The following is a 109,974-nucleotide window of genomic DNA, read 5'->3' as shown; positions in this document are numbered from 1 at the left end:
CTCCATAAAAAAATAAATCTGCATCAGTAGTGAAGTAAAGAAGAACAAAGAAACCCATGTAAAACTTTTTTTTTTTTTGAAGATATGAAGTATAAGCACGACATGCCCGTTACTAAATGACTGAAGTTAAAACTAGAAGTTACAATGACATGAAATTAATATTTTCTTGGTTCTCATTTAAACATTTACAATCCTGAACAGATTTCGACATTTAAGTTCTCAAGACACTTGATTATGTAGTCGTGGAGTCTGATAGCGACCATCATCTGAATTCTTATTGTGCAGATCAATTACTTTAAAATGATCTCCTCTGTTTTTGGTGTCGAGAGGGAGAGAAAGAAACGGACACATCCTAATCCTTTGTTTATCAAACACCAGTTCCGATCTTTTGAAATCGCTTCACTTCCTATGATTTCTTTATATTTTCCATTTTTCCTTGAATGTGTACCTCGGCAGTCCCAGAGAGGGCCTCAGACCACAGTTTAGGAACCACTGTTCTCAATCCTCCATGCATTTACTCTTTGGTACAGACCGGAGGAAGCGGTGTTGTTATTCCTGTGTTTCCTCTGAGGGTTTCTTTATGAACTTATAGCTATGAGACAGAAGTTGGTTTGTTTGAGTGACTTGGCTGAAAACCAAATTCTAAAACCTTTGAAAATACTTTTTTTTTTTTTTGTTTACTTTGGATAATTTGTTTCTTACAGACTTTATAAAGTGGTTCAATCCTAAAATAAACTCTATAGAGAACACCGTCGGCTACACGCGTGTATCCATTCTGCATTTATGTTTTGTTGTTGTGAATTTGTATTTGATATTGCTTTTTCATGGACAATCATTCTGCCTGTAGCATAGACACATTCTGTAAATAACACACACAAGGGTTTTGTTGTGCTTTTTTTTTTCTATGGTGGGTATAATGGCTCTGCGTCTTCCTTTGGAATCGATGTCTTTTTTATTATTATTATTATTATTATTATTATTATTATTATTATTTGATGCCAGTTGTGTGTTGTATTTGTTAAAGTAAATGTTACAATATATGTTTGAATAAAAACATGTCCTTAATTCTTGCCTCTCTGTATTTAATACAAAAAAACAAGAAGTTTTTGAGTCATCGCTGTTTTTCACATTCTTATTACGGTCAAAATCGGAAGAAAAACAGCGATTATGGCAAAACTGTAGTTGAACTTTTCAGTGTATTACACCATATCACCACTAGAGAGCGCTGTACGACTGAAATAGCTTCTGATCATTTTCTGTACCAAAGTAAAAGTGAGTCAGCAGCTCAGAAAACAGCTTCTAGGAAACTGAGCATGATTCATTACAGCAATTAAACAACAAAAAAATCCAGTAAGTCATACAGTTTGTAAAAATCTATAATTGTCACTATGGTGACAAGTTTAAACAATTTGTATTCAGTAACAAAACTGCCATTAAAGATGAATTCTTAACTCCATGATGTATAATCACTAAACTGCAGGACAATTACAGAATTGTTTTTCTTCAGCTGTATTTGGACAAAGAGTCCAGGAGAAAACACAACATGTGTTTCTCATTACTGAGATCAGCAACATCACCATCAAGTAAGTAAAGTCCAACCAGACTTCACGAGATAAAACCTAAATGTTTTGCAAAATACCTGCTATCTGTAGAAAAAGGGGAGACACAATTGTCTTAAAAAAAAAAAAAAAAAGTTCAGCTGATCATTTGCTCAGGGGTTATGTAGATTGGGGTGACGACAATGCCGCTGATGTATAAAGTAAATAGACTCAAGAAGATGGATGTACAATGACCTGGATGTTATTACAGTTATTTGTTTCTGCTGCATAAACCCATCAGCTGTGACTGTAAAGGACCAGAGTTTCACTGTGCAGCCTGGCAAGAAAAAAAAAAAAATCTTATTGCATGAAAGAAAATTGCTTTGCATGATTTGTTTTCCCAAAATCAACAGTGAGCCATTTGGAAAATTATTGCTTAAAATCTTAATTTTCTTTTTCATTTTCATATATGGACAATCTGCATGTCTTTTTTTCGTCCACTTCATTAACATGAGCTTATTAGCAACAATTAATCATTGTCAATATGACACTGAGGTGGAACTGTATTACTGATCAATAGAACAGTTCTCCTCCCTCTTTAAACTGAAAAAGTCATATAGAATTGTGTGTGTGTAACAACAATCGTGGAGTGAACTGACGAAACAAGTCATAACTGTTGTGGCACAGTGTTATTCTGCAGGGGTTTTTTTATTAACAACAATAATGGTTATTATTATGTGTATTTTGATTGTTGTGATTATTGTGGGCACTTGAATAAACCTTTAAAAAGTCTTCTGAATATAACTGTTTTAAATTGGCCAATATAAAGAAAACATTTTTAAAAGTCAAATTGCTTATTTAGATGAAGATTTACAGCTTTATATAATCATTGTATATTTCAAGGCGTTCCTTTGCAAACATCCTGTTTTCTGAAGTGAAGCATAATGTAAAAACCGTGCAAGTCTCTGATGGTCCCTGATTGAACAGTTCAATTTGTCACTGTCCAATCAGATAGAGGTGTAAAGACAAACACAAATTTGAGACCAACATGCAGTTTTTATGATTTGCATCTTGGAACAAGATGTTTGCAGCAAAGGATGACATATATTTTTTACAAATGCAAACCTTTTTTGCAAATGTGCAAATTGCAATTCAAAATGTGCTTCCCTGGATCACTGCTCTGTAAAAATGTGTATGCTATGAGCTGCAGTTAGCTCACTGGATCAGCCTTCGTCTCCTTCTTAGGAGATCCTGGTTCAAGACCCAACCATGAAGAAACATTTTTAGAGCAACACAGCTTGAGTAGGTACGGTCCATTTTCTTGTAATTATCTAGTGTGGTGTCTCTCGTGCTGTTCGTCAAGTAGTGTTGGACCTCAAGTTATTTCTTCATGGAGGAAGACATTTTCACCACAGTTGTTAGTGGGACCTTGTAGATTTTGTGCGGTCACGTTGCCTGAGGGGGAAGTCCACATTGCAGATGCTACAGTTTGAGCTTCCCAGACAGTGGGATTTTTTTTCTTTTCAAACTTTATTTTAATGGAACAGAATTGCATAAGACAAGGTGAAAAGACGCATGGAAAACAAGCAGGTGTACTCTTGAACCTACATCCATTTTGAACAATGTGGCCTGACAGAAACGTGCAAAAGAGAGAAAGTGGCAGCCGCTGCGTGAAAAGAGACGCCATCCTTCTGTTGATCAGTGTTTCTCTCAGCAGTTTATTACCATCTCAGTGATGATGGACACAAAAGTGTTTGTGGCGAATGCAGGGTTCAGCATGAGCTGCGACATCATGTCTCTGCCCTTCTCTCTGGTGCTCACGGAGCACATGGCACGGTGCCATAAATTCACCAGCGTCCCACCTGGGAGATAATACGATTGACAATTAATGATCACATTCTGGAGAATGGTATTGTACGAAGATTAATGTGAGTGTGTGTGACTTACCAAGTGCATTGTTGATGCTATTGATCCAGGAGAAGGTAGTTAGTGTGTGGTTCTCCTCTGTAGTAAGATCAGCAATATCAGGTGGATTATCGCCCTCCTAACATGAACAAAGAAGACCATGATGAGAGGAATTCCAAAATTAGGTAGGCTGTAGAAATGCGACTCACAATATAGAAACATGTATTTGTCTATTTTTTTTTTACCTTTAAAAGTCGAGTTGGCATGGGAGCAGCAAACATGACGGCATTATCCAGGTTGAAATGGAAACGCGCTCCGGCTACATACTCAGCTGAAACCATCCAGTTGTTGGCGAAAGAAGTCTCCACAGGGGAGTACGAGCTCTGCCTGAAGGAAGGAGAAAAGACTACAGATTAAACAGACAGTTCAGCATGAAAGGAATCATCGATGTATATATTTTCAGTTACTGCAAAGAAATCTTCTGAAATCCAACACACTGATCCTTTTAGCCAAGAAGTCAACTCCTTACTTGGCTTTGCACACTGCAGCAGTACGCATTGAGGTCATTTGGCCGTCCCAGAAGAGACCAAGGAGTGCGTCTTTCTTCTCGTTGTCAGGAAGGGTCGAGTCAACCGAAGCCTTGAGACCCTTCAAACACAGTGTTCAATGACAGCTTTAGGGGTTTTATCGTCATTTTAGAGTCATAGTTTCACAAAGATATGAAGGATTAGGAGGAGACTGACTGAGGTAGAGGCTGAAATATCCTTACTCACATCTAACTAGGTTTCAAACCCTCATAGTAAGTCAAACAACGATAAAAGTAATTTAATATAATGCATTTTTAAAGCATTAAACAATACGTATCAAGTCTCTGGAAGTCTTCAGAGTGATCTGATCTGGATTACAGTTTCACATACTGGCTTCAATTCATGAAGTGAGCACACAGAAAAGTTTGAAATTGCACTAAATACGGCAAAAACTACCAACGACAGACAGAAAACATTTGATATTTTGATGTGTTTTCAAGCATGGTAAAAAAGTCTAATGATTTTTTTGGGATCATTTTCTGAAAAGATCTAATGAAATGTACATGATGTACATGGAAAAATGCCGGGAAAATCAGTGCCATGGAAAACAATCATCTGACCCTGAATAATCAATTAAATTCTCTTTGTAAAACTGTGTTTGTTTGGTTTTCAAATACCTGATAGAAGGCATCCCACTTAGCTACAACCTCAGGGTACTTAGCTGAGCAGTCAGCATAGGTAGTACAGTACTCCTCAAAACCATCGGGATTCTCCATCTGAACCTGGAAGATTCAACATTGAAGACGCCATCATCGTCAGTAAAAAATATTAATTCCCATATTACTTTTTCTTAAAAAAGTCTCACATTTAATGCAGCTGACCACATACCATCACTCCTGCTCCCAGCATGCCCTGCTCTGCGGCACACAGAAATGGAATTGCAGAGACAAAGTAGTTCTGGCCTGGAGATGAGAGAAATATGTTAATTTATTTTTTTTATTTATTTGATTTTTTGTTTATGGGTGTTGTAGCTATGTGCATGTATATATTTATGTTGATTCGTCATACTTACAGGCCCACCAGCTGTTAGGAGAAATGCACATGCGGTCCTCTGTTTCTACCCCACAAGTGGTTTGACCAGTTGGATCAGCCAGACGTCCTACAGAAACATATTGTCAGCTGATGCCGAGATCCTTTGCTTACAATATTTTTTACCCTCCACATTTACAGATGATTTTTATTCATTAAGGGAGAAAAGAAATATTTAAAAAAAGAAGAAAGAATCCTACCTGAATTCAGTAGCCATGAAAGCTGCATTGGCAATCCCCACATGCAACCGTCGGATGGATTTGGTCCCATGCTTCCCATGAAGGGAGCTGTAGAGGCTATCATCAGACGGTTCATGCTCATGCGGTGAAGGTAATGCCACGGGTTCACAACCACCGTTTCACCCTGCTTTGGAAATTCATTCAAATCGCCGGCTGTTTGTGCGAAAAGGAGTGAGACGGTTTGCTCTGGGACCACAGCAGAGCTGCAGAGGGTGGCTGCACATGCCAGGAGAAGGCCGAGGACTGCCGGTCGCAGCATGGCTGAGGCAATGGATCTGCAGAGAGCAACTGAGCCAAGTCAGCACTGGACCGATGGAGTGTGTTGGACTGGTTATATACATCCTGCTCACACCCACCCACCCACACACACACACACACACACACACACACACACACACACACACACACATGCGCACACACTAGTAAATGTGACCTTCGATTTATTGAACCGTCTTTGACCGGTTGACAGGGGTTCACTAGGTTTTATGTTCAGGGGGTGCTTAGCCCCCAGGAGATGCACAGGACGAGCGTGAAACTCCACAAACAAAGACTGAGAAATTATTCATTATAATTTCAGTTTTTTTTTTTTTTTCGATACAGCACAACTACAAATAAAGGTTTGGAGAGTAACAGTGTGTTTACAGCTGCAGTTCTACTTCGTGTGGTGCTTAGCCCACCTACGGGCTTCGCTATTGGTACCCTCCTTTGGCGCCAGCCAGACACTGAGACAGATCAAAAAAGTTGCCACACCAATCATGCCCGTGCGCTGGCACACGCCCCGCCCCGCTCCCAAGCGGATATAATCCAGGAGGCCCGAAGCGCTCCCTTCTTCTTTCTCAGCCTGAGATAGTTCATTGCTTTTCAAGACAAAGACAAAGACAAAGAGAAGATTAAGAAGATGGACAAGCCGGCCTGATCTGAGTCGCCTTCCGGCATCGGGCCCTTCTACTGCTGCAGATGCGACACACCGCTGCTGGAACAAGACCGGCGTGGCCGCTGCTTCTGAGGTAAGCCTCTAGCTCAGCGTGCTTCCTGGTCAACCTGCCTTCTTCTTCCCGCTGGAAGAAGTGGAGCGCCAAGCTGCCTTCATGGAAGCGGCATGGCTGTTCAGACTGAAGTCGCATGGCAAAAGATCAGATACGTATCGGATTTAGGACCACATATCCAAGTGGCCTGAGTCGCATTTGAAAAAATCGGATCTGTGTCATTCAGACTGTCATGAAAAGATCCGATACAGGTCGCATAGGGGCAAAAAAATCGGATTTGGGTCACTTCAGCCTGCAGTGTGAACATAGCGTTGGAGTCAGTTGTCAGTTGTTCCTGCTGTTGGTTAGATAGTGGGGCACTCGTTTCTGTTTGTGGCTCTCAGTTCTGTGTTTTGGTTTTAGGAATCCTTTGTTGTATTATCTCTATTTTTAATTACCTTTTGGCTTTGTGTTTTTGGTTTCATAACTCTAGAGTCTCTTTTTGTTCTCGTTTATTCTTACTTTTTGTCAATAAACAACTTGAATTTCCACGTTACCATCTGTGGTCTTTATGTTACTGCCTTTCCCCATCTCCTTAACGAGCTGGTCGTAACATAAGTGGGGGCTCATCCGGGAAATGAACCCGGGACCTCTCACACCCGAAGTGAGAATCATACTCCTAGACCAGGGATGGGCAACTGGCGGCCCACATACGGCCCGCACCCTCCCTCCGTATGGCCCCCTCAATTAATTTTTTGAAAAGAAAAAGATGTGTTTTGCTGCACACATTCAGTAGCAGTGACATACTTTGGCCAACAGATGGCACGCCCTCCGTGTCTCGCTGGACTTTGCATCAAAGCAGTCACAGGTCTAGGAGGTCTTCCTTCCATATGCTGCAAAGGCTGTTTTTCAGAATTGTCTCACGGAGGTGGTCCCATTTCTCAGAGGCGGATTAATGCGATTGTTCTGCAGAGGCATTCTCCAGAGATTTTGGCAAATTCTTCAATTTTTTCTGGGCACTGCATCTTGGTTGTGGCTTCTCCTTCTGCTTGATGTGGTGGAGTTTCCGGGGTTGAAGCCTCAGGTTGCAGCACACTAGCGAGTGGTCAGTGTCGCAGTCCACACTGTGATATGTGCGAGTGATGAGCAAGAACGTGAGACTTGCACATCTGACAATGGCCATATCCAGCTGGTGCCAGTTCTTCGAGCAAGGGGGTCTCCATGATACTCTGTGTTGTGGCTTTGTCTGGAAATAGGTGATGGCCACGCAGAGGCCATGATGCGAACAAAGCTCCAGCAGGCGTTGCCCATTTTCGTTCATCTGTCCAACTCCAAACTGTCCAAGGCAGGAAGGCCAGGAGCCACGGTCAGCACCAACTTGGGAGTTAAAGCTCGTGTCCGGAGTTTCTGTTTGTTTCCAATGTATGTATCTTTTTTTAACAGAGCTTAAATGTGTTAGTCTGGTTTGATACTATAATACAATATTAGCATAAAGTAGGGCTGTCAAATGATTAAAATGTTTAATCAGATTAATCACAGCTTGCAAATTAATTAATCATGATTAATCACAAATAATCGCAATTTCCAACTATGTCTGAAATATACCCTTTTTTTCCTGTATTGCATTAACAAAAAACACAACAGGATATGATTATATATATTTAACACGTGATGTGTTTTTTATTTAAGGCTCCAAATAAAATAAATATTCAAAAAAACTAAAACATGCACACCAAAACATAATGTCTTTGTGTGTGCAGTGCTCCCTTTGCAGTCCCTCTAAAGTTGCATTTTCAGGTCTGTAACAAATGTAGCACCACAAGAAAAGTTCAACTAAGAAATACCACACTCACGCCGCACCGCTCCGCGCTCTGCACGCCGCTCAACACCCCCCCACCCCCAGGCAAAGCTGTCAGCTGGCCGGCTTGTCATGTTGCGCATGCGTTAAACTGCATTAAAAATTTTAATGAGATTGATTACATAAATTCATTAACGCCATTAACGCGTTATTTTTGACAGCCCTAGCATAAAGCAATATAAAAATGTATTTATGAGCTCCGACTTCTTCTCATAGACCCCCATGTTATCCGAAAAAGCACCGGTCAGCTTCAGCCAATAGATTTTGAGCTTCCGCCTTGTCGTGCTGTCAATCAACGTGTGCATGCAGCCAGAGAGCACACGCACTCGCCCAGGCAGAGGTGAGTTAGCTACACAGCAGCCGCCCCGCTTACCTCGAATATATCCATGGTCTGCTGAACATCCACCGTAAACAGCTAAACATGGAAGATGCTGCGGACCCGGAGGCTCTCATTTTCACCCGACGGATAATGCGTGTGCGCAATTAAAGCAGCGTGGCTTGGTCGCTCCCGAAAGCAGAGGGAGGGCAGAACCTCGAGACGTTGGATTACAAAAAAACTCATTCTTTCAAAACTCCGGACACGAGCTTTAAGGTCACCAAGCAGGACAAGATTTCTCTAGTGAGGACATTCTGAATGATGTCGTTCAGGTTGGCATAGAACTCATCCTTTGTCTCTGACCTCGATGTCAGGGCAGAAGTGCAGGCACTGACGAGGGTGACTGGACCGTCAGAGGTATGGAGTCGGGCAGTCAGCAGACGTTCAGATCCCACATCTCCTGGTTCAACCATTCTCAGCAGGGAGTTCCTCACTGCAAATCCTACTCCACGCTCTTTGTGTTCCTCGGCACTCTTTCCTTGCCAGAAGAAAGTGTAGTCTTTTTCTCGGAGTGTGCCTGCAAGGCGCGTTTCTGTCAGAGTCACAATGTCTACCTGTAATCGCAGCAGGTCATCGTTAATCACGGCCGTCTTCCTTGCATCGCTAATCAATAGAAGATCAGACAATAGTGTAAAGACTAACAAGCAGACTTCTCCAAGATTCTGTCTGCAGTGGGGAACCAGACAGGGTTACAAGACACAATAAAGGCATCAGAGGGATACTGGCCAACAACAACATAGAACACAAAATAAATCTTTATGTGGATGATGTATTACTTTTCCTGCAGAATTCTCAAACCTCTATCTCCCAGACAATCACACTTATTGGCAAATTCTCACTAATATCTGATAATTCTATCAACTGGTCTAAGACTACAGCGATGCCTATAAACTGTGACTTACAAAGCATACCCAATGCCACAATACAGTCTGGAAACATAAGATATTTAGGTATAAATATTTTTCCCAGGATATCAGAATTTTTAAAATTAAATTATGTTCCATTACTGAAATCAATAGAAGATGACCTCTTACAGTGGAGACGCTTACCTGTATCTCTTATTTGGAGGGTTGCCACCATTAAAATTATGATTTTACCTAAAATTAACTATCTATTCCTAATGATACCAACCAAACCATCTTCCGGTTGGTTCATAGAATACAGGACAAAGCATGTTCAAGATGGGTCTTTTACAATCTGATATCTGCTCATATTCCAACGATAACATGACTGACAGCTGCCTCCATGCCTTGTGGTCCTGCACACCAGTGCAGAGATTCTGGCTTCAGGTGTGTGAAGACGTGTCAACATGCTTTTCATGCAGTATTCCTGCAACTCCCACACTGTGCCTAATAGGTGCTCTTGGTGAAATTAAAGCGACACTAAGGAACTTTCAGTTTTTGTTGATTTTGACGGCGCCAGTGGACAAAAGCAGTAGTGTTTTGCCTGAACGAATACCACAGTTCCCATGAGGACTAGCGCGTGGTGTCGTAAAAGGCTGCTCCCGGTCGCATGCCGTTGGACTGAACTCGCCTACATCCAGTGGCTGTGTGAAGGATGGATAGCGACGAGGTAATGAATCTAATGGTGGCTAAACAATGTTATATCATGATGATGAAAATAAACGTTTAACTTTGGTAAACGTGACTTTTTTTTTTTGTACCGCTTTTCCCCCCTCGGAGACCGTGCCGTAAAGCAGTTGGCACATTTGGAGTTTTTTAGTGTGCAGGGTTCCTACCACCCTCCTCACAGTTGCTTAGTCCAAGTAAAAGCAATACTGACGTCCTCAGGCCGTGACAGAGGGGTCATTCAACTAGTTGTAAGTCGATGTATCATCACAAAAGATATTAAAATGTTTTTTTAAGGTTGAAAAGTTATCAAGTTTCGCTTTAACATGTCAATAAACTCTGTCTACATGGTTCTCACTATCTTGTGCATTGCGAAGAAAACTGGAAATCCAGAAAAAAATCTGAGCAATAGGCAGTTTAAGAATCTTTTATTAGATTACATTAGCTTGGAAACAATGTCTGTCTGTTCAAAGGATCAATCAGCCGAATCTGGTTCCCTCTGGTGCCCTGTGATCAGCCCCATCACTTAATGTAAGGGGAAGATGAGGGCCTCTCCACTTTGGAGGTCGGTTGTAGGAGTAGGGGGAGCCTGATGGCTGCGGGCGGTGGGTGCCGTCTTGGGGTCGGGGTTTCGGCTGATTCACTGGGGGGGTGTCTTTGGTCATCGTGTTTGGTTTGGATGGGGGTGGGGGGGCCGCCGCTTGTTGAGGCTGCCTGGCAGCGGCGGGGCGGGGACTCCACTCGTATCTGGATGGCCGGGGGGTTCTGGGGGTTCTGGGGTGGGTGTGGCTGGGGGTCCTGGTGCCTGGCCCCTTCAATGAGGGTGGGGGGGCCGGCCTGGCATAGGGGGCCAGTTGGCTCGGGAGTGCGGGTTAATGGGTGGATGGGTGGTGGGGGGCGGGGGGGGGTGGTAAGGGGTGGTGGGGTGGGCACAGGGGGGCTGTGGGGGTTAGAGGCTGGGGGTTGTGGGCGGTATGACTGAGGTGTGTGTGCATGTGTGTGTGTGTGTGTGTGTATATGTGTGTGAGTGTGCGTGTGTGTCTGTGTTTATGTGTGTGGGTGTGTATGTGTGAGAATGTGTGTGGGTGTGTATGTGTGAGTATGTGTGTACGTGTGTGTGTGTGTGTGTGTGTGTGTGTGTGTGTGTGTGTGTGTGTGTGTGTGTGTGTGTGTGTGTGTGTGTGTGTGAGTCGGGAGATGGAGTGGTGTATCTCTCGGAGTCCCAGATCGCGATCAGCGGAGCTGCTCCCTGGAAGGAGCAACGGGAAGAGAGAGAGATGGAGTGAGAGAGAAAGAAATCCAGACACTCTGAGCACCCAGGGGGACAAACACCTGCCAGGAGGCAGACACATCCTTTCCCCAACATGGCCCCCCAGACACAACTACGACAGAACAACCAACAGACATGGATTACTACTCCTGCAGGTCTGTCGCTCGCTGGGCCTCTACATAGCCAATGGTCGAGTAAGAGGGGACTCCTATGGTAGGTATATGTACAGCTCGTCTCTGAGTGACAGTACAGTAGATTATTTCATCACTGACCTCAGCCTAACGTCCATCAGAGCGTTTACAGTAAGCAGACTAACCCCCCTTTCAGACCACAGCAAAACTGCACTATACCTTAAAAGACCAAAATTCAACCTAGGCACCACAGCAATCCAAACTACACCCAATAAAAACCTGCTATAAATGGCGGGAGAACAGTGCAGAAACATACCAAAACGCCATTAGTCAACAACCCGTACAGACTCTCCTAGACCAGTATCTCAGTGCATCATTTCAACCTAGCCATGAAGGTGTAAATGAGGCAGTAGAAACCTGAATAATATTTTTGACCTTTCAGCTTACCTTATCAAACCTCAAGCCCTCAAACAGAAAACCTACAAACAATAAAAAACATAACAAATGGTTTGATAATCAATGCAAAAATCTGAGAAAACAATTAAGGAACCTGTCAAGCCAAAAACACAGAGAACCAGCCAACCCAAACACATGCCGGCAATATAATAAAACATTAAAACGGTATAAAAATACAGTAGGAAAAAAGAGAGACCAACATGTTAAAAACCAGCTCCATGCCATCGAGATGTCCATAAATACAAATAAATTCTGGGATAATTGGAACACACTAAATAAACAGAAACATGATGATCTACCCATTCAAAACGGCGACGTGTGGGTAAATCATTTCACAAATCTATTTGGACCAATAGAAACAAACGAAGACCAAAAACACATTATCAATAAACTGCACAGTTTAGAATTGGCTATAAAGGATTACCAAACCCCTTTAGACTCCCCCATCACACTAAGACCAGATAAATTCCCTAGAAACCAAGAAGGCATGTGGCACTGATGGCATCCTAAACGAAATGATTAAATTCACAGACCACAAATTCCAACTAGCCATTCTGAAACTTTTCAACACTGTCCTCCATGCCGGGAACTTCCTGGATGTTTGGAACCAAGGACTAATAACACCAATTCACAAGAGTGGAGACAAACTGGACCCCAACAACTACCGTGGAATCTGTGTCAACAGCAACCTCGGTAGAATCCTCTGCATGATTATAAACCACCGGCTCCTTCACCTCCTCACACAAAATAATGTCCTAAGCAAATCCCAATTTGGCTTTTTACCAAATTACCGCACAACGGATCACATATTTACCCTCAGCACATATTTACCCAGCACCCTGATAGAAAAACAAACAAGTAAAAGAAAGGCAAACTATTCTCCTGCTTCGTGGACTTCAAAAAAAGCATTCGATTCAATTTGGCACCAGGGTCTGCTGTACAAATTACTACAAAGTGGAATAGGAGGGAAAACTTATGACATTATAAAGTCCATGTACACACACAACAAGTGTGCCGATCGGCAACACACACACAGACTTCTTCCCTCAGAGAAGGGGGGTCCGACAGGGATGCAGTCTGAGCCCAACCCTCTTCAACATCTATCAATGAACTGGCAGAAGCTCTGGAACAGTCTGCAGCACCGGGCGTCGCCCTGCCAGACACAGAGGTCAAATGCCTGCTGTTCCCAACCAGGTTGGTTTGTTCACCAACCAGAGAAGGGTTACAACAACACCTTGATCTTCTGCACAAGTTCTCCCAGACATGGGCCCTGACAGTAAAACAGTCCAAAACAAAAATAATGATATTTCAAAAAGGACCCAGCCCACTACATTACAATCACACATTTCTCCTAGAGAAAAGGGTCTTAGAACACACTAAAAACTACACATATCTCGGTCTAAACATCAGTTACACTGAAAATTTAAACAAAGCTGTGAATGATCTGAGGGACAAGGCGAGAAGAGCTTTCTATGACATCAAAAAGAACATCCAATTAGACATCCCAATTCCAATGGCTCAAAATTCTGAATTCAGTTATAGAACCAATTTCTCTTTATGGTCCTCCACCTCCATCACCGTGTGGAACGCACGCTCGAGTCACCGAAAAGGACAGAGGCAGATTACAGCGCATCGTGCAACACGGCTGAGAAGGTGATCAGCTGCACGCTTCCACCTCTAAAGGACCTGGATGTTACCAGGACTCGCAGACATGCTGGTCGGATCACAGCCGATCCCTCTCATCCTGGACACAGCCTGTTTGTCCCTCTCCCCTCTGGCAGGAGGCTACGGTCCATCCGGACTAGAACCTCCCGATTTCACAACAACTTCTTCCCCTCTGCTGTCAGACTGATGAATACAAAATAACTACAATGACAAAACACACCAACAGCCCTGTATCGACCTCATGAGTGTAATCTCGTGCACTATCACGTGGCACTATGTGGGTTACTCCTCTCCTGCTGTTGCTGTGATCCTCCACTTGAGCTGCTATGTTTTTGCTCTACCGTGTGTATTAGTCTACTTAATACTTACTGCATGCCTTTATGGCATTTTTATGTTTATTTATTATCTTATTCTTTTATTCTTTTATTTACCCCCCGCCCGCATCGAGCGGGCGGGGGGTGAGCGACACTGCGCGTGCGTGCTTCCGTCTGGAGGTCTATGCGCTGCGTTTTAAATTTACTAAGCTCGGGTTAGTAAGAGAGGAGAGGAAGAGATGAGCTTACTTTCTCACACACATGAACACAGCGGCTCGGCCGGATGTTTTGCGGGTCTGAGGTGAGAAGGGAAGCTCGTGCTCGCGGCCGTGTGCACGTGTGTGCATGAGAGGAGGAGAAGAGAGAGATGAAGAAAGAATACAGTCACACAATGTAATGATCACACTTCAGTCCGTTCATTTATAAAAGCAGCACAAGCTAATCACTATCAATCCCACACCTGCCCAGGTAGCAACCTCTGAGTGATGAGGGATTTTAACGGGCGGCTCTCGGCCGCTCTGTGTGTCCTGTTCGGCTGATGAGGTGATTTCGGTGGGGAGATCAGAGCCGTCGCTCTGATCGTCGAATTCTACCGCGTCCAGTAGAATTCTGGCTCTTTGGAGGATTCACGTGAATGAATAGAGTCGTCCAGTCCCGTTCTGGACGTCCTTTTCTGGTTCGGCTGCAGAAGGAGGAGAAGACGAGGGGCTGCTGCAGCGTGGCGGTCCATGCGCTCTGCTGCTGTGTGCTCGCAGGAGTTCGGTCCGCACGAGGGCAGCTTCTGTCAACTCCGCTGGAGAAGGGGAATCACCAGTAAAAAAAGAGGAGGATGGTCCCAAAAAGTCCCGGCCAGCGGGGTCAGTTCGGTACCAGCCCTGGTTATTCCGTTAAGCAGACGGTGTGGGAAAAAATCAGGAAGACTGCTGGCCTCAGCAGAGTCTCACTCTTTTGAGTGATGGCCTCTCAGCCAATCAGACAGCGGGATCACCAGATCCCGTCCATCTTTGAACTCGGTCTCACGAGCACCCTTGTGAGATGGGCGGTGGTATTGCACCCTTATCTGGTTTCCCTCCCGCTGTGAGAGCAAAAAAACGGCCATTTTGAGTTGGTTCGGACTGCCAAATGACCGCTACCCGATGGGGGAGGGAATGGGCTTCCTTTGTTCACCAGGCCTGTTGCCACATGGCCACAGTGACGGGGTCCCTTTGTTGTCCTGTCTGAGAAGTACAGTACTCACAGAAACCATGACTCCTTGTCCTCTTGGATTTAATATTCCTTGGTGGAATATTTCCACTGGTCAATCCCCAACAACAGACACACTGGTGATTTGCTTATTTTTTTTATTTCATTTTAATGGAACAGAATTGCATAAGACAGGGTGAAAAGACACATGGAAAACAAGCAGGTGTACTCATGAACCTACATCCATTTTGAATGATGTGGCTTGACAGAAACACGCAAAGGGAGAAAGTGGCAGCTGCTGCGTGAAAAGAGACAGCATCCTGCTTTTGATCAGTGTTTGTCTCAGCAGTTTATTATCATCTCAGTGATGATGGACACAAAATTATCTGTGGCGTATGCAGGGTTCAGCATGAGCTGCACCATCATGTCTCTGCCCTTCTCTCTGGTGCTCACGGAGCACATGGCACGGTGCCACAAATCCACCAGCTTCCCAACTGGGAGAAGACATGATTGGCAATTAGTGATCACATTCTGGAGAATGGTATTGTACGAAAATTAATGTGTGTGTGTGTGTGAGACTTACGAAGTGCTTTGTCGATGCGATTGATCCAGGAGAAGGTAGTTAGTGTGTGGTTCTCCTCTGGAGTAAGATCAGCAATATCAGGTGGATTATCGCCCTCCTAACATGAACAAAGAAGACCACGATGAGAGGAATTCCAAATTTAGACAGGTTGTAGAAATGCGACTCATAATATAGAAATGTGTATTTATTTATTTTTTTAACCTTTAGCAGTCGAGTTGGCATGGGAGCAGCAAACATGACGGCATTTTCCAGGTTGAAATGGAAACGCGCTCCGGCTACATACTCAGCTGAAATCATCCAGTTGTTGGCGAAAGAAGTCTCCACAGGGTAGTACGAGCTCTGCCTGAAGGAAGGAGAAAAGACGACAGATTAAACAGACAGTTCAGCACGACAGGAATCATCTATGTATATATTTTCAGTTACTGCAAAGAAATCTTCTGAAATCCAACACACTGATCCTTTAAGTCAAGAAGTCAACTCTTTACTTGTCTTTGCACACTGCAGCAGTACGCATTGAGGTCATTTGGCCGTCCCAGAAGAGACCAAGGAGTGCGTCTTTCTTCTCGTTGTCAGGAAGGGTAGAGTCAACCGAAGCCTTGAGACCCTTCAAACACAGCAATGACAGCTTTAGGGGTTTTATCGTCATTTTAGAGTCATAGTTTCACAAAGATGTGAAGGATTAGGAGGAGACTGACTGAGGTTGAGGCTAAAATATCCTTAGATCTAACTAGGTTTCAAACCCTCATAATAAGTCAAACAATGATAAAAGTGACTTAAAATAATGCATTTGTAAAGCATTAAACAACTCAAATCAAGTCTCTGGAAGTCTTCAGAGTGATCTGATCTGGATTACAGTTTCACATACTGGCTTCAATTCATGAAGTGAGCACACAGGAAAAGTTTGAAATTGCACTAAATACGGCAAAAACTACCAACACCAGACAGAAAACATAGGATATTTTGATGTGTTTTGAAGCATGGTGGAAAATTCTCATGATTTTTTTGGGAGGATTTTCTGAAAAGATCTAATGAAAGGTACAAGATGTACATAGAAAAATGCTGGGAAAATCAGTGCCATGGAAAACAATCATCTGACCCTGAATAATCAATTAAATTCTCTTTGTAAAAGTGTGTTTATTCGATTTTCAAATACCTGATAGAAGGCATCCCACTTAGCTACAACCTCAGGGTACTTAGCTGAGCAGTCAGCATAGGTACTACAGTAGTCCCCAAAACCATCGGGATTCTCCATCTGAATCTGGAAGATTCATCATTACAGAAGTCATTGTCATCAGTGAATATGTTCATTCCCATATTACTTCTTCTCAAAAAAGTCAAATTTAATGCAGCTGACCACATACCGTCACTCCTGCTCCCAGCATGCCCTGCTCTGCGGCACACAGAAATGGAATTACAGAGACAAAGTAGTTCTGGCCTGGAGACAAGAGAAATATGTTAATTTATTTTTTTTATTTATGTGATTCTTAGTTTATGGGTGTTGTAGCTATGTGCATGTATATGTTTATGTTGATTCGTCATACTTACAGGCCCACCAGCTGTTAGGAGAAATGCACATGCGGTTCTCTGTTTCTACCCCACAAGTGGTTTGACCAGTTGGATCAGCCAGACGTCCTACACAAACATATTGTCAGGCGATCCAGAGATCCCTTACTTACAATATTTTTTACCCTCCACATTTACAGATGATTTTTATTCATTAGGGAGAAAAGAAATATTTAAAAAAAGAAGAAAGAATCCTACCTGAATTCAGTAGCCATGAAAGCTGCATTGGCAATCCCCACATGCAACCGTCGGATGGATTTGGTCCCATGCTTCCCATGAAGGGAGCTGTAGAGGCTATCATCAGACGGTTCATGCTCATGCGGTGAAGATAATGCCACGGGTTCACAACCACCGTTTCACCCTGCTTTGGAAATTCATTCAAATCGCCAGCTGTTTGTGCGAAAAGGAGTGAGACGGTTTGCTCTGGGACCACAGCAGAGCTGCAGAGGGTGGCTGCACATGTCAGGAGAAGGCCGAGGACTGCCGGTCGCAGCATGGCTGAGGCAATGGATCTGCAGAGAGCAACTGAACTGATCACTGGACTGATGGAGTGCGTTGGACTGATTATATACTGTACATCTGCTCTCAAACAAACACCCACCTACCCACAGACAGACACACACACACGCAATAGTAAATGTGACCTTCAATTCATTTGACCGTCTGTGCCAGGTTGATAAGAGAACGTCTGGGCATACAAACCAATATTGTCTGTTCTGTCAAAACACATCAAGTCGGGCACCAAGCCATTTTTGGTTTTCAGGGCATAAAAGAACCACAGAAATTTGTTTATTGCTTTAAGGCTATTTTTAATGACATTTCAGTAGCCCCTATTTCAAATAAATTGAAAGAAAAAAATAATAAATTCAATAAATTCTAAATTGCTCTGATTAAAATAGATGACGTGGAAGATTTGGACGTCTAAATTAGGACCCAATATTGACGTGTACATGCGGTTGAACATTTGAAAGTCGGGGAAACTTTATGTTCCTTGATAAAAAATGTTTACCATGAGGAATGACGTATTATGTATGAATTGTGTTTTGATGTATTTTATTTTTGTTTTATTTTGAAGGGCGACAGACAAGAAGTTCTGTGTCTGTGTTCACTTATCGGCTGCCATAGTGTATATTAACTTGACTGAGTGAACCCGGAAGTGGAGGTGTGTCAGATGCGTACACTTTACTGCGAAAGCCACGGAGCTGGAGCCGCTGCTGTCGGGCTAATTAAAGGTGGAATACAACATTTTCTCGAAAAGATGAAGCCCCACGTCTGTTACTCACTTTTTGAACAACGCGCATGCGCCAGACCATCCGCCCGGCTCTCCTGCTTCTCCCAGAAAACGCGGAAGTGTACAAGCGCGATCTCCTCTTCTCCAGCGTGCACGGCTCTGTACAGTTTCTGCGATCCGCCTCGCTCATAAATAAAGCTTTTTTTTTCCGAAACAGCTACAGTTTCATTATGTCAGACTCGCCATCGGTAAGTACGAGCTCAGAAGCTCACCGGCTACATAAACACTCTGAATGCGCATGCGCAAAAGGGAGAAGTTGATTGGGCGCAAGCACGGAGAACCGCCTTACGAAAGCAGCTCGTCAGAATGATTGACAAACAGACCCACCAATTATTTAGGTGATCCACCCGGAAATCAAAATGTTGTATTACACCTTTAAGTGTTTTTCCCTTGATCGCAGCGGTTGTCGGGGAACCCTGATTCCTGTTTTGTGGACTGACGGTAGTCTGGAGCCACCTTGGACCGGCCGGTCACAGTCCCTTTTGAGGGCCATCAACACCATAGCATGCTGGCACAGCGGATGCGGAGGAAGAGTTAGCTGCAGATTCATCACTGGTCCGGTATTTTGAGTACTGTGAAGTTTTTGCAATAAAATCTGTTTAAAAAGAATTGGATTGTGATCGTAGTTTCCTGTACCTGTGAATGTTGGCTTGTCAGCAGGGTGGATGCCTTCTTTATGCATTTCGAGTTAGCATCTGCTGGTGATTGATTCAAATAAAGAAATATTTTTTAAACCCCCACTTTGATTCGTGTGTATTCCACTGTATTTCAGGATAAATAATTTTCTGCAAACTAGTGGTCAGCCCCCCGTTTACAAATTGTTCATTCAATAAAGCAAGAGCTGAACAGGTAAAGGCCTCAGTATACTCCCCCGTCGCCGCTACGTCGTTCCTACGACGTAGACGTCGTAGCCCTACGACGGGCTACGTCGGGGCTTGACGTGCGCCTCCCGAAAATTGTGACTTCGCGTCGTTTCGACGCGTGATGACGTGAACGTCGAGGGCTGTGATTGGTCCGCTTTCGCGTTGTTTATAGAATAAAGTAGAACTCACCGGGAATGCTTTTCTGATCCGAACAGTGCTTCAGGAGAAATTGAGATCCAAAATTAAGCGGCGCACATCCCTATACTGTTAGCAGTGTTAGCACTGTTAGCAGACGGGGCTATGTGTATAGCCGCTCCTCAAACGGCTTTAATCGTCCAAAAGCTCATTAGTTTCACCAATATTTCATCACGGTCCGCTCAGCCTCTCCTCCACCACAGCCCGGTGTCGCCAGATATGTCATATATGCAGATATATGTTCGGTAAATGCACGCGTGTCTAGATACGTACGTCTATAAATCTATGTCTATAAATCTATGTCTAGGTAAAGCCGGAGCTACGGAAGCCGCATTGTTGTTGTGACTGCGAGCGGCTTGGCAGAGGAGGGTGTTCCCTTGACGCAGGAGCAAGACATGTTCAGTAGCAGCGTAGGGTTGCCGGCGTAGGAACGCCGTGGCGACGACGGGGGAGTATACTGAGGGTCACGGAACACTAAGTCGTGAGTTCGAATCTCGCGTGTCACTCGTCTGAAATGAAATACTGACATGACTGAGACATTAAGCCGTGAGCACGGACTGCAAACGTGGCGGTTACATTTTGGTCAACTTAATTTATATTTTCCCCACTTTTTTTGGCCCTTGTATGAAGGTCCTGGTGACGTCGAGACCCGACGTCGAAACTACGTAAAAAAAAAAGACGTCATCTGGCGTAACGTTCTGTACCTTGTGGGTACCTTGCTGGGACGTCCAACAATGACCTTAAATAGACGTTGTCTTTTTGCGCAGTGGGTGCAGCCTGGGTCAAACAGCTGTAGAGCTCACCAATCTCTGTCCTCAACACCAGCAACACAGTGGACATCTGGCTCAGCTCCCACCACAGCCAGCCCTGCTGCAGCATCAACCAGGACAGCCACAGCCATAAGAGGTGCCAGATCTGTCTAAGCAGAAAGGGCAGGAAGTTGTGCTTTAAGTGCCAGAAATACATATTTAAAGAATACACTCAAAGTGTCACTTTTTACCACACATGCATCTCATCACACAATCTTACTCAGAGAGACTGATTACATTTGTCTGTTTTGTTGTTGCATTTGACCTTGCAAATCTATATTTTGTATTCTTGCTTGTTCTACACTCTACACTCTCCATCGGGTGCCCGAGGGTTCATGAGAGTTTGCCCAAGCAGTCCACATGGATTTGGAGAAGGCGTTCGACCGTGTCCCTGATGGTATCTTGTAGGGGCTGCTTTGGGAGTACGGTGTCCGGGGGCCTTTTCTAAGTGCTGTCTGGTCTCTGTATGACCAGAGTAGGAGTCTGGGACCTGTTCCACTTGCCAGTGCATGATGAACTCCGGCAGGGCTACCCTGTGTCTCCAGTTGTAGTCGTAGCTTTTATGGACAGAATTTTTAGGTGCAGCCAGGGGCCGGAGGGGATCCAGTTCGGGGACCACAGGATTTCATCTCTGCTTTTTGCAGATGACTTGTCCTGTTGGCTTCATCACGCCTGGACCTACAGCACGGACTGGGGCACTTTACAGTTGAGTGCAAAGAGACGGGAATGAGGATCAGCACCTCTAAATCTGAGGTTATGGTGGACGGAATAAGGTGGACTGCCCTCTCCAGGTCGGTGGAGAGACCCCAGCTCAAATGGAAGAGCTCAGAATCTTGGGGTCTTGTTCATTAGTGGGGGAAGGCTTGAGCGTGAGATTGAAAGGCGGATCAGTGCAGCGTCTACAGTGATGCGGTCATTTTATCGGTCTGTCATGGTGAGGAGGGAGCTAAGCTGAAAGGCGAAGCTCTCGATTCATGGGTCAGTCTACCTTCCTACCCTGACCTATGGTCACGAACTTTGGGTCATGACCAAAAGGACAAGATCCCAGATACAAGTAGCTGAAATGAGCTTCCTCCGTAGGGTGGCTGGGTGCTCCCGTAGAGGTAGGGTGAGGAGCTCAGTCACCAGGGAGGAGCTCGCCGTCGAGCTGCTACTCGTCCACATCCGGAGGAGCCAGCTGAGGTGGCTTAGGCATCTGTTTAGGATGCCTCCTGGATGACTCCCTGGGGAGGTGTTCCGGACATGTTCCGCTGGGAGGAGGCCTCGGGGAAGACCTAGGACACGCTGGAGAATCATAAGGCACGTTTACATGGACCATGTATAAGCGGATTGTACGTGGAGTGGATTGTAAAATGTGTCATGTAAACGACCGAGTGGATCCGCTTCACTCGGAGCGGATTGTAATTTGGAGCCGATTGTATGAGGTGGTCTACGCCGATCGACAATCCGCTCCGTGTCCCTTATAAACGAGCCTGACAGCGGAGCGGATTGTACTGGGGGGAGTGTTTGTTCTGCGCATGCGTGTGACGTGCCAGTAAACGGGAAGCAGCACAGTCAAAAAACCAGCAGAGAACGCCACGGTGGTTGAAAAACACTTTTTTAGTAAAAAACCCCGACAGAAAAAACATTGGAGAGGCGAGATTGAACCAAATCGCGCAATAGCGAGTTGTATAAAGAGCTGTATAGCAGAATACAAGCGATCGCCGGTTGGTGTTATGGATTAACTGGTTCCCGTGTTAACGAATGACGGCGGAGGTCTGTGTAAACACAGGCTGATTACAGCAGTTGTTAAAGTAAGACTAACAAATTACTTTAAACGTATACACTCACTGTAACTGTCGATAACCGACGTTCGCCAGAACGACTACATTTTTCAATCATGTATTGGTCACAAGTTAACACGGGCACCAGTTAATTCGAAACATCGACACGCAGAGCAGAGGCAGAGCTCACAACGAGACGTGCCGCCCGGCGCAGCGGTGCTGCAGCCAGGGGAGCAGCCGCTCCTTCAGCAGCGTATCATGGACTTTTAGGGACATTATTTGAGCAGATATCAGCAGATAAAAACCCTCTGCTCAGCGCTGAGGACTGCTGCTGCGGAGCTAAAGACCTGCAAGTTCCTCGTGAGACTTTGTGCGCATGTCACAGGACGCTGTATAATCCGCTTCACCCAGGGTCCTTGTAAACGAGGATTCATCGTGGATCACTTCATGAATACACTCTGTTTAATACGATTGTTTACAATCGGATTGAAATAAACACCCATGTAAACTGGGCCTATGTCTCTCAGCAGACTTGAAACAACTGGGGATCCTCCTGGAAGAGCTGAAGGAAGTGTCTGGAGTTAGGGAAGTCTTGGCACCATGAATGCAGTCATGGGATTTGTAAAACAGTGTGTAAGTGTAAGTAGTTACACAAAAACCATCAAAACTGGAAGATGATGAGGGATCGAACAACAATATAGGTACCCATCATTTACTGTTTGTTTAAGCCAGAGAAACAGTAGCCTTGCAAGCCAGCCCCACTGAGCAGGATTACTATTGCAACAACACATCATCAGTAGGGTAAAACTAACCTGTCTCACAACGGTGTACATCCTAGCTCCACAATCCAAATGTGGATGTGGAGTGAGTGGGGCTGGTTTATGAGGCTAGAGAAACAGGACCCTGTTCCAGCCAGAGGTCTCTGCTGTCCGACCTGTGCACTCCGGTGCTGCTGCACCAGGTGAGAAGCTGGAGCGATTTCATCCCACCATTGCTTAGCTCAGATGCGTCGAGCCACCCCGGATATGACAGAACCTCTGAAAGAGACAGAGTATATGCAATGTGATGACATAAAAATAAAGATGTCATTTGGACTTTTCAATCGACTTTGGAATGAGTTATCATGACTACTTCTGGTACTATTAATAATATAACTAACTACCACAAATATTATCTAAAATACTGAAATTTAAAATGATAATCTCCTTAACACCTTAAAACGTCATTAGGCAAGACATTATCAGTCCCCCAATGGTTAACGTGGCGCATGTTTACCTTTTCTGTTTGTGCCAGCCTGCTTATAGCTGAATGAGCAGTTATGTAGGGAACTGTGTTGTGAACCTGGATCCCTCTAATGTAACAGAAATGCTAATCATTGAAGATGGGCTATTAATTTAATTGTTAAATTCTTATTACGTTTCCTGGGTTTGTTGTGTGCGCTAAATGGATGTTCAGCCGTGGATATGAAATTTCATCTTGGCATTTAATACTCCTTTGAGCGCTGCTGACAACAGGACAGAACAGAAATGCACTTCAATTACTGAAGTTAATTTTAATCACTGACAAGTACTGCTTGTAGAACTCTTCGCATATCCTGACCCGACTGTTAAAATAACTCAAATGAACCAATTTAAAGCACAAAAAAACTTGTGTTGTCTCGTCACAGCTCTTAACATCTCACCTTCATCTTGATTCCACTGCAGGGCCACCCAGACTCTTAGGTACTTGTATTTTATTTCTCGCTGTTTGTAATATTTCATGACTCTCTTCTTGCCACCTTTTCACAGCAAAAAAAAAAAAAAAAAAAAAAAAAAAAAAAAAAAAAAAATATATATATATATATATATATATACATATATATATATACATATACATATATATATATATATATATATATATATATATATATATATATATATATATATATATATATATATACATATATGTACATATACGTGTGTGTGTGTGTGTGTGTGTGTGTGTGTGTGTGTGTGTGTGTGTGTTGAAACTGGCCTATAGCCATAGTTGCTGCTATGATATTAAAAGGGGAAAATAAAAAAATCTAAACGAATTTAATTAAGAGATGTGTTCTATTACCCCTTAGTAATAGTCAGGTAAGTTTTTTTTATTCTTCTTGAAATCGAGGGCACTAACAAAGAATGGCCTAGAGGCCCAAAAACATTAAAACCACTATTTTCATGGAAAATACAGAACTAGGTGACCAAGAGATGAGAAACAAATTGGATGTTGTTAGTGTAATTCACCGTCATTTAGGACACGGGTCAGGAGCCGTCCAGCTAATAAAACATTGTGTTGCGACAGCCAACACAGCAGCGCGGTTAAAATGCTTCAGCATAAGCATGAACGAGCTACATTATTGATTGAAAGCTAAAGCATTCGTTGGAAACTAGTACTATCAGAAAGATACAAAAAGTCAACACAGATACAACATGTACCATCGTAGATAAGCAATGCCCTGTGACGTCGGGTTGACGAGACACATGAAGCCTGCTTTGCTGATGCAGCAGTAATTCCTTCATTAGCAAGAACACGAATAAGAACACTAAGAAAAAGAACCAAAAGCCAGATATTCATTGTGAATGATGATAAAATCTGATGACTATTCACTCATTTTTTTACCTGAATGTGCTGTCCAAGATCAGACAACAAGGTCCAGGGTTTTGGGCAACGACCCCAAATGCATTGAGATGCACAAAAATGTCAGTAAAGAATGTTTAGCACAGTCCCTGACTCTGAATTAATTTTAACCAAATCTCTGTACAGAGAATTTATCTGTGCGTCCTCTTTTCATGGTCCCTCTCTCTTTTTTCTTTGTTTAGTCCTTTTGAGATTACTTTGTGTGTCTTTGTTTACTTTGCACATATTTCTTTCTGTTTTGGCTCCCCTTTGGAAGTTTTTTTTGCATTTAACTGAGTCATTTTTCATCATGGATTAAAGTGACATTTCTTCTTGTCTCTTATGCAAATTCTTGTTATCTTGTAGCTGTCTGCACATATTTCTTAATAGCTTGCATCTTAGGGGATATCATTTTGTGTTCTGCATCTGTTTTCCTTTAATCAGGAGATTTTTTTTTTTTTGTATAGGCAGATGCATGTCCTTCACTCTGACTATTAGTTCTTCAAACTGCATAGAGGATTCAGACCCCTTCCTGCAGGCTGAATCTCATGAGGAATTAATTTTGTCTACCTCAGTCAGAATCCATTTTTACAGTTTGTATCAACACATTTCATGCAGTCTCCAGCATGTGGCCCATTTCTCTCCATTTCTGATTTTATTCATTTGCTCGACGGCCCTCAGTTTGTGGCACAGTGGTTTCTATTTGCCCTTCACAGTGGGAAAACAGTATTGAGTGTTCAAGTAAATGTTTGGCGCCTTTCTGTTTGGAGTTTGCATCGTCTCCCTCTGCTTGTTTTTGACTTTACTTATACATTCCAGTTTCCTCCCACATTTTAAAACACATGCTTGAAGTGAAGTATTGTAAACGTGTGCTGTAGATGTGAGTGCATGTGACTGTCTGTCTCTCCGTTTTAGTCTGACTGGCAACTTGTCCAAGGTGCATCATGCCTTTGGCCATCGTCAGCTGGAATCAGCTTCTGCAGTCTGCAACAACCCAAACTGTAGCATTGTCAAACATAGAGGAATGGATTCAGGCCAAGGCAAATATGTCATATGCCGTTATATTGATGGATTTTTCTAGCAATTTCAACACTCTGTATTTGTTTTGTATTATTTGTTTGCATTTAATTGTTTGGATTTCAGTGTAGGATTGGAATGGGGCTGATGAGCTGATGCCAAAGACTTTTTATCAGTGTGTAAAGTGATTATAGTATCTACTGTACCGACCTACATCCAGTATTTTTTTCTAAGAGAAGATGAATGGATAAACAGCACCAAAAGAATGAAACCTACCAGTAAACGCATCATATAATCACCACCCACCCCTTATTCATGGCCTGTATTGAATCTTATCACAAATAAAATTACAGATTATCATTTACATGATATTACAATATATTATTATATCAATTAGGTTTTGTTTTTGTGTACTTGTACTCTTATGGATATTTTACTGATACTTAAGTGCAATTTCATGCATTGTTTACCACTTGGAAAAGTTGGCAAAAAAAAATCAATCATTGATATTCAAACCTTTTCATCCGTACTTTTGTTGCCTTAAAGATTACTTTTTGTTGTTGGTTTTTTTTTTTTTTTTTTCAAACGGAAATAGAATATTTGGTTTATATCTGTAATAGAAACTTCCACAGCATTTGGAACATTGATTTTCTTTCACTGTAAAATGACTTAAATGTCCTATTATTAACAGTGACATTGGATAGTTTAAAGGTCACAAAACACTCTAGGAACTTTCTTGGGGAAACTGTTTTGGACTTGATTGGGTATACAGTTGAGTTGACAACAATTTACTGGATTAAATAGAAATAGTAATTGAACAGTACTGTCTCCACATCTGCATAATAGATAATCTATTTTTTTAAATGAAACATTCATTTTAACAATTATTCATCACAAATAGTCATACTTCGGTATATTTTATAGACCCTCCAGAAAAACACGATTATGCGATCGCATGAATTCACGCATAAATCACCCTTTTGCCACTGATTATGCGGAGGCCACATATTTTCCAAAAGGGTGCATAATCCCCGCAATAATCTCACATTTACCGCAAAAAAAGAGAAATGGTCTCGCTTGAAGCGCTGTGACATTCAATGGACGAGTCGTTCCTTTTGAAGGGCTATTTTAAGTGAATGATGAGAGCCGCTTCACAGCTGTCTGAGAACCATTCCTTTGTGCAATTGTCCACGCTTCCTTCACGTGTCTCCTGAGTCCAGCTGTCTCCGCTGCCTTCATGTGAATGACGGAGTCTCAGTTTTCCGTAGCACGCTCCAGTCACCTGAACGCAGCAGCTAACTGGAGAAGAAGTGTTCAGAAACCGGAGAGTAGCCGGTGTTTTGGAAGAACTGGTTTCCTTATTAACTGGCGACTGGTTTTCGTTCACGTCCCTTGTTGCTGATAGATGTTAAAAACCAGACAAAAAGCCGTGTCCGACCTTTAATGAGTCTGATTTCAACATTTCAACAGCAGGAAGTGTTAAAGAACGTTGGTCACTAGTTAGCAAGGAAACCAGTTCATTTGAAACACCGTGTTGACCGTTTTATCACAGGTTTTAGCAATGGAACATACACACACACTGTGTGTGTGTGTGTGTTCCATTTGTGAGTATTGGTGAGCATTGTTGAGTAACAATTAAAGATAAATAACAAACTAATATAAAAATGAATGTGACGGAGGTGTGTGTGTGTGTGTGTGTGCGTGCGTGCGTGTGCGTGCGTGCATGCGTGTGCGTGAGAGAGAGAGAGAGAGAGAGAAAGAGAGAGAGAGAGAGAGAGAGAGAGAGAGAGAGAGAGAGAGAGAGAGAGAGAGAGAGTTTGTGTGTGGATGGGTAACCTACATATCTGGCATCTTTTTGCATATTTCACAGCATACTTCACAACTGTTCGCAATTTTGCCACATAAAATAGCATAAAACCCTGCATATTTATTTGCATAATCAAGCGTTTTAGCTCGCAGAATCTGGGATTTAAGTACGCATAATCATGAATTTTTGCTCGCGTTTTTCTGGAGGGTCTAATTTTAGGTTGCACATAAAAAGAAGTTCGTCCAGATTTTGTGTTTGTCCCTCATTATTTCAGCTCATATGTCGAGAAAATCGTTAAAAATAGGATCTAAAATCACATTTCTGTCACATTTTCAACCATTTTTTGAACCGTCAACCTTCACAGTTAGTGTGAATTGCGTGTATTAAATGTGCTTAGATTAATTAGAATTGATTTATTACGAACATATTTTGTACTTTTTTTACTTCTTTTTTTTTGTAATGGAGTCCAGTCAGAGTAGTGACAGCGGTTGTACTTTTGTTTTCAGTACTATTTCCACTTCTGCAAACGAGTTATTCTGAAGCGCTGGATTGTTTTCAGTTCCTCGCGCGCGCTGATCCGCGCGAGCTGAACTCTGTGCAGCGTCATGTGACACGGGAGGAGTGGCTCCATATCAGGAAACAGCAGCGGCTGCAAAATAGCTCAAGAAAGGTAATGTCCAAACTTTCAAACACAGCTGACACGAACATTTATCCGCCATCCAAACGACTCGCACGTGAACACGGTCAGCTCTTCCTCACCTTTCCGGTGGGATTGTGGGAGAGTTTCAGCTCTGGTTGTAATTGTTCACTTTAAAAGATCGTTACATGTCTGGTGGGAAGGTCGCGTGAAAAAAAAAATGGTTAAACTTGGTTGAAAAAGAGAAGGAAAGGAGAAAATACGTATGTCATTAGTGAATTTTGGTCATTTGTTGCGATTACTTTCTTGTCATTCAGTAACTTCTGTGATTTCCGCATTTGGCCAGCTGGCAGAGATAAGCACGAGAGGCGTTCAGGTCTGCAACAAGTCTGATTAAAAAGGTGATCAGGCGCGATCCACTGTCATTAGGGAAAACATACAATAATTAAATAACGACCCCTGTTAGATGGATGAGCTTCGTGGCAGGTGATGTTTTGCATAATGCGAAATTGCCTCCGTTCCTCTGTGAGTTTACAGGAAGCCTGCATGACTGGTTCTGACCCAACCCTGCTGGAAATGAACAGGAAACGTCCCATTTGTCTAATGTTATATAAAAAAAAACTGAAGATATATACTGAATCTGTTATAGTGTAGAGATGATTGTGGCAGCTTCCATGCCATATTTTGTTGTGTCTGCCATCTGTATGTCCTGTGAGAAGATGTTGATCTGTATTGTTTCTTAAACTGTCAACAAAACCACACACATCCATGCCATTAATTTCCTGTAGGGCTGCATTCTCTCTCTCATGTATGATTTGACATTAAATATTACCAGGGTGTGGAGAAAATTAAGAAATTATCTGTATTACAATAGTTTTCTCTGACATGTTTAAATCTAAGATCTAAATTTGAACCTTGATTCCACTAACAAGGTGCCCTGGACCCCAAGCTGGGAGCTGCATCTTGAGGAATAAAACTCTAGTTGCAAACATCTTCAGTGAATGTGGGGCCTTTGCACACAATGCATAGATTATCGACCCTTAAGAGGCAAGCAGCTTAGTAAAAACGATAAGTCATCATCACTGATGACTGGGAAGAAGAATGAACTGATTAAAAAGTACTAAAAAGAGTAAAACAATCAACGTTTCCATTGGTTGAACTTCTTTTGGAGAAAGTAACTTAAACCAAACTTTCACATTAGCTGCAGGTCAGATTATTCTGCACATTGTGCAGCAGAGTTGGGACAGTTTGTTCTAACATAGCTGTGTCACAGCGAAATCAGCCCCTTCGAGGACAGCTGAGTAACTATAGAGTGGAGGATAAACAAACTCATATATTAGACTGTAAATAAGGAATTCTGAATTAATTTTACATCTGTGGACTCAATGTTGTCTTCCTACGACACACTGTGGTCACCAGTGAGTTCAAGTCAATGGAATCTCGGTCACTTCCAAAGGTCATCCGTCCAGACTGAACCCTCTGACTCAACTGTTCTGGCCCCCAGGTCATATGTTTGTCTGATCCAGGGGTCAATGCTGGAGAAAAGAGAAAAGAAAAGGAAAAAAAAACCTAAAAACTACGTATCTAAACCAGTGATGTTTTCCTGGATGCCCAGAAGCATTTTCACATGCCAGTCATGAGACCAGTCAGCTACTGGCAGTAACTATAGTAATTAGATTTGAGTTTGAGTCATGAATGGCTGCATGAAGTGACAGAGTGTGTGACTGTGTGTGTGTGTGTCCTCACAGCTCCCATCATGGCCTACCAAGCTGGGAGTCCAGATGAGCCCAGTGTGTTGGTCAACAACATCAGCGCGAACATCCAGAGACTCACTCTACTGAGTAATGCACTCAATACACCCCTCGCCTCATCCACTCCAGTGTTTAAAAAAAACAACATGTCTTGAGATGCTACAGGCCAGGAGATGAGGGTTTTTCTCTGCTTTCACTCCCAGCGTCCGAGCTTCAGAGGGCAGTGTCTCTGCTGGGAACCGAGCAGGACAGCAGCCAGCTGCTACACACACTGTGAGTGAGCGAGGCTCACAAACCCTCTCAGTAATGGTGATTATCTGCCGTAAAAGCAAGTAAAACCGCATAACCGTGTGTTTTGGCTCCAGTCAGCAGAAGCAGCAGCAAGGCAACCAGCTGGCTAAAGACACTGACCGACTGATCAAAGCGTTCAGTGGACTTCCTGTCGGCCCCGACCAGGTACTGCCCCCCCCGTTTCTGTCATCTCTGTCAATCAAACCCTCTGTTTCCCAGACATGTACCGCAACAGATTTATCAAATGACCACAGCTTCATCATGCACTGATGTGGGGTTGTCAACCTATTTGCTTCCTTTTTTTAGCGGCAGAGAAAGCTGCAGAAAGACCGTCTGCTGAATGACTTCTCGGCCGCTCTGAACAGCTTCCAGACAACGCAGCGACAAGCAGCCAATAAGGAGCGGGACTTCGTGGCCCGAGTCAGAGCCAGCTCCAGGGTGTCGGTGAGTGTCATTCTGGAACATCAATGATGGGTAGTCAGCCATGATGGAAGACTGAATGAGACACGGCATTGGTAGAGGAAGGTGGAATGTTTAATTTTAAAAAAAAAAAAAAAAGGGAAATACTTCAGGTGACATAACAATAAACAAGTTTCACAGCTTCACCCAAATAAAAAGGGGGGTGGGAAGCATTGTAATTTTGTTAGACCACCAATAAGTTACACAATATCCAAACTGAACTAATCATACGTTCCTTCTCCCCTTGTGGAAATCTGATTTGGGGGGGGGGGGTGTCAAAGGTCCAGGGACCCTCAGTGGTGACACGTCAGCAGTGGGTTTGCTGTTCTAACCTGTCGGCCACCACCCTCCTTTATCAGCTGCCGTTGCTGCTCCAGTCCAGTCCTCAGCAGAGGACTTTACATGTTTTGTGTAATTATTTGGATTCACAAAAAAGCGAAGCTGCATCCACAAAGCCTGAAGAACAATCTTCAAAATAAAAGCATGGCAAATTTATAAAACTACAACTACTAAATGCAGCATGTACTTTCATTTACATTGAGTTGTGTCATATATTAACCCCTCACAGGCAGTCAGAGGTCATCATGTGGCCAAACAAAGTCGAGATTAGAGGATTGCAAAGGAAAACAAAGAGCAGCAAAGAAAAAAAAAAGAAGTGAGATAACAAAAAATGGAGTTTACTTAAGGGACCAGCAGTACATGTTTAAAAATATGTTACCAAACGTTTCCCACAAATGATCACTGCATTTTTTTTTTTACCCGTTGCTCATCAGATGTCTGCTGATTTCAGTTCAGTATGAATTTCTATTCATGTTAGATACCGCAGTACAATCAGCTCTTTGTCTACTGCCTCAGACGTGAATTCAAAAGATTGTTTCTGTTATTGTGAAACTGCTCATCGCCGTGTTTGCAATGCAGTCGTCGTCCTTCATTTCAATTAGCAACATCATCAGATGCTAGTATTTAACAACAAAGTATTCACATGACTGCAGAACTTTTAACTGTGACTGTTTTTGACTGAGAATGATTGCTGGGCTGCTCTGCTCCTTCACCACTTTATCTCGGAAACCTCTCTGCATGTGAGGAACAGTGACTTTCACCTGGAAATAGTTGGATGGGAACATATCTTGGCTGTCAAAAGAAAAAAATAAACTAGCTGCATGTTTTGTTTGATTATCGTCAAGCATTTGTTTTGACAGTTTTTAGCATCCGCTGAATAAAATCTTATTTAATGAGGTGCACAGATGGTGTAACACTCGACACCAATCGTTGTTGGTCTGCTTGTAAAAAGAAAAAGAAAAAAAGACTGTGCTCTGCTTTACATTAGATGTAATTATCATTAACAGGCAGGTCAAAGTGAAGACAGCTTTGAGCATCATGTCCCTCCTTTTTCAAGGTGAGCCCACAGTTTGTGATCATTAATATCTTTACTAGTCGATATATATCTACACACACACACACCCTTCATTGTTGTTGTGTCCTCCTGCAGTGACTCTCAAGTGCAGGCCCAGGCTGAGGCCATCACTGAAGAGGACCTGATGCTGATCCAGGAGCGAGAGTCCGCCATCAGACAGTTGGAGGTATATGAACATGAATATGAATTGGATCAGAAGGCCAAAGGTGCCACTGCAAGGCTGTGTGTCACTGTAAAGTCGGAAAGTACGACCGGTTTTATATGAACTGTCACTCTGTTCTTTGATTTAGTCCGATATCACAGACATCAATGACATCTTCAAGGATCTGGGGATGATGGTCCACGAGCAGGGAGACATGATAGGTGAGCTTTTATCGCTGATTCCATTCATCCCTTCCTGTCTGAAGTGTATCTGTGCACGTGAAACATGACTCTACATGCTTCGTTCTCAACTTACTCAATCAAAACTGAAGAGAACATTTGCAAATTGCTTTTATTTCATCATGATACAGTCTCATGCTTCAATAATAAACCTCAGAAATCCGCATTTTTGAACCAGATTGCTTTAAAACCAATGCAATTTTAAATAGTTCATTATTGTTTTAATAAAAAGAAATTGAGAAGTTGTGCACGTCCTTCCAGGTGTTATTGCTTTAAGTCTGATGGAACAGGAGTATGCAGAGTAGTAAAATATGAGCTCCACTGACTGCTGTTTTGTACATTATTTTCTGTGCAGACAGTATAGAAGCTAATGTGGAGAACGCAGATGTGAACGTCCAGAACGCCACGCAGCAGCTCGCACGAGCCGCAGACTACCAGGTGAAGCACAATACGAAGTGAAGAGTGTATCTGTTTGTGTGCTTGGGCGTGTGTGTGTGTGTGTGTGTGTGTTGTGCGTGGTTCATTCATCCATTGAAACTGACTTTGAGTCATTTTTGACCAGCTGTTGATAATAATCTGAATACATGTGTTTAATTTATTGAAATTTAAGTTGTGAAAAGATTTTGAAAACAAATGTACAGGTTACAGGGTGATGTGATTTGAACTGGGAGTGAGTTTCTCATTGCAAACATCCAACAGAATCTGCATGAAGTATTTTATTCAGTTCATTTATTCCAGCTTTGTGGTTGTTTCCCCTTCAGCGGCGCTCCCGGAAGAAGATGTGCATCCTCATGATCGTGCTGGCTGTAGCTTGTGTTGTAATAGGACTTATCATCTGGGGAGCCACCAAATCATGAGGGGCTTCCTCCAACCGCTGCGTCTCCTGTTTGGTCACCAACTTGCACAAATGATGAATCACCTCTTTTTTTTTTCCAAATCCCACATCATGAGAGACCAAGGAGACAGTTTGTCTGTTTATAATCTGTTGTCAATATTACTGGACGCACTGGACATCCTCCACTGCTGAGTGAAAGCAGCGTGGGTGGAGATTTTGTAGTCGTCGGCTTTAACGTGGTCTGTCAGAAGGAGGCGCTGGTTGTTAGACAGGGTTAACAGGAGCTTCAGTCGCCGCAGCCGTAACAATGTTGAGTCACTCCTTTTTTTAAACTGAGCTTTAATAATGAACACACAGCACAGACGGAGCTCCCGGGAGCAGTGAGGCCGCTTGTGTTCCAGCTGAATGTGAAAGTCGCTCCTTCTTCTCCTTCGTTGTGTTTCAGCTGATTTTTTTCTTCCATGATGTCAAATCTGACAAGTCCTCCGGACTGCAAAGAAACAACATGCTGCCTTGATCCATTGTAAGATACTTTTGTTTTTAAGAGAAAATCTGTCAAGTTTTTAATTAGTAGCATTTAATAAAAAATCATGAGCTGGTTTCTTTTATTGTTTGTAATCTAATGATCGATCAAAGAGTGACGTGTCTCAGTCTTAAAACGTGCTTTCAAGAAATTAGACTACACTCCAAAAATTCAGATATCTGGATTATAAGTTGATGAATTGATGCAAGAAAGAGCTTTTTGTTGTTTTCAATCAATCATGACATGAATAATCTAATAGAGGAGATGGTGAAGGAGTTTAGTGTTTCTTTTATGCTACTGAGGCGTTTTCATTGAAAAGATCAGACCGCTGAGATGGCTGTATGTTTTCTTTCCGGTTAGACTTTGTCAGAGATTGATTGTTTGGCAGAGTCCATTGGTCCAATGAGACCCATCGATTTGAAAGCTGTGTGTCAATCACTTGTGTAACAGGACATAGATCTTTGTGTGATAAAGGCGCTCCTTGTGATATTATTATACCTGCACGATCACAACTATGAAGAATCCAGAAGAGAAACCAAAACTTACTAACATGAAGCACAGTGAGGTGGATGAGTATTGCTCATTGAAGCAAACACTAATGCTGCTTTTGCCATAATGACGCTTCGACGCAGATGTAAAATGATCACGTGTATGTTTTTGATACTGAGATTTAATTGTTTGTTATCCGCTGAATAAATTACTGAAACAAGAAAAGCTTTGGTTTGAGTTGGGCGAGCATGTGAATTGCACAGAAAGGTCTCCACCTTTGCCTTCGTGGGGTTTTGTCTGCATATTCTGTACTTTAGGAAACGTTTTAATTTTAAACTTCACCTGGAAATTGCTGAAAATCCACAGCATGCAGTGAGTCATCTCTGTTTATTGTAGAGGCTGGATGAGAGGCACACAGGAGCCGGCTCTCCCATGTCACGGCTCGCGGCGATGTGGAAGTCGCAGGCTGCTGTGACGCAGAAGGCCGCTCTCCCTGGCAGAGGGAGCGAGACGTGGGGGGAACTCGGACACGGACGTGCGAGGAACGGGTTGAAGCGAGCGTCAGTGGGACAGTGGGGTATTTCGGGCTGGTTACACACTGAAAGTGACAGGCTGCTGCAAAGAGCCGAGCAGGATTTTCCTTCCTGGCAGAAATGTCACGGTGGTGTAGGCTGGGGAAAGTTTGACCAGGTGAAAAATTGGTGCAGGAGAAAGAGGCGGGGGGAGTATTTTCCAGTGGGCGGACATAGAAAATTAAGGATGCTTTTCAGATCATTATATTATAGTGTCTGAAAGCACACGAGTAGAGGCTGAACTCTGCCTCACTTCTCAAGGTGTCCTCATTTTAATAGCTCAAAATGCCCGAGGCACAGGGAAGGGTTCTGCAGTGGCAGCCCCAAAAATAACTGAAATTTGCCCAGCCAGGTGTTTACATGGATTTTTTTTTCTTCTTCGCCGTCACACAGTCAATAAAAGTCTGCTGTGATGGGAATTACTCAGAAAAAAAGTCCTCTGCGCAAACGATGAGCACACCGAGCTCAGGTGCGTCACTGGAATATGAATCAGAGGGAAAAAACACAAGCTGCTTTTGCCTTCTATTAGTCAGCTGCAGGTACTAATAAAAGCTGACACTTAAAGTGCTGCAATGTTTTTCCCCCTCTCAGAGAAAAGGAAAACAAGAACATAATTGCAGCATCTTAAAATAACTCGTTTCAGTTTGCCTAAAACTCATGATGATTCCAAATGAAATAATTAAAGGAACACGCCAACAGTTTAATGTTGGTCCTCCTTTAAATAGAGTGGTTTGGAAAGGATAGATTCAACAACAACAACAACAACAACAACAAAAGATTAAGTCAAGTGATGCAGTGAATTATTATAGTAGTTCATTCTTGTCTTTAAATTAAACATACAACCCTTGAGCAACATCTGGCCCACAATCGAGTATTACACAGTTTTGTTATACTAAAGCAGGTTTTTTTTTAATGACAGTAAAGATAGTCCAGATTTGAATCATAGAATCAATTTGACATTTTTTTTCAAGATTGTTCAGGCAGAATTTGCAGTACTATGGATTGATTGTAGTAGCCCCTGCTGCCATGAGAGGGCAGTGTTGAATTGCAGGTCTTCACCTATCGTCTGTTTGTTGTGACAGCGCACATATAAAAATGCGCATGACAGCATGTTTTTATAACCTGCTCAGAATGGAAATCTAGACATGCACTTTCTTTGTCACTGTTCACTGCAGGGATTCATTTCCTGAAACACTGAGGCAGAATAACAACAAGTTCTTCTAGAATACACCTGTTATGCCAAACAGGATTCTTTAAATGTTATTATAAATCAACTACCTCCTATCAAAGTCCGGAGTTTCCGTCAAAGTGGCTGCTCAGTTTCAAGTCCTTCGGGGGGGTCAGGCTGAACTTGGACGTGTCCTTGACTGAGACAATGCGTCCCTGTTTTCTCCAGGGTCAAACTCTGAAAGGAGTTTTATCTGATGGAGGGCCGATCTCGTGTGTGGCTGCACAGCATCACTGTTTCCAGGCCTGTACCAACAGCATAGCCCGCTGGTTAAACTGTGCACTTAATGCACGGTGAAGTGAATTCAACATGCAGTCTGAAGGGTCACATCCAGACATTGTTTTACTGGACCCACTTCACTTAGTTTGATTGTATCTTTAAACAATACATTTATGAAGACATCAATCAGTCTCTCCACATTCAGACACTCAGAACCCAAGCTGTTTCTATTTTCTGCATGAATGAAACTCAAAGAAGGCAAAATAATTATTAAAGCACAAGTCAAACAAGCCCTGAGGGCTTGTATGAGGCCAAAGTTGTCAGGAACTCAAAGGATCACCACATATAATAATGAAGAGTGCAGACAATATTGTCATTACTCCTGTTATTTTCTCATTTTATTTGGATTCCTGCTGGTCTTAGTGTATAGTTAGTCGAACACTTTGTCTCTCAACTTTATCTTTAAAAGTAAAAATATTGTAACGTGTAATATTTATAGCTGCAGCAACAAAACTGCAATGGTCCATTTACGAGCATGAAACCTGAGTACATGGTGTGCATTCATCCCTTGCTTTCAATCCAACCATCTGTCCCGGGCTAGCACGTGCATTTATTTATTTTTTTGTCCCGTTGAGTTTTCCAAGAATTGGTCCGAATCTGCCCCAGATTTTTTTCCGCACATTTTCCCCCCTTTTCTGTACTTGTAGTTCAAGGGGGACGTGCAGAACGTGCTCAGACCATTTAAAAAAAAAAAAAAAAAAAAAACCTTTTCCACATTCTGAGACTAAAAACTGCACAGTAGTACTCTGCCACATCTGGCCGATGGATGCATGCTTCAATGTTCTCCTCTGAACATCTGGGGAAACCAAGTGTGTGCCGCTGCCATCTTGAAAACTCGCCCCGCTACTGATCTTCCTTCGCTGCATCGCCCCGCAGTCCTCATGGGGGTCCAGAGCCCCAGAGGGCAGCATTCCTCCCAGCAGTCCAGGAATGTAAACTTTGCTTTCGGCGGCAGGAATGCAAATGTTTGCTATTAAAATGTCCTCTCTGTGGTGTAGGAATATTAAAAGGAAAAAAAAAAAGTCATAAATAAAGATGAGGTGCAGCTGGCACTGATGGGATGACAACTGGTACGAGAACAGAAAACATGCCAGTGGGCTGGAGGTTTGTCAGATTTAGAGGCTTCTGTGCATTTTGGTAAATATTGATGTTTTTCTGAGGAGGAAGCGGCTCTCAGGTATGAGACAGGATGTTCCACACTGAGAGGAAACCCACTTCTCTCACCTGCTTCTTTCAAAGCGGGAGGCTCTGAGCTCGCTCACAGCAGAAACCTCGAGTGCACCTGTGCGCAAAACCGTTTCCACCATCACGCACTGGAAAACAGGCGGATATCCGACATCAGGTCAATGCAGATTCTGTGTTTTTGAACTCCGACAGCTTCTCAGATTTAAAGACATGAGTGGAAATCCCAATTAAACTGGTTCTGGGGTAGCTTTAAAGTTAAATACATCACACATCAAGGTGTTTTTGGATCAAAGCACTCAAATAATTCATCCAAAAAAAGAAAAAAGTCCGAACATTTGTCACTTCCAGCAACTGTAATGGTACATTAAAGAGGAAAATGTCTTGTCCTTCTGCTTATAGAAATCAGGGAGTGAAGAACTGAAACTTTTCATTCCACAAAAAGAACTCCTGAACAATGTCAAGAACTACTGAACATTAAATCACATGATACACGATATGGCCAGTCGCTCCTGTTTGCCTCCGTTACTATGGCACCGTGTGGTTTGAGTGGATGAATGTTTGATGGTTGCGTCTCTCTGGTCCCATTAACTTTTGTTTTCGGCGAAAGAGCTCTGCTAAACTCATCTCACCCTCACACGGCACAGAAAGTACAGATAGACTCAGGTAGTCAAGGAAGCTGCTGAACATCGTGTTACATAGCAAGAAAAAAGAGACACGCTTTCCTGTCTTAGCAGTGGAGTCTCTCTCCTTGTGTAGATTTTATTCTCTTGATAAATAAATCACATGCCAGTGCTTACTTCTTGATGATTTCATATCATCAAGGTATTAGAAGGACGACGCTAACCTTGATTCTGGTTCTCCTAGAATTTGTTTCCAGTGCCTCCCTGTAACTTGATCCTTCTGGTCAGGCTGGTGGTTTTAGTGGCTGCCGTAAATCTGTTTGTCCCTTTATTAGCATGAGCCGGGTTTGGCCGGTGATTCATGACGGCCGCTCTTCCCTCATCAGGTGGGGCTAAGTGGGCAGTATGTTGATTTATTCATCTGCAACAAAGAGAAAGTAAAAGACGGAGGTGGGGGGGTTTCCTAAACATCCCCATTAATGGTTTTTACATCTTGTGCGAACAAGTTAAATGCCATCCTGGTTTGCTCAGCTCAAATAATATTTCGGAGCCTGTGTGTACAGAGGAATGTAACCCTGTGAAAACACGCTGAAGGCAAACCGTCGTAAATTTGCGCGACACAACAGACGTCACGACCACGACCAACCTCCAGCCGGCCTGGTAGTAGAAGGAAGGATGGAGGAAGTCAGGGAGGTAACTGCGGAATGGATGTGTGTCTCCTAGGTGGCCATGTTGTTGCTCTGGAAGGATGTGGGCACTGGTCAGACCACACACACACACACACACACACACACATACACACAAGCACGCATAAGTGTGGACGCGCTGGAAGAAAAGGCCTCGCCAAACTCCGTGCTCTTGTTTTTATGCAGTGGGGAGCTTCAACTCCACCGTGGACCGTAGGAATGAGGAGTCTGGATCAGTGCGTTGGTAGGTATTTGATTCCCGGGTTGCTATAACGGCTGGTAATAAATTATGGCTGGACGCCGTGGAGGGAGTAGAAGAATTTGGCTCCGGGTTAAAAGTTCCTGTTGAACCACGAGAACACTTATTGAATCTGGACGGCGCAGGAAAAACATACCGGCAGAGAAGGCCAGAGAGGCTTCCTCGCAAACTGCATAATTAGATGAAATATGCAATTATGACGGGCTTAAGAAGAACTGCATCCTTGTAGAAGATCATAATTGATGCAGAGGAGAAACTCCCACTGTGGTGTGCCTCTCTTTACATATTTTACAAACTGCTGGTGAGGTTTCAGACTGAAATATACCGCCGTATCAGATATATTCATTTGCATCATTTGGTTGCTGAGAGGCGAGAAACTATGCTGAAGGGAGTTTGTTGACGTCAGCGGCGAGCAAAGCTAACAGAGCGACAGCGGTGCACGGCCTGTTCTCGACGGGGCTTGAGTGTGCAGGTGGGGCTCTGGAGGTCAAAGGTTAAGAGGAGTTGAGGGCCGGGGCACTGGCGCTGGTCGGGTGAAAGGTGACCGGCAAACACAGCTTGCTGCCACAAACGCACCACATATGTGAAGAGCCACAATTCCACGAGCGTGACGGACCGAGAGAGGAAGGCAGGGGAAGGCGGACGGGGATGCAGGGAAGGAGGGACGACCTCGGGTAACTCGCAGTGTTGTGATATGTTCGTCATGTTTCCATACCGGGTGGGGGTTCTCAGGCTGTTTGTTTCCACTTCACTCAGTTCAGTTCACGGTGGGGAGAAGACGAAAACAAATCTGTATGATAGGAAATGATAGTACTGATAATCCCTGTGAAGATTTGGTGATTACATGACAGTGTGCGATTGTAGTTTTTGATAATTATTTCATTTTTATTGAAATTTGTTCTAAAAATGCTCCACTGTACGTTCACCCAGGAGTGGGATGAGCTTTTCAACAGTCAGGCAAAACCCTGCATCACAAAGCCTCCTCAGATACACAGATTAAAGAATGAGTGATAACAACAGCTGAATAAACCAGCATGGAGACGGCAGCAGGAAGGTTTAGCGAGGGCCGGAAATACATCACAGCTACTGTGGAGGCATGTTCATTTTCATATGCTGGTTATATCACAGAGAGACAGGCGGTGGGTTCAGGATTCAGATGCTGAGAGAGACAGCAGCTGTTTCCATGTACAACAAAAGTAATGAACTTGCATGAATTTCAGTAATTTTAACTATAGTTAATCATTTATGAATGTCATTATTTCAAACACAGATAACAGTAAATTACAATACATCTTGTTGTACATCATCATGCAATATTGGGTGATTAATAAAAAGAAAACCATGATACAATTTGATATGACGCAGCATTATGATGCATGGCGTTCCACTTAACTATGACAAATTATAACGGAAGGGAGTGGGAGTTATTACTGCATCCAAATCGCCGACTTTAATGTCAGAAAGCGCTGCACTATGTCAGAGACTGTTTTTGTTTGAACAGGCCTGCATTTTTGTGAGACGTAATCAAACCAGATAAACTTTAGTCAAAAGCTTTATTCGCTAAGTCCCACCACTGTCTAATCAATATTATATAAATTTTCTCATATCAAATACATTTTGTCTGTGGATATGGAGGGGGAGACTGAAAATCATAAGACTGAAAGACGACCAACAGAAAACTGTCCATGTCTTCTAGCATCATAAATTAATCTGCTTGGTGATGCCTCTTATTTATTTATACAAAAATGTTCTCAGTGGCTTTTAATTCAGCCAAAGACACAAAACAAGCTAAACAGGATCAAGTAGGACTGGAACTAAATCCATCCCCGTGTTTCTGTTCAGACTGGTTCAATCCGACCCTCAAAGGGACCGGTCCGTCCCCACATCAAGCGTTTTCTCTTCAGATCTCAGTATAGACTTTTGCCTTTGGCCCTAATTTACCCTGGGAATATTTGCCAGCAACACATGCGCTCTTTCATCAACGCGCTGCTTCACACATACAGAGTCACACACATCCATATCTGGCAGCGGCCCCGCGTGACCACAGTCTTCTACTGTTGGTCCAGTGGGCAGCTCCACCAGAGCAATTTAGGCTTCAAGAAAATGGCTCAAGGGCATTTCCATGATACTCGCTGTAGGAGAGGAACGCCTGTTATACGTTTGTTTCCATGAGCTACAGTTTTCTTGGCCGATCCGTGATCACTCTCCTTCTTCCTGAACTGATTGTGTAAAATGTATGACCTCCTGTGTAATGTAACTCCAGTCAAGTCTCTGGTTTTCTGCTCAGCCAAGTTTTGGTCATCTGCTTATTTTAAGTAAAATAGTCAGTTGTATTGCATTGCACTGACAAGCACACTTTTTGAAGACATGATGCTGGTTTTTATTCAGCCAGAAAGTGTTACATTCATTGTGCACTTTCTTAAAATCTGTTCAGTACCGATGAAGATGTGACTCATGGATACATAGTCCAAAATGATAAGAAATACCCCTTTGTACATTTTGTTCTCAGTGAAGTTTATGAACAAAATTTTATGCTCAAAATAGTCGTTCAAAGAAGGATAAACTCAGTCTTCACAATCCCTCATTTTTTGCCGTTGAGCTGGAGCTAAATGAGAATATTGACGTTCCTATTCCAGGAGTTTTGCTGCTGCTGTGGTGAAAAGAGTTGACCCACATCTCAGCTAGTTAACCTTGAGTCTGGGCAGCCATCGAAAATGGCACTGTTTTTTTTTTTTTTTTCCCCCCTCCAGTGGGGAACACACGTTATATAATTTCAAAATCAAGCAACAGCGAGGATGGTCACCCTCAGCGGTCCGGCTGTGGCTCAATATTCCGGGCAAACAAGTCCGCGCTCACCTTCTCCGAGGTGCGCTGCTTTTCATGCGGCTTCAGCGTGCTGCCCTGCTCGGACCAGTCTGAACTGCCCCTCGCTGGGACGACGACTCGCTTCTGCATCAAACGATATTTTTAATCAAGTGGTCAAAAGCGATTGCACAAACATTCTAAAGTAGCTTAGGTCAACAGCGTCCCAGAGCCTGTTCTGTTAGCTGGAATGCTCCTGCACGCTGCGAACAGGCCCCTCTTTGTGTTTCAGTCCAGCAGCCTCACGCCACACCGCACCGCTCAGGAATCCTGTTTGTTTTCTTTCAAATTTCTCAAACTAGCTCTCCGCCATGTGGAAGCGCACTGTGCTGTGCGTTTGTGTGTGAGTGTGTGTGTGTGTGTGCGCTTACTGTGTTTCCATGCGTGCGCGACGTGTGCATCTGTGTTTGCAACAGTATGGCTCATTGAGCATGTGCTCATTTTAAGCTGGTGCCAAAGTTCACATGCTTTAAAGTGGAGAGTGAAAATATTATAAAGTTGGAGCCTGTGTACGGCCAGCCAGCTCCTGCGTGGGTTGTTAATGTGTGGACCAACAGATAAATGCCTATTGGACTAAACTCGACTGTCGATGGCCAGCAGGCCTGCTTTTCAATCCATCTCAGTGACTGAAGTACTTTCCCCCCCCCAACAAGAATTCACTTTGGCAATTTTATATGTCTGATGGTAATTCCAGTGTTTCTGAGGACTCGATGGGGTTCACGGTGAAGACAGCAGCAGATGGCGAGACGCAACTTCAAAAGAAAAAGCTAAACGCTCCGGACTTTACTTCGTTGTTTTGCATGTCTGTACTCACAAACGTTCATTTCTGGTCAATCCACTTATCTAACCAATAATCTGCAATTATCCACAATACAGAGGGGCTTGTTAACGCCCTCCATGCTGACTGGACAAACACGCTTCCCCTCTCCTTCGTTAAGTCCTCCTCCCCTTTTATCCTCATTTATACCGTTGGCTGACCAAACCGGAGGAATTCATTATCCCAGAAACTTTGCAGAGGAGCGTGAGCCAAACAGGGCAAGTCTATTCTTCTTTCCGGTCCTTTCTAACAATGCAGCCGAGGCGAACAGTCAGCCTGTCATTACCTCTGCTGACGGCCACTGTTTTCGTGCCATATGAACTGTAACCCCGGCTGTCAGGAAGCCCTCTTATTATCTCACTAAACCTGGATCTGCTTTGAAACAAGGTGTTCTGATCATTCAAACTTTTACTGTAAGAAAGGTGAGAGAAATATCCACACGTGGAGCATAACTAGTATCTGTGCATTGCTTAAACGGTCTAACAGTCAAGATGGTCAAATAATGATTAAATGCATTAACTTCCTGTTGTCTGAAATAAAATGCATAGGCTCTTGACTAAGGTAGTGCTTAAGGCACGCTAGATTGATCGCCACGAAGAGAACAAATAAAAAAGGGGTCATGAGGACAAAATTTGAGAGTCTGCCACTGAAACGAAACATATGAGGAAAGTCTGCAAAATAAAAGTTGTGGGGAGCCAGTAGAGGAAATTCCTCTCATCACAATAGCAGAAGCAGAGCCAGTTTGTGCCACCTTTTCATACGCAGGTGAATTAGATGCAATGGTCAATAATGCAAACACATTCAGTGGTATAACTCACTCAGCACATTGTATATATTATTATTTCATTGGTTTGCTAATGACACAGCTGATGCTACATATTCATGAAGGAAACGGTGCTGAATGGATAGTGTGTGCCGTTTTAATTCTAATCCTCTGTCTGTCTGATGTGAACCTCTGCATCTCATTAGTAGGTCAGTTCACGTTTGCACCTGCTTTAGGCCCGTAGTGTTTCATTAAAACATGATTTGCACCAGGATCACGTCTTTCATGGTCACTCATCCTTTTAAGGGGAACAGAAACTGATCCCGCCTTGTGCAGAGTTTAAACGGGAGGTTGGTTTACTTACGTTGCAATATACCTAACCTGACATCGTAGTGCGACATACTAATAGTTGAATGACTGAATATTGTGTGTGTGTGGCTTTTCTCTCCATGATGTTTCCTCCTCAAATCTCATGTGTTTGAGGCGATTTCACGAGTGTAAAGTCCTGTCCAGTTTGGTCCAACAACCAGCTGGACAAAGCAGCATCGAAGACGGACGGACTGATGAATCACAGCATGACGGATGACGAAATTACACACTCTGCACTGTTATTGTTATTGATGATGGTGCTCTTTTCCTGCTTTGTACTTTAAGGAGTCCACCTTTCTCCTGTCATTAAAGCATTTCTCACTCTGATGTGTTTGACTTCATTTCAAAGCCTTTACTGCTCCGTTTCCAGTAACCCGAGGAAATGCCTTCCCTGGGCTGTCCCAGTAAATGCCACATATAGGCGGCCCCTGTTAATACTGCAGGGTAAGCTGCTCTGAAAAGCACCTCCAAAATACTCTTCAGGGCGGTTTGTCCCGAACGTCCCGCACCTGCATAAACACAGCGAGCCAGGAGAGCGGCCCGCCGCCCTGCCAGGCACGCAAAACCACATGTCCACGAGGCGGGAGAATAACATACCTGGGAACAGTTACCGTGAGAAGCAAAGGTAACACATACTACAGTAAACCACAAAGGGTCGCACTCAAGAGATGGGCTAGGCGAGGTACAACCTTCAGTTTAGACGTTCCTAACGAAAGCCAGGAGGCAAAGTAAGTTTCAAGCAAGGACACGAGGATAAGAGAAAACAGAGCAGGTTGATACAAAACAAGGAGCCGCTAAAAGATCTTTTGGCTATCAGTCCCACAGAAACCAGATGGGTGGAGCGGACAAACGAAAGGGAGAAAAACGCTAAAAGTCAAGCCAAATTGGGTGAGATTAACAACTTGGAAACTTCTGGGGTGATTATGTAAAGTGAGCACATAAAAGGGTGAAGGGGGGAAAAATGTGTGAGGGTAAGAAACAGGCCCCCCGAGACAGGCGGGGTATTGACCCGCTGAGACAGAACACCGGCCCGTCAGACACCGTGCCCCCGTTACAAGGCTTCACATTCACACTCCATCACACGACACTCGGCGGTTACGCAACCGTCCCACCCTTCAATCATGAGTGAGACCCGGTCAGACGTCCTGCGCAGCCTTACGGCGTTTCATCTTGAGATTTCACACAAGTTTTGAGATATCAACACGTCTGTTTACCTCCGTCTGAGCGTCCAAAATAACTGAGCTCAAAAGATTACAGGGAACCCAGGAAGAATTAACAGAGGTCGAAAACAGCAATTTAATGCAGCCAGTCCATCTACAAAAGTCCCTCAAATGCCGTGCTATAAAACACAAAATGTACAAGATGCATTACATCAGCTGTTAAAAATCCCCGTCTGCTGCCACTGATTTGACAAACACCAGGGTGATGGCTCCTCCCGGCGTCATCTCCTCCGTCAGCTCCACCGCTGATGGATTTAAATATTATCCATGGCTGACAGCAGCTGGAGAGGAAGCGCTGAGCTCATACCTGATGAAGCAGAACAACACACTTGGGGGAGGTCATGCTGATGTCTTTTAAGTGGATTAAGATTTATAAAAGTGACAAAGGCATAATCTGCAAGGCAGACATTACAGAATGATGTTGTCATGCGGCCTTTCGCGTTTGTTTGGGATCGCTGTCACAAGAGAAAAATTGAAGAGCGATATTTGGCCTTGAAGAGCCTGGATGTCTGCTTGAGTGAAATGATGTCTCATCTGCACACACTGATCTTCCCATGAGACACTCTGCTCACCGTGAGCACATTTTAATTAATGAGGGGGATGCGCGTAACAACCAAAAATGTAATAACGAACAATAAATTATTGATTAAGCAGTATTCTGACTACCATATTTACTTGACCATCCCATCCATGATGCCTGTTTTTGATAGGAAAACAATGCAAATCCTGCAAGAAAAGCTTTTATTTTCAAGAAATGCAGCCCTGTGTATGTATTAACTGCACTTATTATATTTTTTAAAGCTACTTCAATCAGTCATTGCACTATTGGTCAGTTGGCCATTACTGTAACATTGTCTGTTAAGAACGTACAAACTGCTTATAAAATGATGATTTGATTAACAGGAAATCACACTGCTAAGTATGTAGTAAGCTAAGTGAGCTGACTTGTATAACACTGTGACAATATATTGTTGTGTATATTGCTAGAAATCACAGTGGTTTTGTAGCTTATAGCATGCCAATGATTACCACCAAATAAACACAATTGTCTTCAAAGTACTTACTTGAACCCAGTGTGCTGAGGATCCAGTAAAACTCAGTTCGCATTATGTACATTTTAGTTATTACTTTGTTATTACACTTCATATTTACTTACTCCACCATGAACTATTGCTTCACAGGTCAAGGTTTACTGTCATTCATTGGTCAGTGTGGTTCTCGAGTAAGTTTCTGTCTCGAAAAACACACATTTGTTGATTCTTGCGTATTTGATTTTTTATGTGTGACCTTTGATATTCTGATCGCTTCATCATAGAAAACCAATGCAGTCACAGGAAGAACATGGAAACTGCACGGAAAATTTCCCTGCCCAGAGGTGAACTCCGACACTTCCGCTGTGAATTGAATGAGCTAATCAACTTCCTGTTAACACAAATCTTGGGTTCCTGTTTTAAGAGTTAAAAATTCTCAGTAAGGAACCTAAATGTAGCTCAGTTTTAACTTTTATAGAAAAAAAAAAGAAAAATAAGTGCTTAGTCCACACTGATGAGAAAAGGAATATCATTAGTTACTTTATTATGTCATGTTCTTTCGAACAGAAGATGAATACACCAATTAATTAATTAATTCATTCATTCATTCATTCATTTAACCAGCCCAGTTGTAGTTTGAGCCACACTGATAAGTAAATCAGTTATTAATCATAATATTCTTTTCTTTTGGAAGCTGTTAATATAACCTTGTCTTCCTGCAGCTTTATATCAAGAACGTCAACATAAACAGCATTCATCAAATGTTTTCCACTTTATCCTGAAGGTAGAGTCAAACAAAAAAAAGAAAAGATGTCTTGATTCCAAGTGAAAACATACAAACGTAAATAAAAAAAAAGGGGCAAAAAGTTCCTTTGTGTCCGTCATTCGACAAACAGTCCTCACGTTTTACATCGCAGTCCGACATGGCAGCTCTGTGTTAAGCCTTTTGGTGTGATTCACTCCTGCTCTCGCTGGAAAACAATGTTTGTCGCTGTCTGTGCTGAGGTAGGAGAAAGGTGTGAAAGCAGGGTCGTCTGCTGCCGGAGTGACAGCTCGCTGAGCGATGGCTCCTTCCTGCGTCATCACTTCCTCCTCACCTCGCTGAGGAATCCGCCTTTTCCACTGTTCCAGCTGGGGAATGGTACATGTTGTTGTGAGGAGGGTGATAATATTTTCCACTGGCAGTTGGCAGACATGCTACGAGATAAAAATTAAAAAAAAAATAACAACTTTGTTAGTTTTTTAATGCTGGACAAAACTACAGAAGTAGACCTGAAAAATCTAGTGGAGTGCAGTCACGATGTGCTTTGTTATTTCCCATCTGTGGTAACATGAGACCGAGCGTGACCTTCCAGTAATAGCAGCCCAATCAATGAGGGTCCGATTGCCACGAGACAGACAGGCAGACCCGGAGCAGGGTGGAGGCTGATGTCTGACCTTGCCGCTCGCAGACAGATGAGGAGAGGCCTTTTTGTTCCAGACGCACACACAGACAGGGAGGGGTCCCGCTAGCCACTGTGCAGAAACTGCGTATCTGGAAACAATTAGTCCAGATGGGAATCATGGCCGCCGGGACGTTTTCTATACAGCGCAGCACAAAATCTGTCCAGACGTTTGTTGGGAACACTTTGTTGTTCCCGAAGTCACACGAGTGTGTCGACATCCGGCGAGGCTTTTCTCAAAGTCAGCCGAGTTGTTTTCTAATCTCTCCTTTCATCAGGAACGCGTTGGTGTTTGCACTAGCAGCTTAGCAGAAGGGGAAACCCTCGCGGAGCAATATTTTCACAGCCGTTCGTGAATCAGAAGTCCTTCTTGAACTAATCCTTCACCTTCTGTCCCGTCATGTCCGTCTGAGTCGCCCTCTGCAGCGATCAGCAGTAACGGCCCCGCCAAAGAGCAGGTCTATTGTTGACTTTGACTGTTCTTTCGCTCCGGACGCCGCACAGAGGCCGTTTTATTCCTGTTGATGCTGAAGGGTCCGGAGCCAGGGTTCACTGCTGAGGCCAAAAATGCAGCAGTGATGAGATGCAATCATCCTTCACTTCCCTAAAAAGAGCCTTTGTGGTCTGAACATTGTTCTTTCAGACCGGAGCTTTTGTTTTGTTTGTTCTTTTTCTTTTTGCCGGGTTGCCGGGATCTGAAGTGATATTAATAGGAGAAACCACAAGTTTCATTAGACGTTAGGTATGCAGCTACGAGAATCATACAGAGCTTTATTACACGAAGTCTGCAGACGGTATGTGCAGAAAAGCAGCCTGAATGTTGTCCATTAAAATACTCATTACTCAGTGTAGTTACGCTCTTGTTTACAGCGTCTTTAGGGACTCTTTAGGGAGTTCTTCAAGTTTCGGGGAGTAATCTTGCATCAGGCATCAGGTTTTGGGTTTGGAGCAGAACTGGCAGAAGTTCTCACATTCTTCAATGAAGTAGAACTGCAGATACTGGAAAAAGGCAGAATTCAGCTTATTTACCGTTCACATTTAGTCTTCCATTTTGTATTCCATGAATAGTTACTTATATTTACTTTTTTCTCATAACCTGACTGAACTCAACATAACATCATTTAAACTTTACTTTTGGAAGGAAACGTGTTTAAATGTAAACTCTTGGTCTTGAATCAACCTAATCACTCTTTAAATTCATCAGCCTCTGTCCTCTTAATAGAAAGTGCAGAATAGCAGCAGTCGGGACTCAGGTCACTGTGGTAACTCGACTCATGAGCTGCCTTCATTTTCCGTACTGATTCCATGAGAGGCTGAAGGAGTGAAGAGAACACAGAAGGACAGAGTGAGAGGGAGCCTTTCCAACCTTTATTCTGCAGGAATGCGGCTGTTTTATAATACAGAACAACTTAAGAATTTGCTGTTATGAAACTGTCTGCAATTCAAAAAAAAAAAAAAAAAAATGAAGACAAGAGAATTCTCTATAATCTACAATATGTAACAACAGATCTTTGTAATAAATGATTATACAGCAACATATTGATGATTGATTAATCGCTTCAGTTTATGCATCTTTGAAAATATTTCCATTTTGGGTTTGGAAAGAGTGAAACAACCAGCACACAACACTGAAATGTGCCGAGTCTACATTAGTTCATCCGTTCATCGGTCTGTAACTCCAATTTTGTTTAAAGCACTGTGGAAATATTTAACACATTCTCTAAGATCAAAGTCAGGGTGATCTGACATTGTTCCATCCATCCATCCATCCATTCCCAGTGCACAGGGAGAACATGCAAATGTTTCTGAAGCAATGGTTAGTTGAGCCTTGTCATGGGATTACATCCCTATTTTTACTTTGTTGTCATATGATGGTCACAATTTCATTTTTCAGATGTTCTTTTTTTGCTAAAGAAACAATTTTCAAAAGATCAATCATGTAAGATTTGAAGAGTCAACTCTGATTGCATGCTTGACTGAAGCACAATAAACAGAAATGTGTGTCACAGGCTCACATCGGCTAAATGGTCAGAAATCAGTCAACATACTCAGCGGCAGGAGCTCCTGTCCTCACAGTAAACAAACTGTAAAAGCATCTACTGAACCAGTTCGCTCGCTGACAGCTGGTAAATAACAATCCAGCAAAACCGACACTGAACAAACACTCTCCAAACTAGCCCGACATCTGAAGCGGCCTCAGCGTGAGAGCAGAAAATTCACATGAATTTAAATGAAAGCCTTTAAAACGCTTAATGGTAGAAAAACACTCTGGCTGCACTTGATGTTGAGGGATGTGACGGTAACATCTCGACCCGGATCGGCGTGCATCACGGAGCGAAACACCTGTCTGGGAAGCAGAAGCCCACAAAGCAAAATGTGTTTTTGTTTTTTTCTTTTTCTCTCCGCTCTGAGCAACATTTACCTTGGCAGCCAATGAGACAGAGCAGCAGCGTGTGATTAAAGCCAATGTTTTTATTCGAGGCTTTTACAGGAAGCTAATTAGCCGAGGTATGCAGTCGTGTGCCAAGCTGAAAGGGGGGAAACGGCCGTTCCTGCGGGGAGGCGGGAGGCTCAGACAGCTACAGAATATGTATTTACATTCACAGCCTCCTGTGTGTGTGTGCGTGTGTGTGTGAGCCACATTCACTTCAGACTTGTCAATGCATGGACGTCTCCTCTGAACTGTTGAAAAGTTCGGATGTGGTCAAACTCTCTGCACCGCAGGATGAGTGAGTCTGAGAACAGCAAACATGGCGCCTTTGTAGTGGGGCGAATATATAACTTTCACTGTAACACGAATAAGTGTGCGCACACAAAATGTGGCAATTCATTTCATTTTATTTCCTGTAATGTGCACTGCAGACTTCGTCAAAGCTTCCTTTCATTTATAACCCAACAGCATGGATGGAGGAGGATGTGCACTCGGTATATTAACATGGCACGATTTGTAAATGATCGGGCTTCACAGATCTTGCTCAATACAATTTCCAGTTAGCGAAAGGCCTCCTAATCTAAAGCTTCTTACTCTGAGCGGGAAGTTAATGAGTGAATGTGCCAAAACAATGTTCCAGTGAATAACGACGAAGCCCTTCATCGTAGACACGCCTGAAAGAGGCGTAGAGAAACTCTTCTGTTGTCGTGGTAACGCTGTGTGTGGCCGAACCGACGCCGAATTTAGAAACCGCCGTCTGTAGAGAATAAACCATCCCCGTAGGGTCGCCGACACTTCATGACCCCATTTATGCACATCTTATATTAAAAAGGTCATTTTGATCGGAGTTGAGAAGAATTCACCAAAACTCTATGATTCAAAGGAGTGTGAAACTCAGAGCCGGTGCCTGAGATTAGAAGGCCACTCGACCTCCAGCTGACAGGTCAGAGAAACTGAACAGGGGCCGTTCTGGACACACATGCAGTTGTGTTTAGGTAAAGAGACCACCTGACTTCCACATCCATGTGTGTGGCAGTAAATCCACAGCTGAGATGAGTTTCTGTTGTTTGTTGAAAGAGTTACAACCTGAAATTCTCATCAGTGTCTCTAGTCTAAACACTTTCCAGGACGCGGGATTTAAATAGGCAGTTTCCACTCTCCCTCCGACTCCGGCAGTCGAGCCAGGCATCAGTTCCCCTTGTTATATCTGCATGAACGTTCCCAGGCGCTGGGTCGATTGCGAGTTTCCACCTGCAAGCTTCTTTTATGGACAGTCAAAAATGCTTTGTTCAGAGGAGATGAAAGAAATGTATTTTTCCTCTCTCTGCAATCTCACCAAATGATTTATGAGAAATTTTGCCAAAAAAATGTAATCCACCTCTCAACTATGTCCCTCTGGCATCAAACAGTCAATATATTATATCTCGGCCCATTACAGGCAGTAATCCTAAACCCAAGTATTTCGTGCGGGCCGTGCCTGAAAAAGATTCAGTCTCATGCATGTTTCCAGCTTAAACATTTTCCACCACTCCGGGCTTTAAATAGACTCGGTTTCCATCTTGACAGTTCATCTGCCCACCAACCCCATTGTTAAATCGCAACAAATCATCCCCGGCTCCAGATCCGTTATTAGTTTCCACTGCTCGTCTCTTCAAAAAGTTTCCATCGCTTTCCAAACTCTTTCATGTGTCAGTAATTTAGCCGTTCCTTCCCCATTGTTAAATGTCAACAGATCATCGTCCAGTGCGTTTAAAACTGTTCCCTGTGAGCGTTTTCGCAGACAAGCACGCGGCGTTTTCGCTTTCCCACCACGACATTATTTCTGTTTGCTTTGTTGATGAAGCACATTCATTGCAGACGACAATGGGAATGTTATGTATTTATTCTTCTGTCTTGGTGGGTTTGTTCTCTTGTTCTGCAATTATGCCATTAGTGGCTGTGTGCAGCGGTAATTTAATAAGTATGTGCGGCATGCTTTTTGGAAAGACTTTTGAAATTAATAGCAAAATAACACTATTGTCTGTCGTGTTAGCAACCGTGTTGTTGCTGTTTTTTTTTTTTAACCTCTTCACTCAGCAGTGTGCAGCCAAGCAGTTCAAAGAAGGCAGGCAGGAAAAATCATTTTGAGATCTGGGTTTCTTGTTCAGTCGACACTGTGGTGTATGGATGGTTTGTTTGAAGGTTAAAGCCATGGAACATTCCTCAAATAGTCTGCCAGCTACCGCTAATGGAATTCAGTTTAATGGACGGCAGAGAGCAGGTAGCACACCCCAAGCTTCAAATGTGGGCCCAGTTTTGGAAAAACACACCAATTTAAACACACACACACACACATACACACACGTGTCTGGCACGCACGCACACGCAGTGCAGATATGAAGACACAGGCACACTGTACATAACCGTGAAGCTCATACACACACTGCACACATAAATACACATTTGCATGCACGGGCTTCACATACCGATACACAAACTGTGCACATGCATGCAGACACACGCAATGCAAAGACACATTGTACATAAAACACACACACACACACACACACATACACACTGTACATACTGTACATATGCTGTAAATGCTTATCATGCATGTGAACATAATTTACATCTAAACTGCATGTAGACATACTTTACATTCACAAACTGTATTCATACACATACATACGCACACACACACACACACACACACACATACACATACACACATATACAAAAACAGACATTCAATTACATCATTTAGATCTCAAGGATTTATTGCAAAACTGCCGTATTTGACGTTAGTTTTGAGAAGCTGTACCGACCACAATGGCAACAGGGGGCACAAATAAACCCCACTAAGCACTTCTGCATGGTCTGGATAAATCCATCCACTAAACCTCCCTCACTTTTTTCAAACGACCATGAAATGGAAAGAACACGAAAGCAAATTAATGACAGATGTTTTTAGAAGCTGCGTGTACTATAAATGATCACTCTGAAATGAAAGTTTTCATCTGACCCAGTGTGGAACAAAAAACGTACCTCGGAGCGGCGTGCTCGCTGCGACTTTTAATTTCGGTGTTTGTGCTCTCATTTGGTTTTGAAAGTGCTGGGAAGGGATGACTGCACGGCGCTGCTGAATACAGGCAGTGTGTGGGAACCACGGCGGACACACAGGGCCGCAGTGTGACGCCGCCGTCGGGCGTGACGCAATCCACCGCGACGTGATGGAAAGCAAACACCGAGCGTGTGTCAGAGGACTCGCATGTCGTATAATTTCCACTTTCTGTGCCTGAAAGGAGAGAGTAAAAGAGGAAAGTTCTTGTCACCAGAACCTGATGTGGCGATTTAAAAAAGCGGCCTGGTCGGACGCGCAGACTGTCACCCCTGCGGCTCCTAAAGTTGGAAACGTCCCAGCCGACATGTTCCCCTCTGATGTCACGCTGTAACATGAAGGACGTAACAAGGCTATAACTGGAGCGGGACGCATCCTGAGATGAAGGGGAGGTCACGACCTGGAATTACTCCGGATGGTTCCCAATCCGAGACGTCTGTGTGACCTTAGAGCTAAATCAGGAAGACCAGTGTATGGATCATCCAGCAGTGTAACAGGACACACACTCACTGCTGTCTGTGTGTTCACACATTAGAGATTTACCTGGGATCAGGTGAAGGATGTTGTCTTCGCCTACACTTAAGACTTCACTTTTAAGTCACTTTTTATGGCTAATTTATGCAAAGTACTATAATCCATTAAAGGTTAGGAACATTTTTCTTCCAGAATCACAGTAGTATTTATTTGTCTTATTTATTCAGTTGTTTCAGTGCATTTTATTGAATTTGAAGCTCACTTTCTGTGCTGCAGTTGGAGGAATTAGGGATGATTTCTTACAGATCAAGAGAGAATGTAAAGATTTAGTTGCACATGGAACTTATTTTCTGCCCAGGGAAATAAATCCATCTTTGAAAACCGACTTCATCCAACTCTATAGGTTGCTGCATGATGGAGATTATCCCAGATTGGGTGAAAAGCCAGGTACACTTATTGCTATCTATCACAGGAGACAAACAGACTGACAATCACTTTCACAAACCTGGGAGGGAAACTGCTGCACTCTCACTCTCATACATGATAATATCCAATAAGGTGATAAATCTAATTTAATACCTCTGTTACAGTACAAAGAGTGCACAGACGTAGCATGCTGAGCAGCAGAGTGCTTTTTCCAGCGTGTGAAAGTGTACAGGATTTGAGGTCAGACAGAGACATGTTGTATAACACTCGTGCCAAAGAGCACAAAGCCGAACAGACCCTCCTGACATTGTATCACCGCCGCCGTTCCATCACTGATTTCAACCCGCAGCGACTCTCCTAGACAAATATCTCAGCCGCTATACTTAGCCTTGACATATCTGAGACCACCACACACAGAACCGTGTGTTTCCTTTGGCCGCCGCAGCCGTCCCGTCCACACATCCAGATCTGCAAAACAGCGAGTACGCTGGGCCTGTAGCGAAAACCCAGAGACCTTACAGGCAGAAGTCACGACAACGCAACAGAAAATACCCACAAAAACAAGCTTCCATTTGATTCAGTTTCTCGTCAACATCTAAATCATGAAACCACACAGATATCCAGTGATGAGAAACACACTAACCTAATAAACAACTTCAGAAGCTAATTTGAGTTGCGCGTATGGTTGCGGTGTCAGAGAGTTGTTTCTGCAGAGTGGCAGGAGTGTGTTGCTCAGTCAATCTGCTTCCTTTAGATATCCTGAGTTTTGGCCTTCAGGATGTAATGACCGACGCTAGCGCGCATGCACACGTGCAGACACACACGCGCTCGCACATTTCCTGTGGTTTGGACCGAGAGACAGTATTCCTCACACTTTCGCTCGCAGACGCTTTCGGAGGAGTTCCTACTGTACCGAGTACAGAGAGAGAACATATCCATATTAGGGAAAGAGCGGCCGTCCTTATATGGGGATGCTTCCTCCGTAGTAGTCTGCTGGCTTCTCGCTCACATTCCTGCAGCTCCAGGTTTCTCTGGGAGTTTTTTCATTTCCGATTCACTGGCTGAGGAGAGAGCAGGGGCCGCCTTTCATAAGAGTCTCGCCTGGTGTGTGATCCTCCGCTCCAGGGAGGAAAAAAAAATACACAAACCTCCGTCTAGCCTCTTTCCTGCAATCCTCCACTTTTAGGCTTGATGTAACAGAATAAGCCCGAGCGGGGACGGGACGGGGCACACCTGGACTTTCATGTCCATCATAGACTAAATCTCGTTAGGAAGGTGAGAAATCTGAGAGCACGGAGTGTTTCTTCGTCTCAGCCGATCTGTCCTGCATGTCTTCACGGACCAGACTGTACTTTTAATACAGCTGAGTTAGGTTTTTTTTTTTTTTTTTTTAAATCATCATTTATGCTGACCAAAGCACAATATTTAACCAAATTTCACAAGGTGTCAAGAGTGAAGCAACAATTCTGAAAAATGCTGCCTCTTTAAGACAAGGGGAAAACAGGATTATGCTCAGATTGACTAATCCTCACTTTCAGGAAGGCTAAGAGCAGTCTCTGTTCCTGTACTACCTGTCCTGCTGTCTGTCCAGCTCAGGTTACTCAGAAGCACATTAAGAATTAACAATTTTCCAATAAAAAATGTTGTGGAGAATTGGGTAATGAATTACTTTGGCTGCACACAGTGGTGTAGTGGTTGACTCTCATCTCTTGTGACTGCTAAAAGATCAACATGACAAGAAGATAATGCAATAAAATTGTGATAAAGTTTAACTTCAGTTAATACATTTGTACATAAGATGTGCTGTGTAGTGGCGAGCACTCTCGCCTCACAGGGAGACTATCCCTGGTTCGAGTCCTGGTTTAGAGGCCTTTCAGTGCAGAGTTTGCATGTTCTTCCTCTCTGTTTTGCAGCCTCCTCCCTCAGTCCCAAAACATGTGTTTGACTTGCATTGGTGTCTATAAATTGCCACTTGTGTGTGTGTGTGTGTGTGTGTGTGTGTGTGTGTGTGTGTGTGTGTGTGTGTGAGACTGTTTGTCTCTCTTGCTGACCTGTACATCATGTACCCTTCCTTTACAAACGCTCAACTCGGATCAGCTCTTCTTCTTCTTTTTTTTTTTTTTTTTTTTGCTAATATTACCTTCCTTCAAATCCAACCTCCACTCCTCTCAAACGAGACTCAGTCTGCAGAACAAATTCAACGTCCCCGGAGAATAAGATCAGGACAAATAATCGCTATATCACGTGCACCGAGAGACTAAATGGGTCATCCATGTTAAAGTGATCATAATGTGTTGAAAAGATTAATATTTCATCTTTAAGCACAGCCCCTGATGCCAGAACACAAAATTTCCCCCTCGGTGCCCCAGATGTACCCACAAGGCAGAGTTACAGTAGCGAGTCCCCCCAAGCCTCCGTGCTGGAATGAGCAGCTCAAACGGATCAAGGTAATAACACAAATGTATTTCCTCTTTCTAATGACTCGCTGCTCCTTCACTAAAGCACAGGCTGTTTGTTCGCCTTTGAAGGCGAAGCCGAGGAATGTGTTGCGGGCTTAAAGTCTTAAGCACTCTCACACATCAATCGCTTGGTTTTAATCACTGTATGTTTGTTCCTTTTTATGAGTTCCTACCTGTTGTTTTTCAAACTGTTCTTCTTTCATGGAAAGTTATTTGTGGCTTCACCTTTTTTTTTTCTAACCAACCTGCTCTTTCCTCTTTTTTTACCTCTCTATTTCTTTCTTTTTTTCTTTTTTTTTTTTTTTTTTAATGAAATTAATATTTATAGGTACCGGCTGTCTGTTTGTGAAGTCAGTGTTCAGGAATTCCCAGTGTGGGGTCCCAAGCCTCTAACCAGACTTAACCTTCCATTCCAGATGAAAGCCGCTCTGAGAGAGAGAGAGAGAGAGAGAGAGAGAGAGAGAGAGAGAGAGAGAGAGAGAGAGAGAGAGAGAGACGGTGTTGTTTGGCCGAGCAGCAGAGCCTTGCCTTCAGACAGCAGGAATGTGGGATGTCTGGAGTGGGGGTCAGGAAGCGAGGAAAGAATGCCAAGTATGTCCATGTTTGTCCAGGGCCGGCGCTCCATTCAGCCCCCGGTGACGTGCTGCGAGGGCCAGCGAGTATAAAGGGAGCGCCGGTCCGCAGTCAGAACTCAGATCAGCTCCTCTACTGAAGCTAAACTCTAGCTTTCACCAAGAAAGAAACGAGAAACCAGCGTGACCGGAGCAGCAGTTTTGAAACTCCACGAGAAGAATAAGACAAGACAAGAGATCAACTTGATCAGAGGAAGTTTCTCAAGCTCAAACTCTGAGACGACAGGGAGATTTTTATTTTGCCACAAAGACTTTGGAAGAATCTAATTTTCTACTCAAAGGAAGAGAAGATGTATGCTGGACTGAAGAAAATGCTGTTGCTGCCTGTGCTGTGCATCATGCTGTCACACATGGTGAGTCAAAGAGTTGATTTTCTAGAGTCAAGCTTCCAGTTGATGCACTTTGTTTTGAGCAAAACATTGAAAGACGTTGTGTTCTGGCCATGCCGTGTCCGCCGGTGGCACTCACCTGTGTGTTTCTGTCCTCAGGCTGCGGGTCAGGAGTGCAGCGGCCAGTGCTCGTGCCCCTCCAGCCCTCCCCAGTGCGCTCCGGGAGTGAGCCTGGTGCTGGACGGCTGCGGCTGCTGCAGGGTCTGCGCCAAGCAGATGGGCGAACTGTGCACCGAGAAAGACGTCTGCGACCCGCACAAAGGCCTCTACTGCGACTTCGGCGCCCCCATCAACAGACGCATTGGCGTGTGCACAGGTAAGCCTCCGATCAGCCGCGTGCCACTCAACAAAGTGAATATCTCTCCCTGTGAACCACATTGTGACCTTTTTCTTTCTCGTTTTTGTTCTCTCAGCTCGAGACGGAGCCACCTGCGTGTTCGGCGGCATGGTTTACAAGAGCGGCGAGACTTTCCAGAGCAGCTGCAAGTACCAGTGTACCTGCCTGGACGGAGCGGTGGGCTGCGTTCCTCTCTGCTCCATGGACATCCGGCTTCCCAGTCCCGACTGCCCAATGCCGAGACGCGTCAAGGTGCCAGGAAAGTGCTGCGAGGAGTGGGAGTGCGATTCCCCCAACAGACACAGCTTCATGGGCTCTGCTTTGGCCGGTGAGTGACTCCCATCTGAAGCAGATTACAGTTCCTTTCTTGATTCTTATCATAGAACATGCCTTTAACTGTGGTGTTTTGTGTTGACAGCTTACAGAGAAGAGGAGACCTACGGCCCAGACCCCTCTATGATGAGGGAGAACTGCCTGGTTCAGACTACTGAATGGAGCGCCTGCTCTAAGACCTGTGGCCTCGGGATTTCCACCAGGGTCACCAACGACAACCGCGACTGCCGCCTGGAGAAGCAGACCCGGCTGTGCATGGTGCGGCCGTGCGAGTCACAGCTGGAGCAAAGCATCAGGGTGAGTAGTCGCAAGAAAGCACTGCTCTCATAAACACTTCAGATACAATAAATCCACACTTAACTTCTACAAAGGATGCCCACTAAAGTGCCTTTTTCTTCAACATTTTCTTGTGCAGAAAGGAAAAAAGTGCATCCGCACGCCCAGACTCTCCAAACCCATGAAGTTTGAGATCTCCGGCTGCACCACCACCAAGTCCTACAGGCCCAAGTTCTGCGGCGTCTGCCTGGACGGGCGGTGCTGCACCCCCCACAGGACCACCACCCTGCCCATGGAGTTCAAATGCCCCGACGGACAAGTCATGAAGAAGCACATGATGTTCATCAAGTCCTGTGCCTGCCACCACAACTGTCCCGGGGAGAACGACATCTTTGAGTCCATGTACTACAAGAAGATGATGGGAGACATGGCGTGAGCCACCGGCGGACGACTAGAGCGAACGACTTGAAAAAACAAAACAGAACTCCATCTCATTTTGCAGCTCAGTATATGTACTTGTAACGTTTTATTCGTCATCTTCTCATTGTAAAAGTAGCGCGGACACGTGTAGTGTCTGTGTGTGTGTGTGTTTTGTACGGCTGGTGCACGTCAGCCTCATAGACTCAGACAGAGGGTTGCCTTGCAGCTCGAAGAGATTCCTGCACTATAACTTCTTTTTTTTTTTTTGATAAATCTACTGTCAGGTTTCCACCCGTTCCCCTTTTGACAAACCCCGTCCATTTTTCTGTTTGTATTTTTTTTTTTATACCTGATCTAAACCTTGACCTCCTCTGTAAATGAGGTGTCTAATGAGTCCCTCCACCCTCTGGAGTCCAAGACCAGACCTGCCAACTCTGAGCAGCTGTACAGGGAGCAGAGCAGACCACAGCGGGTCAGTGTTCCCCTGCACAAACAGGTCTGAATGTGTCCTTGTGTGCGCGAGTGTAACGCGTGCGTGTTGTCTGTTTAAGCACGGGTCTGAATGTCCTGCCTTGTGCGTGTTGCGCACGCTGCTCGGCCCCGCTCGCACACTGGAGGAAAGGTCAGAGTTTCCGCCAGGCATGTGGACGAGAAAGCAAAGCGGCCTGCTGAGTTTAGGGTTAGATACGGAGCACAGTGGGCTTTGCCACGGCACTGAGAAAAGAAAAAAAAAATAAGAACTATGTGTTGACTATTGCTGATTCAGGTCAGACAGCAGAAACCAAGCATCTAGAGGAACAAAATGACTGGAAGAATTGTAATTTCATTCCTTTTTTTTTTTTTTTTTTATTGTTGATGTGTAAATAATGTACATATTTGTACAGTTTAAGTTAATTTAAAAAGCTAAATTTGTTCTGTGCTTCAAAAATGTATCAATAGTGTATTTTTTGTCAACAGTATTTTTTACTATTTTATTGAGAAATGTGACAAAAATGTTACATGTTTCACTTTGTAGCTGGAAATAAAATGTTATATTTTTTATACAAACACAAGATCTCTGGCTGTTTGATGTTCATCTGACTCAGCTTCAGCAAACCATCACCTGCTGAATGTTGAGGACACGGATGGCGCTCCCATGCATGATTTATCCAACCTGTCAGTGACTGTAAGTCATTTCTAATTATGGATACAAAATCCTCTCAGTGAAATGAACACAATTTGGTTCCCATTATCGAAGTGTAACCTTCTTCAACTGAAACCAGAACTATGATTTCCACTATTAAAGTACAACAAACACATCTATTCATGTGCGATTACCCTCCAGAATGCATGTTTTTAAACTGGAGGACCTGGGGAAAACCAACATATAGAGGAAACATGCAAACTCTGCACACAAGGCCCCCAAGGCCACATACAAAGCAGGGTTATACTCTCTGTGAGGTGAGAGTGGGATCTGCCATGCGATGCACTGAAACTCCTCCTTTATGATGATGATCATTTGTTGGTAGATTTTTATTCTACCATGATTTTGTGCAGTGCACAGCTGCAACCTGTCAACCTAACTGAAGAAATCACGATGACTTATCACCTAAACAACAAAACTAATGTACAAAAACTGGATGGTGTTGACTATGTAACTCCAATCAAAGAGCAATATTGTAAATGGGCTTTTAAAGATGTTATTTTATACATGGTGGCTGAAAGAAAGAAAAAGTAATCTTTGTACCAAAGAACAAAAAGCAGCAGTGATATGACTTTATGAAACCTTTCAGTTATGTTACCACATCCATCTTCTGATGTCTTGTCAGGGTCTCCGGATGCTGGAGTCCATCCTGGCAGGGTCACGGTCCGTCACAGGGAGCTCAAAAACCCAACCTACGGCCAGGACAGAATTGGATTGACTACAGATTAGATTGGCTTCAGTCATGTTTCTGAACTGTGGACGGAAGCTTTAGTATCCTGAAACAACTCACGGGGAGATCATGCAAACTCCACACAGAAAGGCTTCCTGCGATCAGCTCCCTGCTGTGATGTTTAGTCTCTGGATGGGGAAAAAAAAAAAAAAAAAAAAAGATTCCAAGACAGTCTAGTGTCGCCATCTGGTGCTCTTTTCATTCCATTACAATCAGTTCCTCCTGTTTTATGTTAAAGTTATGACTGTATTTATAGTTCCTGAAGAGGAAGCTGCAGTGATCCATGCCTGTAACCTCTCTTTTTGTTTTATCGTATCGTTCTGTCGTGGTTGTTTTTGTGAGGAACCTGGTGATAAATTTGACGACATTCAATCAATCCTTGTGCATCATTTTTGAAGGTTTAACTTTTATGCATAAAAACTTAAATCCAAGCAGCCGTGACATTTTATTTGGATCTGGTGTGTCTCACAGTTTGACTTCTTTCAGTAGTTTGCTGTTCATAGTATTTGCATGCGTTGCAACCTAATTTATCCAGCCTTTTAATTTTTAACCAGTTTTGCATTTACTGCTCCGTCCACAATTGCTACATTTGCATGAGCTGCCGAAAGGAAGCAGTACTTTTGGATTTCAGTTCCTCCTCTGCCCACACTCTCTCCTTTTCTTCGATGCATGCTCTCGCCCAGCAGCGCTCAGCAGGCCAAATATAGCAAAAAGAGAAAAAGAAGAAGCCTTAACACCACGCTGCATTTTTCAGATCCACACCGATCTTCCTCCTTGATAGTAACAACTTGGGAATATGAATATTAATGCAAAAACCACACATTAGAGAGTGTGTTGGAGTCGACTACACTGTGTCAGCGGCCTGTGTGTCACACCGATGATTCATGTTCGATTCACCGCCCACAAACAAGAGCAATCTGCACCTACAGAGAGGATCGCTGCAGTGAGATAGGAGTTTGGCATTTAGGTAAATATATACAGAAATTAATAAACTGGATAATGCTTCATTCTTGTCATTCACTTATCTGTTTTGTAATGTAAATAATGCAAAAATACTTAGCTGTAAAACACATAGATGTGCAAGCGTGCATTTCAGTTTAGAGGCAATGAAATGACCCATTTCCACTTAAATTATCCACTTTATTCATTTTCTTACATAAATTTGGTACAATTCTAAATCAAAACCCAGCCATAAATCTGCTAAAACTGCTCACTTATTGCCTTGGCTTGTTAGTGTAACCTTTGTCTATAACAAAATGTTGGCATCTAAGTAATTTGTCGCCTCTGTAATTAAATGGACATCCCGGAAAGAACTCTGTACATGTATACATGCCGTCACTGTACAACCTCACCCTGTCGGCGTGTGGATTCACTCCGACCTGTTGCATGAATGTAGTTTTTAAGAAAGCAGGCAAAATACAGCTGCAGAAACAGAGCCATGTTTGTTTGGAAGGAATGAAGGGATTCCTTGAATTGACAGATCGGTCTGTGTCTTCTCTGTGTTGGATGCGTGTGTGGATGTTCAGCAGATGTGCACCGGTACGTTGTTAGTTCATACATCTAGCCGCAACGTGGATCTGCCGGATGCTATTCGATGCAATGGACCCGTCGTGACGGGGGAGGCTGCGGCGGTGAGGCAACCTCCAGAAAAAGAGGGAAGGAGAAGATCTATCCGTGGAAACCAGGTGGCCGGTGAAGCAGAAGAGGATGAGGAGGCTGCAGTGCGGTGTCAGAAAGCTCTCTCTCTCTCTCTCTCTCTCTCTCTCTCTCTCTCTCTCTCTCTCTCTCTCTCTCTCTCTCTCTCTCTCTCTCTCTCTCTCTCTCTCTCTCTCTCTCTCTCTCTCTCCCTCTCTCTGTCTCTCTGTCTCTCTATCAGCCTCGCCGCAGGTCATGGAGTTTCTGGGCAACATTTTCCAGCTCCGACTCGATGGCTGCCAGGCTCTCGATCTCAGGCTCCTGCAGATATAATGAGAAGCATAATGTAAACATTTATCTGTGCAGCCTCGACAATCCCGGCTCTCGGCGAGGACACACCACATCCAGAACAGCCTCTTCTAAGCTCACGTTTACAACAGATATGTTACAGCTTGTAGGCATCAAGGTTAGAACCATGTAAAAAAAAAAAAAAAAACTTCCTTTGACCAAGTGGAACAGCTGCACCATTCTGAGTGTTTACAGGAGGGAAGCCAAAGGAAGCTTGTTTTGTTTTTTTTGGGGTTTTTTTTTCGTTTGTACGGTAAAAGAAACCTGACTCAGATTTTAGGCAAGCAAACAAAAGAATGGATCAAAGACATTACCCAGAAGATTTCTTTCCTGGAGAACAGTTTATCTTGGCTGAACTGAGCTGATCAGAATTTATGTTTTTCTCTATTATCTTTGCTTTGTTGAGTGTTGTTTCTCTTGGCTATAAAAAGCCTCTTTTGGTCGTAGATATCAATAGAAATGTTTACTTCAGACCAACACTACATTTTCATTATAAATACAGCTGCATGTTGTCATGTTGAATTTTCTCTTACTAACGTAACTCTCAGACCCCTTAGATGTATATTCCTTTGGGAAGAAGAATTCAGATTATGTAGCCTTTCTGAAAACACGACAATCACAGCAGAAATAATAAAGAGATTTTGTGAAGAGGATCTGAAGCACACCTCCGACTTCCTGCTGGCGCTCCCCTCTTCCTCCAGCACCCTCCTCTCCTCTGGTGTCCGTCGAGCAATCATCTGAAGCTCCTTCTCCTCCGGACTCCTCTGAATGTCTCTTTTTTCCTCCCCCTCTTCCTCCTCCATGATTTCTTTGGAATGGTGAGGCACCTCCTGCTGCGCCTCCTTCCCCGCTGCTTTCCTCTTCAGGGACAAAGACTTGGCTCTCTTGGTCCAGTGCTTCAGGCTCTCCCTGCTCCCTCTCTTCGCCTCCTGCTCTCCCTGCTCTCTGTTCTCGTGCTTGTGCGAGAGAAGTGCAGATTTTATGTCTTCCTCGTCGTCGCCCTCTCCGCCGGACTTCTTCGCTTTCTTATTCTGGTGTGCATCTCTCTTCTCCTCAGATTCACCACCTGGGAACAGCAGAAACACAGAATGAGGTCTGGTTTTATTATTGTCTCAGTGAGACACCCCCAACATCGAAACACTTTCCACCATCAGCAAGATTCCTTTTAGTGTAATGAAACGCCTTGTGCCAGCTGGCAGCTCCGGCCCATCCAGTGCTAGTGAAGCTTTAAAAGAATTAACAGCATGGCTGGAGTGATTAGATGACTTGGCGAAAGTGCAGGTATTTCTTTGTGCATATATATATATATATATATATATATATATATATATATATATATATATATATATATATATATATATATATATATATATATATATATATATATAAACAGGGGCACAGGTTCCACATTTTGATTGGCAGTTCAGATCTAGGAGGGATTTCTAGAGATTTGGAGGGATGAGTTCACCTGTAACAGCAGCTCATTTGAATCTGATTGGGGAACACGGAGACACTTAATCATCTGTTTTGTGTGCTGTCGGTATAGCAGCCGGAGCCGGCGTGATTCCCCCGTGAGGGGCAGGACTGGGTTTCATCATGCAGATGGAAGCACTTCCATCAATCAGCCGGCGCTGTGGTGACAGGCGCTTTCATTTACGAGGCGGTTTCTTTTCTTCGTCTTTTTCTCACTCGTCTTATCTTTGCATTCAGTTGGTCGACCTTGTATCTTTTGTTTTTTGCAAAGGCGGCCCTTGTTTCTTAGTGAATAGAAGCACATTCTACACAGTGACGGGATTTAAATTGTTCCTTTCTTCTTTTAGACAGTAAAATTTTCACAAATTTTAACATATTATATATGTTTGCCTTGCTCACCTTTCATGAATCGTCCCTCCTCCGACTCCTCTGAATTTGCTCGCTTCTCCTCCGACGCACCTTCTCCCTCTTCTTCCTCTCTCTGTTCAGCCTTGGCCTTGTTCCAGTTTTCTCCAGACTCGGAAGCGTGACTTCCTGGGCTCTGGCCATTTCCTCTGTTCGCTTCTCCAGCCTCATTGTCGAGACCTTCAGTGCTATCGCTGCCTTCCTCTTTCCCGTCTCCATTCCCCGTCCTCTTCTCCTGGGACAGGATGGATCTCTCACCGGGGCCTCCCAAAGCCTCCAGCATGGATCGATCTAAAAACAAGGACGGGTAGGAATTTAATTTACTGGCGGGAATTGATTTTCCAGCGACATTAAAGGCAGAAGCTTACAGAAAAGCACTACAGTTTATTACAGGGGTCTTTCTGTATTGCTGCTGTGCCACATTCTGGTGCTTTTGATTGATGGAGTGACCTGTCGGTTCTGCCATGATCCATATATTTCTGCTTTTTTCACAATGAGTTTGAAATCACTGTTCTGGTTGTTGCCTTGCTGTGTGAGTTACAGGGAGTCTGGCGCTGAATCAAAGACAGCCAGGTGTGCCGTCAGGTGGAAGGACCTCATGTGAGGCCTGACTTCCACTGAAAGCATCAGCACTTTGAATTCAGCTCAGCGATTCCTCTCTCTCTGTCAATGCTGCTCTGCTGATATCATAAAACGAAAATAATGGAAGCAATGCATCATTTTGACAGCCGGTGCGTTGTATCATGCTGATTTGGTGCGTCTCGTTGAACCACGATAAGCAGAACAGTGTGGAGAACGCCGATTCTGCTGAGAACAGTCTTCCCACCAGTCCAGCTCGGTGGAGAAACTCACCGGCGATGATATCTGCAGAGCGAGGAGCTTGTGTCATGGAGGTGGGCACGCCGATGTCTCTCTGCAGCTGAGCTCTCTCATGATCCCCTAAAAAAATGAACAATTAGATGATCAAACCTTCCGGGTTCCTCATTGTTCTGGTCTTTGTGCACACTCACACCGGCTCTGAGTAATCTGCGACTCACCTTGAACTGCCATCTCCTGCAGCTCCGTCAGAAACTTGCGATGACGAAGGATTTTAAAGAGTCTGTCATCTGCACAGACAGGGAAAACATATTGAAACGTGAGCCCCAGTTTCTCATGAAAGAGCAGAAACAAGCTGTGGAGAAATCTCACAGAGGACAAAACAAAGGTCTATGTCTTTCCCCCCTTCGCTTTTTCACAGGATTCAGCAATTTGCTCGGGTGGATTCATCAGAGTTAATTGCCCAGAAATGGACTGCTTTTAAAGTGAAAATGCAATTAATCATTTGGCTCACAGACTCATGAGTGCAAGCAGTGGACTTTCTGCTGACCCACTGACAGCACAGCACTAACACGGTACCGTAGCCGCTGCATCCAGTGTGCAGAGCTGCGCGCCCGTCATTTTTTTGTAATCGTTTTCATTTCCTCTTTCCTTCTCCTCTCCTTCTCCTTCCGTCCCTCCGGTGGTGTACGATTTCCCCTCTCTCTCTCTCTCAGCAGCAAATGCTCGCTGAGTTACGCTGTGATTGATTTTCTCCACTCCGATTTTACAAGGACATCATCAAGGTAAAACACTGGGTATGTAACCGAGTACTTTTCACCGAGTGCTACTGACCTCGCTGTGCGTAACCCTCTTTTTTACTCAGCAGTCACCGAATCAATCCATTAACCTCATGATGTGAGGACTGAGCACCGGTGATCAAACAGTGTGTGTGTGTGTGTGTGTGTGTGTGTGTGTGTGTGTGTGTGTGTGTGTGTGTGTGTGTGTGGTGGCTTTCCTGCATTATTCCAGTAAGAGCTGAAGTACATTAGATTTACAGTCAAGTCTCTGAGTAGTAGTAACTATAATGATAAAATTTGAAAAAAATTATTCTTTTAAAATGTTTTTTTTACATCTCAAATAAATATTAAGCGTTTATAAGACAAATACATAGAAAAGGTTAGTTTAAAACTACTGATGAAGGACAAATGAAAACATAGCTGTTTTTTTCCATTTTCAGTATTCATTAATAAATGCCATTTAAATGTGAAAGAAAAGTGACAAAATGACCAAAATGACCAAAATCACAACTGTTTCACCATTTAAGCTGAAAAAATTCTCCAAATAGGATAAATGTTGCTTACTGGAGACATCAGATGAATGTTTAAAAATCAGTATGCTTCCACTGTGTCTTTTCCTCAGTATAATGGTCAAATTTGGAGACATAATTTTTGCCCATTTTTGTCCTTTCTATTTATTTTTCATTTTTGAAGTGGTAAGCATCAGTCAGATGGACAGACTGGTGGGGAGAGATGTTCGGTCAAAGCAAAGGCAGAAACCGATGAAGTCTGAAAACAGGGGGAAATGCTATTGAATATTTCAGGAATTCCACACGAACAACACATATCTCAACAAGTGCCGATGTGGGGGCTCATAACAGACAATTAATAATGTATGCATATGATCCTATCAGTGTCTAATCTGAAACCAAAATGCTTTTGATCCTTTAATTTGATTTGTGGAGACTAAAATCAGGCTCCATTGCAGAGTAACTGCTGAGGTTTCTGCTGTTATAGATGCATTTGGCTGGGCATCACCCATTTAGCACAATCCATTTATGAAAGGACCCATATAATCTCTTTAACCTTGAGAAAGGCTGTAAAGGATGCACACGCATTAGGTGGACAGATTTCTTCGGTAAAGGCATTTCCAGTTATATCTGTGATTTAAAAAAAATTGGTTTTCGAATATTTGGGGATTTTCATTCCATTGTTTAAGTGCATCCAAGCTGTGTGTGTTTTTCTTACCTGTCTTCAATGTGACTAAACACTCCTGACTGACAGGCATGAGACGCGGCCTTGATAGCACATCAGTCAACACCTCCACGATGCATTTCATCACCTGGGGACACAGACAATGCAGAATTCATTTCAAACGCCCCTTTCACCCAAACCAATGTCTGAGCAATGAGGAATCTGAATGGATGACTCATTTATACTTCTGCATCCTTTTAACAGATAACCTATCATTTAAAAGACTGAAGATAAACCATGATGAGGTTCATGGCCAGGCTGTATTGGAGCTGTGAAGGAAAAACTGTCACCAGCTCCATACATTTATAATTTTCTGTGGCTTTGAATACAGCTAGTGTGCTTTTTATCCCCACATTAATTGAAAGATGTGAGGCTCTTTAGATGAAAGATGAAAATCACTTCAACTCCCCGTTCACTGCTTTCGGCGGCGTCCCAATCCCACGTGCACAATGACACATCTCTGGCTCTGCCTCAGACCTTTGAAATTAGTGTCCTCAGCGACACAGAACCCTTTTCCATATAAACTCAACTTTTGATTGCTTGCGTGTGTGTGTGTGTGTGTGTGTGTGTGTGTGTGTGTGTGTGTGTGTGTGTGTGTGTGTGTGTGTGTGTGTGTGTGTGTGTGTGTGTGTGTGTGTGTGTGTGGAGACAGAGAGAGAAAGAGCTACTTATCAAACCATGGAGGTCAGTGCTCTTCATTGCCTCAAACTGGTATCCACTGATTTAACCAAAGTGAGGTTGCCCCCAGTATAAAACTGCTTTAACGTAATAAAATGCTCAGATTACGCATTTCTGGACATTATACTGCTTATCTGCAGAGTGGAGAAAGGATTAAATGCGCTCATCTGTATTTAGTATGTTTTTCAATCAAGCAAACTAGAAAAAAAAATGTCTCTGGGTGTGGACTTAAGGCTGTGAAATGGGAATAATATGACTACTATAAGAAAGCATTTACCTTTACGTCTTCATTCTCCAGCTGACTAGAAGTCACTGGCAATGACAGAACTGCAACAAAAAAAAAACAGGAAAAGAAACCATGATCATTTCATTATCTGCAACTTTGTTCTTTTGGGGAATAATCCGGGCGTCTGGTGTCTCCTGTGTGAGAGAAGCCCTCCCTGTGTGTCTTAGTAACGGGACTAATTGTGCCGGAGGCTCCGCGGAGCGCGCTCCCTCCTCCTCCGCCTCCGCCGCAGCTCGGAGTCGCTGTCCGCGGTGCTGAACAGCTGCGCCTCCGTCTCCGTCAAACACAATGAGCCGCCACATCCTCCAACTTCAGGGAGGCTCGGTGCTTCCTTACCGCAGCTGGACAGCGTAGCGAGGAGGAGCAATCCCATCATGTTGGAGGACGAGGCGTAGTTAGAGCTCTCCAGGAAAGAATTAAGGAAAAATGAAAAAGAAAAAAAAAGCGAAGCTTTGTGTCAGAAGGTTGAGATTAGTTTCCGCGGTCGGTGGCTTGTGGACGCATTCTGAACAAAAACTTGGCTGGATTTGGGTGTTTTCTGGAGAGCTCAATGTTGTGCCGCAGCGGTGACCCGGCAGCCTCCGTCCTCTCCGGTCGCTCCCCGGTCTCTCCCCGGTCTCTCTCCAGCCTGACTTCACCGCAGCGGCGCCTTCTTATAGGCGGCAGGAGCGGCGCGGTGACGTCACAGCCCCGCGCGGCGTCAGGGCGTGCACAGGTTAGCAGCCCTCCAGGTGAGGAAGGCACGAGCAGGAAACGAAACGCGCACACCTGAAAAGGACTGAGCAGTATAACTGAATGGAGGAGAGCACAATCTGATCCTGAGTGTCAATCTTTAGTCAACTCATCAACAGAACATTATTTTAGATATGAACCACCTGACCGCTTTTCTGCATGTAGTACTTTAAATCTAAATTAAATGCTTGTCATTTTCTGACATTATGAAGCCCTAAAAACCTTGAATATAATGAAATACTTGACAAAAAGTTCAAGAATGAACTAGACCAGAATATTTGAATATGTTTGGCCCCAGGTACCTGCACCGTCTGCAGTAGTTCGAAGAACTGTAATGTGGAAGTTTTCAGACTGGAGTGATGAGAACATATGTGGAACGTTTTATTTAAATAGAAATCAATGTCATTTCAAATCATCAGGTAGGCTATGTTCTCATTTGTCCTAGTCAATATCATGAAGTTTCTCTTGGTGACTATGAATTGTCACAGTTTATCACATGAACAGGTAAAATCTGGGCCAATACCGCAATCAGCCAAAGAAACACAACAATGAGAAACAGAAGGTCTCAATGTACAAAAAGGGCCTGACATAAATTTTACATTGTGCCCCTTCAAATCCTGTCAGCTGTGTGCAGATAAAAGAATAAATAAACCATAGAAATATGACAGAAAGGCTGGTTGTGCTTAGATTGTGCCTCTATCCACATCATACTGTATTCCCATTGAGGAAAGGGGAAAAAAAGCCTCAAACCGCACACTGTATTTACAGGATTTTGTCTTCTGAGGACCTGCATGTGTTGCTTGGCAACAATTTACTGAAACTGATTACCATGATCGACGTGTGTTTGTACTTTGTGCGAAACAGGTTGCCGCAATAAGATTTTTTTTCTTCTCCTTGATTTATTCACATTCACTCGACCGACCGTTGATGCAGGGTTAATTGTCAGTGACATTCTGTAGGCCGTGTGAAGCAGGACGTGATGATAGCAAATACTGAAAACATAATAAAGATAACGTCAACAAATCACTGATGATTTAGCTCCAAGTATAGCTGATGTGGTCTTTTATAAGACTGTATTTATCTCTTATTAACAACTAAAAACTGGTGATTGATAACAGTTTAAAGACTCCAGGAGCTATTTCCTTACAAATAAATATGTGTAGCCTCTCACTGAGAAGGGGCCTTTCGTTATGGAGTTTGCATGTTTCTCCCATGTGCACGTGCGGATTTCCTCCAGGTACTCTGGTTTCTCCCCACAGTCCAAAAATATGCGTGTGAGGTTAATTGGTGGCCCTAAATTCCCCCAAGGTGTGAACATGAGTGTGTCTGAGAGTGTTTGTCTGCCCCTGTGTGTTTCTGTTTTGATGGACTGGTGATAGAAGATAAATGAAAGATAAATAAATAAAATGGGTTGAATTCTCATTCACACAAATTTATTGCAGTGAGGTACAGTATCATCACGTAAAGGTCCGATGTATGCAGAGTTGATGTATACATCACACTCATCGCCGCAGTCTTCGCTCTCCTATATCTTTACAAACATTGACTTTTCAGACGTGCACGCTTCTCCGGTGTCGTTCTCTCCTTTGTCAGCGATGCACTCATTAAACGAAACGACGACAAAGAGTTTTCCGCGGCGGAGGGGCTGGACTGTTTGCTGTTGCATTTCATTCTGCACAGTCTACCGAGATCCCGAAGATCTCATTATGCTTTTGGAGAGACAATAAAGGAGGATGTGCGTCAGAGCCGGAGCCATATTTGCTCTGCATAAACGGGGGACAGATTTGTTTAAACATGAAGAGGGCATTTTCTTTGAATACAATAATAAGGTCATTATGTAATCCTAAAACTGAGAAGAAATATATTGGATTCCTGCTGCTGAAACATTGAAAAGAGACGGAGGAAAAATGCAGACACAGTAGCATATTATTCAAACTCAAACCTTATCAGAAAAATGCTTTTTTGGGAGATGAAACCCAGTGTCTGTGCACTCGCCGCTGACTGACACTTTGATTCATGTGTTCACTGAAAATAGGTTTCCCATGTTTATGATGATGCAAGCTTAAGAAAATGATCAGTTTCATCTGTATAATTCAGCTCCGTCATGCTCCATTCATTTCCTTTTCATCAACGATGTGGATCACCATTTCTGAACAAACCCGAGTAACATGAGATGAGCCCAATATAACCTCCACCTGCCTTTCTAAGTATACTGATTAACCTTTGTCAATAGGTCCCATACTGTATGTTCTGTTTACTGTGACCCACAGGGCAGTCAAATGCAGAAGATGACAGAAAAGCCCTGTTACTCACAGTGTGTGTAAACAGAAAGGACAATATGTGCAATATCTAGAGTTTTTATTCAGCGCGCTTGCTTTGGTGGATTAGTTTCCATCCACGACTGCTCAGTGTGTGATAATACATGGATGGAAAGTGGGCCAGCCGGCTGCAGATCTGAGGCGCAGATGAGTTTCTAACCAGTCCTGGGTCTGAAAAGTCACAGTTTTCTGCATAAATCTTCAGTGGATTAGAGACAGATCTCCATCTTTAAATCTCTCAGTCGGTTGTGGCTCTCTGCCAGACACACAAATAAACAGCATTTTGCTATAGATTAGATTAAATTGCTCCATATTCCGCAACTTTATCCAATTCAGGGTCACAGGAGGCAGGAGAGAAAATCAGCTGATGCAGGTGAAGACAGAGTGATGGTGCATCTTACAGAAAAGGTAATCAGGTCTCCAAGAATATTAATCTGACCTTCATTATCTCTCTTTTGAGCAAAGTCTAATTACTTTAAGATGCCATATGAGATGTTTTCTTGCATTGCACGCTATTTTGCCTTCTCTCCTCATCCAGATGTGGTCATATTTGCAGTAAGAAAAGAAGAAAAGAAACCAATGCGATAGCTTCTCATCATTTTTTGATGTGAACGTGTCAAAAACAAGCAGAGAGAGAGGAGGCAAATCATGTGACAAACAAGATTTGCTGGGTTGTTCAGCGCTCTTCCTGGCACTACCTGTCCAATCAAGTCACGACTTCTGCATAAACATGGGAGGTATCTGTCAACTGCTTTTATTTCATCTGTTGAAAAATGTGATATCACAGTGTCAGGTAGCATCAACATACTAAAGTGGTAGGGAATCTGACAATAAAGCAAGGCACTGAAAACAGTGAGTATTTCTTAAGGCATTGCTGAGTCGACTCTGTCTCAATGTTGCTTCACACTGCCGGTCGCATTCAGCCGTTCGCACACATCGACGTGGACAGCTGCCACGCAGAGCACCGAGTCTTCGGCGTTTGATGTCTAGTTCAAGAGCACGTCCTCATGTAGACGGGGCAGGACGGGTATCAAAGACAACCCGCCTCAGAGCTACATTATCGGCCGTCTTCCAGTCGGTTGTGTACGAACATTCTGAATATTCACTTTGAAGTCTTGCAACACTGTAAAAACTTTAAAAAATAGAAATATGGTATTGGTCTGAGGGTTGTTGTTTTGCTGTGATTCTGTAGAATAAATCATTTAATCTAAAAAAAAAAGCAAAAAAACAAATATTTTTCCTCAAGAGCAGCAGTTATCGTGTCCAAAAGAAAACTACCTAACCTGCAACAACTAAAAACTCTACAGTATCTCAAACATCTCATGATTAAATAATCAGACTTGTCGTTCACTGTCACTTTATTGAAAATGCTGCCATGTCCTTTTTTTTTTTTTTTTTCCCCACTCTTCCTGGTGAAAACCAGCAGCCTGTGTTTGGAAATGTGAGGAGCGAAGTGAAAGCTACAGAATGTGAAGATGTGCTGAGCTCATTAGGAGCAGCAGGAGCAGCAGGATGACCGCCGGCGACTGGAGGTGAGAGTGGCCTGACTTGGCTGCGACGGGCCGGGTGAAGATGTACGGGTGTTCCTGCGGGCCGGATGGAGAGAATAACGTCTTTGACAAGCAAATAATGAAATATGATTCATTCCTAACGCCACATCGGTTACATAAGACTGTACAACAAGGATATGCAGGGATATTTGTTTGAATTTCTGAAATGTTTGCACGGTTTTCAGTTAAAAAGCCTAATTTAAATTCTGTACTTCCTACCAGTAATTTCCTCCAGTGTTCATGTATTTTTTATTTTGATCTCGTTTACATGCAAATAGCGTCACGAGGCAGCTGCAAACACAAACTGTTACAAGCAGATATTCCGACAAAGCATAACAGCAATTTAGGAAGGCGGTGTAAAAATAAGTAGGTCTCAAAGGTCTGAGCTTTCCTGAATGCAGCAAAAAATAATAGATCGTGGTAACATTCATCTGATGGTGTATAATTCATCACAGGGTTCCAAGAGATTAAAGCTGATCCCAGCTTATGTTATATTGACTTGTGGTGGCCGTCAGTCCATTAAAGGTCGCCTACAGGGAATTTAAGGATGAATGTTTAAACTTAAACACACTCCTTTGGACCACAGTACCCAGAATAAACACAGGTATGTAGGGGAGGAAATTTCACACAGCTGAGACCCTGATCATATGCAAACATACTAATCTGTGAAGAAAAAAAACAGCTGTCTTACCATGGATGGACAGATGAGACTGATGGGATCAGAGAAACTGCTCACAATCATCTTTCCACCTTCAGGCTGAAACTTTGAAGCAATAACAGAAAGATATCGCATTTCTTTTAATTTTTATAGAAGAAGAAATGGTTTCTATCTCTCTTATATATGGGATTTTTGTTCAATATGTAGAAAAATGTATCCCTGCTGCAGCTGATGGAAATGTAGAAGGTCTTTCACCTTTTTCTTTTTGGATTATTCAAACCCATAACGTGACGTTTCTTTATCCGGGTCCTCTAATCTTCGGTTTAAAGTGAAGCCTTGAGCGTGTGTTTTTGCTCACCATGTTATTCCACAGCCCCTTGGCGAGCTCCTCGTGTCCCTTCATGGTGAAATGGAAGCAGTCATGAGTGAAGAAGGTCATGTCAATCTTCCCATTCTGCTTAGAGAGACAAAACACACGCTTTTTTTTTTTTTTTTTTTGGTGAAGATTCTACTCGTGCAGTGCTGCCGTGGTGTGGTGAAACGTGACTCCTCAGCAGTGTGTCGATGAGGCTAAAAGCCGCCACACTTATTGAGGTCTCAACGTGAGATCCTAATGATTCAGGCTTCGAGGTGCAAAGTTTCACACTGATTCATCCCCGCAGAGCAAACAGCTTATGCCACATGGATACAGTCTTGAGAGAGAGAGAGAGAGAGAGAGAGAGAGAGAGAGAGAGAGAGAGAGAGAGAGGTTACCGCATGGCGGGGAGGGTCAGCATGTTTCAGGAAAGGCTGAAGAACAACAGCAAAGTCCTCCCTGAAGAAACGGTCGCCCTTCAGCAGCTTCTCCAGTCGTTTCTGTCATTAGAAATAAAAGATAAAGGTCATTTTATGTCTTTTCCCTGGTTTATAAAATTATGAACACAAATCAAGAAGATTATTTCGACACAGCAATCATTGTACAGGAGGTTTTTAATCCCAGAGTGTTTGAAAACATTGAAGAAAATTAAAATATGGCCTTAGGAAGTAAGAAACAAATGCATTCAAAGAACCATGGAAAAAAAAAGGTTAAAATTAAAAGAAAAACAAAGCACCGAACAGTAGCCAGGAGCTTAAATTAATGTCGAATTAATTCTAAACTCACTTTTTCTTACTCTATACCTGTATATGTATAATAATTCAGATCATATTCCTAACCCTAAATCCAGCTAAATCTGCCTCAACGCAAATACTTGTTGCACAAATTTGCATTGCAAGACTAAACAGGAGTTGGATAAGTTTGAAACCCTGCTTAGTAAGGTGAACAAACCAGTAACGCTTCACAAAATCAAATTTGAAATGACATATTTACTGTTATTTTTTTTCATTTGGCTTCTATTTGAAATTAGGAGTAACAATAAACAAAAATATCATATATCAGATTTTTAAGGAGCTCGAAGCAGCTCAGGAAATTGGATGAAATAATGCAAACACTGCACTGAAAGGTCATGAAAAAGACAACCCAAAGGCGATATATTGAACAAATATTAAACCATTTCTCAAAAAGCCACAGAAAAGCGATGTATTGACTTGTGAGCAGATAGAATACTGAGGTAACCTATTCCAGATAACTCGTGTAGTCACGGCGTTTCGCAACAAGTAAAACATCTTCAGGCCCGAAACTATTTTTTTTTTATTCAAGCGTCGGTGCAGAGGTTAAAGAACTGGTGTAATATGATTTGCTTTCTGAACACAAAGGAGTCCGCTGCACTGTTCTGCACAACCCTTTCATTTCTGATGATTTTTTAAATTGTTTTTTTTTTCTTTATATAACAAAACAATTTGATTATATGTGAGGAATCACATGTCCACCTGAAATTCCAGGTTGACCTCGACCAGCTCCTGGAGCTCAGGAGACCTGGCGACCGGCTCGATCAGACAGGAGCAGAAAGACCTGGATCACAGAAATCAACATAAAACATATATTTGTGCACAGATGTGACAGATAAACAAATGATAGATCGATCAGCACGAATGTGATGAGAATAGAGTATATGGCAGAGAATAATGTGTCTCTAAGAGGTTTAAATAATCATATTGGGATTAAAGAAGCTCACCGCTGGAGCAGACACCCCGGAGTGGGCTTCTGCACCTCCCGCAGCGTCTGCATGGGCAGGATCTGAACCACGTTGACGATCATACGAGGAACCTGAAACAAGGCCGGCTGCGGTGAATATCAGGATTCTACTGGACCATTGACATCAATACCAATAATCATCAGTTTTCTTGAATGTCACCTCATTCATAAGCATCTCCAGTGCGACCGTCATGTAGTGGATGAAGTTATCCGCTGAGAAAAGAGCCTGGAAACATCACAGCGGTTCATCAGATGCAGATAAATTAAAAACTCCAACGGAAAAAGAAGAGGAGAGAGAGACCTTATCCTTGCAGTAATCACAGATGTCGTTCATCCCCATGAGGATGGTCAAAAGCTTCCAGTCCTCCTCAAAGTTCAGGCCCTGAAGGAAGAAGAGTGGAGGGGAACTCGGATGCCTTTTGGCTGGTTCATTGTTTTGTTTCATTGCAGAAAGAAACTCTTTACCGTACCTCATAACCTCTCAAAGTGTCGATCAGATGTCTGGTCTGGTCGGGGAGATTGCTAGATCAGAAAGAAAAACACCTCTCTGAACGTCACTCATGAAAACCTGGAATGTCAGAGCTCAATCATTCAGTTTGACACTTTTATACTGTGCCTGCAGATGAAACGGTTAAATAATCCAGGCGACACTGAGCTACTGAATGCGTCTCGGATTTCGTGCTGGTCACACCGCCGCCGCCTTACAAGGTGTTGTGTCCGGTCACGGCCAGGTTGAAGCCCGTCTCGCTGATGTGAGCCTGCATGCCGTGGACCGTCTTCCCGGGAGCCGCGCCCAGCAGGTTGGGGTTGAACAGCTTGATGATATCTGAAGCACAGAAACTGATTTTTGCTCTCCGCTTGAACGAGGCGGCGGCGTAAACCCACAGCAGGCGCCATCTTACTCGCCAAAGTGATGACATCTTCAAACGTCCCGTAGCCTCCGACACTGCAAGACAGGAAACAGATTCAAACACACAAAAAGTTTAGTTTATCTGAGCATCTGCCATGAACACAAATGACTTCTGCTACCTCCAAGACACGTGGCGAAACTCGATCGGGATGCCGAGCACGGTGGTAGCATTGGCGCCGATGGCCGTCTGGAGAACGAAAGAAATGTGCGAAAATGTGAATCAATATGTCTGATCAGGCTGTGGACTCTCTTTATCACCACTGCAGCAAAAGAAATGAAACAGGGAACACGTACTGTCAGAGAATCCCCCAAGGCAGCGATGACTTTTATATCCGCCGCCTTCACAAACTCAACTACACCAAAGAGAGGAGGCAGACACAGAGGAAGGCGGTGGGGGTTAAAAAGGAAGGCGATGGGATCTGAGGCCGGGGGCCGTGACCGGGACAGACCTGAGGAGGGGACCGAGGGAGACGGGCTCATGTCCGGACACCGGAAGACGGGGTGCTTGAAGGTTGCCGGGCGAGTTTTCTCTGGAAACTCCTGAACGAGGATCAAGACGGCAGATCAGATCGGTTTTCCAGTGCAATCCAGAACCAGGATATTTCCGTAAATCTTGTCAAGTCAGTCAGGTTGCTCTGGATCTTTAACGGTCCACTTCCTTCCCCATCACTGCCTTTCAAGCTGATGTTTTGGATTTTCACCCTGCTTACTTACCTGATAGAAACACCAACATTTTACACCACTCGATGCTTGAAAATCTCAATTCTTCTATTTTAAATTCCTACGCGGTGGCCTCTTAAACCGAAATCCTGAAAACTGTGTCAGCAGCTGAATATTTATGAACCCGACGGTGGAGAGAAGCTGAGAGCGCTTGGCTGTCTTCAGCTGCATCTCGGTTAACTCGGTGACCCTGCTTCTGCTTTATGTATTTAGTCTGTTACCTGTGATTGTTCTGCACATACCCAGGATGCCTGCTGGTCCATGTGGTGTGCTCAGCTGTTACCACACAGGTACTAAAACTGCCTCCCGGTCCCAAACTCTCACATTTGAATTCTGTGGTTTTAATTCAGCTCTTACTTGAGCACCCGTGTGAGTAATTTACAACTGTGAGGTCCAGCTGTGTGTTTCTGAAGGATCAATTAATCAACACTAAATGAAGATTTGCTCTGAGTTTTATATCTTCTTAATAATGGAGCTAAGTTGATGTTCAGTACCTGATTGAGGGCCTCTTTGCTGTAGTGTCGTATCCCCTCTTCATACTCCCACCACCAGTCATCGCCTTGAAGAGAGGAATAAAGTCCAGTTGAAACTTTTCAAATAATCACTAATATCCATGTGTAAATCGCTTAAATTTGCACATTGTCCATAAACACCGGCTCTTTATACAGCATATTTAATAGTTTTTGAAAAGGCCTCGTGTCAGAGGGTGCTGTAACAATAAATATAGAGTCCACTTGTGCTCTGCCCCCCTGCTTGTTCCAGCACTTACCTTTGACAGAGCAGGACACCAGCACACATGTTGACACTGCGATCCAAAGCCACTCCATAGTACTGCGTATGGCCCAGTCAATGGGTCACCCCTACACGCTGCACAATGTGGAGGCAGTGACAGCGCCGCTGCTTTGTACCGCCTCCGCGGGCGGCTGAGCGACAGCCTGCAGCGCCAATAACAGCTGATCTGACAGGCGATTCAGGGAAAGATGGATGTTTTTAAGTGGTTTGGAGTTATTCGCCATGTTTCCTCAGCAATGAAACAGCACGCCTGAAGCAAGGAGTAAATATCCATATATCATTTATTAATTTCTTTATAAACCTGTATTCGCGATGGTAAAAATGTGAATCCTCCCATTGGTGACGGCCAGTGTTTGTCTAACTGTGAATGCAAGAAACGCTTCAAATCATCCTGCAAACAACACTTTACTGTCCTTTTTTTTTTTTTTTTTTCAGATCCTACTCATGCAGATGTATTGGCAGATACATTCTTAGTAATTCTTACAACAAGCACATATTGTGGAAATGAACAAATGGACTAGAAAAAAAAATGGAGGTGGCAAAAAAAAAAAAAGAAAGAAAAAAAAAAAAAGGTTTCAAATGGTGTTTGGATGAATACTGTACGGCCTAACTATGGCTTCATTTGTTTCCAGTTTCAGGCTCAGATTCGTGGCCATCTGAGCCCAACGGTGCGGGCAAACCTCCAACCTAGACTTTTGGTGAGGGGGTGGATTTTCTCACAACAGCTGAAGTTGTATAACCCAAAGAATTAAAAAAAAAAAAAAAAAAAAAGCAAAGTTGTCTTTCTCTGATGTAGGAACAAAGCAGCGTGAGGTGTTGCTATCTTTAATGCTGCTCCCATGTCTGCCTCAGCTCACAGTTGGCTTTGTACACAAAAAAACAAAAAAAACACAAAGATGAATTGTACGATTGCAATTACGTTCCAAAAATCAACCAGGATCAAATAAAGCATGTTTTTGGAAAAATTTTACATTTTACAACATACAGTATTGATAAAAAAAAAAACAAAAAAAAAAAAACAAAAAAAAAAACTGTTTTCTTCCTGAATGATTTCTATTCTTCTGTCTTTTTTGTTTTCCCCCCTCGCCCGACTCGCTTCTTAAAATAAAATCTGAAAAGCCCGTGCACTTTGCGTTCACCGTCCTGGAGGGTGAACGACGCTTCAGCGAAGCTTCCAGGCGGGATCTGCATGAGGGATTCGGGTGACGGCTCAAACGCCACAGACTCATTTATTCTGTCAGCTGAAAGAAAACTCGCCCACAGTCGTCTTGTTGGTTCAACAACAACAACATCGCATGGCTTCGGGACGTTTTAGCACTGCAGGAGGTACTGACCACACACCTTGTAAACCAAAGAAATGAAGGAAATGTGGAAGCAACAATTAATTGTTCACTCAAAAGTGACAGTTTGACAGAAGTTTGTTTTAAAAAAAAAAAAAAAAAAAAAAACACGAGTGAACATGCAAAATCTGATTTCTTCAACATTTAGGCTGAGAACTTAAATCACGCTGAGTTAACATTTCCCCTTAAGACTGCTGTTTCCTACAGACCGCACAAAGACTAGGATTGAATTTACGATGTTCAACTAAGTGTCATTTTTTCAGGAGGAAAAAATAAAGAGAAAAAAAGGCAGAGTGAGAAGAAATGAATGAATGAATGTTTGAGATCCATCTTGCTAATCAGCCAAGTTCAAGCCGCCTTTGATCTGGCGAGACTATTTCCACAGTGAGGACACGGGGGTCTTCTGGCAGTGTCCTGAGTCACAGACTAACAAGTCCCAGGCGTGTTTTCCTCCCAGCAGTCTGCAGCTTCGTCTAAAAACACCCCCGAGTGCCTCGGTTCCAGCACAGGACCAGCATATATTAAAAGGAAGAAGGAAGAGTTGTGAGACTGAACACTTCAGCAGGCTTCAAGTCTTCGCTTTTTTTTCTTTTCTTTTCTTTTCTTTTTTTTAAATCATGTGGAGGGAAGCAGGCAGAGTGGGAGACGTGCTCGCCGTAGCAGGTTTTTCAGCCACGAGGCGCCGGCTGCTCCGTGCGGCGGGCTGGCAGAGCGTCTGGTCTGTCCTTTTACTGCCCTCTCCGTCTCCGTCTGGCTTCCTCTCACTGCTGCTCCTCCTCCTCCTGGTCCTCCCGGGCCGGGTCCGGGTCCGGGGCCTGCGTCTCGTCCTGGGCCTGGGGCTCCGCCGCGGCCGGCGGCGGCTGTTCCTGAGGCGGCCTGGGGGGAGGGGCGGGGGCCGGGGCCGGGGCGGGCGGGCGAGGCGGCACTATGATTTGGTGCTGGCGCTGTCTGTAGGCGATGACTGTGCCGAGCAGCAGGGCGATGACGGTCATGAGGTAGAGGTCCCACTCCGGGCCCAGGAGCTGGTCCAGGTCCACCTGGGACATCAGCTCCTTCAGCTGTCGGACGGACGCCAAACAAACATGTGATCAATACCTTTATGACTAATGAAGTAGGCTCAAGTTGGTCCACGGCCAAAATGACGGCGTTCCAGCAGAAGAATTACTTACATTAAGATCCTGCAGGTACTGCAGAGTGTAAATCAGGCCCAGCTTGCACAGAGCCAGGAAAACGGGGACCTGAGCATCAGGACTGGCTTCAGCCGCCATGTCGTAGAAACGCTTGGCTAAATGAATGTCCTGCACAAAAACGAAGAACTCAGCCACATATTCTCACTTCTTTGGATTTCTGGAGATGCGTCGGAGCATCACAGCTCACCTGTTTGATGCCGAGGCCTTTCTCGTGCATGTAGCCCAGGTTGAACATGGCCTGGGCGCTGTGCTGCTGCTCTGAGGCCAGTCTGTAGTGAATGACCGCCGTCTCATAGTCCACGTCGGTCCCGTAGCCGTAGAAGTGATAGTCTCCGAGTTTAATCCGAGCCACGGTGTAGCCTGAATCAAGAGAAGTCACACGCATTGGATCGAATTCTGTGCTGAGATTTGTTTTCCTTGATGTTCACGCTGGGAGACGTTACTCCTGGACTTATTTCACACCAACGCAGAACATTTGCATTCCCTTTACATCAGAGCCGAGTTATGAAAGAGTCATTTAGCAGAGCAGACTGCAGAGGTCTGTTCACCTTCAGTCGTACCGCTGCAGTGGGTTCAGGAACCAGCAGAGCCGATTCTCCCGGCTGTCTGACTGACTGCTGAGGTGACTGACAAGGCTGGGAGTGTGACGGTTGCCATGGCATCGGATTTTAAGGCCATGACTGCACTTTGGAGTTTAACATTAAGCACAGGCAGCGGTGGGTGTACGTAGTGAATGCAGTTAGAGGTTTTACCAGCGATACACCGGATTTCTAGAACATCAGATGAACTCAACCTGTGCAGTAGTAAAACTCCTCAGAAAATGAACTCTAGTAGAGTCTGAAAGAGGAGGAAAATGACCAACTTCCACCATTAAGAATTACAAGAATTGCAACTTTTACAGTCAGTATGATACAACCATTTAAAAAGTGCACATTTTTAAAGATGAATTTTAGCTGAATGGAACCTCCACAGCCAGACAGGCCAGCTGTGCTCACAGCCAGAGGCGACCAGCTGCGCCGAGGCCCGGTGCAAAACTAATGAGCACGAAAAGCAGCATGGTAAATGTCACGTTCTCGCTCCTTTGCAGGGGGATTGCAGAACATTTCCTAAACTGTCTGAGTGGCCTGGAACAGAAAACTCCAAGCTTTAAAATGGGTGTAAATGTGACGAATAGAGGCGTCAATATAAATGAAAGGAAAAGGGCTCATTCGAGCTCACCTTGAGCGGCTGCTCTCGTCCAGTGAAGCAGTGCACGAGGGTAAGTCTCATTCTCACTGAAGATCCTCGCACCTTCTGCTTGTTACCGTCCACAGAAAAGAGGAAAACACAGAACACAATATCACAGTTAGTGGCGTTTGTAAAACAGACTCTGAACAAACTGAATTCAAAGTGGAAATGATGCAGTTTTTCTCACTCTGGTCCAGGATGAAGGCCACGTTGCTCTGGGCCACTTCGTAGCCCTGCTCGGCCAGCAGCAGGTACTGCACCAGCGCCGCGTCCGTCTCGCCGTCCTTAAAGCTTCCGTAGGCCGTCATCAGACGCTCCGACCAGCGGCCGCGTTCGCACACATTTTTGAAGAGCTGCAAATACAAACACAGACGCAATGAAAGCTGGATGTCTTTTCTACCTAGCGGAACACAATCATCTGGGTCCATCTTGTTCTCCTTAAATGAGAAACAGGACCAGAAGCAGCGGGTTGAGGTCGGCTCACCTCCACGGCGGTGTGGCAGGAGCGCATCACCCCAGTCCCAGTGGCGTGCATCTGGGCCAAGTTGTAAAAAGCCAGGATGTGGCCCGCCTGAGAGGCCAGGTTGAAGAACTTCAGCGCCTGTTTGTAATCGCGCTTCACGCCAATGCCATCTGGAGGACCCGAAAAACAGAAACTTAAAAACACACCAAAATGAGGAAATATGAAGCCGAGGCAGGTGATGATGAGATATTAAAGAAAAGCATGAAGATGCATTTCTCACAGGTGTGCAGACACACTTAAAAAAAAAAAAAAAAAAAAAAAAAAAAACCCTGACAACTCACTGTAATACATGGTGCCCAGCTGGAGCTGTCCATCCACCCAGCCCTGCTCCGCCGCCTTCTGGAAGTATTTCAGAGCCAGCTCATAGTTCTGAAGACAAGAGAAAAAAAAAAAAAAACAGAACATTTTAACAGCTGCTCTGGTTTTAACACGATGTCTTAGAATAAATGCCTCAGAAATCCAACAAATCTGTGTATATATCTTTGCATTTCTATGTTATTCACACAGTGGCGTCGCCTTGAGAATATTTCTGGTGGGCCGCCTTTCTTTATATGAGGAGTGATTTTGTGTTTTTGTCTACATCAGTTTCCTCCCACTGTCCAAAAATATGTCTGAGGTTGATTTGTGACTCCTTCACCCAGAACTAGTGTCTCCCACCTGAAGCTAAACACAGAGCTACAGAAGATAAACAGATTCAACAAACTGAAGCGGCTCACTCAGCAACAGAAAATATTTCAAAAGATTTTTTTTATTTTATTTTTTTTTTGCCCTCGAGACAGGTGGAGATGATTTCACAATGTGTGAAATAAAATGTTCCTTACCACTGGAACACCTCTTCCATACAGATAAGCCATGCCCAGACCGCTCTGTCCCACCGGATTACCCTGAAAACAACAAACAAACAAGTGTGTCAGCAACTGCATCAATGCTAGTTAACAAAAAGCTAAAGTCGAATGAACTGTATTTTTTTTTTAATGACCTGGATCAAAATCATCTGAGGTTTTTTTTTAATACACACCAGATCAGAAGCCTTTTTGAAGTACTGGAGAGCCGTCTCATTGTTCTGGGGGAGAAACTCGCTGCCTTCTGAATACATCTGACAAATGGAAAGACACACATAAAACTTGAATTGATTCGGTACGCACAAGACACAGTCTTTAACTCCAGTCATTCTGAATAGACGATGCGTTGAGTAACGACAGAACAGCGATGATTACCGTCTTTGTTCTAGAGTTGCCACACAGGATCATGTGATCCGCTTGTTTGATTTGGCAACAACAGCTGTACAACAGACGCCTTTCTTGACATAACCCTCAGTGGGATCCTGTGGCATTTGAGCCCTAACCATCCAAACAAGGCAATTCACACTGCTTTATAAGGAAATACATTAAAACAAGGCGATTAAGAATTTTAATCTGATGGAATACACTAGAGGGCTCATATTCCACAAGTAACTGTGAGATGTATTTGAGTCCAGGACCATTCAGAGCTTTACAGAGCAGAGGTCAGATTCTGAAGTGAATCCTCCGACACACAGGCAGCCAGTGCAGAGCTTAACGCTCAGGTGTGATGCGCTCCAGCCTCGTGGTGGTGGCGAGGATTCTGGATGAACTGCAGCTTCCTGAGACCTGCAATCACACCGCTACACTAATCCAGCCTACCGTAAAAGGAATGCATGAAAAAATGTCTCTGAATCTCATTCAAGCCAGAAATCCTTCAATTCTTGTCATATTCTAAAAGCAACCAAGTCTAGAATGTCCCCCTTGTTGTGTGCGGACCTTGTTTAACGCTGTAGGAGTCCAAAATGTTCCAGAGTGTTCAGAAGTTCCTGAACACTGTTATCGCACTTGGATTGTCACAATGAATATTAAAATCATCCAGTTTTAGAAGAGAGTCATAATCAGTAGTTTGTTAAAGTCGTGGAGGATGTTTGGATTGTATTGTTCAAAACATGACGGCTGTTTGCTTTGATTTGTGCTGTTACACAGAGAAGCAGCGACAGTATTTGTTTTTCCAGTAACAAAATGGCCACCAAAGCCCCCACTGAACAACAAAGATGAACTAAGGACGAAAGATGTTTATGAGGAGGAAAAAATAAATAAATTTCAAATTTAAAAAAGGTGTTGAGGAAGAAACGCAGTGGAGAAAAGAGCCGAGCTTCATCTCACTCACCTTGCCTAGAAACGCCATAGCATGTGTATTTCCTGCATTTGCAGCCTGGGTGAAGTAGTCATACGCCCTCTGTCAGTGAAAAATCAGCACAATTCCATTAAAAAAACAAGAACACCGAAAAAAAACCTCAAAAGATATAGTATTTTCATTTGATATCAAAAAGTTACCTGGTGATTTTGCTCGACTCCACGTCCTCCGTGCAAATGCAACTGGCCGAGTCCCACCTTGTAATTGAACCAAAACAATCCATTTATAACCATAATTTCTGATTTAAAATCTTCCAATCTGACACTACTAATTCAAACAATGTTGTTTTTGTTTGCATGAAACTCTACAATGGTTAAAATAACAATTCTCAGAGCTAAACTGCTAGAAATGATCATTTCAATACATAAACACTCATCATCATCAAGCACAGTGACATTATTTCAGTATTTGTACCACTGTTCGATGTGATCAGTTATTTCTGTAGCAATCATCTTTTTAGAAAAAAGAAACAAACATTTATCACTTAAATGTACCTTCTTGTAATTCTTTCAGAATCATATCAGCTCATAATACTTAAAGAAAAATGTTTGAGGTATCTTTAAAAAAAAAGTGGGGTTTTTTTCTACCTGAGCTTGGACGTCTCCTTTCTCGGCGAGGAACTGGTAGTACTGGATGAGGTCCTCCTCTAACATCCCGCTGGTGGAGCCTGGGCTCTCCACCTCGTCCAGCAGCCGGACCCTCTGCACCGCCGAGCCGCCGGTCAGGGACACGTCGCTGGCCACTGGAAGGACAGCGAAGGAAGGAACACGCTTCGTAAATGTCAAACGATAAATTCATCTGAAAATCACTACGGTACAGTGAACACTTACCTTGATTTGCCACGAGCCTGTAATGCGTTAGCGCCGACTCACAGCTCTGAGGAACTCCCACACCTCCCCAGTATCTGTATCCCTAATGAAACAAGAGAAAATTTGGGGGGGTTTTTTATTTTTATTTTTACTTTTATTTTTTTATTAAATGATATGATATGTTCCCATTATCTTCATAGCATGAGCAAACTGACTCACCAGAATCATGTGAGCGACCAAATTCCCACCAAGAGCGCCAAAGGTGTAGTAAACCAAAGCCTGAAAAACAGAACAGGACCAAAATTAACCAGAGAATTACCATGTGATAACATAAACACTGAGAAACAGGATTCACAACAGATAAAAGTACCTTTGCTTGACTTGAGTTAACACCAAGTCCCGCTGCGTACAAAAAGCCAAGGGCCTGCAGACGGTGAAGAGAGTGGCACCGCTCAAACAGCAGGTCAAAAAAACACTTTTCTGAGTGACGTATAGCTCCGAGCAGCTGTGTTACCGTTTGAGCTTTGGGGGAGCCGTCGATGGCGAGCTTCTCAAACATCTCTTTGGCCTTGGTGACGTTCTGGTTCATGTAGTCTCCGAACAGCATGGCGTACGCCACCTTCTCCATGGCTTTCTGGTGGCCTTTCTCCGCCACTTTCAGCAGCTTCTCGTACAATCTGAGACAGAGGGAACGTTCAGGCAACATCCAAAGCAAACAGGGACATGCTGAGCAAAGTCAAGAGCGGGAGCTGACAACGCACACAGCACAGTCATATCAAATAACATCAGTGAGATGACATCATTGAGATAATAACTCATTTTGGAAAGCAGAACATTAGCAGTGGAAACATAACGACTGATCAAGAGCCCAGGGTTAGAAAATCCACAAGAAGAAACTCACTCTTTCCTCTGAGTCTTCCTGGTGGTGGTGTTGAGCATGCGCAGGATGGTCTGGTACTGCTCCTCGGCCTCCTCGGCCTCGAGTCTCTGCTGAGCCTGCTCCTCCGCTGAGGGAGAGAAAGAACGAAGCACACGGCGACATTTAGAGGGAATGAAAAGGTTTTTAAACAACTGATAAAACACGAAATAAAAAGAAGCTAATTTGTTGTGTCTGCTTGAGCAACCTGGCAATAAAGCTCTGAATTTCTATTGTCTGGTAGGAACTGCGGCTCGTAGCAGCCGTGAAGTGAGACAGACCACAGATTTTAACCTGCATCTGAAGCGAGCGTCTTGATTGATCAATTGTTGGTTCCTCTCTGGCTTTGATACAGTGAAATACAAAGCGCATGTTTGAACACGTACTCTCACAGAAGCCCCACTTCTTGTCGTGGTCGTAGTCGTAGGTTGTTGCGCACCACAGCCGTCCGTCCCCCCGTCCGTCGGTGGTACAGTCCGAGTACTCCCTCTTCTGGAAGCGGAAGGGAAAGATGCAGGGCTCTCCATGGGCCGTGCCGCCATTCACCACAGGAACTGAAAAGAAGAAATAAAGACACATAAATCAGGCAAAATAATGTCATATATTGTTTTGTTATTTAATAAATGGGCTCAAAGTGATGATCGTTGAAATAAATCTCCATCATAACAACATAGCATTATTGCACTTGTGCCGAGCGCCAGCTGAAACAACACTAAAACTCCCCATGTAGACTGATGCAACCAACTGCAAGAGGAGCCACAGGTGCAAAGCGCCGTTAATTTCTCAGGGGGTTTAACCGCTGATCCAGTCTGGGGCTGCCCTGAAACCACACGTTCTTCTGCTGGGAGTCAACAAAACAGAAACATGTCTGCCTGCAGAGACGCCACACAGCTTTCAAAATAAGAAAAAAGGGAGAAGACTTCAGGCAAACCTGCTGACCAACTGTTTTTGCAACAGGGCAGGGTTCTGCTACTAACCGCTACAATTGTTTAGAAAAGAGCAGGTGAAGAGGTGAAATTCTGAGTCATGAGATTTTTATTTCAACAAATCAGAACAAGATAATCAACATTTTGGATTGTTCTTTCTCAAAGCTTTTTTAGAGTTAATGGTCACGTATAAAATGTTGGAGAGTCAAATGTAAATCTTTCTTTTTACCTTCTTTTGGTTTTTCCAAAACTGGAGGAGGCTGCTCAGGTAGGTCTTCCTTCTCCTCTCCTTCCAGTCCCTCTGAAGACGACGGTTTCTCTTCTTCTGACTGAGAGACGTCAGGCTCAAGCATCACTGGTGAACCTGCCGCAATTTCTGATGTAGGACGGACATCTTCCTCTTCAGCCTCGGAGTCGTGGTATGACTGGAGATATGAAGACAAGATTAACACGATGACATGCCTGGGAGGAAGTTCAAAAGGCATGCTAAAAAAAGTAGAAAATACTTCCTCACTGCCCATTTGTGGACTAAACCAGACTCCTAATAAAGACTTTTTTTCTTTCTGATGACATTAACAATGAGAGACAGTAATTATTTGCTATGCCACACCTCTCAAGTAGCTCCCTTACATGCAAGAAATGAAACATTTCTTTGGAAAAAGACAACAGCTGTTTATGACAGCTGGATAACAAATATTCATCAGAACTTTTCAGAGCATTGTGCGTGATGAAAAAACAATAATTAACAAAAAACTTCTTGATTATATCCACCACCACGCCGGCTTGTTGGTATTCTATGCAAAGCGATCCCACCGGTTTGTTTTGTAAGTAGTTAAGTAAGGAAATGGAGGCAACACAACAGGAAAGAAAAAGTATAATATTCAGACCTAAACTCACACTCATTCTCTCTCTCACTCACACAAGCACACACACACACACAGTCATTGAATACAGTAGTTTTTTTTATGTCACATATGTGTTACAACATTTAACTTGTTTCCAATAATCAGATTATTTACAAAGCATTTCTTATACACAGAACACAGCTCAAAATCCCCTTTATATACACATACACACCGCATTAACAAGGACAAAACATGTTATTCTTTCACATATCTGTGACTTATTACTTTGAACTTGGATCGTCTGTAAAACGTTTGGCTTACTTAGCTTTTAAAAAAGGACATTTTTTTCAACATAACAGTGAGGTAATCAAGGAAATAAATCATACACTGGTAACTCTGGAAAAATTGTCATAACACCTAATATCGTGCAAAAACCAAAGAACGGGTTAGGATCACTTGATGAATGCTGATTTGAGGAAACAGCCTCACATGCTGCGTTCATTGCTGATTCAGTCTGTAGTTTTGGCAAACGAAGCTCAACATGTGTCAAACTGACCTCACAGAGCAGGACAGAGGAAACTGACTCTTTCACACACAAACTTCACTCAGTCAAGGAGCTCACCTTCAAATCTGCTCCGTCGTTCTCATGTCGTTCTTCATCTGCGAATATTACAAGCAGTGTTGGCAAAACGATCGTGACATGGACTGGACACAAACAGCTGTTTGCCAACGGTCAAACGGATTATTTTTCCAGAAGCACTGACATACTCACCAGCTGTGAATCCCTTAGTGAAGACTATGAGGAGAAGAGCTAAGCAGTAACGCGTCCTCGCAGTCTTCAAACACCTCATAGAACCCATTGTTGTTGTTGACAAGCTAACAGTCTGCTAGCTGTAGCTGCTCCGAGTTCTAACGCCACACATTCAGTTACAGGGGGGTCACACTATAATAAGCAATGAATAAACTAATACGCACCGACCAACCAAAGGGAACGCTATTCGCTCCGGTTAGCAACTTGGTTAATTTTAGCTGTCAAAACAAGCTAACGAATTCCAATGCAAAGCTAAGCTAGCAGAGTAATACCTGCTTAAGTGACGTGCAGCTAACCAGGCTAGTTTCACACAAATTACAGCCAGAACGCCGCGTAATATTCCTATAACACGCAACTCTCCAAACCAACAATGGAATGCAGGGGCGGTGCTTCAAAACATCCGAGTTTTGCGGAGGATATTCGGCAGCTTGATTTATATTTCCACACATTACTACTTTACGTAGCGACCCATGTTAAGCCTTTACTACTGCACGACACTTCCTATTCCAGCAGCTGGACCAATCACAGCGCGTTTCGTTCACCGGCAGCCAATCAGCGGCGGTCTAAGATGTGTCAGCCAATGAGCTGCGTACACAGTTATATTTCCAGCTGGTGGGCGTGAGATGTGAGAGGTCGAGGGATGTGCGTGTGTCGTCTGTGCGTGTTTGATAAAAAGCGCATACGCATAATGAGGTTATATCAGAAATAAGTAAATTCGGTGTAAATGATGCTCTACCCCCCCCCTTTGAAAACCCTTCTGTAAGTAAATACAATATAGCTCAACATTCAAAGTAAGTTTATTTTTCATATAATTGAGTGTCTTCAGCTGCCATGTATGACAAACATTTAACTCGATCAAGTATTGTTAGAGGCATATTCAGTTTGCTTCCATATCCGATGGTTGCCATCTATGTTGTTGCATTTATTTATATTTGTATTGGACCTGCTTTAAATCAGACACCAGTTTCTAGTAAGAAATCTCCAACATTTATTGATCTATTGATATATTGATGTTTACAAAAAAAAAAAAAAAAAAAAAAAATCAAATTCTAAATCTAGATTCACCTCTGAACAGCTTTGTTCAATCTAGGGTCACGATGGCTGAAGGCAGGGTGCACCATTAACAGCTGAAGGAGTCCCCTGCAGGAGAATAAACACAGAGATAAAAACAGCCACAAGGGAAATTTAAGGTCACAAATGAGGCTTCATTTAATGTTTCATTCAGACCATAGAGGGAAGCTGGAGTATCTCACAGAAAAGTCTCACACACAAAGGAAAGCATACGAGGAAAACCCTGATGAGAAAAACCATGGATGGGGAGAACAGACAATTACTCAGAGTGCTGTCCACTTCACCACCATGTGGCCACCGTTTCATTAATTTTTTTTTTTTTTTTTTTTTTAATTGGTGGATTTTATTATTCTTCTTTATAGTCTCTTCTGCATTACAGCAATTCATTTCCCTTTTTTCATAGGCGGGTTACTGTCTACAATAAAGTGCACTGCATTCTGATTAAAAGGATACAACTGATGACGTGTCCCACACCACTCAATATCGAGGCACAAAGGACAACTTTCTATCATGTTTCGTTTTTACTGATTCTGCAAAATATTTAACAGTTAGACTGAGTATTGGAAACTATGTAAATGTTGTACAGTAATATGTCCTATATTCAAGGAATTAGAGGTAGGTGGAGGAGTTTGAATGACATATATAAAGATAAGATTCTAACGAGTGTTTATCTGAAAGAACGATGTCAAAATGAGACAACTGGCAAAGATCACAACCAGCAACGTTAATTAGTAACCGCATGTTTATTTACAGTCTTAGTGGTCATTTCAGAGGCAAAAAAAAAAAAAAAATCATTATCTGAAAAAAAAAAACAATTCACAGTTAATGCAACACATATAGATAATAGTTTTAAAAAATCAGAACAGTTAGAACATTTCTATAGCATCTTTTCAAATTAAGAGCACGCTACAGCTTTCCATAAAACAGACATTTGCAGTCCGGATATTGTCGTACACAGGCTGCCGAATCTGAAAAATCACACAGACTCAGATTAAGGATTTGTTGAAAACTGAATAAAATACAAAGTGAAGCACAAAATCATTTTCTAAAAAAAGAAATAGGTGGGTGGGGAGTGGTGGTCCAAATGAAAACATACCAGGTTGCAGAGCCAGAAACCAAAATAAGCTATGCACATTTTTCGAATGTTCGGACACCTTAAAAAACATTCTGTGCAAATGCATCATTTCAAATTGTTTATACAGTCAGTCTTTCACTCCATTATAATGCGCACTTAATATTTGTAATGAACAAGCGTTTGTTATAAAAATCTGACTGAACATAATGTGCGTGAAGTTGCACACACATTCACCAGTATGTATAAAAAGGCAGAATTCTGTTTGTTCACATTTGCGCACCAACATTCAGCAGTTCTTCCCGGTGGATTAACACATTAACACACTCAAACATCTGCAGTCTAAAAGGGTCAAATGTCCACAACGAACCACATCGACAGTGTCATCATAGCGTGTCCTGAAAGGTCAGCAACGTGATTTTAGACAAGGAGCAAAGACATTTTGATCAGCTTCTGCTGGTGTATATCATACGTTAAAATTTAGGTTTTCCACCTCCATTCATTCAGTTATGGACTTACAAAAGTATCCCTAACAGTGAAACAGTGCAATATATACACAATACTACTGATGCCAGGTAATGTAATGAACTGATGGTTTTAATGGGGAAAATAAATGAACAAATGAAGTATATAACTCAAAACAACAAACAAAAAACTTTGCTCATGTGACTACCTCGTGGTGTTAAAAATGCTTGTTTCTATATTAACACAGTGGAGTGATAGGATGTAGAAAAACATCACAGCTTACAAACCAAGGAATTGTTTCCACCAGTGCACAAGAACAAAAGACCAAAACAATAAAAAAGTGGTAGTCTTTGACCTGGACTTCAGGCTAGTGGTGTTTGAGGTCTAAGTTTTCTTTAACTAGCAGGTCCCTGGCTGCTTGTCTTATTCTGATGTCTCAGTATGTGAAAACCTAGAAAAGCTGAGATAAAAAAACCAAAAAAAAAAACCCCAAAAAAAAACATGACTCTCATTGTTAAAATGACCATTGTAATATTGCGTTTGGTGGAAGATTTCAGGATGAACTGAATGCATGGTAACTGCTACATGTGAAGGATCCAGGTGTGTCCAGAACCGGCAGAAACCAGCGGGCCGGATGATGATGATGACGCAGCGGTGTTCAGAGCATCCAGCCGGGCAAGACGGTGGAAAATAGCTTATCGTTGCACAGATTTGATGACCCACTCTGCTGCCGGGTTCAACTGGAAGAGGTCTTTCATGAACGTCTCACCATCGAGGCATCTCTCCTCTAGGAGGAGACAAAGCACAGAGAGACACTTTACTGCTTGGCGAAAGCTGGATTTACCTTTTTTACTCCTGACAGGATTTGTCATGTGTCGTTCTCAGAAATATAACTCCTACACTGTTTATGATATTCAAGAAAATTCCCTTAGAAAGCAGTGAAACAGAGCTTCAGCACATAACTTTAGCAAAAATAAACTCTTAATGTCTATTTCTAAAATATATGCTGAATTACAATAACTGAAAATGTGTTTTAAAATGATAGCAGGACTTACTGATGTTTCCACCAATTTCATAGAGACACAAGTCTTCTTTTTTCACTTTCAGTGAGCTGAGAGCAGAAAGAGAAGAGAGGCGGAAAAAGCAAAGAAAGCATCGTGAACATGAAGTCTTGCAGAGTTTGGAGAAGTAGTGTATGCATGCTTGTACAGTTTCTCTGGAACGCTTCAGGCTTACACATTACCTGTCCTGGCTGAGGAAGCGTGTTAATACATCAACAGCCTGCAGCTCTTCAGTCAGCTGCAACGCCATGGAAATCTTGCTAAACTGAGGGGCTTGGACTCGAATTAATCCTTGGGAACTCTCCTGGTGGTAAACAGACGTGCACAAACAGTCAGTGAAGAGAAACATGCAGCCAGCCGCATCAACATTTCGGGAGAAATGCCGTGTACACACTCATATGAAACCTGGATTGAAGGCAGCTGAAGAATGTGGAGCTGACATTATTGCTCCTCTGCTTAATGAACTCAAGTCACTGTCTCCATTCGCAGCTTTCAGGGGAAATGAACCTTTGGTCATTCATTCACTGATGCTTTGTTAAAGAGGAACTAAAGTAATCCTATATGTTCTCTCTGTTAAGTGTTTCTCAGTGTTATTGGAAAAAAAAACCCTAAATATTAACTTATTCAACCGACATGATGCTTCTACGGGAGTTCGATCAGACGAGAGGAGTGAAGCTGATTGGTCAAAATATTCCCAAAATTCATATATGAACTGCACAGTAACTACTTTACTGTGTAAAATAGTCTATTACAAATGACTGCAAATCGCCCAGATGAGTTCCATTTCATCTGTATTTAATCACACGTCCACAGTGGCAATCTAATAAATCACCACTAGATGCCGCCATTAATCCACATACAATGCATACAAAGTGGCTACAGACTGTATTCCACATAATTAAGTATGGTTATCAGTCAAAGGAAGCAGGAAATCCTCTTCCCTGCTCTGAACTCGCTTTTGAAAGTTGTTTTTTTATGAGCTTGCAGTGTACATTCCAATATGCAAATATTATTTTTCTAATGGTTTCAAGAATTAAAAGCCATCAAAACATCAATGTGCACACTTCTGAATGACAGTATCAAAAAAACATTTGAGCTGCTACCTCGAGGAGAGGATTATCAGACGATTTGTCCATGGTAATCTTCTTCAGCAGCTTCAGAACGGCTCTCTCTTTATTCTGTTTCCGCTGACTCTCCATGTTATGCTGTCTGACTTGGTTCACAATGAATTTGGGAATCTAGAGTGAAGCACAAGAAACAAATGAGACATCCTGAGACTAATACAAGCCAGACTCTCCTCCCTGCTTCCTGAAGAAGAGGATGGTGTTGATGGCACAAATGCACATTTGCTCTGTGAACGTGTTTCTCGGGTTTTTGTCTTACTGTCCATAAAAGATTCTGGTATCTGATCAGTAGTCGGACGATGTTGGCAGTGCTGGTGGCCATTGAGAACTCCTGCTGCTCTGTGACCTTGGACCGAAAGCCTTTGAACATGAAGAGGTTGGGAGCCATGACAACCGACACGTTGTTCAGAGTCATTTTATTCTTGGCCTGATGGTCAATCACCCGCTGGAAAAACTCCACCAGGGCCTGCAAAGACACGATTTATTATACCGAGAAAACAGTTGAGGGAAGGATGGAAAGAGACGAAAAAATTTCAAACTGAATGTGCTTCTACCTTCAAAGTGTCCCGACTGGCCTCGGGTAATAAAAGGACCAACAGGTTCAAAGCTTGGAGCTGTTGCTTCTTTGTGGGGAGCTCTGTCAGCACACATAATAAGAATGTGTCAAGCACTGCCACGTAATCAGAGCCGTGATTTGGCCTGGGGATGAGTGTAATATAACACCCATATCTCGCCTGGGCATCACTCGTCTGGCTAAATTATTTTTTTTTTTATCACATGATAAAATCTAATCTGCAAACTCGAAATGCATCGTAGGTGAAAACCAGCATTGGAGTATGATTATTCCACAAGGTCTGTCAGGTAGTGTCCGTTTATGTGTTCTTTATAGTTGGTATACGTACTGTTGACGGCAATGAAGGCGTTGAGGTACTCCACGGTCAGTAAAGGATGGGGGAGCTCCCTGATGAACAGCTTCAGAAGGCTGGCAGCATCGTGCTGTTTCAACTGTTGCCATGGGAACATCCCATCATAGAACGAGGACTCCAGCTCCTGGCACAGGGACTGGATTTGAAACAAACGCACACACAAGTAAGCTCATCAACTTCAAAGGGAAAAAAAAAAAACATTAGGCTATTATCATTACAGGAATGTAGTCACTTGAACGCACCTTTACTCTTGTGGCTGCTCCAGGGATCCGCAGCAGACCCTCTGTGTCTAATCCCTCCTCCTCAATATGACAAATAAGCTGGCGATAAGAAAGACACTTCACCGTTAGATAAAACAACTCAAGTACAGAGTTTAAAGGGAACACACTACCTGTGAGCGTTATTCCCTCTGAGTGACTGAGCGTTGTAGCATAGAGGTATGTGAAGTACACAGCTTTTGCTCGCATTGATTTTAAAAAGCCTCAGAGTGTCAGGCTGGCTTGTTGGTGTTCTCACCTTTTGCAGGATGAATGGCACTTTGGTCCCAGGAATCCGTCTCTGGTCATACTCCAATAACATGGGCAGAGGAACGCCGAACAGACCGCTCTCTGCACACAGGAGCACAAACACTGAGTGCCACAGGACAATGGGAGTGCGAAGGGTCGAGGCTTTGAAAAAAATCCTGCTTTCTTGAAAAGCGGTTTGTAGTCTATATAACAAATAGCAGTACAAAGACTTTTTTTTCCCCACTGACTCTGTGTGTCAGCATGTAAAGCAAAGTATTTATTATATTTACTTGTGTTGACTTTATGGACTGACTGGGAAAGAATCACACTATAACTTCAGCATATCTGATAATGAAATTATATTTGAGCTTATCTCGGGAATTCCGGATGAGTTCAGATAACCTTTGTTATTTTTTAACCAACAGTTGCTGCACTTCTCGGGTGTGGCCTACCTTTGGAGCCCCGCATGCAGGGCTCGCCTCCAGGTTAAGTGTGTTTGAGGACGGGGTTTTAGGGTGTGGCTGTCATTAGGGTGAGGTCAAGGTTAGAATCAGTGCACGTGTGTGTGTGTGTTTATACCTTTAGCCTTAACTCTGACAGCTTTGTGTGCCTTGACGTCAATCCCAGCAGTGTCAAACAGAGCAGTCATCTCCACAAGCACCAGCCTACGGACCTGACAGAGGAAATTGTGAATATGTATAGTACAAATACTAAAAGGGGACTGGTTTTGAAAACATATTTAGTTATTGATTTATACCGCTCCATAGCTCATATTGTTACACCGCTTTACCTTTTTCATATCCAGAGGAGACAGATCTCCAACTCTGGTCTGACCTGTTTTATCTCGGAGCAGCCTGAAATTCTGGAGAAGGGCAAAAAAGAATATCAGATACTATGAGAAAAGACTTACCCCTATTTTCACAATCACCTTCACATGGGGGAAACTGAAAGAGTTGACCAGTAATACCAGTCTACACCACCAGGTGTCACTCCAGCTCTGCACTCAGACTTCTACACATGCAAAACTCCTTTCTAAAAGGAAGCAACTGCACTGTGTAGTGTCCATGATTTCATTGTAAAGTCACCATGCATATAACCTACTCAACAATATTTTGGGGGAAAAATAATAAACATAAGGAATCGACTGGAGACCTTTTCAAAGCAGCCATCACATGAGAGTCCACCCATTTGCTTCCTTTTTTTCTTAGAGCGAGTCATTGCAACCTGATCTCTGCACTTGGCTAGTATTTAAGCTCATTGCCCTTTTCTGCTGCAACGGGACTTAATGTACCAAAGCAACCGTCACCTCATCAAACATCTAAATTAATCTGATTAAAATACTTTTTTTTTTCCCCACCACAATCAAAAACACAAAGAAAAACCAGTTAAATAAAATAATCTTCAGGGTCTTATTGTGTGACTGTATTAACTTTTAAGCCATATGTTGTTATGAGTTGATCTACTTTGTGAAGTGTGTAAAACCTACAAATTGTGACTGCACAGGTGAGCGACTCACTGGTAGTTTGTCGTCCGGTGAGTTGGAGCTGGACGGGACTTTTAACATCAGATGGTGGTCCCTGTAAGAGAGCGCCTGCTCGGAAAACGCCACTTCCACATTGAGTTCTGTCTCCGTTTCTGCTGAGAAGCACACACACACACACACGCAGAAAAGAAATGAAGGATTGGGCCACACAGGCGGCGCGCGACATATGTGTTTATACTGGTAAAGTGCAACTGTATAAACAGATGGAGACGGACAATTAAATGTGTCTTACTGTAGTTTATTCTGGTGAGTGCATTAGTCACTGTGGTGTGTGTGTGTGTGTGTGTGTGTGTCCGTGTGTGTTTTGCCCATACCGGCTGGAGATGTATCTTTTCGTCCATTCTCACTTCCCGGTTTGATTTTGTTAGGCTTCTCGTCCTCCTAGCACAGACACGGCAGTACGTCACGCACAGAGCTCCATGTGCCCAATAAGTCACAAATTTACAGAACACTGTTACACATTATTTGCTCCGTCACTTTGTAGAAAAGACGTGTTCATCAGTAAAATAATAAAAACGGTAACAAATCCGGTCACGGAGCATAACAACATTGGGAATTGGTTTAAGAAAATGCCAACACTCTGGAGAAAACCACTTGCTTTGTGGTTCGGTTCAAAAAGGAAATGTTGAATTGCAGTGGTTTGGTGAAACGGTAACTGAGTCGGTATCAAATCAACTGTTTATGTAAGACAGATGTGTCTAAAGTCCAAGTCCTAGAACAAGGTCCAATTTAACATGAACAGAGAGAATTCATCAATCATGCAAGCATGGATCATGAAGCACAGCTTGAATAATGTAAAAACTATATCATATTTGCGCCAAGAGGAAGTCTCAAATGTGGGGCTACTTTTATCCAAACTCACACATGAAGTCGACTTGATTTGCTTCAGGAAATTTGAGAAAAACAGTTTCCAAAGGGAATATTGGGATGAGAAAAGCTCCATAAATCGGTAGACCGATCCCAAGTGAACGCTACATTCAGTTATTCTTGGACTTTATGTTTCTGTGTGAATGAACAGACATGACACAATGTGTTAATAAGTAAGCTTCAGAATTACTGACTGTGGCCTTTGGAAAGAACTGCAGTATCGTCATGTTCTCGCAGTCGATTACTAAATCAAACTGTGCAGCTGTAGGAAAAAAAAAAGGCTTTTTTTTCTGAAAGGTGAAGCTGTGTCCGTGTTTACGTTGTGATTTCAGTCACGTGTTTATTTCCAAACCTTCTCAGGCGGTCTGAATATATCCCGAACGTCGGGTAAATGCTGCCGGTTGCGTCGCCGCTGTGTCTGCAGCGTCTTTATCCGACGCTCGACGGCTGCGGCCTGCGTTCTGGTCAGCGTGGACAGGAACACGGCGCTGTCTTCCTCCTGTCAACCAGTCAGTCATGACCACACGAGTCAAAATGTAATGAATCTAATAACCTTTAAAGTGTGCATGTGGTCTTTAATGTCCCAAACTCTGCACATTCATTCGAGGATCTGATGATAAACCGACGATAAATCCAGATTGTTTAAATATTAATGACTGACACCTGCTCTTGATCGACTGCCAGTGAGCCAGTGACGAGCTGCGACAGCCCCGCCTCTTTCAGCCACGCCTCCTCGTGCTCGCCTTCTGAAAGAGAAAAACAGGGACGACGGATCAACTTGACTGCATCATCCAGTTTTGATCGTCTGCATTTACAGGAAACAGCAGGTGTCACCGTGGACAGAACTGAACACACATGTTCTGCAGGAAAGCTGCACTTCCCAGAGAACAATGGTTTCCATAAACAGGTAGAAGATGACTAAACATGAGCTGCATTCCTTGACGAACAGGAAACAAAGCGAGTCACTGCACAAGCGTGAGCTGGCAGAGATCACTGATGGATGGTTATCAATTTACTTGTCATGATAAATCGCTCATCTTCATCACCCATCCATCTTCTATGCAGGGAGCAAATCCCAGAGAACTAAAGGGAAAGGTTGAATACTGGACAGGCCACCAGCCTTTTACAGGGCAAACACTTGGACATGCACAGGGAGAACATCCTATATACGGAGTGCATTCCATATACCTCTGATATCATCTGTCTTTTTTCCAGTATTTCATTATAATAGCTCTTTGTACATATTCTCATAACATTACATAACCAATGTTTATACTTCTAATATTTATTTCACAGTCCTCTTTAGATTTATAAATGTTCTAAATTCTTTATAAATTACCTGTACAACGCATTTTTCTTTTCATATGCATTTATTAATCCCTTTGTGAGCCACTGATTAGCACATTTTTTTCCTATATTGTTTATTGGACAGTGTTTATCCTAAAATAACTTACATATTCTTAAGAAACTTTCATAAGCACCATCAACATGTTTCTCTTCATAAATTGAATTGGATTTTAGTTTATTCAGGGATTCCTCAGTTAAAGACGCTTGTTGTCTGTCTTAGTGTTTCTGTAATTATTATTGCAAATAGTGAAAACTGATCACTCATCTCATGAACTAATAAGCCACTCACGTTGGCATTATAACATTTTACAATATATTTCAATTGAACTTGCAGACTGAGAAGTGATCCTGGTGATTTTTGGGATTAAATTAGAACAATATTTAGCAGATCAATGTTGAATCATCCTTCAATGACAAAATCAATTTCCAAGTCACAGTTTAACCAAGTTTCCGACACTAGAATAATATCAAAGTGACATTTGAATTGACTTAGAAAGTATTTGATCCTTTTAAAGTTTGCATACAGGTTTCTATTGTTAAGATGGATCATTGATTAGCAATTTTCTATGGTAATGTTGCTGTTGAATTGGTCTTGAGTGTAATAGTTGCAGTCGTCATTGACATGAGAGAAAAAGTTATTCTCAGGATCGATATATCATTTTCTGTGTTCTGTGAATTATGTTCAGTTTAGAGAAAATTATCTAAGTGCAGATCAGTGAGTCCAGTGTTCATAAGAACTTAGTTAAGACTGACTGTCGTGATGGAGAGAAAGAAAAAAATGCAACAGATGTGGAATTGGATGATTTCCTTCTATCAAATGCCGATACGCAGTGAAACGAGATTAATTGCGATTAATAAATTACATTAATTTAAATAGATTCTAGCACTACTTGCTAAATAAATTCATTCTTAATAAATATTACATTCCATTTAAATATGACAAAAAATCTGCTGAAAACTGCAAGTATGACTATAATCAAACGTATTAACAGGAAATCGGACAACTATAACTGAAAAGATGAATCCTTTTAAAATTGAACATATTCACTGTCGCTACAGAGTCCGTGACCAAATTAGATCTTTATTTTTTTAGAGAATGAATCAATGAGCAACGCAGACCTACAGTGAAGCAGTTGTATTTAGCTACGAAGGGAAGAGAAGTCACCAAATATGGTCACTGGCTTGATGAGTAAACATCATGTGAATGCATCCTACCCTCAGAAACCTTGTGCTGCTCCTCCTCATGAACCTGTCCTCCTCCTGAGCTGGTGATATTCTCCACCTCCTTCCAGTAGTCGTCCATCTGCAGCTCATCCAGAGAGTCCTACAAGTTGAGGAGATGCACCAAAATGAGGATTTATTCTTCATTACCTGGTGTCAATTCGGTTCTGATCGAACGAATAAAATGAAATGATGCATGTCACCATCATCATCTTACCTGAGAGATGCAGCGCTGAGGCAGTGGTCTGGACCTGGATTTGGGGCTGTGTCGGGGGCTGTGCCTGGGGCTGGAGCCAGATTTGGGGCTGGAGGAGAGCTGAGCCCTGGGCAAGGTGGCAGAGATGGGGTTGGTGAACAGCGGTCGGTCAGCGCTCTGCATTTTTGCAGCACCGGTGAACCCATGCCTGTCGCTCTGCTGAATATTATAGCAGCCGGTTCTGCTGTTGACAAAGACACACACACACGTGGACAAGGCGTGTAAACCAGGGGGGAAGGAAATGATCAGATCTGCTGATCATCTGGCTGCTCGACATTATATCCGCTCATATGTTAAAAGATTTGAAGATAACCAGAGCAACAGTGAAGTCAAGACAGTTTTGATGCTACGATCGAAGACGCATTGGGCCTCATCATGAAAACACTCCAGGAATATAAATGCTGGAAGATCTGACACAGCTGATGTGCTCTGCAAGCATCCACCTATATTTCCTTTAATGGCAAGAGAAAAGCAGCCACGGATCTTCTCTGACTGCAGCCTGTGAGTGAGTCAGATGGACAGAAGTCGGCCAAAAGGCTCCATCTGAAGACGAGCCCGCAAAGTGTTGAATTCCCAACCGCTCCACTAATGAGGCCAACATCTGCCAGGCACTAAGAATAACCCTGCTCCTCGCACACTTTGGACTTTGTTTTTGCTCCGTGAGCACAGCTGAAAAGGTTCAGCGCACACACGGGCTGTTGTGGTGTTGTTAAGCCTCACCCAGCTGAGACAATGAAGCTCCCGATCGCAGTCCGGACCGACTTCATTCAGAAAGTGTACCGACTGGCTTTATAATGACCCTCTGAGCAGAAGGGACATCTTCCATTGTTTTAATTGACACAGACATAAAGTAAATACGGGCGTGCCATTAGGAGGAAATTGTCAAAAGGGATGTTCCAGCAGTGAAGTCAACAATTTAGATAAAGTGACGTTTGACTCTTGAACGCAGGCTGAAGTGAAGAAAGAAAGTTTCCTGCTCTGAGAATAGCAACGTGACATCGACTCAAACAACACTCGGTTGACTTTTAGCGCATTAATCAATTTGGCATTATGAGACGAGAGTTACGCTGAGGCTTCACGCTGGGCCAAAGCCACATACCACAGCAGCACGCTTCTCAACACTCACACACAAAGCAATGAAAGACTGGTAAATATAGTCACACACACACACCCGCTTTGATGTGCTTTCGACAATGACTGTTTTTGCGAGCAGTTGACCTGCACCTCTCTCTCTCTCTCTCTCTCTCTCTCTCTCTCTCTCTATCTCAGCCTCTTTTCTGAGATCTGCTCTTTCCTCCCGTCTGACCTCCCTCCCTGTTGTTTTCATTCTGCACACCGTCTCCATTTCTTTCCATCGCTCTCAGTCCGGTGTGATAACGCCGACTCCTCTTCTCTGTTTTCGTAGTTGCGAGACTGTTTTCCCTGACATACACTTTCCAAGCTGCCTTAAGTGTCTCAACCACCGAAATGTTCTCATTTGAGAGGAATGCAGCAATGTCAGAGCTGACTTTATGATTCAGTTTATGTCCAGAACTGCAGCACACACACACACACTTGACCTCACCTGCACGAGTTAATCATTTACCCTGAGCTCAACAGTTTGACAGTACCATAAATCAAAGATTACCAACACTTGGCGTGCATTCGCACCTTGGTTTGCAGTGCAGATAAATGAAATTATTGTTGACGTTGGAAGGTTGTGATTTTTCATTTGTTGTCGACGTGATTTACTAATGAGTTCATTTTTCTTTTGTGATAAAACAAACTGAATTTATCTGTGTGTTTAGCAATTAATCACACCGAGTTCCTGCCGGCTTATTTTTCATTCAACTATTGCTGCGTATGTTTACAACCTTGTTAAAAACTAAGCCCCGTGTGTTGACCACGGTTTGAAACCTGCCCATCTGTGTGGATGCTAACTCAAAAATCACAATCGCAGGCGTTGCCTCCTGTGTATTCCTTTCAGCGGGGTTAGCCCGGTTTATAGAAAACGCCACAATATACACAACAATGCAAACAATTTGTTCAAGGCTTTATAAACATACATTGTCCCCATGTTGTCGTTCACTGCCAGAGGTCGGGCGGGCCGCTCTTGTTTTGGCACACTTTCATACAAAAACAACCTTTAGAGGAAGAAACAGTGTGCAGGTGTGTGTGTGTGTGTGTGTGGTCATTGTACCTTAGTCCACACACCTTTAATCAGAGCTGCCGAAAGAGATGGAGTGTGCGAGGCTGGGTGTGTGTTTGTGTTTTTTCTTGTGTGTGGCCTGTAAAAACACAGGAACAGAAGGAAGCTGTATCAGTCTGCAAAGACCAAATTCAGCCCAGATGAGTTCAGCATGAGTCAAACATTTTGAGGAAGTGAACTTGTGTGACGATTTCAGTCCACATGGACGCTTGCTTGGGTTGACAAAGTGTTGATAAACTCCAAAGACAAACGCACGTTACTCTGGCCAGATACAGCCTTGAACTCATCAAACCATTTGTATTGTTATATGGTTACCGCCGGAGTGCTCCACAGAAGCACGCTTTACTGCACGTTCTTTCAACCTTTGGCACGCCACAAAGAAGTGCGCCTTATCTTCCTCTTACTGTATTTGCCAGTCGAAACTGCTTTAGAGATTCAGATTTTATAATCAAAGTATACGACCATCTCATAAATAATTTACTGTCGTGTTTTAACTACCAGCGTATCCTTTAGACGGCTATAACACCGAAAGGCTGTTTTAAAAGCTCTGCTCATCATAAATGCTTGCCCTTGCATGTAGAAACATGTTAAGCTGTTTCACTTTAAAGAAAAATGCCACTTTTACTTGGGTTAAATCTAAAACACAGGGTGAATTTTACTCAGTACTTTTAGATTTTAACTGAGAAAAATTGTTTGACATGTTTACTTTCTTTCTTGGAGGGAGATAAAACGGATTCATGTCTGAACATGCTGGAAGTGATGACTCAGCAAACGGCCAGTTTATTTACTTGCCTGTAACAAACTTGGTCTGTGATCCCCGGCGATGAAAACTGTAGCTTTACTTTGAGGTACAAGGGAAGATGTCATGTTTATTTCAAGCAAAGTTGTCGTCTTGCCTACCTAACTTTACCAATTCAACAAAAAGTGCAAAGGACCTCACTCCTACACTGATGCTGTGGCTGTGACAATCTGATTTATTTCGTTAATTTAGAAACTTTGGCTGAAAAGCTAACAATGGACAGCAATGTGCAGGAAATTGTGGAAAGAGGAAGAGAGTGAGACGTGTGTATGCGTGTGTGTGTGTGCGTGTGTGTGTATGTGTGTGTGGTATTCCCATTCACATCAACAGATGCCAGCTGCTCTCTCTGAAGACAGACTGCCTCTGTTCCCCCGCTCACACAGTTGCTGATCTCAGCAGAGACGCACTGGTTGAATAAATCATCTGTCCTTAGTTCTGATCCCGCAACAATGCATCATCTATCCCCGTCACAATGATTCAGCTTTTCTTTTTTAAAAATCGGTTGCTGAATTTAGGTTCTTTTATTCTGACTCACTGACCGTAATCTGTTGTGAGAACTTTGTATCCGTGCTGTTTTGCACTGGTTAATATTTGCCTTACATCTTGCAGTGAGTTAGTTGAGAAGGTTGCCTTTCAAAGTTGAAGTGTCTGAATTTCTAAAGCGATTAAAACATGCTATATATGCACGTTCCTTTTCCATCACAGCCAGTTTTTCAATCAATTCAAAAACTCTGCAGCACCACATTTCTGCCTGGCACATCCCAGCAAATCCATTAGATTGGTATCTTCTACCAGTAGATACAGTCCGTGTCTCCATTGTTGTGCTGCAACCAAACACTCCACTGCACCTCTCCTTCCTTCCCCAAGCATCTCAACCTCCTCTCATTTCAAAAACCATAAATAACAACGGCAACGTGCAGAACTCCGCCGCGATGTAACCGAAGGCTCCTTAGATCGGAGGTCCCCTGCTGGTGCGAGGCCAAGCACCACTGGGTCTGTTTGTATGTCGACGACTGTCTGTCGTTCTGTCTGTCTCTCATTTCCTGAAGGAAACAATGACCACGAAGCTCAGCCTCCACAAGTCAACCTAGACAGGACACGCACACTGCCGTGGGAGGTGAGACAAAAGCAGCCTGTAACATGATGCTGGGTTTTTTTTTTTTTTTTTTTTTGTCCTCCTACCAAGGTGGATGAGCCATCTGGAACACACACACACACACACACACACACACACACACACACAAACTGTACACGCACATGCACACACTGGAGTGTCCATCTGTACGCCGGGTGTTCTGGGTTGTTTACTTTTGCCACACCGCGGTTGTCGACAGCAGCTCGGTGGTGTAAACATGCACAGGAGTCACAGAAAGCTCAGCCTGGATGAATCAGCACGCCTGGTGTGTTACAAATAAGAGAGTGAACCTGCAAAGGTGCCATACGCTCAGATTCCATTCAATGCTACATCACAGGGAGTTTTCTTTCTTTCACAGGAAAGTGAAAAAAAAAAAACTTGTCAAACCACGATGCTTTACAAAAACAATAATACTAACCAAAGATTCCTCCCAGGGGTTTTCATCATCTACTCTTCCTGCTCTGCTTAGGCTATATTTTTGTATATCTTCACAAATTTTGTCTGATAAAGATTTCACTCATAACTTAAACTAAAGATGCATAAGAGCACCAAACACAGCAAAAATCTATAAATAAATACATAATTACTGTCAATGAAAAAACAGGGAAGGCTGGAATTTCCCAAATGTGTCTGGAAATGCAACAATCCACAACTTTATTATAGCACAATTACACACTGATCATCTGATCTGTCTAACGCAGTGCTGACAAACTACGAGACCGAAGAAGCCTGGGATTAGTCAGATGATACAAGACTGAAGAAAAACTAGAAATGAAACACCAAAAACTGCCAAAGCAGGTGAGTAAATAAGTTAAAGGATCAGCAGATGAAGGCCGATTAACCGTGTATTGCGCCATCGTCTGAGTATTTCCATTGATGACAGAACAAACTGGAAGTATCTGTCTCTAGTTTTGACTGAATCGTCGGGACGGATTATTGGCAGAAACTGTGTGTCGAAACAACAACAAGAATGTCAACAACTGGCTTAAGCTAACTGAATGATTCAAAGTCTGCCAGCTCTCAACAGCACCATCAACCCCCGACACCAAAACCACCAGTCGTTCTTTGAGATGGAGTAAAAAAAATCCAGACCGAAGGCATCTGGCTGCGTCATCTGACGTATTTCATAACACCTTATATAATCTGAGTAATTCTGAAGTTAAATGACGTCGCAGACAATTACATTTCTCACCTGGTATTTTTAGTACGTGATCGGGAAACTTTAACCTCTGAGTACGATAGTTATTCATTAAAAACTACAACCTCAAACATGGACTGTTACTATGGTAACGGCTCATGTTCAGCTTTACTTCAGGATAAAATTAGAAGAAAGCAAAAATTGGAACTTGACTTTAGAAATCTTAGAAGCTTCTTTCATACCTCCTAACTTTTGCCAGTGACTTATTAATTGATGATGTTGGAATTTCGCCAATTCTCACCATGAAATGACAAGCAATATTGAAAAAATTGTATTATTAATTTTGGTTTACAGTCCAAAAGACAAAACATATTCTGCTAGTGGGTTTACAAACCAGAAACAAATGACTGTGTGCTTTAATGTATACACACATAGTATGTTAGCTACTTGTAATAAAATAATAATCTTCAAATCTGTACAAATACTTAATAATTGAAAAAGTATATCAGGTAAGGCAGTCGCTTCACAGCAAAAATATGACAAACAGATCTGGTGTAAGGTATAAATGCAAGCTTTGCCCTGTAAGGGACTAGTGACTTGTTCCAGCAGCAGGAGATCAATGGTCAGAAGGTAAAATCACCAGTGCCAAGCAGAAAGGTAAAAAGTTCGGCCTAATGACAAGTTTTTTTGAAAATGTGGCAAACTTTCAACGTATACTTGGGTCATTTTCATAGTTTACGCATGAATGCATGTGTATATGATTCAAATATCTTTTTTATTTCCTTGTTCTGAAATCCTCACTTGTTTTAGTCTGAGATGCCATGTTTACGTTGCACAGGAGGAAACCCAAGTTCTGAATTAGATGGACAGACCGAGTAAAACCTTGGTTATGCTCAAATGAAGCTCGACGGTGAAGGGAAAACATTACCCAAGGCCAAAGGTGAGGCGCAACGAAAAAGCTGTGTCATTATCTGTACGCGTGTGTGTGCGGCTGTGTCATTATGTGTGCGTGCGTGCGTGTGTGGCTGTGTGTGTTCCAGTTACTGATGGGTTCAAGTTTTCCAGCAGGATCCGTTTAACACAGCGAGGATGTGGTTTTAGTCAACTTTGTGCCGATTCAACACATTCTGCACAGCGCGAGCTCAGAGAAAAGAGGGACGAGAGGAGCTACCGCCTTGACCTTTGCGCGCGCGCACACACACACACACACACACGCACGCGCACACAGACAGAGAGAGAGAGTCCCACCTGGGCAGGGAGGAGGACTGGTGGTCGTGGACGGACGGGTAGCTGGGCGCGCGCGGTCTCCCGGTCGGTATCGGCTCCGCGTTGCTGTGGTAACCCGTTAAAACCACTCCCTGGGACTGCTCCTGCTGCTGCCGACTCATGTTTCTCCCCCCTTCGCTCGTCGTCTCTTCTGCTCCACACGCACGGCTGACATCCGATCAGTGATCGATAGGTAGCGTGTCAGCCTGTGCGCGTGCGGGGGGCCCCGTGCTGCCCCCGAACCATGGTCACGTCAAACTCCTGCTCTGCCTGCGGACCTTCTCGTCTTCCTCCACAACTTGTCCCTGAGTGTTTGGCTTGCGAGAGGCGCAGCAGGACAGCGGGGCTGGATGACACGCACACGGCGCAGCTCAGGGATTGGACGAAAAGTCCAGGTCAAAGTTTTACAGGTGACAGCGCCCCCACGTGCCCACAGAGGGAACTGGCCGTTTCCTGTTGGTATTGTTTTCCCAATGACATTTTCCAACCTCTAAGATCATTTGGCAAAACTGTCTTACAGTTCAGCTCAACACCATAGTTCACTTAGTAAAGCTCATCTCTCTCCTAAAACTATTCACTCATGTTTCAAAGCTAAATTTCTTTCCCATATAAATAGTCTGTGCCACCAAAATGCAAATATCCTTTTGAATATCTTTGCCTCATTTCTACAAACAGATCGGACATTCTCAGCACTCATGGTTCTCTTGTCAAAAACAAGCTGGATGGTTCAGGTCAACACCACGGTTCACCTGTCAAACCTCAGTTCACCACTCAGGTGTCAGAACTAACTTTCTATCTCAAATAAATGAACACTGCATGTCAAAAGGTTTAGCTGTTTTGTCATTAAGGCAGAGGAACACTGAAATATCCCTCATCCACCTTTCTGCCTGAGCCCAGGCCTTCACTGATAAGGGTTACTCTGCTGTTTGTTTGTTTTTTTCTTTTTCAGTTGTTTAGCTGACAACACATATTGTAGAAGAAAATAAATAAGAAAAAAGAAGCATTTTACAGTGAGAAGTACCTTCAAGTTTTGACTTCACACACTGCTCTCATGCTTCCGAGGAAATATTTTCTATTCACACACAAAGTAAATTCCATCCATCAGAGTTCAACATACGGTGACATAAACCCCAAACAAATAAAAAAATGGAAAATTGTCTGTAGCCTACAGTAATGTAAATGAAACTGGAGTTTCACAGCTCACTTCTTCACTGGTCCCCCTCCTTCACCCTCCTGACTGTCCTCCTCACCCCCCTGGTCGGGCTCCTCACCCTCATGCAAACAGATTCCTGTCTGGTATTCATGGTATTGAAGTGTGTTCTTGACTAATTCTGACAGCTGGACAGATGATGTTGCAGGCGATGACTGATACAATGAAATGATGCCAACATGAAAAATCCAGATTGCTGCCGAAGAAAAGAAGGTGAACCGCAGACTGCATTCAGCTCTACCCATGAAACTGTAGCACCTGGAGGAAACCCATGTATTTATGGGATATAATATCCTTGCTCTGCCTGTCAGGAGGCTCCACATGACTGCCTGTTCGCACTGGTGTTGGTAATATAACCACAAGAACCTGATCATGCTCGACAAACTCAATGTCATGAAAGCTGGAAGCAGAGCCGATACATTCCCCGCTCTCCTCACCTGAGATGAAGATAGTACGCCATGCGAGAAACCATCGAGTCCGCCTGTCTGTGTTTCCAGTCAAACCAGCTCTCAGCTGGCATGAGCTGGGAGATGATGGTAAATCACTTACTGATGCAAGTGGATTAGATCCGAGCGTCAGGAGGATTTTTCTGCTCCTCCCCACCACTGATCCCCAGCCAGTCCGCCTCCTTCAAACCCCCTGATACCTTTCAATCTTTGCATCCCTCCCTATGACCAACTTACAAACAAAAATATATAAGGAAAAGGAAATTATTTATCATAGATATTTTAATTCCTGCCATCCAACATCATGCTTTATGTTTACTTCTAACATTTCTGTAGCCGATTCTCTGTGCAGAAAAGTTTGTGGAATTGTACAGATTCAAGGTTGCTTACTTGACCTCGACCTTCATCTGTCTAACCGACTATAGATCCCCATGAAGTGCGCCCCCTACTGTCAGATTAGATGTAGTTTGAGATGTAAGCACGTCTGGTTAAACTGCATTTCTAATCTCTGATTTGACCATATTATAAAATTGCATGGGATGTTATTGGTATAAACAAAGTCAATCTGCAGTTTTAATGTTCTGCGATGCATATTTATCTTTAACTACACATAAGACACCAATTTCGACAACTGTAATACTTTTTATCATGTAATCTTTAAATAGAAATGACAGTCTATGTGACACATGACATTGTTGAGTCAGAGTGTTAAAGGCATGGACTGTAAATGAAAAGTCCACTCAGGAGTTTATCTGAACATTTATTTGATCATTCTGTTGAACATTGCAAAGTACAGAACTGAAAAATAAAACATTGACGGAGTAATCCTGTCCACTTAAATTCAAACATCAATCAATAGTAACTTCAGAAAGTCAAAGGAAAAGCTGTTAATGAATCAGCGACACTGGAAATACTGAATACTTCAACAAATGTCACATTTTCAAACAAAAACAAAGGATGAAAAGCATTTAACTGCCTAACAATTGAAAACAAGAGTATTTTATTGAAGCAAGTGGTTTTGAATTGGTTTAAAACTAAATAACCTCGGAGTCCAACACATGAGAAATAATAACAAAAACACAAGGTTGAACCTTGAAACCTGAAACATAAACACATCAGTCATTAGTCTATTGAAGCACGCTAACCTGACACTGAGCTTATCAATCAGCAGCGGAAGTGGACAATTA

General features: G+C 43.2%; 7 protein-coding genes and 1 long non-coding RNA gene across 15 annotated transcripts; 2 read left to right on the top strand and 6 right to left on the bottom strand.

The window, feature by feature from the left end:
* Nucleotides 1–3,248: 3,248 nt before the first annotated feature.
* Nucleotides 3,249–5,599, bottom strand: LOC115402103 (protein LEG1 homolog). Its single transcript, XM_030110529.1, has 8 exons — nt 5,260–5,599; nt 5,043–5,129; nt 4,859–4,932; nt 4,648–4,752; nt 3,973–4,091; nt 3,689–3,830; nt 3,486–3,582; nt 3,249–3,400 (listed from the first exon to the last, which is right to left on the bottom strand). The coding sequence occupies exons 1-8, from the start codon at nt 5,555–5,557 to the stop codon at nt 3,249–3,251; spliced, it is 1,074 nt and encodes a 357-aa protein (XP_029966389.1). The 5' UTR covers nt 5,558–5,599.
* A 9,826-nt stretch (nt 5,600–15,425) lies between these two features.
* Nucleotides 15,426–17,725, bottom strand: LOC115402143 (protein LEG1 homolog). The gene is made up of 8 exons (XM_030110604.1): nt 17,428–17,725; nt 17,212–17,298; nt 17,028–17,101; nt 16,820–16,924; nt 16,152–16,270; nt 15,868–16,009; nt 15,667–15,763; nt 15,426–15,577 (listed from the first exon to the last, which is right to left on the bottom strand). Exons 1-8 carry the CDS (start codon nt 17,723–17,725, stop codon nt 15,426–15,428), a joined length of 1,074 nt encoding a protein of 357 aa, XP_029966464.1.
* A 10,477-nt stretch (nt 17,726–28,202) lies between these two features.
* stx7l (syntaxin 7-like) lies at nt 28,203–34,616 on the top strand. 2 transcript variants are annotated; one of them, XM_030110749.1, is made up of 10 exons: nt 28,203–28,281; nt 29,997–30,089; nt 30,203–30,272; nt 30,365–30,455; nt 30,597–30,734; nt 32,096–32,145; nt 32,239–32,329; nt 32,454–32,526; nt 32,900–32,982; nt 33,306–34,616. In XM_030110749.1, exons 2-10 carry the CDS (start codon nt 30,005–30,007, stop codon nt 33,399–33,401), a joined length of 777 nt encoding a protein of 258 aa, XP_029966609.1. In that variant the 5' UTR covers nt 28,203–28,281; nt 29,997–30,004; the 3' UTR covers nt 33,402–34,616. The 2 variants fall into 2 exon arrangements, with proteins under 2 accessions (XP_029966609.1, XP_029966610.1); XM_030110750.1 differs by lacking the exon at nt 28,203–28,281 and adding an exon at nt 28,332–28,354.
* A 22,684-nt stretch (nt 34,617–57,300) lies between these two features.
* On the top strand, nt 57,301–59,804 carry ccn2a (cellular communication network factor 2a). The gene is made up of 5 exons (XM_030110404.1): nt 57,301–57,599; nt 57,735–57,951; nt 58,049–58,300; nt 58,391–58,602; nt 58,721–59,804. The coding sequence occupies exons 1-5, from the start codon at nt 57,537–57,539 to the stop codon at nt 59,015–59,017; spliced, it is 1,041 nt and encodes a 346-aa protein (XP_029966264.1). The 5' UTR covers nt 57,301–57,536; the 3' UTR covers nt 59,018–59,804.
* Nucleotides 59,805–62,697: 2,893 nt separating this feature from the next.
* chga (chromogranin A) lies at nt 62,698–69,176 on the bottom strand. Its single transcript, XM_030110903.1, has 8 exons — nt 68,904–69,176; nt 68,559–68,608; nt 67,598–67,691; nt 65,813–65,881; nt 65,628–65,714; nt 64,770–65,066; nt 63,563–63,963; nt 62,698–62,870 (listed from the first exon to the last, which is right to left on the bottom strand). The coding sequence occupies exons 1-8, from the start codon at nt 68,941–68,943 to the stop codon at nt 62,787–62,789; spliced, it is 1,122 nt and encodes a 373-aa protein (XP_029966763.1). The 5' UTR covers nt 68,944–69,176; the 3' UTR covers nt 62,698–62,786.
* Nucleotides 69,177–76,238: 7,062 nt separating this feature from the next.
* Nucleotides 76,239–76,745, bottom strand: LOC115401358 (uncharacterized). Its single transcript, XR_003932945.1, has 3 exons — nt 76,644–76,745; nt 76,409–76,460; nt 76,239–76,320 (listed from the first exon to the last, which is right to left on the bottom strand). It is a non-coding gene; the product is annotated as an uncharacterized LOC115401358 (long non-coding RNA).
* Nucleotides 76,746–78,627: 1,882 nt separating this feature from the next.
* Nucleotides 78,628–89,651, bottom strand: sel1l (SEL1L adaptor subunit of SYVN1 ubiquitin ligase). Of its 2 annotated transcripts, none has more exons than XM_030110340.1 (21): nt 89,108–89,651; nt 88,958–88,995; nt 87,720–87,915; nt 86,951–87,118; nt 86,550–86,655; nt 86,163–86,325; nt 86,019–86,072; nt 85,868–85,927; nt 85,670–85,751; nt 85,427–85,581; nt 84,980–85,036; nt 84,813–84,881; nt 83,659–83,736; nt 83,462–83,524; nt 82,922–83,009; nt 82,602–82,750; nt 82,305–82,470; nt 82,109–82,186; nt 81,078–81,250; nt 80,870–80,998; nt 78,628–80,758 (listed from the first exon to the last, which is right to left on the bottom strand). In XM_030110340.1, exons 1-21 carry the CDS (start codon nt 89,193–89,195, stop codon nt 80,462–80,464), a joined length of 2,457 nt encoding a protein of 818 aa, XP_029966200.1. In that variant the 5' UTR covers nt 89,196–89,651; the 3' UTR covers nt 78,628–80,461. The 2 variants fall into 2 exon arrangements, with proteins under 2 accessions (XP_029966200.1, XP_029966201.1); XM_030110341.1 differs by having other exon boundaries at nt 82,109–82,183.
* Nucleotides 89,652–90,958: 1,307 nt separating this feature from the next.
* arhgap18 (Rho GTPase activating protein 18) lies at nt 90,959–107,462 on the bottom strand. Of its 6 annotated transcripts, none has more exons than XM_030110595.1 (18): nt 107,114–107,462; nt 100,567–100,789; nt 100,344–100,452; nt 98,445–98,527; nt 98,134–98,280; nt 97,229–97,295; nt 96,888–97,009; nt 96,162–96,233; nt 95,951–96,044; nt 95,382–95,473; nt 95,108–95,185; nt 94,842–95,001; nt 94,494–94,576; nt 94,199–94,405; nt 93,919–94,053; nt 92,998–93,119; nt 92,810–92,865; nt 90,959–92,541 (listed from the first exon to the last, which is right to left on the bottom strand). In XM_030110595.1, the coding sequence occupies exons 1-18, from the start codon at nt 107,251–107,253 to the stop codon at nt 92,450–92,452; spliced, it is 2,082 nt and encodes a 693-aa protein (XP_029966455.1). In that variant the 5' UTR covers nt 107,254–107,462; the 3' UTR covers nt 90,959–92,449. The 6 variants fall into 6 exon arrangements, with proteins under 6 accessions (XP_029966455.1, XP_029966458.1, XP_029966459.1 ...); XM_030110598.1 differs by having other exon boundaries at nt 97,229–97,292; XM_030110599.1 differs by having other exon boundaries at nt 96,888–97,006; nt 97,229–97,292.
* Nucleotides 107,463–109,974: the final 2,512 nt, after the last annotated feature.

Source organism: Salarias fasciatus, chromosome 15, assembly GCF_902148845.1.
Source record: "Salarias fasciatus chromosome 15, fSalaFa1.1, whole genome shotgun sequence".
In the NCBI taxonomy this organism is placed as follows: domain Eukaryota; kingdom Metazoa; phylum Chordata; class Actinopteri; order Blenniiformes; family Blenniidae; genus Salarias; species Salarias fasciatus.
Note: the sequence above shows the minus strand (reverse complement) of the source record. Positions and strands in the feature narration are given on the sequence as shown.

Bases quoted from the DNA above. Each gene is read 5' to 3' on its own strand.
- sel1l (XM_030110340.1), bottom strand. From the start codon at position 89,195: ATGGGTTCTATGAGGTGTTTGAAGACTGCGAGGACGCGTTACTGCTTA. The intron at 82,751-82,921 runs GTGAGTTGTCAG...CGGGTCCTCCAG, and splicing joins GCTGGGCACCATGTATTACA to ATGGCATTGGCGTGAAGCGC. The intron at 81,251-82,108 runs GTGAGCTCGAAT...CTCTTGATTCAG, and splicing joins GACGAGAGCAGCCGCTCAAG to GCTACACCGTGGCTCGGATT.
- stx7l (XM_030110749.1), top strand. From the start codon at position 30,005: ATGGCCTACCAAGCTGGGAGTCCAGATGAGCCCAGTGTGTTGGTCAAC. The intron at 32,330-32,453 runs GTATATGAACAT...TCTTTGATTTAG, and splicing joins CCGCCATCAGACAGTTGGAG to TCCGATATCACAGACATCAA. The intron at 32,527-32,899 runs GTGAGCTTTTAT...TTTTCTGTGCAG, and splicing joins CGAGCAGGGAGACATGATAG to ACAGTATAGAAGCTAATGTG.
- arhgap18 (XM_030110595.1), bottom strand. From the start codon at position 107,253: ATGAGTCGGCAGCAGCAGGAGCAGTCCCAGGGAGTGGTTTTAACGGGT. The intron at 98,528-100,343 runs GTAGGATGCATT...TTTCTCTTTCAG, and splicing joins GCAGCACAAGGTTTCTGAGG to AAGGCGAGCACGAGGAGGCG. The intron at 98,281-98,444 runs GTGTCAGTCATT...ACTGGTTGACAG, and splicing joins TGGCAGTCGATCAAGAGCAG to GAGGAAGACAGCGCCGTGTT.
- LOC115402143 (XM_030110604.1), bottom strand. From the start codon at position 17,725: ATGCTGCGACCGGCAGTCCTCGGCCTTCTCCTGACATGTGCAGCCACC. The intron at 17,102-17,211 runs GTAAGTATGACG...TCTTGTCTCCAG, and splicing joins TCCTAACAGCTGGTGGGCCT to GCCAGAACTACTTTGTCTCT. The intron at 16,010-16,151 runs GTAAAGAGTTGA...TCCTTCCTTCAG, and splicing joins GCTGCAGTGTGCAAAGACAA to GCAGAGCTCGTACTACCCTG.
- chga (XM_030110903.1), bottom strand. From the start codon at position 68,943: ATGATGGGATTGCTCCTCCTCGCTACGCTGTCCAGCTGCG. The intron at 65,882-67,597 runs GTAAGAAAAACA...CTGTCTGTGCAG, and splicing joins TTTAGTCACATTGAAGACAG to ATGACAGACTCTTTAAAATC. The intron at 63,964-64,769 runs GTGAGCAAGGCA...TGCTGTTCCCAG, and splicing joins GGAGGGACGATTCATGAAAG to GTGGTGAATCTGAGGAGAAG.
- LOC115402103 (XM_030110529.1), bottom strand. From the start codon at position 5,557: ATGCTGCGACCGGCAGTCCTCGGCCTTCTCCTGGCATGTGCAGCCACC. The intron at 4,933-5,042 runs GTAAGTATGACG...TCTCATCTCCAG, and splicing joins TCCTAACAGCTGGTGGGCCT to GCCAGAACTACTTTGTCTCT. The intron at 4,092-4,647 runs GTATTTGAAAAC...CTGTGTTTGAAG, and splicing joins AGTGGGATGCCTTCTATCAG to GGTCTCAAGGCTTCGGTTGA.
- ccn2a (XM_030110404.1), top strand. From the start codon at position 57,537: ATGTATGCTGGACTGAAGAAAATGCTGTTGCTGCCTGTGCTGTGCATC. The intron at 57,600-57,734 runs GTGAGTCAAAGA...TTCTGTCCTCAG, and splicing joins GCATCATGCTGTCACACATG to GCTGCGGGTCAGGAGTGCAG. The intron at 58,603-58,720 runs GTGAGTAGTCGC...TTTCTTGTGCAG, and splicing joins AGCTGGAGCAAAGCATCAGG to AAAGGAAAAAAGTGCATCCG.